At 40.4% G+C, this 144179-nt stretch overlaps 3 protein-coding genes, 2 long non-coding RNA genes and 1 pseudogene across 9 annotated transcripts; 3 read left to right on the plus strand and 3 right to left on the minus strand.

Annotated features, from left to right (window-relative positions):
- Positions 1-16514: 16514 nt before the first annotated feature.
- On the plus strand, positions 16515-18268 carry LOC101694396 (annotated as a pseudogene).
- Positions 18269-18279: 11 nt separating this feature from the next.
- LOC101690841 lies at positions 18280-26848 on the minus strand. The gene is made up of 4 exons (XR_201130.3): positions 26798-26848; positions 20729-20850; positions 19684-19781; positions 18280-18365 (listed from the first exon to the last, which is right to left on the minus strand). It is a non-coding gene; the product is annotated as an uncharacterized LOC101690841 (long non-coding RNA).
- A 4430-nt stretch (positions 26849-31278) lies between these two features.
- On the plus strand, positions 31279-54872 carry CSTF2 (cleavage stimulation factor subunit 2). Of its 3 annotated transcripts, XM_045085297.1 has the most exons (16): positions 31279-31434; positions 32732-32810; positions 33353-33522; positions 34235-34371; positions 34843-34962; positions 35074-35211; positions 36751-36874; positions 41504-41566; positions 43886-43945; positions 44127-44210; positions 44589-44730; positions 45541-45716; positions 46285-46592; positions 50065-50175; positions 51096-51221; positions 54663-54872. In XM_045085297.1, the coding sequence occupies exons 1-15, from the start codon at positions 31377-31379 to the stop codon at positions 51216-51218; spliced, it is 1893 nt and encodes a 630-aa protein (XP_044941232.1). In that variant the 5' UTR covers positions 31279-31376; the 3' UTR covers positions 51219-51221; positions 54663-54872. The 3 variants fall into 3 exon arrangements, with proteins under 3 accessions (XP_044941232.1, XP_004777228.1, XP_004777229.1); XM_004777171.3 differs by lacking the exon at positions 44127-44210; XM_004777172.3 differs by lacking the exons at positions 43886-43945; positions 44127-44210.
- A 2541-nt stretch (positions 54873-57413) lies between these two features.
- On the minus strand, positions 57414-88602 carry NOX1 (NADPH oxidase 1). The gene is made up of 14 exons (XM_045085298.1): positions 88546-88602; positions 83612-83766; positions 77922-78017; positions 72922-73023; positions 72597-72681; positions 71800-71951; positions 71514-71695; positions 71289-71421; positions 64782-64874; positions 63450-63685; positions 63070-63232; positions 62530-62676; positions 62209-62333; positions 57414-57960 (listed from the first exon to the last, which is right to left on the minus strand). Exons 2-14 carry the CDS (start codon positions 83654-83656, stop codon positions 57834-57836), a joined length of 1686 nt encoding a protein of 561 aa, XP_044941233.1. The 5' UTR covers positions 83657-83766; positions 88546-88602; the 3' UTR covers positions 57414-57833.
- A 6536-nt stretch (positions 88603-95138) lies between these two features.
- LOC123393426 lies at positions 95139-100310 on the plus strand. Its single transcript, XR_006608203.1, has 3 exons — positions 95139-95410; positions 95772-95805; positions 100075-100310. It is a non-coding gene; the product is annotated as an uncharacterized LOC123393426 (long non-coding RNA).
- A 13489-nt stretch (positions 100311-113799) lies between these two features.
- On the minus strand, positions 113800-131221 carry XKRX (XK related X-linked). Of its 3 annotated transcripts, none has more exons than XR_006608201.1 (4): positions 129600-131221; positions 125324-125592; positions 118368-119196; positions 113800-115308 (listed from the first exon to the last, which is right to left on the minus strand). XR_006608201.1 is itself a non-coding variant. In XM_004777167.3 (3 exons), the coding sequence occupies exons 1-3, from the start codon at positions 129932-129934 to the stop codon at positions 118451-118453; spliced, it is 1350 nt and encodes a 449-aa protein (XP_004777224.1). In that variant the 5' UTR covers positions 129935-131221; the 3' UTR covers positions 113800-118450. The 3 variants fall into 3 exon arrangements, 1 of the variants encoding a protein (XP_004777224.1); XR_006608202.1 differs by having other exon boundaries at positions 113800-115122; positions 115211-119196; XM_004777167.3 differs by having other exon boundaries at positions 113800-119196.
- Between the last annotated feature and the right edge of the window lie 12958 nt (positions 131222-144179).

Genomic DNA, 144179 nt, shown 5'->3' on the forward strand with positions numbered 1-144179 from the left:
CTTCCCATACAAGTTCCTACTAAATATCTGTCTTTTCAACCTTAGATTTCTTCTGCTTCTGTAGGATCCAGTCAGTGGATGAGCACATTCTGTTTTCTACCAATACAATCATTTGTCTATATACCCTCCATTGGCCTGGAGGACCTTATAGCACACATAGAAGCCCTCATTAAATTCACCCAATAAGACTTAAATGATAGACAGCAAACCTATCTTTGTTGAACCTGAAATATTTGTAATAAGAAAAACTGTCCTCCAAAATAGGATGGTCTTGGGACATTATTACTGCTTAACAAGGAGGCCTCTATGCCATTATCAAAACAGAATGTTGTATGTTCATATCTGATGACTCTGCTCATGTATCATCTTTATTAAATAACATGAGGACACAAGGGAATGTCTGAGTGATCCAACCCCTAGCCTAAGGAATTATGTTGCTCTTGGTAGGAAAAAAAAAAAAAGATGTTAACACGAGCTGTACCTGGACAATCAGAGGCTTCTTACCCTGTACTTTGGATATATGTTCTGCCCACCATTCCCACACTAGATGCCACTTTAAGGATGCAGCCTTGAGATAAGACCATCTGGACTGTGTACATGACTGAATTCCATTAAGAACTCTATATAAACTTTTAAGATTCTAGTGGATGGGTATAGAGACCTACTCCTCTTGCAGCCATCCAAGACAAGCCTCATAAGTAAGTTTCCTTGCTTATTAAAACAACCCCCTGCCAAAACTAGAGAGAGCAGTCTGCTGCTTCAGTCTCTCCAGGCCCCCTGTATGTGGGAGCCAGTTCCAAATTTCATCCAGGAAACTCCCAAGGTTTGAACCAACATAAGCCTGTATCAATAAATTTGGACTGATCCAACTTTATATTCTTTCCACCATTATTCCATACTCTGAGTACACATTCCCACAATTTCCTTGGATTTAGGCATGTATAAATTACTTGAAAAAACTCAAGTAATTCATCTGAAGTAGAGTGCACCACCCCATGGATCACGTTTTATACATCTTCAGAGGCTTGCTGGGACTTGAGTCTATTTATAGAAGCAGTGAGGGGGTGATGAGAGTGGATCCTAAGTCTCAGTATTGTCTTGCATGGAAACTGCCTCTGGGGAAACCATTTCCATTTCCTCAAGCAATGCAGTGTTAATCCCCATAGACAGGTGGAGAGGTCCACACCACTGTGCGTAGGGAGGTGGCCGCTACAGAGGGTAGGGAGGACACTTCTGCTGTAGTTGAGGGAAATACTTTTCCTGGGGCTGGACAGGTTGGTTCCACTGGGAGTGGGAAGACCTCTTCCACTAGCAAAGACTATCCTTCAGTATTTAGAAGCTCGATGCTCCTAGCTTCATCAAGATCTTCCTACACATCCTTACCACAATTTACAGGATCCCATTCTTTCCCAATCAATGCCCCTACTTTTAACAGAAGATATCCTGCAAGATTGAGAGTTAAACTTGTGTTGTAACTCAGCCAATTACAAGGTGAGGTTCTATATTTGAGTGTCAGCAATTTCAACGCTGAAGCTATGAGATAAGACTCTCCCTTCAAGGCACACATAAGGCTCCTAAGTCATTTACAGGGCATTTGAGCTGGGAATTCAAATCCCTGACCTCATTCCTTTCTTTCTCCACTCTGTCCTGCAACATTAGGAGCAATTGGTTTTCAAAAAATGTTTAAAAGTATTATATTCTGAGTCACTCAGCTCTTTGCTTCTCAAGAGTGGTTGGTTAGGAGTATCTGATGCAGAGATTTTGCTTATCTCTACGAATAGTTCCCACCATGGACTATCAATGTTCTCTGTCCTAATAGAAATAGAGTCATTAGCATCTTTTTTTAAAAAGATTTTATTTATTTATTTGACATAGAGAGATCACAAGTAGGCAGAGAGGCAGGCAGAGAGAGAGGGGGAAGCAGGCTCCCTGCTGAGCAGAGAGCCTGATGTGGAGCTCGATCCCAGGACCCTGAGATCATGACCATGACCTAAGCCAAAGGCAGAGGCTTAACCCACTGAGCCACCCAGGCGCCCCCTTTAGTGTCTTAAAATCCAGTCAGATTAGAGAGCAAATTCCAGAAACATCAGAACGAAATCTGAAAACATCCTTAAATTTCTATTCCTCTGGAACCACTCTTGGTTCCAAATTCTGCGTTGGTCAAGGTTCTCCCAGAAACAGAATAAACCGGATATAGATAATGACATGGGGAGAGTGAGAAAGGGAGGAAGGGAGAAAGGAAGAGAAAGAAGAGAGATTTATTACAGGAATTGGATCACATAGTTATGGAGACTGAAAAAACCTACTTTTGGATATCTACACTACCCATCTTTATTGCAGCATTACTTACAATAGCCAAGACATGGAAGTCAACCAAGTGTCCACCAATGGGTAAAAGAAAGAAAATGTAGTAAATATAGAGCAATTCCTCCTGAAGAACTGAGGGCTGACTGAACAGCAAAACAAAGGATAAAGGCACCATACTGAGAATGGCAGGAGAGAAGGAGGCACAGACATGTTAACAATAAAATCCCACCCCCAATGCTGCAAACTATGGTAGGGAGAGTCAGTACTGCAGAAACAGGAGCAGATTCAGTTGCCCTGGAACAGAGAAAAAAGATGCAATTTAAAAGTACAACAGCAATGAAAAGGAACTAACCCTCCTCTAAATGGTGGGAGCCTATTGGAACTCTCTTCAGCGGGGGCTAGCCAGCACTACCTTTTACATTCCCCCTCCACATTTTAAGTGCAGACAGGAGCAGGGTCCAGGTGCCCCAGTGGGCTCACTGCCACAATAATCCCCAAGCCCCTAGAATACACCAGCTCCAGACACCTTGGAGTACAGGGGAAAAAAGCTGTGGTTTAAAAGAGCAACTGATGGGCACCTGGGAGGCTCAGTCTGTTAAGTGTCTGCCTTCAGCTCAGGTCGTGGTCTCATGGTCCTGGAATCAAGCCCCGCATCAAGGAAGTTGGCTTTTCCCTCTCCCTCTGCTCCTCTCCCCTGCTTGTGCTCTCTCCTTCTTTCTTTCTCTTTCAATTAAGTAAATAAAATCCTTTAAAAATAGTAAAAGAGCAATTGAAATATCAAGGAACAAGTCCTAAAACTCAAAGAGCAGGGGAGCTGCAGGAACTCTCTAAAATCAAAGGGACTGGTGGCACCACTGTTTATATTCCCCCTCCACCTTAACAGTAAAGAGGGGAACAAGGTCCAGGCACCTGAGCCACCTGCTGCCTCAACAAGTAGTGGCCCTTAGCCCACACCAGCCCCAGCTTACCCCCAAGGTGGCTCCACTGCCTCAAACCATCCTGAGCTCCAGCCATCCCACCAAGACAACCCCAGCGGGACACACCCTGGGACACTCCTACTAGACAGTGACCACTACAGCTCCAGCCAACTGACTAAGGTGAAACAAGTACAAAGAACCCTAGAACATCCCAGGCCCACACTTAATTCAGCTCCAGACCACTTGCCAGGTCAATCACTGCATGAAGCACCATGAAACCTCCCAGCCCACACCCACCTCAGCTCCAGTTACCCACCAGGGCCGCTATTCATGGACCTTCACAAGCCTCCCAGCCTAAAGCCACTTCAGCTCCAGCCATTCTGCCAGCGTCAGCCTGTACGCACTTTGGATCTTGCGATCTTGCCAGTGTCCACTGTGTGGAGCACCCCAGAACCCTGTGGCCCATACATGCTTCAGCTCCAGATGCCCTGTTAGGACACCCACTGAGTGGAATACCCCAGGATCCCCAGGCTGCACCCACTACAACTCCAGCCAACCAGCCAAAGCAACCAGGTACACACAGTCTATACAGGGGCTGTCCCTACACAAGACCATTCCTTCAACTCTAGAAGTAGCTAGTCTGCATAAATCACAGAAAGAAACACAAAAAGTCAAACAAAATGAGGAGAAAGAGGAATATGCTCTGACAGAACAAAATAAAACCTCAGAGAAAGAACTAAACAAAGTGGAGACAAGCAATCTACCTGATAAAAAGTTCACAGTAACAGCCATAAAGAAATTCACCGGATGTGAAAGAAAAGTAGATGAACTCGGTGAGAATTTCAACAGAGAGAGAAAATATAAAAAGAACCAATCACACCTGAAGAATATAACCGAAATGAAAAATACACCAGAGGAAATCAACAGCAGATTAATTTAAGGAGGAATAAGGGGTGCCTGGGTGGCTCAGTCAGTTGAGCATCTGTTTTCAGCTCGGCCCTGAGATCAAGCCCCACATGGGGCTCTCCACTGAGCAGTGAGTCTGCTTCTCCCTCTCCCCCTGTGATCTCTCTCACTTTAGCTCTCTCTCAAATCAATAAATAAAATCTTTAAAAAATAAAAGATAAAGAGGAACAGATTAGTGATTGGAGGCTGGGTAGTGGAAACCATGCAAGCAACACCACAAAAAAAAAGAGAGAATTTTAAAAAATAAAGACAGATTATGGGAGTTCTGGGGAAACATCAAGCATACTAACATTCACATCATAGGGGTCCCAGAAGAAGATAGAAAGGGGCAAAAAACTTACTTGAAGAAATAATAGCTTAAATTTCCCTATTCCAGGGAAGAAAACAGACATCCATATCCCAGAAGCAGAGATGCTCAAGTAAGATGAATCCAAAGAGATCCACACCAAGACATGTAACTATGAAAAATATTTAAACTAAAACATAAAGAGAAAATCTTGAAAAACTTAAGAGAAGAATACTTACATACAAGAGAAATCTCACAAGATTATTTTTCAACAGAAAGTTTGCTGGTGAGAAGAAAGTAACACGAAATATTCAAAGTGCTGAAAAGAAAGAATCTACAACAAAGAATACTCTACCCAGCAAGGTTATCCTTAAGAATTGAAAAAGAGATTGGGTACCTGGGTGGCTCAGTGGTTTAAGCCTCTGCCTTCGGCTCAGGTCATGATCTCAGGGTCCTGGGATTGAGCCCCACATCAGGCTCTCTGCTTCCCCCAGCCTCTTCCTGCCTTTCTGCCTACCTGTGATCTTTCTGTGTCAAATAAATAAAATCTTAAAAAAAAACTAGTATGAAGGGTAAAAGACAAAAGTAGTAAAATCAATTATAACTAAAATATCAGTTAAGGGACTCACAAAATAAAAGGACATAAAAATATAACATCATATACGTAAAATATGGAAACGAAGTAAAAAATGAAACAGACTCTTAACTATGGAAAACAAAGTTATGGTTTCCAGACAAGGGTGGAGGATGGATGAAATAGGTGATGGGGATTAAGGAGTGCACTTGTTATGATGAGCACCAGGTGATGTATGGAATTTATGAATCACTATACTGTAACCTGAAACTAATATGTAGGTTAACTCTCCTGGAAATAAAATTTTTTAAAATGAAGTTCTTTTAATATGTGTTCAAATTTAAAGAACCATCAACTGAACACAGAATACTATATATTTTGGATACTATATATAAAAATCATTATAACCACAAACCAAAACGTGTAATAGATATGCAAAAAAATAGAGATAAATCCAAGTATATAACTAAAAAAACTCATCAATCACAAGGGAAAAGAGTAAAAGAAGAAACAGAGAACAAAACATCCAGAAAAGAGGGAATTAAATGGCATTAACTACATACCTATTAATAATTACTTTAAATGTAAATGGTCTAAATACTCCACCAAAAAAATATGGTGAATGAATAAAAAAAAAGCAAGATCCATCCATAATATGCCTAGAAAAGACTTCAAACTGAACAACACATATAGACTGAAAGTGAAAGGATGGAAAAACAGAATTCCATGCAAATGGTAGTGGGAAAAAATGTGCAGGTAGAAATACTTAGATCAGACAAAATAGATTAAAACAAAGACTAAGAGGCTGGGAAGATGGCAGAGTAGGAGGACCCTAAGCTTGTCTCCTCCCAAGATACAACTAGATAACACTCATATCAGTGTAAATAACCCAGAAAACAACACAAAGATTAACAAAACAGACTCTACAACTCAAGACAGAGAAGAAGCCACATAGAAAAAGGGAGGAGATAGAGTTTGGGAGTGAAAAAGACTATGGAAGTCTACAGTTGGAAGGGAGCTGAGGGCCCAGAGAAGGGCAGGAAACAGACAATAACACTGCAGAATACACATGAGAAGAATATACTGTATATACGTGGTTTTGAAAGGAAGAGGGGCCAAATCTCCTAAGTTGTTACAATGAGCAAGACTGAAGACCTGGAATTCTAAAAGTAAGTGATCTCTGCTCTAGGAGCACACAGAAGATGTTAAGAAGTTGAACCCCTCCATGGGGTCCCTGAGTGGCTCAGTGGGTTAAAGCCTCTGCCTTCCGCTCAGGTCATGATCCCAGGGTTCTGGGATCAAGCCCTGCATTGGGCTCTCTGCTCAGCAGGGAGCCTGCTTTCTCCTCTCTCTGCCTACTTGTGATCTCTGTCTGTCAAATAAATAAATAAAATCTTTTTAAAAAAAAGAAGCTGAGCCCCACCCTTAAAGAGACATGACAAACACCCTGCAGAGATATAGCCTATGAGGCACATTTAAAGGAGAGTGATTTACTCACCTCAGAGCTTGTGCTAGAGAAGTAGGAATCACAAGGAGTCCCCTCCAGAACAAAGGAGCTGGAAGGTACCATGTCCATTCCCCACCCCTCAGCATAAACACACAGCCACCTACAGAAGTCAGTGTGGTGCCAACACTCTTCCCTAACTTGCTTACACAAACCCTGTGCCCTCAATTGACAGTCTGCCCCTTTCGGTCCTGCTGGCCTCAATCTCTTGCTAAAGTGCCCCTCCCCCAGGAAAACCTTGTCAAAGACAAACCTTGTCAGTCTCCCATCCCATATATTTTGTGGGGCCTCAATTCTGATGACGGCTACGACAGCAACTGCCACTGCAGTAGCAGGCCCTACTGAAGCCTGAGGTATGCCTTGTTAAGGTTGCACACATGACCCACATGGACTTTGCTGATCCCCTTAGCCAGCCCAGTCCCAGCAGTGGGTCTCATTTCAAAAGCAGACTGGCAGGTAACTTGTTAAAATTAACCCAACACAAGCCAGGGACCAAACACAGCTCACACAAAAGACAGCTACTGCACACAACTGGACTGAATGTAAACGTGTCCAGGACAAAACAGGGAACTCAGAACATACATAGGAGACACCTCTGAAGTGCCAGGTCCTGGGGAATAGGGACATTGCACTGTGGGCACTATAGGACCTCTACTTCATAAGGCCATTACCTTCAAGAGGAGGAGACATAGGTGACTTATCTAACACAAAGAAACAGACGCAGAGTTACACAAAATGAAGAGACACAGGAGTATGTCCCAAATAAAAGAACAGGAGGAAAAGAACACAGTAAGGAACCTAAGCAAAACAGATACAAGTAATATGCCTGATAGGGAGTTTAAAGTAATGACCATATACTTACTGGACTTCAGAAAAGAGTGGAGGACATCAGTAAGACCCTTAACAAACACACAAAAAACAGCCAGTCCAAGATGAAGAACATAATAAATGAAATTAAAAATAAACTTGATGAGGGACGCCTGGGTGTCTCAGCCAGTTAAGCATCTGCCTTCAGCTCAGGTCATGATTCCAGGGTTCTGGAATCAAGCCCCATGCCGGGCTCCCTGCTAACCCTAAACCTAACCCTGGGATCAAGTCCCGCATAGCTTTCCTTGCTCAGTGGGGAGCCTGTTTCTCCTTCTAGCCTGCTCATGCTCTCTTTCTCTCTCTCAAATGAATAAGTAAAATCTTTCAAAAAAATAAAATAAAATCAGAAATAAGACAATAATGCCCACTCTCACCAGTTTTCTTAAACATAATAGTGGAAATCCTAGCAGTAGCAATCAGAAAAATAAATTAATAAAAAGCATCAGTTAAACAGTCACTCTTCACAGATGACATAATACTATACAGAGAAAACCCTAAAGACTCCACCAAAAAACTATTAAAAATAATACATAAATTCAGTAAAGTTGACACAAAATTAATATACAGAAATCTACACACTAATAATGTATAGATTTCTAATTTCTAAACACTAATAATGAAGAAGCAGAAAAAGAATTAAGAAAACAACCCTGTTTATAATTGTACCAAAAAGAATAAAATACCTAGGAATAAATTTAACCAGAGGTGAAAGACCACTACTCTAAGAACCATATAACACTGATGTAAGAAATTGAAAAGAACACAAAAAAGGAAAGATATACATGCTCGTGGATCAGAAGAATTAATATTGTTAAAATGTCCATACTACCCAAGGTAATCCTCAGACTCAATACAATCCCTATCAAAACAGAAACAATGAACCACAGAACACTACATCAAAAACCAATGGTATACTATGTGGTGACTAACATAACCTAATTAAAAAAATAGTACTTTTCACAGAACTAGAAAAAATAATGGTGAAATTTGTATGGACCACAAAAGATGCCAAACAGCCAAAGCAACCCTGAGAAAGAACAAGAAGATTGGAGGTATACAATGCCAGACTTCAAGATATACTACAAAGCTAAAATGATCAAAACAGTATGGCACTGGTACAAAACAGACCAACATATAGATCAGTAGGGCAGGACAGAGAGCCCACAGAAATACACCCACACTTATATGGTCAATTACTCTATACAAATGAGGCAAGAATATATAATGGCAGAAAAGACAGTCTATTCAATAAATGGTGCTGGGAAGAGTGAACAGCTACGTGTAAGAATAAAACTAGACCACTTTCTTACACCATACACAAAAATAAAGCCAAAATGGATTAAAGACCTAAATATAAGACCTGACACCATAAAACTCCAAAATGAAAACACAGGCAGTAATCTCCTGGACATCAGCTGTAGCAACATTTTTCTGGACTGTTCTCCTCAAGTAAGGAAAACAAAAGCAAAAATAAACTATTAGGACTACACCAAAAAGAACAACAAAAAACCCATCAATAAAAAAAAGGATACCTACTGAAGATATTTGTAAATGACAGATCTGATAAGGGGTTAATATCCAAAATACAAAGAGAACTTTATTCAAGTTATCACCAAAATGCCCTTCAATAGATGAATGGATAAAGAAGATGTGGTCCAGATATACAATGGAGTATTATGCAGCCATCAGAAAGGATGAATACCCAACTTTTGTATCAACATGGATGGGACTGGAAGAGATTATGCTGAGTGAAATAAGTCAAGCAGAGAAAGTCGATTATCATATGGTTTCACTTACTTGTGGACCATAAGGAATAACATGGAGGACATTAGGAGAAAGAAAGGAAAATGAATTGGGGGAACTCAGAGGGAGAGATGAACCATGAGAGACTCTGGACTCTGAGAAACAAATTGAGGGTTTTGGAGGGGTGGGGGAATGGGTGAGCCATTGAGGTGGGTATGAGTGGTGGGGGAATGGGTGAGCCATGAGTGGTGGGTATTATGGAGGGCACGTATTGCATGGAGCACTAGGTGTGCTGCATAAACAATGAATCTTGGAACACTGAAAAAGTAAATCTAAAAAATCAAAAAAAAAGTTATCACCAAAAAACCTCAAACAATCCAATTTAAAAATGGACAGAGGACCTGAATGGACATTTTCCCAAGGAAGACATATAGATGGCCAAATAGACACATAAAATGATGCTCCATATCACTAATCATCAGGGAAATGCAATCAAAACCACAATGAGATCACTTACACCTCTTAGTATGAAGACAAGAAATAACAATTGTTTGCAAGGATGTGGAGAAAAGAGAACACTTGCATTACTGGTGGGAAGTAAACTGGTGCAACTACTGTCGAAAACAGTATGGCAGTTCCTCAAAATGTTAAAAATAGAAATATCTTATGATTCAGTAATCCACTACTGGGTATTTACCCAAAGAAAATGAGAACACTAATTCCAAAAGACATATATGCCTCTATGTTTCTTGTAGCATTATTTATAATATTCAAGGTATGGAAGCAACCTATGTGTCCATCAATAAATGAATGGATAAAGGAGATGTCATACACATACACACACACACACACACACACAACAGAACATAACACAGCCCTAAGAAAGAATGAGATCTTGCCATATGCAACAACATGGATGGACCTGGAGGGTATAATGCTAAGTGAGAGATATCAGAGAAGACAAAAACTGTATAATTTCACTTATATGTGGAATGTAAAAAACAAATGAACAAAGAAAACAGAGACAGAATTGTTAAGTACAAAGAACAAAATCATGTTTGCCAGAGGGGAGGGGTTTGGAGAGATGTGTGAAAAACACGAAAAGGATTAAGAGTTACAAACTTCTAGTCAGAAAACTGGTATGTCACAGGACTAAAAAGTATAGCATAGGGAATATAGTCAATAATATCGTAATAACATTGTATGGTGACAGATGGACAGAATTATTGAATCACCACTGTAGACCTGAAACTAATACAACATTGCCCATCAAATACAGTTCAAAACAAGGGAAAGAAAATATGGTAAAATATTACAATGGAATGGAATTCAGCCATAAAAAAGTGGAAATCTTGTCATTTGGGATACCATGGATAGACTTTGAGGGCATTATGCTAAATGAAGTGAGTCAGACAGAAGATGAAAAATACCATATGATCTCACTTACATGTTGAATCTGGGGGGGAGGGGGTGGAAACAAACTCACAGAGAACAGATTGGTGGTTGTCAGAGGTGGAGGTGGGCAGTGGGCTAAATGGGTGAAGGGGGTCAAAAGGTACAAACTTTCAGTTTTAAAATAAATAAGTCATTGGATATAATGTATAGCATGGTGACTACAGCTAATAATACTGTACCGTATATTTGAGAATTGCTAAGAGAGTAGATCTTAAAAATTCTCACAAGAAAAAAATATAATTATATGTAGTGATAGACATTAATTAGATTTAGTGCAGTGGTCATTCTGCAACTTATACAATTTAAGTGCTTATGTTGTACATTTGAAACTAGTAATATGTCAGTTACACCTCAATAAAGAAAAAAGAAATGGGTAGAAGTAGCCAAAGGCCACCAAAAATACTTAGAAAAGAAACATTTGATAAGGATTTTAACCCTGATCAAACGACAGGACAGAGACCTAAGAGACAGACACCTCACCAAAGACACACATACAGCACATGAGCATATGAAAGAAGGTCCACATCATATGTCGCCAGGGAATTGCAAATTAAACCAACAAATATATACCACTTCATAACTATTAGAATGGCCAAATTCTAGAGCAGTGAGTGACAACACCAAATGGTGGTGAGAATGTGGAGCAGCAAGAACTCTCTCATTTACTGCCAATGAGAATGTAAAATGGTATTTAGCCTCTTAGAAACAGTTTAGTGGTTTCTTACAAAACCATATATGTTTTTAACCATACAATCTAGCAATCACATTCCTTGGTATTTACCTAAAGATGAAAACTTACGTTCATGCAAAAACCCGCACACAGATATTCTAGGAGCTTTATTCATAACTGCCGAAACTTTGGAAGCAATAAAATGTCCTTCAGTAAGTGAATGGATAAACAAACTGTGGTACATCTAAATAACATAGTATTATTCATTGCTAAAAAGAAATGGGCTATCAAGCCATGAAGAGACATGGAGGAACTTTAAATGCTTATTACTGAGCAAAAGAAGTTAATCTGAAAAGGCTACATGTTGTGTGACTCCAACTAGATGACATTCTAGAGAAGGCAAAACTATGAAAACAATTAAAAAAGAGATCAGTTAGGGGTTGCAAGCAGGGGTACTGAGCAGAAATTATTTTTAAGGCAGCAGAAATACTCTGTATGATACTATAATGATGGACATGTATAATTCCATATGTTTCCAAACCCAAAGAATTTACACAAGAATGAACTCTAAGGACACCTGGGAGGCTCAGTGGGTTAAGCCTCTGCCTTCATGACCTCAGGGTCCTGGGATCTAGCCCCGCATGGGGCTCGCTGCTCAGCAGGAAGCCTGCTTCCCCCTCTCTCTGCCTGCCTCTCTGCCTACTTGTGATTTCTCTCCCCATCAAATAAATACATAAAACCTTAAAAAAAAAGAATGACCTCTAAGGTAGACTATGAGGTTTGGGTGATTATAGTGTGTCAATGTAGATACATCAGTTGCAACCGAAGTACCACTACGGCAGGAGATGTTGAAAATGCAGGAGGCTTTTTAAGGGTGGAGGCAAGGTGTATATAAGAAATCTCTGCACCTTTCTCTCAATTTTGCTGTGAAGCTACAACTACTCTAAAAAATCTAAGTCTTGGGGTGCCTGGATGGCTCAGTGGGTTAAAGCCTCTGCCTTCAGCTTAGATCATGATCCTAGGATCCTGGGATCGAGCCCTGCATCAGGCTCTCTACTCAGCGGGGAGCCTGCTTCTCTCTCTCTCTCTCAGCCTGCTTTTCTACCTACTTGTGACCTCTGTCAAATAAATAAATAAAATAAAATAAAGTATTTTAAAAAACCCACAGGATAGAAGAAAATAATAGCAAATAAGGGTCAAAAAACCCACAGGATAGAAGACAATAATAGCAAATAAGAGTCTAATATCTAGAATATATAAAGAATTCTTATAATTCAACAACAAAATGACAACCCAGGGGCACCTGAGTGGCTCTATCAGTTAAGTGTCTGACTCCTGATTTCAGCTCAGGTTGTGAGCCATCACTGCTCACAACCTCAGGGTTGTGAGATCAAGCCCCATATCAGGCTCCACACCAAGCCTGCTTAAGATTCTCTCCCTCTTCTTCTATCCCTCCCACCCAGATCACACTCTCTCAGAAAAAAAAAAAATGACAACCCAATTAACAAATGGACAAAGGACTTACATATTTTTCAGTGAAGAATTACATTATCTCCAGTAAGCACATGAAAAGGTGCTCAACAGCATTATTAGAGAAATGCAAAATAAAATCACAAGATACCACTTTACAGCCACTAAGCTGCCAAAAATTAAAAAAAAAACAAACCCAGAAATGAGTATTGGTGAAGATGTAGAGAAAATGGAACCTTTGTATATTGTTTGTGGGAATGTAAAATGGTGCAGCCACTTTTGAAAGTTTGAGACTTTGTTAAAAATTGAAACACAGAATTACCATATCACCCAGCAATTTCACCCCTAGGTATATACATAAAAGAACTGAAAACAGGAGTTCTAAAATGATCTAAAATGACTAAAAATTGCATGTGTCTGTGATTATAGTAAATATTATTGAGTAGTTTACTATTTTTTTTAAAGATTTACTTCTTTCTTTTGGAGAGACAGAGCCACTCAGGCACCCCTGAATTATTTTGTGTGAATTATACAGGGATAATATCTGAAGATAGCTGCTATACTCACACACACACTCTCACACATAAATACAGAATGAAATACTGACATATGCTACATCAATGAACCTTGAAATCATTATGTTCATTCAGTTAAAGAAGCCAGTCACAAAAGACCACATTACATGATTCAATTTATATAAAAATTCCTTAATAGTCAAATATACAGAAATGAAATATACATTATTGGTTACCCAGGGCATGACAGAATGGGGAATTGGGGTGATTAGAGCTAAAAATTACAGTTTCCTTGTGATGTGATAAAAATACTTTAAAACTGATGGTGGTGATAGTTCCAGAGTTCTGTGAATATACCAAAAACAACTGAATTATATACTTCAAATGGGAATTATATGATAATAAATGGGTTTTTCTGTAAAAGAGAAAAAAAGAACTGAAGCAGATTACTGAGATAAGGGGCTCAGAACTTACACTGAGATAACAAGTTAAAGGCATCAACTATGGAAGCTCATTCACACATGGAACCCTTGTGCACAGATTTACCTCCTCTAGTCAACTAATGAACAGGGATAATCTGCTCATACAGTTCGGATCCAGGACTATGTGATCTTACATGGATATCACAGGATTTTACCACCTGAATATGCAGGATCTGCATCTTCCATAGTTTAGTGTGCACTCGGATGAAGAATGGCAAAGTGAGTTTCTTCAGATCAAACCCACCTTTGCCACTGTAGCTTGGCTACTGCCAGATTTCCTCACAGAAACGCTGGTAGGCTTGTATTTCCGGTGGTCATTAATAATTTGCTAAGGATAATGACAGTGTTTCTCCATCTCTATTTCCCTGCTTCCATGAAGATGGAGATCCTTCCTCAGGAAAGATCCCACAATTTGGTGGACACGCAAAATGCCCCCACTTCTGATACAACCTTTAACAGGCAATGAACCAACCTTCTTCAAAGTGAAGGACCAGCCCCAGAATTACCCTATCAGTGATGTGCAACAGTTTCAGCTACAAGAGGCATAAAGAAATGAAATGAGGAACAACAGCTGTACTATCAAGTGGGACAACAGCCATAGCAAAGCAAAAGAAAACAATGACTACCTAGATTTTCCCAATTCTCTTTATCAGTTGTGTATACTGAAAAGAAGAAAAATAAATTCCTCCACATTTTATTCTGTAGGAAATGATGACTCATCCTTTTTAAAAGATTTTATTTATTTATTTGACAAGAGAGAGAGATCACAAGTAGGCAGAGAGAGAGAGGAGAAAGCAGGCTCCCTGCTGAGCAGAGAGCCCAATGCAGGGTTCGATCCCAGGACCCCAAGATCATGACCTGAGCCAAAGGCAGAGGCTTAACCCACTGAGCCACCCAGGTGCCCCAATGGTGGTGACTCATCTTTCATGAGTTTTCACTTCGACTTATTACATTTCCCACATAATTTTCCTCTCTCATTTAAGGTAAGCAATACACATCTTTAAACAGTTTTAAATTCCTAAAGTCCCATACTTTTATTTCTACCACTTTATTATCTTTCTGTATTGCTTCCAGACCTTGGCTTCCTACCACATCCCCTTCCCCCATCCAATTACATGCAAATAACTTCCTACGTTGTTATCACTGAAATTCTGAGTAAAATCACTCAATATAAGAGCAGTACTTTGTACAGTGAGATGATAAAGGCAAACAATAGAGGTGGTCTGGTTTTATTTTTGGAGAGAAGGATATTTTCTGACTTTACTGTAAAAAGTCACTCCTAATTATCAAAAGATGTATTTCCCCAGCACTCACCTGTTATTCTCAAAGTATATTTAGCACCAGTCTGCTACACCATCTACCTCTAGATTTTTCTTCTCAGCATAGCTATCAGGATTCCAATCACAGCCATAAAAGGCAGCACAGCATGAACTGGGAATGGCAATGTAAAATAGTCAATCTCCACAGAAATATTAGACACTGCTTGGTATTATGGACCCCAAGTGGCCAACCATTAAAAAGGTTCCAAGTTCTAAGACACAAATAGCAATCTCCTTGAGGGAACACCTAGCTCTGGACTGAGTTGGAAGTTAATTTCCTATAATCACAGCCAAGGGATTAAAGAAGGCATAATGAAACCGACTACCTCAGATTTAAGAAGTTCCTTTATTCATATTTGTAGATGACTATATTCGAGAGCTACTAGAAAATGTTTATCTTCCTCCTGATTATCAATAAGCAGATACTTAGTACTATCTTGACTGGGGTATTTACGCACATGTTCTTTAGGAAGATGACAGCGTTAATACAAATATTTAGAAGATATGCAGGAACATAACCAAATGTTCAACACTTTGAGTATTTATACCATATACATATCAAGGGCCAGTACATTCTAGAGGATAAACAGCAGTGTTCAAAAGGCAGTACACAGGGAGGTATTAGCACTCCTTTTATTACTATAGGTGGTGTTTGAAGTTATTTAAATCATAGTCTAATGAAGAAAATGATGAGAAAAGAACATGTCATGCACGAAAATCATGGGAGAAGGTTCACAGGTATAAAAAATATGGCAATCTTATGGGGATGCGAACACTCAGGAGGAAGATTTTGAACACTGCCCATAGTGAAAGAGGAAGGCTCTTTAGGAGAAGAATCACATGATCGAAAAAGGAAGATAATTTCTTCTTTAAGGACTGACTTAAAGAGCTCCCCTAACAAGAGTACACTAAATTTGCTAGGAAGATAATAAAAAAATTAATTCTATTAACAAAAAGAGAGTGGGGGGGGTGCCTGCATAGCTCAGTCAGTTAAGCATCTGCCTTCAGCTCAGGTCACACTTCCGGGGTCCTGGAATCAAGCTCTGCATTGGGCTCCCTGCTCAGCAAGGGAGTCTGCTTCTCCCTCTCCTTTTCCTCCTCTCCCCACTTAAGTTTGCACTCTCTCTCTCTAATAAATAAATAAAATCTTTTTTAAAAGGAGATCTGAGGTTCCTCTGGGCGGGCGGTTTGGGTGCTTACTCGGACTGGCCGAGGGCGTGGGGCTCCGGGGTTCGGGACTTGCCCCCCGCTCCAGGCAGGAGCACCTATGGCGTTTGTAAGGTGACCTGCGCTCACCGACTTTCTCTGGGGGGCGGAGGAGGCACCCATGAACCCTTCAGCGACCTTCCTCACCGGGCGACAGGTGAACTACATAAAAGAACTGAAATAATCAGGTCACTCACAAAGAAGGTAAAAACCCTTGAATCTAATCAAACTGAATGCCAGGCAGTTCTTCAGAAGACTCAGCTACAGCTTCAGGAAATGGCTCAAAAGGCAACCCATTCCTCTCTCCTCTCTGAGGACCTCGAGGCTAAAAATGAAAATCTCAGCAACACATTAGTGGCACTTTCTGCCCAGGCAGGACAATTACAAGCTCGAAAACAGGCTCTCACTACAATGATAAAGCTAAAGGACAAAGATATTATCGAGGCGTCAACCACATTGCAGACTGCTCGGGAAAATTTAAACTGTTAGAGCATACCTTGCATGATGCGAAGATGGTGGAGACATGTATCGTGAAAGAAAAGCAAGATTACAAGCAGAAAAGGTATGTGCTATGGTGAGTGCTGTGAAATGTGTAAACCTGGTGATTCACATACCTGTACCCCGGGGGATAAAAATATATTATATGTTTATAAAAAAATAAAAAATCATAAAAAATTTTAAAAAATTAAAAAAAAAGAAATTGAAGACACTTGAAGTTGAAGTCAATAAACTGAAAGCAGAGAGAGAAAAAAGGAAAGATGAGTTACTTGATATTGCAAAGTCAAAGCAAGAGCACACAAACACAGAACTCCATAATCTGAGACAGATTTATGTAAAACAACAGAGTGATCTGCAGTTTCTTAATTTTAATGTGGAAAATTATCAGGAATTAATACAGATTTATGACTCAAAGATGGAGGAATCAAAGGTTCTGGAGTCCAGCAGAGACATGTGTTTGTCAGACCTTGAGAATCACTGCCTGAAAGTCGACATCAAGAAGGAGAAAAATCAGAGGTCATCGGTTAAAGATGCAAAATTTGAGACCATGTTCCCACAAAATTAGTCAGACAGGAGCCCCTGTGATGTGTGCAAAGAGAAGAAGCGACAGGTAATCCTTCATTTGGGGAAAAAAGTGTATTTGCTATCTCATCTCTGTTTACAAAAGACTTACTAGAGAAGCAAAAGTCTTGGTCTCTGGGAGGGAAAATGCAGATCGAACTGGAAAACCAAAGTAGATTGTGCAAGATCCATGCAAAGTCACCAAAAGGTAATGGGATCGGGATTCAGAATGAAGAGAAACAACTCTCTGAAACATCCACATCATCTGATGAGAGACAGTGGCATGATGTCAACGTGTACCTGGGCCTGGCCAGCTGTTCTGGTTCCAGACAACCAGATGTTGAAAGTCAAGATGACATAGAAAGGTATGTGCTGTTGCCATAAAAATGAGACCTGTCTAGGGGAGAGTGATATGTATGAATCCAAGTGCTGCCACACGAGTAATTTCATCATTGAAGCCCCAAGCCCCATGTCTGACATGGAGTGGATGAGCATTTTCAAGCCTTCTAAAGTGCAAAGGACTGTTCGCCACAAATCTGTGTGTACTTGTTCGGAAAGTGCCAGTGGGAGGAACCACAACTCCGCCATGAGTGAGCTAATTGCCATCCAGCATTCCCACTGTTCGGGTTCTTCAAAATCTGCCCCTAGAGAGGATGAGAAATTGATAGAGACAGAGCCCTCTTCAGATGCAAAGAACTCACCTAAGATTTTCTTATTCAACAAAGAGGCACCATCGTCCAGTGACAAGGATGACTTTTTGCCCACAAGCAAGCTTCAGCGTTTGCTGGCAGAGTCTCGCCAGATGGTTACGGACCTGGAGCTGAGTACTCTGCTCCCCATCAGCTCTGAGAATCTCAGCAGCAGTGCCAGAAACAACTTAGAAGTCGCACAAGAGTCAGCTCAGAAAAATACCTTTCTTAGTAACTGAAGAACACAAAAGTCAACTTCACTGTTCATTGTGGTCGTAGAAGCCAATTTCTCATCTTTGGAAGGCAGAAAGCAGACATCAATACCTAATACTTAACCTTGAAAACAAAAAGGGGATTGTAGTCCTTTGTAAGCAACATTTAATACCAAAGGGAAGCAGAAACTGAAAGTTAATTTTTTAACATCTATAGTTTGTTTGTTTTCAAGTTGACTGTTTTCATGTTGAGGACTTTTTTTTTAATGTGTAAGAAATTAGACCTTACTGTGTATTCTCTATATACAAACTTGGAATTCTGCTCAGAGAGAAGAGGACTTCTCTGTAAAGATGCAGACTACAGTTAAATACCAGAGAAGCTCTTTAAAATTGTGGACATCAAATAGAGAACCCCTGCATGTAAAATGCTGTTTTAGGGCGCCTGGGTGGCTCAGTGGGTTAAGCCGCTGCCTTCGGCTCAGGTCAATATCTCAGAGTCCTGGGATCGAGTCCCGCATCGGGCTCTCTGCTCAGCAGAGAGCCTGCTTCCCTCTCTCTCTCTGCCTGCCTCTCCATCTACTTGTGATTTCTCTCTGTCAAATAAATAAATAAAATCTTTAAAAATAAAATAAAATAAAATAAAATGCTGTTTTAACTATCTGCTTTTTAAAAAAACCTGTGCAGTGGGAATATGGACATTTGGGAGGGTATGTGCTTTGGTGAGTGCTGTGAAGTGTGTAAATGTGGTGATTCACAGACCTGTACCCCTGGGGATAAAAATATATGTTTATAAAAAATAAAAAAAATTAAATTAAATTAAAAAAAAAACCTGTGCATACATTTAAATTATAACCAACAGCTTATCAGAGTCAGCTGCAAATCTATGAGAAGTAGTCTTCTCTTCACTGGTGGCTTTACCCCTGGATTTTGCTGTGTAGAATAGACATAAAATGATAATATGATACAAAATATTTTTAACTGGAAAGTATCTCCTCAGTTACTGACAATTGAGGTCCTTCTGTCAAAGCTGAACAGAGCCCCATCTCATCTGGATCTGTAGTGGTCCCATCTACTTACACAAACAAAAGCTTGTTGGAAGATCAGGTTTTATATGCATTTTTTTTTTTTATCATTAGAGACTAAAACACTTCCATTTTAACTTATAATTTAATTTTTTAAAGAATATACTGTGTGCATTTCTGTCCCTTATAAGAGAATTGATCAGCTTCATTCAATAAAAAATATTTTTAATAATAAAAAAAGAGATCTGATGTTCAGTTCACATTAATATGAATATTTTATATCCGAACAACACAATTTTGTACGGTCTTGAAGAAAAACATTGATAAAAACTCAAGAGTGAACTGAACCTGAATATGGATCTGAGGAAGAGATAACTAGTTAAAGTAAAAGGTCCCTAGAACTGTTATCTACATACAGACCCACACGTGCTTCTCCAGTACGAGGCAGTGATGCCACTTGCAACTTCTCTGCGGTGATCTCAAAGGAAAACACACACTGGGTCACATCAAAAGTATTCCTAGGGAAAGAAATAAAACAAGAGGGAGCAGAGTAACAGAGGCATCAAACAAAAATGGTGAGGATTCATAGTTGTTCATGACATTAAAATCGCTAGTTCAGAGGAGTAAAGAAATGAGACTAGTAACAATAACTAACATATGAATGCTTACTGCATGCCAGGCACAGCAAAGCATGTGCTTTATATTATTTAATCAAATTACAGATGAGGAAATTGAGGTTCACAGACACACAATTAAAAATGTCAGAATTGGCATTTAAACCTAAGGCTTCTGACTCTTAGTTTATGCTGTTAAATTACCTCCAATTGTAAACTATCATTCAGGAGAAAATTAGATTATGACCCTTCTGGCTTTCTCTTCTTCTTTGGTCTTGTTAACCACCTCCTATACATATATACCCTTCCAAATGAGTTTTCATTGGCTACTACAATCTATTAGACCTTTCACATATTCTGGAAGACATCTTGATTTACTAAAAGGAACTACAGCTCTTTGGAGAAATGACTGATTCTCCAGTGGCTGAGGCAAGGAATATACAAAATAGGCATCCTGTAGTATAAGAAAGTAAGGAAAGTGCACAAAAAACACAACAGTGAGGGCATGCCAAAGGAACATAGGGACCAACATGAAAGAGCTTCCAATGGACAAAGCTGAAACAATTGGAGAAACAAAATAAATAACCTACAGAAGAATGCTAAATAATTTATGTAGTCTCTCCCCCTCCAAGAAGTCGAGCTTAATTTTCCCCAATCCTTCTTAATTATGGTATATGAAGTAGAAAAAGTAATTTTACGGAGCAGAAACCTGTCCAACACTACCTTGGCCTGCTGATCAAGGCCTTGACATGACACAATAAGAATGGTCTTCCTCCCAAACACCCATAATGCAGTCTAATCATGAGAAAAGCCATCAGACAAATTCAAATGAAGCATAATCTACAAAATACCTGAGTAGTATTCCTCAATACTGTCAAGGTGATCAAAACAAAGAAATTCTGTGAAACTGCCACAGTCAACAGAAGCCAAAGGATCCATAACAAGAACGTAACATGGTATCCTAGACTGGGTCCTATAATGGAAAAAAAAATAGATTAAAAGTAAGAAAATCTGAATAAAGTATGGACTTTAATTAACAATAACATACCAGTATTGGTTGATTAATTGTAACAAACAGAGCATACTAAACAAACATGTTGATAAAAGGAACAACTGTGGAGGTCAGAGGGTGGGTGGATATGGGAACTCTGTACTATCTTTGCAACTTTCTGGAAAATCTAAAATTATTCTAAAATACAAAGTTTATTTTTCAAAAAAATCAAAAAGCCTGGAAAAAGAAATATAGTCAAATCCCAGCCTTTATCCTTATTAACTGCATAACCCTGTTCAAGTCATTATCTGAGCTTTGGTATCCCTGTTTATAAAATAGATACTCTTTTTAGGGGACATCTGCAAGTTAGCAGACTAGGAAGGTCTGTCCAGGCCTTCCAGCCCCCACCCACACTGACATTTAAAAAATAAACAACTAGAGGAGACAAGGAAGATGACAGAGTTGGAGGATCCTGGGCTCACCTCCTCCCACAGACACACTAAGGCAATAACTTCATGTAGTGCAGTGCACTCTGAAAACTACCTGAACACAGGCAGAAAAGACCCTCTCAAAGCCAATGACATTTTAAAAAAAGGGGGAGAGGCTATATTGAGAAGAGTAGAAGGGGCAGAGACATAGCCAGCAATCAAATGCCTGACACAGTGACCCACAAGCAGAAGGTGTATCACAGGCATGGAGGGATCTACTGGAACTTTTTCCAGGAAAGGGAATGCTAGTGGGCAGCACCATTTTTCTTGCCCTCCTTTAGTCTAGCTGGCCCAGCACTGGCAGACACCAGTTCTGATACTCTCCATCTACCTTGCTAGCACTCTCTGCCCTGCCTCAGTGTTCCCCTGCAAACCCACCCCAGTGGGAGCCCCTCCAAAGCAACTACTGCCTCATCATGCCTGGCAGGCAGCCCAGCCCAGGACAGGCACCCCTATAAAATGACTCCTGCCCTGGGGAGGGAGGTAAAATTCCTGCCCCATTTACAGCATACCCATAGCCATTGTGGCCAGCCAACTCAACCAGCTGTACCAAGAGATGGTTGCACCCACTAGCAAGCCACCAGCATCTATAGCCCTGCTTCTCAGCCAGCTACAATGGGAACTAATTCCACCTACCAGCACACCAAACAGCAGCTATAGATGGGACTCTCAACCAGCTGTGCTAGGAGCTACCCCACCCACCAGAAAGCCAGCAACAGCTATATCTGCACCACTCACCAAGGTGCACCAGGGTCCAGCTCAGCCTACCAGCATGCTCACAGCAGTCACACCTGGGTCACTGCTGACAACAGGGCTGATGGCCAGCCAGGCCCACAAGTGTACCAGCAGCAGTCATGGCCAAGTCACAAGAAGACATATGTCCCACAGAGTGGACACTCCCACAGTGGCTTGTTCTGTTGACCATGAAGACTGTACTACTGAACACCACAAGGTGCCTTTTCATAAGGCCACTACTTTCAGGACAAGAAAACATAGATGATCTACCTAATTCAAAGAAACAAACACAGAGACTCGGACAAAATGAAACAAATATATTCTAAACAAAAGAACAATAAAAAGCTTAAGAAAAAGAACTAAATGAAATGGAGATGAGCAATCTATCTGATAAGGACTTCAGAGTAATGGTCATAAAGATATTCATCAGACTTGACAAAAGAGTGGATGAACTAAGTGAAAACAGCAACAAAGAGACAGAAAAATATGAAAAAGAACCAAATAGAACAGAAGGATAAAATAACTGAAGTGAAAAATATGCTAGAGGGAATCAGGAGCAGATTTTTAAAAATGTAGAAAAACAATGAAGCAATCTGGAAGACAGGGTAGCGGAAAGCATCCAAGCTGAAGAACAAAAAGGAAAAACACTTTTTTTTTTTTTAAAGATTTATTTATTTATTTGACAGACAGAGAACACAAGTAGGCAGAGAGGCAGACAGAGAGAGAGGAGGAAGCAGGCTCCCTGCTGAGCAGAGAGCCCGATGTGGGGCTTGATCCCAGGACCCTGGGATCATGACCTGAACCGAAAGCAGAGGCTTTAACCCACTGAGCCACCCAGGCGCCCCGGAAAATCACTTTTTAAAAATGGGGATAGGTTAAGGGACCTCTGAGACAATATCAAGCATACTAACATTCACATTAGAGAGGTCCCAGAAAGAGAAGACAGAGGGAAGGGGGCAGAAAACTTATTTGAAAAAATAATAGCTAAAATTTCCCTAACATGGGGAAAGAAAAAGACATCCAGGTCCAGCAAGCTCAGAGAGCCCCAAACAAGATGAACCCAAGGAGGTCCACATCAAGACATACATTAATTAAAATGTCCAAAAAAATTAAAAATAAAAGGAGAATCCTTAGAGGCACTTGGGTGGCTGAGTCAGTTGGGTATCCACCTCTCTATCTCAGCTCAGGTCATGATCTCAAGGTTGTAAGATCAAGCCCTGTGTCAGGCTCTGTGCTCAGGTGGAGTCTGCTCAGGATTCTCCCTCTCCCTTTCCCTCAAATAAGTAAATAAAGAGAATCTTTTAAAAACAAGAAAAAAGCAAATAGTACAAAGGAAATACCATAACCTATAAGCTGATACATTAGTAGAAAATCTGTAGGCCAGAAAAGAGTGGCATGTTATATTCAAAGTACTGAAAGGAAAATACCTGCCACCAAGAATATTCAACCCACAAGGTTATCATTCAGAATTAAGGGAGAGATAGTTTCCCAGAAACAAAAGATACTAGTACATCACCACTAAAACTGCCTTACAAGAAGTGTCAAAGGGAATTCTGAAGTGGAAGAGAGAAAGCCACAACTAGAAGAAAATTATGAAAGGAAAAAATTTCACTGGTAAAAGCAAACCAAATAAAGGTAGTAAATCAGCCACTTATAAAGCTAATATGAAGGTTAAAAGACAAAAGCAGTAAAACAATTATATCTACAAAAGTTGGCTAAGAGATGCACAAAATAGACATAAAATATGACATATAATACATACAATGTGGAGTGCGGGAAGTAAAAATGTAGTGTCTTTAGAATGTATTTGAACTTAAGTGACCATCAACAAGACAGATTGCTATATATATGCCACATATACATATATATGTATATATATATGATGTTACATGTGAACCCCATGATAACCACAAAAAAAACCTGTAATAGATACACAAAAAGTAGAGAGAGGAATCCAAGCATAATACTAAAATCATCAAATCACAAGTGAACAGAACAAGATGAAAGGAAAAGAACTATAAACACAACCAGAAAACAAAAATGGCAATAAGTACACACCTGTCAATAATTACTTTGAGTGTTAATGGTCTAAATGCTCCAACCAAAGAAACAGGGTGAATTAATACATTTTAAAAAGCCCATCTATATGCTGCCTATAAGAGATTCACTTCAAACCTAAAGATACATAAAGACAAAGTGAAGAATAGAAAAAGATCCTCCACGTAAACGGAGACGAAAAAAATAAAAAATAAAAAAGCTAGGGTAGCAATACTGAGATCAGACAAAACAGACTTCAAAGACCATGACGAGAGACAAAAAAGAGCATTACACAATAAAGGATCAATCCGACAACAGGATATAACAATTGGGTACAGGATATATGTACCCAATAGAGGGGCACCTAAACATATAAAGCAAGTATTAACAGACCTAAAGGGAAGGATTAACAGTAATTCAATAAGAGCAGGGGTCACCCACATACATCAGTGGATCACCCAGAGAGAAAATCAATAAGGAAACCATGGTTTTGAACAACCCACCAGACCAGCTGTACTTAACAGATATATACATAACATTCCACCCAAAAATAGCAAAATACACATTCATGTGCCCACGGAAAATTCCCCAGCATAAATAACATGTTAGGCAACAAAAAAAGTCTCAATAAATTTATGAAGGCTGAAATCATATCAAGTATCTTTTCAGACCACAGTGGTATGAAACTAGAAAACAATTACCAAAAAAAAAAAAGAATGGGAAAAACACAAACACATGGAGGCTACACATGCTACTAACCAACCAACAGGTCAACTACAAAATCAAAGAGGAAATCAAACATACATGGAGACAAATGAAAATGGAAACACAGCTGTTCAAAATCTTTGGTACACAGCCCAAGCAGCTTTAAAAGGGACGTTTACAGGGTACCTTGGTGGCTCAGTCATTAAGTGTCTGGCTTTGGCTCAGGTCATGATCCCAGGGTCCTAGGATTGAGCCCTGCATCCAGCTCCCTGCTCAGCAGGGAGCCTGCTTCTCCCTCTCCCTGTGCCCCTGCTTGTGTTCCCTCTGTCACTGTCTCTCTGTCAAATAAATAAATAAAATCTTTTTTAAAAAAGAGAGAGGGAGAGACGTTTACAGCAATACAGGACTACCTCAGTATGAAAAATCTCCAACAATCTAACTTTACACCTAACAGAACTATAAAAAGAACAAAAAAAGTCCAAAGTTAGTAGAAAGGAGGGGGAAAAAAAGATCAGAGCAAAAAATAGAGTTGATCCTTCAACAGCATGGATTTGAACTATGCAGGGCCACCTACACACTGTGTTTTGTATGTGTGTGTGTGTGTTTTAAGATTTTTTATTTATTTGACAGGGAAAGAGAGAGAGAGAACAAGCTGGGGGAGCAGCAGGCAGAGGGAGAGAGAGAAGCAGGCTCCACACTGAGCAGGGAGCTCAATGTGGGGTTTGACACCAGGACCCTGAGATCATGACCTGAGCTGAAGGCAGACAATTGACAGACTAAGTCACCCAGGTGCCCCCAGATTTTGTTTTATAAAGTATAGTACTGTAAATGTCTTTTCTCTTCCTCACAATCATCTTTTTTTTTAAGATTTTATTTATTCATTTGAAAGGGACAGAGACAGAGGGAAAGGCAGAGGCAGAGGGAGAGAAGCAGGCTCCCCGCTGACCTCAGCCGAAGTCAGATGACTAACCATCTGAGCCACCCAGGCGCCCCTTCCTTACAATTTTCTTAATAACATTTTCTCTTTAGCACACCTAATTATAAGACTAGAATACATACATATTAAATATGCGTCAATCAATTGTTTATATTCTCAGTAAGGCTTCCAGTCAAGAATAGGCTATCAGTAAAGCTATGCAGGAGTAAAAGTTGTATGCAGATTTTCGACTCTGCAGGAGTTGGGGCTCCTAGCCCCCACAATGGTCAAGACTCAACTGTAAATGATAGGGTGCCTGGGTGGCCCAGTGGGTTAATGCCTCTGCCTTTGGCTCAGGTGGTGATCCCAGGCTCCTGGGATGGAGCCCCGGGTCCCCCCCACCCCCGCTCAGCAGGGAGCCTGCTTCCCCCTCTCTGCCTGCTGCTCTGCCTACTTGTGATCTCTCTCTCTGCATTAAATAAATAAAATCTTTGAAAAAATAAATAAAATTTAAAAATTTTTTTTAAAATAATCAACTGTAAATGAAATAGAGCCCCCAAAACAATCAAAAATATAATGAAACCCAATGCTGGTTTTTGCTTTTTTTTTAATTTAATTTAATTTTTTTTTAATATTTTTATTTTTTAAGATATTTTTTATTTATTTGACAGAGAGAGAGAGAGAGATAGAGAGAAGTCACAAGTAGGCAGAGAGGCAGGCAGAGAGAGAGGGGGAAGCAGGCTCCCCGCTGAGCAGAGAGAGAGAGATGCGGGGCCTGATCCCAGGACCCGGGGATCATGACCTGAGCCGAAGGCAGAAGCTTTAACCCACTGAGCCACCCAGGTGCCCCAATTTAATTTTATTTTTTTTCAGTGTTCCAAAATTCATTGTTTATGCACCACACCCAGTGCTCCATGCAATATGTGCCCTCCTTAATACCCACCACCAGGTTCACCCAGACCCCTACTCCCATCCCCTCCAAGTTTGTTTCTCAGAGTCCACAATCTTTCATGGTTTGTCTCCCCCCCTCTGATTTCCCCCAACTCACTTCTCCTCTCCATCTCTCAATGTCCTCCGTGTTACTCCTTTTGCTCCACAAGTAAGTGAAACCATATGATACTTGACTCTCTCTGCTTGACTTACTTCACTCAGCATAATCTCAGCACTGGTTTTCTGAAGAGATAAAAGTGATAAACCTTTAGCCAGACTCATCAAGAAAAAGATAAAGAAAACTCAAATAAAATCAGAAATTAAAGTTACAACCAGCACCAAAGAAATACAAATGATTTTAAGAGGCTACTACAAAAAATTATATGCCAATAACTGGACAACCCACAAGAAATAGAAAAGTTCTTAGAAATATACAATCTTCCAAAACTGAATCAAGAAATGGTAGAAAATGTGAACAAACCAATTACTAATAACAATATTCAATCAATAATCAAATCCCAGCAAAAAAAGTCTACAACCACATGCTTCACAGGTGAATTCTACCAAACATTTACAGGAGAGTTAATCACTATCCTTTTCAGGGGCACTTGGGTGGCTCGGTCAGTTAAGCATCTGCCTTTGGCTCAGGTCATGATCCCAGGGTCCTGTGATCGAGCCCCATGTCAGGCTCCCTGATCAGTGTTCTCTGGCCCTCTCAAATAAGTAAATAACATCTTTTTTTAAAAAAACGCAATGGAATACCACTTCACACCCATTAACGTGGCTATTACTCCAAAAATAAAAATGTAAATAACAAATGCTGGTAAGGATGAAATGAGAATTCCCAAGCACTACTGATGGGAATGTAAAATGATGCAGCCACTGTGGAAAATGGTATGGCAGTTTCTCAAAAAATTATACACAGAATTACCACATGATCTAGCAATTACACTTTTGGATACATACACAAAAGAATTCAAAGCAGGAACTCAAACAGGTATTTGTACTCCTATGTTCATCACATTATTCACAATAGCCAAAAGGTAGAAGTAATGTAATTGTCCTTTAATGGATGAGTGGCTAAACAAATTTTCATGTGTACCTACAATGGAATATTATTCAACCTTAGAAAAGCAGGAAATTCTAACACATGCTACAACACAGATGAGCCTTGAAGGCACTACACTAAGTGAAATACACCAGTTACAAAGTAAAAACAGTGTTAAGATTCCACTTATATGAGGTACCTAAAGTAGTCAAATTCATAGACAGAGAGAGTAGCATGGTGGTTGCCAGGGGCTGGTGGGAGGGGATAATGGGGGATTAATATTTAATGGATATGGAGTTTCCGTTTGGGGAAATAAAGAAGTTCTGCAGATGGATAGTGATGATGGTTGCACAATGTGAATACACTTAATGCCACTGAACTATACACTTGAAAATGGTTAAAATGGTAAATTTGGGGGCATCTGGGTGGCTCAGAGGGTTAAAGCCTCTACCTTCAGCTCAGCTCATGATCCCAGGGTCCTGGGATGGAGCTACACATTGGGCTCTCTGCTCAGGGGGAGCCTGCTTCCTCCTCTCTCTCTCTGCCTGCCTCTCTGCCTATTTGAGATCTCTGTCAAATAAATAAATAAATAAAATCTTTTAAAGAAATGGTAAATTTTGTCATGCATACTTTGCTATAATAAAAGAATACATACAGCACACTAAAACAATCCCCCAGGTTTTGTGAGACTGAAGATCTATGTAGAAAAGTTTTGTAATCTATATAGCCCTTCACAAATACCAGCTCTTTTTGATCATTATCACCCTGTTTACTCCAACCTGATACCATTACCCGCATGATCTGTCCAGCCCTGTTCACCCAGCAGCACACTGTTGGAGTTTTAGTGTGGTACAAGTTGATATCCACCCTTGTTTTGCTAAACCCTGCATTCCACACATCACTGCAATAGTCTCCCAGAGTTCTGGTTCTGAAACAGAACAAGGCCCCCCAAAAGATATAAGTTTTAGACAAGCCTGATCAGATTCTAGGGGGAAAAAAACTCAGAGACTTCCTCCTCTTATCCAGTTCTCCCCAATACTTGGTTTGGAAGCAGTCCTCATTTAGCAGCAAGAGGTCACCATGCCATTGCCAAGAACAAGGAAAATCTTCCTCCAATTCAGCTAACCAGCTAACTCCCTGGCCTACTACCAAACAATGTATCTCATAAGGCAGCCCTTGAGCAGGTGAACAATCAGGAAACTTCAGGGTTCTAGGAAACGAATATAGGAAATGTATTCATTGAGTTTGAACTAAGAATGAAAGTAGTTAGATAAGAAATAAAAAAATAAGTTTGCCTGGGTGGCTCAGTTGGTTAGTGTCTGCCTTTGGCTCAGGTCATGATTCCAGGATCCTGGGATGGAGCCCCTTGTCAGTCTCCTTGCTCAGAGGGGAGTCTGCTTGTCCCTCTTCATCTGCCCCTGCTCTCTCTCTCGCTCACTTTCTCTCAAATAAATAAAATCTTTTTTTAAAAGAAATTAAAAATGAAAATGCTAAAATCAAAAGACCAGAACAACCACCTTTGATGGACTGCACAATTCTCTATACTGTAGCCTCAGAGCTGAACCCTCAAAAACTCACAGAAAGTATAAATATTACTGCAGAACAGGTGTGATAATACAGTAGTGCAAAACGTAGGAATAATGTTTCTTTCTAGAAAGCAAGCCAATTGGAACCTACACCCAGATACTGACCAGAATCTGTGTGACCCTTCAGGTGCTCTCTGAGCGCCCCAAGTTTCCTTAGCTATTACAGGTGCTGGTCCTTGAGAATTTCTCCTAACATAAGTAATGCTACAGTGCCATCTGGAATCTTTTTCATGTAATGATGTTTATCCAGGAGTTCCTGCCTTTGCAGATATTCCCTGGAGACCAAAGAGGGATTTTATTCCATGGCTCCGAGGAACTTAAATGTCAGTCAAACACGAAGTAGTACTTATCACAGCCTTTTAAGTTTTACTTCTATGGCCAAGTGTGCCCTCACAATCTTGAATGTCTTCACTTGCTTCACTTTTACGTTGGCCAAAATTCTTGGTATTGTCAACAAGACTAAATATGAACTTGGGACTTTTCCATGAAACTTTCTGCCAATGCCCCACAAATCTTGAATTTGGTTTTCCAAATTCAAATCCCCCAAATAACACTTATTCTAAGTATAGTCCCACTTTTGTAGAAATGCATTTTTCCTAGTTCCCCCTCACACACCTCTTCATACTGCATCGATATTGTTAACTGAGGTTCAGTCATGACACCTACAAAAGCACCATGAGACCCCCTACCTTCTGCCTTCATTTTGTTATAACCTATAGGCTAAAGATATGTATCGCTCTGAGAGTGTTGCAGTCAAGGAAAACAACTGTGAGGGACAACAGGCACTGAGGCAAGAATCACTAGCACAGGGCCTATAAATTAAACCCAAATATACAAAAGCAAAAGCTTAGGAACCATCCCCTGCACACACCTCCTCCTTTATAACCAGTGGATTAAGGTTGATGAAGAGAGACCAACAATCCATTCTCTACAAATGACTGATGACAGCTCAAGTCCCTGGTTATAGGTGCCTCAACCTATTCTTGAATGGTTCGTTGTTATGAGCCACCAACCCAGTATCACCAAGTCAAATGCTCTAAGTTCTCTTCCAAAAATGGTAATAAAATATGCTGAGTCGCTCATATTCCCGCAGTTATACTGGGAGACAACAGCTACAGGGGTTAAACATTCAGTCCCCGAACCAAAGCAATCTGAGTTCAAATCCTACTTTAGCCGCTTGCTGCGTACCCCAATCAATGATCTTTTCTGATACCCCGCCAGCCTATGCCCTCCGCCAGCTCGCTCCTTCACCACCACCAAACATATGGAGCCGAGGGGGAGGCTACACAAGAGCAGACAGAAGTCTGTTCTCCCTTTACCACACCATCTCCTTGGCTATGGTGACTTGAATTTGAGCGCTCCTCATTCTCTCATTCACTAGACTGCCGCGACTCTTTCCTCATATTGCTTGGTACACTCCAGCATTTTTTAAAATATTTTATTTATTTATTTGACAGACAGAGATCATAGATAGGCAGAGAGACAGGCATAGAGAGAAGGGGGACGTGGGGCTTGATCCCAGGACCCTGAGATCATGACCTGAGTGAAGGCAGAGGCTTAACCCACTGAGCCACCCAGGAACCCGGTACACTCCAGCTTTTACAAACTCACCGGCACGCTGCTGGGGCGGGACCAAGCACTTCCCTTCCCTCATAGGGAGGAACTAAAATATAAGAGTCAAGGTTTTTAGCAAATGACTTCCCCGTTACCACGGTAAAGCGGCTACCGCCATCTTTAGTGTGGCCGATGATTCTTCGTGTTGGTCTAAGAAACAATGAATAATAAGGAACTCTACAGACTAAAATCCTGCAGGTTAGTCTAGGACCGCACAAGCCTAAATCGGAACCGAGTTATATTCCGGTCGCAACCCAGCCCTGAGTCGTTAGCTCTTGGGGATGGAGGGCGCGCCAGCTGCTGACGCAATGACGCCAGGGGAGGGGCCATGTGCGCGCCCTGCCCAGGTGCTTCCGGGTAACGCGCCCGTACTGAAGCGTGTTTAGCGCAGAGCTCAGGCGCCGTAAGGAAGTGTGCTCTGGCGCACCGGAAGCTGCCGGAAGAGAGCGATGGCGGGTTTGACTGTGAGAGACCCTGCGGTGGATCGTTCTCTGCGTTCGGTGTTCGGTAAGAGGAATTCGTGGAGCCAAGCGTGGGGGAGGGATAGAAAGAGACAAGGAGCAGCAAGGAATACCCCCTGCACCTAATGAATTCCTGCAGGAGCTGGTGATGGGTCGGGCTTGCAGCTCTACCTGCCCGTCTTGTGGAACGGCCGCTCTAGTGGACTCGCGAGCGAAGTGATGCTCCCTTCCCCTGAGGTCTCACAGCCTTTTCATGATGTGGCTGAGGAAGTTAAACTAGCGTTCAGTTTCTACGCGTTTCTCCTTTCATGAGCTTCTATTATTATCTAGAATCGAGGGTACCTGGCAACTGTCCCGTACTGCTCACTCCCTGTCCCAGAATACAGATTATATGATGAGTGTATAGAACCCTGTGTCCACTTCCCGCCCTCTCGTAAGGACTTTCAGCCTCTGTTTTTTATTTGTAACATTTTGATTCGATACTGGTAGTGGCCACCTGGAGTCTTAAAGTGGATTGTAAATGAATGAATGAACGAATAGATCTCGTCGAAGAAATTTTAAAGAGGATCAGGTCCATTCTGAGTAATCTTTTCAGATGAAATAAGGTTTTTTTATTTTTTTAAAGATTTTATTTATTTATTTGACAAATCACAAGTAGGCAGAGAGGGAGGGTGGAGGGGGGAAGCAGGCTCCCTGCTGAGCAGAGAGCCCGATGGGGGACCTGATCCCGGGACCCTGAGATGACCTGATCCGACCTCGGAAGGCAGAGGCTTAACCCACTTAGCCACCCAGGTGCCTGGAAATAAGTTGTTTGTTTGTTTTAAATCAGTGTGGTGATTTTAAAGCACCTTTTGGAATGGCCATAACAAAACAGTTCAGAATAATTTTGAAACATCCTCCACTACATTCATGGTTATTCTTTGAGTTTGTATGTATGTGTGGAAATACAGAAATAATATGCCAGTTTTTAAAATATCAAATATATTGGTATTTTTAGCAGTTGTCAATAAGACTTGCAGATCTTCAAGTAAATACCAATGCCAAAGTATTTTATTTTCACCAAAGGTAAGGAAAATCATAATACTTGTAAGATAAGTCTGAGAACTGATATTTCGAAGTGCCTGTGCCTTTTATGTTTAATCTTAGTAGTTTGTTTTGTAATTAAAGTCAGCAGACAACATTGAAATGTTGTCTGAAATACCATGGAACTAGCAGTGTGGGAACACTATTTTGAGGTAGTTGTTACATTTTCAGTGATGTAAGTACTGATTCATTTTACTTTCTCACAGGGGAAATAGGTTACAAACTCAGAGTTTTAATCTGTTGTCTATTTTCTTCCATAGTGGGGAACATTCCATATGAGGCTACTGAAGAGCAATTAAAGGACATCTTTTCTGAGGTTGGACCCGTTGTTAGTTTCAGGTGAGATTCTCCTTTGATTACTTGGGGTTTTCTTTAAAATCACAAATTTGGCCTTTAGCAATAATAGCAAGGTTTTTACTGGTGACTTTTCACATGCATCCTTCTGTTCGTAACAGCTTTATTCCAGTAAAATTCACATACCATACAATTCACATTTATTTTTACTAAAAGGTACATTTTTTTAAACTTTATTTATTTATTTGAGAGAGAGAATGAAAGAGAGAGAACATAAGAGTCGGTGGGTCAGAGGGAGAAGGAGACCAGACTCTCTGCTGAGCAGGTAGCCTGAAGTGGGACTTGATCCCAGGACTCCAGAATCATGACCTGAGCCAAAGGCAGTCGCTTAACCAACTGAGCCACCCAGGCGCCCTTACTAAAAGATACATTTTTTCATTTAAAAATGTTTAAATCATATTTCAGTGAAATAGTCAAAGTGATAAAGTTATTTGTCTTAGAGTGGACCAAATTAGAACTTGCCCATGTTAGCAAGAGCCCTATGTATATGTAACATTTGTGCCCGATACTTGGTTCTGCTCCTCCAGGTTGGTATATGATAGGGAGACAGGAAAGCCAAAGGGTTATGGCTTCTGTGAATACCAAGACCAGGAGACAGCACTTAGTGCCATGCGAAACCTGAATGGGCGTGAATTCAGTGGGAGAGCACTTCGAGTGGACAATGCTGCCAGTGAAAAGAACAAAGAAGAGCTGAAGAGTGAGTATAAACCTGATTTGTATGCAACATGAATTAGTAAAGATGTAACAATGAAGATTTTTCCATTTGTGATATGTTTTAGCACCTGTTAAAATGGTTAGCCACTTAGCTTCTTGACGCCCTTGAGGCTCCTGCATTAGGGAAGTATATATCTTTGAGAAACAAGGTAAAGTTGACTTTAGAAGTCCTTTAGTTACAAAGGAGTTGATTTACAGTTGAAGATGAGTTCAGGCTCACCAAGCCATTACTTGCACGAACTATGTCATTATGTAACCGCTGCTATAACTGTTTGTCAGATCTGTAATTGGTGGGATTACTAAGGCATCCTGGCTTTTTTCATGAGGTACCAGATCAGGAATTCCATTCTTAATTAGCATCTTTTTCTGTTATTTTGTTTTTAAGATTAGCATCTTTATCTCTTGTTTCGATTCTAATGACTTGTCAAAAGGAAATCATTATGCCTCATCCCTAATTTAGGTTAACATTGTCTACCTATGTGATCCTAGTCCCAGCTTTCTTCTGAGAACAGAAAATACTTTCTGTCACTTTCCTATACAGAAATAAGAGACTTGCAGTTCACTTACTTCTCAGTTCCAGATAATTTAAAGTTACAACAGGTCCTGGAAAGGAAGCAGCCCTGGAAATTAGATATTTGAAATGATTTAGCTCATAATTTTGCCTCCTTAACTTTTTGTACTTTCTTCCCAATCAGGCCTTGGCACTGGTGCCCCTGTCATTGAGTCACCTTATGGAGAGACCATCAGTCCTGAGGATGCCCCTGAGTCCATTAGCAAAGCAGTTGCCAGTCTTCCACCAGAGCAGATGTTTGAGCTGATGAAACAAATGAAGGTGGGAGGAGGCATTAGGTTAAGAACAAATCTAATCACATCAAATTTTTGAGGAGTTATTCAAGTGAATGGAAATGATTCCCTGAACTCAAATATAAGGTGTGCCTGTTTACCACCATCTCTTGCACCTTCGATATGCCATATGTGCACAGCATATTTTACATTTTGTGCAAAGAGCTTTCCATTTTTTATACACAAACACAACTATACAATCTGGCTTTTTGTGGCCCATAGATATCAGATGTAGATCATCAAACGTGGCTTTTCTCCTAAATGGTGGTATTATGGTATTTGAAATGCCTCTTCCTTCTCTTGCCTATCATGACCGAAATTTTGTGTGCTATACAAAAACTGATGATAGCTTAAAAAGCTTCTTGAGTATTATATTTCTCAGATGAGAATGGCTCTAAATCACTATTAATTTCTAAGTACTAAGTATTGAACCTGATGATGAATCTCTTTATCTTCCCAGCTTTGTGTCCAGAATAGTCCCCAGGAAGCACGGAACATGTTGCTTCAGAACCCTCAGCTGGCTTATGCTTTGCTACAAGCACAGGTAGTGATGAGAATTGTGGATCCAGAGATTGCTCTGGTGAGTGCTTATTTGTTTATGGAAACACCACAGCACACCTTGAGTGGGGTAGGAACTGCCTGATTGCCTTGTTAAACAGACAACTCATAGATTTGTCTTTTCATTTTTTAGAAAATTCTGCATCGCCAGACAAATATCCCAACACTGATTGCAGGCAACCCTCAGCCAGTCCACAGTGCTGGGCCTGGCTCAGGATCCACTGTGTCAATGAACCAGCAGAATCCTCAGGCCCCTCAAGCCCAGGCTTTGGTAGGGCTTTATCTCCTATAACGTTTCTTTTACATGTTTTGAATGCCATTTTCATGTTAGGAAGATATACTGAAAGAAGAACAGTCAGGAGCTGAAAATGATAATTTCAGTTCCCAGGCATAAAAGCAGTTTTCATTTTTGCAGACTACATGGCATCTGAATGAATGTAGATTTGGTGCCAAGTTTGTGAAACAAAGTGATCCTTCATGTGTGTCCTTTTATTTTTTTTTAAGATTTTACTTACTTATTTGATAGACAGAGATCACAAGTAGGCAGAGAGGTAGGCGGGGGCCGGTGGCGGGGAGAGCAGGCTCTGCTGAGCAGAGAGCCCAATGTAGGGCTCGATCCCAGGACCTTGGAATCATGACCTGAGCCGAAAGCAGAAGCTTTAACCCACTGAACCACCCAGGCGCCCCTGTCCTTTTATATATAGGCTAATTTTGGTATTTATGTGCATGTGTGGTACTATGGTTGGCACTTTGTTATTCTACATCCATTATCTCATCTAGGACTTAGAGTAATTGTATGAGGTTGGCATTCTTACGTCTCCTTACCAATGGAAAAAAGTAAAGCTTGCTTGCCAAGCATGACACAAAACTGAAGCCATAGAAAATTAGTACATTTGAAAACTGAAAAATTTCTGTATAGAGAAATAGAAATAAACCCCAAGACAAATTCAAATTGGGAAAAAGTATATGCCACACACATGACAGACAACTGGCCGATTACGAGTCCTTGGTCATGTTCAAGAATGTTTATTGCCACATTGTAATTGTGAAAGGTTAAAACATCCTAAATGTACATCAGTGGAATAATGGGGAAAATGTTGTATATTTATCCAGTGAAAGACTCTATAGCAGTTAAATAAATTACACCTGTCGCCATGAATGACTTTCAAAAACCTAATTCCATATAGGAGTAAAGAGGAACTAGGATACATGGTGTAACACATATAACTCAAAAGTTACAGAAGTGAAAATGAGTGAATGTAGAAGACTTTCCAAAATATGGCATATTTGTTTTTGCACATATCCCCCAAAAATGTTGAATGAGTTGCAAATATATTTAGTACGTAATGATTTACATACAACTTTTAAATGTCTGTAAAAATTCTTAAGTGGTTGTCTTAAGAAGGGAAAACAGGATGCAGTTAGGGAAGACCAGAGGGCAGATTTCAAGTACATATAGTATATTTATTTCCTAAACTGCATGATTATTTTCCTTTCTATACAATTTATATATCTGGAGCTTTTCATAATAAAAGTGTTCAACCTCAGGGTAAACGTAAACAGAAAACAATAATCTACCATTTTTACCATTCAGATTGGTAGAGGTAAACAACTTTAAGTCAACCATAGGTGCCACATATGGCCTCACAACACAGGTCAGACGGGTCAGTGTCTGCTTTTAGAGAACATGGTCCATCTTAATTGTGTTCTATATAACCAGGCTCATGTGTATTGTCCAAAGGCATATACATACCGTTTTTATTTTTTTTATTTTTTTATTTTTCTTATTTTTGTTTTTATTTTTGTTCAGGGTGGAATGCATGTCAATGGTGCACCTCCTCTGATGCAAGCTTCTATGCAGGCTGGAGTTCCAGCACCAGGACAGATACCAGCGGCTGTAACAGGGCCTGGTCCTGGTTCCTTAGCTCCTGGAGGTATGTTTCCTTTACAGTCTCCACCACTTTGGTATTTTGCTAAAGTTTTGTTGTAGCAAATGGTATAATGTCACCAAATTATTATGTGGTAATGAGATCTTTTTTTTTTTTTTGGTAATGAGATCTTGATATAAAATTACATAGCTAGAAAGCACATATCCTAGATGGATGGAATAGTTGGTCTCTTATACACAGAGAGAAGGGAAAAGGATCACAAAATGGAAAAGTGAGGTAAAACTTCCAAATTAGCAAGGGGGAAATGGAATGAATGGAAACTAGCCAACAAAGCCAGAAAATAGAGGGAAAAGAAAACAACATTGTGAAGTAAGTAATAATAAACGTAGAGTAAGGAGAAAGGAATAAAGTTTCATGTAGTCGTTATTCTGCTAAATGTAAATGGACTGAATTTTCCCACCAAAAGCCAGAGACTTAGATTGGGTTGAAAGGCACATTTAAAAAAAAAGACACAAAATACATAGTGACATTTGTTTTATTATATTTAATGTATATGAAATTGCATTTCATTAAATATAATCAGACCAAACAACACAAAAGGAAAAAAGAATTTTTGAAACTGTACATTTTGATTACAATTAAGTATGTAGAAATTAATAATGAGTATTGCTATTATGCTTTTGGTCTTTGTCATTCAGCAATCATAACTAAGAGTTACTGAGTGAAATAGTGGTTCCCTATATGAAACTCCTATATGAACACATGATAGATATCAATATTTTAAGTTTTTATGCAACATACTTGCCTCTTGTTAATTTATCTAATCTTGGTTAGATTGACTACAACACTACACAGTGTTGAATCGCAATTGTTATGTTTTGTAGAGAAACTGGTCTACAGAGCTAAGTTGACAAGGAATAGAGGAAGGGATTTTAAAAGAAATTTCAGCAAATTCATGATTTTTATTTACCTATAGAGTAAATATCTTTCAATGAAAGAAATGGATTTTGTATTTTATACATTTTTGAGTTAAGGGTGCCTAACTTAAAAACCTTAAGATAAGGGTGCCTTGGTGGCTCAGTTGGTTAAGCGACTGCCTTCGGCTCAGATCATGATCCTGAAGTTCCAGGATCAAGTTCCAGGATCGAGTCCTGCATCGGTCTCCCAGCTCCGTGGGGAGTCTGCTTCTCCCTCTGACCTTCTACCCTCTCATGCTCTCTCTTACTCGCGCTCTCTCTCTCAAATAAATAAATTCTTTTTTTAAGGATTTTATTTATGTATATGACAGAGATCACAAGTAGGCAGAGAGGCAGGTGGGGGGCGGTGGGGGGGAAGCAGACTCCCTGCTGAGCAGAGCCTGATGTGGGGCTCGATCCCAGGACCCTTAAATCATGACCTGAGCTGAAGGCAGAGGCTTAACCCACTGAGCCACCCAGGTGCCCCAATAAATTAAATCTTTAAAAAAAAAAAAACCTTAAAATATCACAAGTCGAAATGTGGCCCTACTACACATGACAAGTATGCAACCCATGACATAGGCAGCTCATAATGTGAGCTGAAAAACACCCAAGTCCTCTGTATTCTGGTCAGTGACACAGGTGCTCTGATCATGCAATGAGATGTCACAGAAACATCAAACTGCTGTAAAAGTTTCTAAGTGCTCTCCATTTCTGTACTTACAGTGTCATGAATTGTTAACATACAGTGTGTGGATCAACATTTCTATGGACCACACTTTGAATACCTTTGTACTAATAGATAAAAAATAAGTAAAAGATAGTGAATAAAGTAGTGGAACCAGTAAGCATGACTTATTATGGGAGATTTAGGTCTTTTGACTAAAGAATACACTTTTGCCCCCAAAAACCTTGGAACAGTTAAAAAACACATACTTGGGCATAAAATAAAAACAAGTTTAAAACGTAGGGATTTTACAGGCCATGTTTTCTTATTATAAATCAGTAAAATTAGAAGTAATTACAATGTAACTGAAAATAACATTTACTTGGAAAAATAAGGGACATAACACTAGGTAATCCTTGAATTAAAGGGGAAATAAAGGAGAGATTTATAAATTATCCAGAAGGCAACAAAAAGTATACAAAAAGTATGGGAAACAGTGCTTAAAATGAATACCTTCAAATGCCTGCATTATTAAAGAATAAAGGAATTCTAAGTACTAGTTTTAAAAGAACTAGGAAAATACTTTATATAAAGAAACAAGATACCAAAAACAGGAAATTAATAAATATAGAAGTTGAAAGTAGGTGTGAAAGGAACTTAAAGTGATATTTTTATAAGTCTGTAGCATTTCTATTTCTGAAGTTATTAGAACATCAGTCAGATGTTTGAAATACCCTGTACAAAACTCATTGACAATTGGTGAGAAAGGGAAACAGCCTAGTAGCAAAGAAGGCAAAGAAAATGAGTAGGCGCTTCGTAGAAGAGCAAATCCAAATGGCAACAAAGACAAATGCATTTGTAGTCATGGAATTACAAATTAAATTACAGGATTTCACTTTACTTAAACCCATCAATCTGGCAAAAGTTTCAAAGAGAGCTATTAGTTGGGGATGTGGTATCATAACTTGTTACTGGAAATGTGAAATGTTTTAGCCTTTTAAGAAAGTAGTCTCACATTTAAAATCCATGTACAAAAAAAAAAAAATCCATGTACACTTTTACCCACCAGTTCCACTTCTGGGAAGCTGAAAGTGAAAGTGCCATTGTGTGATAGTGTATAATATGAGAAATTATGCCCATATGTCCTGCCACCACTTTCCTCAGATCCTAAATCTTTACATTGTTTTGGCGAACTGTCTGAATAAATCATAGAACCGTTTGTGATTAGAAGAGACCTTTGAAATTCTGTAGACCAGCAGGTCTCAAACTTGAATGACCACCTGAGGAGCTTATTAAAGTGCAGATGCTGGTCCCCACCGCCAGACTTTGTAACGCAGCAGGTCTGAGGTCAGGCCCTGGAATTTGCAGTTCTAACAATTTTTGGTGACACTGACACTTCTGGTCTGAGCAGCACATTCTGAGAACCACTGGTTTAAACCAGCTCATTCACTTTACAGATGAGTAAGCATGGGCAAATGTTAACTTTATCAAATCACTTGTTCAAAATCACAGTTACTTAGTAGGGATGGGGCTGGCACAGGTTCAGGTTCTTAATCCATGGCTCTTCGGTACCTGGCATATTAAATGGACTAAGAGAATATGATGTGGGGGCGCCTAGGTGGCTCAGTCAGTTAAGCATCAGCCTTCAGCTCAGGTCATGATTTCAGGGTCCTGGGATTGAGCCCCATGAGCCCTGCATGGGCTTCCCTGCTCAGCAGGGAGTCTGCTTCTCTCTCTCCCTCTGCCCCTCCCCACCATTCACACATGCTCACTGTCTCCCAAATAAATAAATAAAATCTTAGAGAGAATATGATGTGTACTTGAGCTTTTAGTTAAGTATTAATGAACTGCAAACAGCAGCTCGTCTTTTCTTGTTACATACAACATATATAGTTCCTTTGAGGAAAAGAGAATTATTGCTATATAGAAAGGATGAGACAAGGACTTGTGGTACGTAATTATTCTTTGTATAGCAAAGAATACTATCCCAACTGGTTAGGGTAGAGCAGTGGTTCTCAACCCTGTTAGACCCTGCAGGCTCTTTTCATAACATTTTCATAACATATTTCATAATGACTTTTTACTATCCTGGAATGAAATACACAGATATAACCTACTTAACATGAGTCCCCCCAAAAATATAATGTCCTTACTATAATATAAAGGAGAAATAAAAGGAAATTAACCTATAATAAAGAATATTTTTAATATGCATGTGTTCAGGCACAACTAGACAAGAAACCAAAAGGTAGCAGTCAGATGTTTGCTCCTATGCCATCAGTGTAAAAGCTACAGATGCAGACAGATACAGGTATGGTGTTTTCGCAACTCATATACCAGAGGGACTGTTGACATTAGTGTTATGATTTTCTCAAGTGGTGGAAACTTTTGGTAAAGTTCTTAATGAAACAAAATGCAATACCTGTAATTGACTCAGTAATTGTATTTCTGGAAAATTCAGTTTATATGTGTACAGATGTAAATAGGGAAAACGAGCTTTTTTGTTTACAAGTACAGCAGACTTAGGTTCTAAGTTCAGATGAATGTAAACAGATTTTCATTTGTGCTAATGTTCACCAAGACATCTGAAAATTTTGCAAGATAAGATAATTCTGGATTATGGAGGACTATCTCAGACATTGGATTGCATCTAGTATCCCTGTTGGCTTCTCATGAAATGCCAGCCATGCCCCAAATATCTTTTCACAACAAAAACCCACAAATTTACAAAATACCTTGGGAACAATATTGCCTCTTCTGAGAGGAGTTATGTTGGCAAGTGCCATTGTTCTATATCACAGAATTTCTGCCAAGGTTTTAGTAACCAGGGTGATTAAATATTCTCATTTAACTCACTTTTCTATCACTGAACCCTAGAGTTTACTAACAAACTTTACCTTCTGTATAACTGCATTGTTTAGTGCAAGTTATTATCTTTTTTTGTAGTTTTCTGCCTGTGAGGCAGAAGGGAATTTGTTAACTCAGCCACTGTCCTAATTTTTTCTCCAGTGTCCTAATTTGTGCTTTTCTTTCCTTCTCTTTATCTTTTAGGAGGAATGCAAGCCCAGGTTGGAATGCCAGGAAGTGGACCAGTGTCCATTGATCGAGGCCAAGGTAAATAAGTACTAGTATCTGGTTAATGTGGACTAGACCTGGAAATGTTGTATATCTGCACTGTTTTAATATGGCAGCCACTAACCATATGTGGCTGTTTGAATATTAAATTCGTTGAAATTAGGTAGAACTTAAAATTCAGTTCCTCGTTCCCACTAGCCACATTGCAAGTGCTCAGTGGCACATGTGGTTATGGCACCACATACTGGATATGGCAGATAGATAATATTTCCCTCATTGCAGAGTATTTTGTTGCACAGTGTTAGTCTAGACTTTCCATCTAGTGGCTCAGAGCCCAGCTCTACAAGAATCAATAAAGCAGATGGACCTTTTGTTTCTATTTATGTCACCTTTTCATAATAATCTAATGACACTGTTGACATGTCCTCTCTCACTCTGTGGATATCTGTTGACTAATTAAGGAATTTTAATAATGAGCATATAACATGTAGAAGCCTAATCTAAACCACAGAGAAGACTGGGAGGGGATCAGAGGTCTGTGAAGCCTACTTGGTAAGGGTATGTTACACTGTGGCTGTAACACTGGCTGCCACAACAATGGCCACTCCAGAATCTCCAAATTATTTCCTCTTTTGCTAGAGTTTGAAGAAACAGAAAAATGCAGTGGTCTGGTTGAAAACATTAGGAGAGAGTGAGAAAACAGAAGGAATTAACAGTAAAATTGAGCACATGCTATAGGCCAGGCACTTTAATTTTCATCAACAGTGTGAGTTAGGGGGCAGCACCTCAGTATTCAGGTAAAGAGATGGAAGCTCAGAGTTTTAAGTTACTTCTTCCTGGGCACATGGTAAGTAAATACTGCTGAGTAATGTGGACAGGACTTGGAGCACTCATCTCTCCCAGCTAGTAAGTGGCAGAGCAAGGTGCTGAAGTCTCTGACTAAAATCTTACTCTTTCTGAAAATCCTCACCACCTCTATTAACTTCCACAAACACTCTTCAGTGTCTTCTGTTCTCAGTCATGTTGTCATCATGATGAGAAAGAACAGCTTTGGGCAGCATAGAGAAGCTTAAGTTACTTCTTAGCACATGGCCTATAAATGAAACCCATTTTTTAAAAACAAAATATTAAGATAAAGGCCTCTGTACTATATTTTCTTGTCTACAGTTTGTTCACTAAGGTTGAGTGCTAAAGTGACAGAATGGATCATCTGATCAGATGTTTGACAGTGGAACAAACTCTTGACCAAATGCCTCATCTAAGTAGCCTGTGGTTTTGTGCTATTGTGCCCCAATGCCCTTGACCACTCTCAGTAGATTGTACGTGTACCCAGAGTATTGCTGCATTAGGGAGAAGGCATTGGGGTTCCAGTCATATTTTTCTTCTTCCCAAGCCATCGGTCAATCAAACTTGAGCTGTTTAATATGTATTTCCAAAAGACCTCTTCTCTCCTGCTGTAGTTCTTATCACCTCTCTGGGTCCAAAGTTAGCAAAGGGAAATAACTAGAGTTTTGAAGGTATATCAGCTGTGTCTTCTCAAAGAGATAAAGGAGATGAGTGTTCTTTTATAGTTTTTGTTCAGTACTCAGCAGAGGAAGCAAAAATCTTCCCACTTGTACCCAGTTTTCTTTCTTTTCCTGGAATCCATGCTTCTTATGCACATTTGTAATGGTAAAAGGAGACAGGGAGATTAGTTTAAGAAGATACTTCTTTCCTTCTGCCACCTCTCTGTAGTGTTAGCTGTCTTTTCATCTCATTAGTCTTTGTCTGCTGTTGTCATGGTGTTTGCTTATCATCAGAGACTCACAGTGGCAGAATATTTTTTGAGGAGTGATGTTCTCTTTATTTGTCTAAAGATCATTCACTGCATTTCCCACAGAGATTTTTGTGCAATAAACTACAGCAAAAACAGTCCGCTTCTGTGAGGGACCTTTTCAGAATAAATCTTGCCTTCCAGATTCAGTACAGTGTCTTTCATGTTTTGCTTATGAAAATATGTCTGTGTTCTTTGCCTAACTAGAGATTCAGAACTGCCTTCTTTCTTGTAACAGTATAAGGAAATTTAGATGGACTCGTAGTAGCAGAGGTGGAAATTCAAAGTGGCTGAATAAAATCAGTGGCCCACCTGTTTCACTTTAGGAGGCAGTCTCATTATAGCAGAACAGTTTCAGATCCCAAAGAAGCTACTATGGTTTAGGAAGACTTTGTAGCACTCTTGGCTTTTTAACTTACGTGTGTAAATCTCGAACGTCTATATGTGTATGATTCTGTGTGTGGGTGTGGGTGTGTGCATGCTTGTGTGCGTGCAAGCTATTTAAGTGTCTGCTCTTTCTCCTTTTGAACTTACTGCTCACCTAGGAACCCTACAGCACTCGCCCGTGGGACCCGCCGGGCCTACATCAATTGAGCGAGTTCAAGGTACCCATTGTATCTACGGGTTTCCTTTTGCTTGTGGTGTTCAGGGTGGGACGTTGAGAGGACAAGGGCTGCTTGGCAGTCATCCTCACGTTCGGAACCCAGAAGGGTAGTGTTTTGGGCTTTTGTTTTTAAATTTTTTTCCTGTTGGGGCCACAAGCCTAAGATTGACCTCTTCACACAGGGCAGAGAACATGGATATGGGCATCTGTCCGAGGCTGTACTCCCTCCCTACTGGTGTCAGGAGGCTTGGATGGAATAGCAGTCTGTAAGGAGACAGCAGGTTCTTGCAGAGCCATGGCAGTGTTCCCATATGCCAAGACCCTACCTCTCTTTTGTGACTCTGGTCCTTGAACTAAGATTGATTTTAAGGAAAATCAGGAACATAAGGTTCTTCAGGTTGCAGTGCTAGTCCTCGGCAGGTTGCTCCCCACTTTGTTCGTTATATAATTCCATCCATACCTCTGACATGGCACAGATGCTGCCTACACCCTGCTTCTGTTCTTGAGCTGCAAGAGGAGTCTGCTGTGGTGAGGTTTCACCCACTCTCAGGTGTCTGAATTATGTTGTCAGTGGTATATAGAGTCATTTCTTGTTTCCTGATGTGTCCTTCACAACAGTAACTTCCTGTTTGTTTCCCTGTCAGTGCCGATGCAGGACCCCAGAGCCGCTATGCAGCGTGGGCCCTTGCCTGCCAACGTCCCAACTCCTCGAGGTCTATTAGGAGACGCCCCAAATGACCCGCGTGGAGGCACTTTACTTTCTGTAACTGGAGAGGTAGAGCCTAGGTGAGCATTAACAAAGAAGGAAAAGACTGGGGGAATCCAAATTTTCCCTTGGTCTGAGAACACCATCTTTCTGTACCTCTTTGCCTACTTCAGCAGATAAATAAATATTCATGGCCACTATCTAAGACTAAGGAAGCACTTCTCCTTGGACAGAACTGTATCTGTTGAGTTTGTCATTTTGAATGAACGAACCATGGTTACCCAAGTTATCTTTAGAAACTGGAAATTCTAGCACATATCTAAACAGGAAAAACTTATATTGCTTACCAGTAGTGGCAGTATCAACAGTAGCAGCAATAAGATGATGATGACTGATAGGAATGGGGATTATGCCTCTGACTCTGCTGTGAGTACTTTACTTAGCTCATCTCATTAAATCCACACAACAGCCCTGTGAGAGTGACACTAATATCGGTCCTGTTTTATAGATGAAGAAACCGAGGCATAGAGAAGTAAATGTGCCTAAGATCACACAGCTAATAAGTGATAAAGCCTAGATTTGAACCCATGCAGTAACCCACATTCTTAAGCGCTGTACTACATACTCGTTCTATACAATGGAATATTTGTTATCTTCTCCTTAATTATGAGTGCCCTGAGCAAATATGAAATTCTTGAATACATGGATTTGTATCTCCATAGCTTTTTTTTTTTTTTGCCTACTCAGTTCATTCTCTTAGCATTTATAGACTGATGTTTGCATCGGTTCTTTTTTTTTTTTTTTTTTTTTTTAACTTACTGATCTTCTGCTTGGCATTTCTTTTATTGTTTTGGTCTGTTTTAAAATATTACATTTTTCTCCATCTCTAGAGGTTACCTGGGACCACCTCACCAGGGTCCACCCATGCACCATGTCCCTGGCCATGACAGCCGTGGCCCACCCCCACATGAGATGAGGGGAGGGCCATTAGCTGAGCCCAGACCTCTAATGGCAGAGCCAAGAGGACCCATGCTAGATCAGAGGGGTCCACCCTTGGATGGCAGAGGTAAGGGGAGACCATGTCACAAGGCCGCCTGGTAGTTGTGGCCTGATAATAAACCCAGCTGTCTTAGGTTCTAATCTGGGATAAAGAAGGCTGGGGCAGTGGGGTTGGCAAACATTTTTAAGGTTTATCTGCAAACCTGTAAGACTGGGAAGGAGAAAGCAAAAGCAGTCTTGTTTACAGTTGATCCTTGAACAATACATTTGAACTGCATAGGTTCACTTAGACATTGATTATTTGTTATAAACATAGTGCAGTACTAAATGTATTTTCTCTTCCTTAACATTCTCTTTTTTCTAGCTTACTTTGTTATTAGAATGCAGAACATAATACATACAACATACAAAACAGGTGTCCATCAACTGTTTTATTATTGGTGAGGCTTCCAATCAGCAGTAGGCTGTGAGTAGTTAGGTTTTGGGGGAGTACTCCAATCCTCATCTTGTTCAAGGGTCACCTGTAGTTGGGGGGAGATGTGACTGAGGGAATAGATTTCTTTCTTCGATCTTTGGTTCTTTTCGCTGTGAAGATGAGCAGCTACACAATGGTTTTCTTACAACTTTCTTTACAGGCGGAAGAGATCCCCGAGGCATAGACACACGAGGAATGGAGGCACGAGCCATGGAGGCTAGAGGATTAGATGCCAGAGGATTGGAGGCCCGAGCAATGGAAGCCCGTGCAATGGAGGCCCGCGCAATGGAGGCCCGTGCGATGGAGGCCCGCGCGATGGAGGCCCGCGCGATGGAAGTCAGAGGGATAGAGGCCAGAAGTATGGATGCAAGGGGCCCGGTCCCTGGCCCTAGAGGCCCTATGCCTACTGGAATCCAGGGTCCCAGTCCAATTAACATGGGGGCAGTTGGCCCCCAGGGATCCAGACAGGTATGTGCAATACTCACTTCTTGCTTCTACTTGAAATCTTGATCTATTCAGGAATTGGCCATTGAGCCTGACTGTGAGTGCTTTCTGATTTGGGCTATTTCTCAGCTTGTTAGAACAGGAAGATCTCCCTTTTTCTTGTTTGTCCCTTAAGATGGTTATTTTCTGGCCGCCAGGATTGTAGCAATCTTATCCCACAATTTAAGGAGTTGTTCCATTTAGAGCAGAGCCCCTGCAGATTTAGGAGGCAATGTGTATCACTAGAATCTAGGCATGGATAATTTGAAAACCTCCCCCAAGTGATTCTAATGTACAACCGTAGGAACTGCTTTAGAGCATATGAAGAACTATTAGCAGTCATTTCAATAATCTTAGATTTGCAGAAACCTATTTTAATTTACTTTCATCATGTAGCCTAAGTTAACGGTGGAACATGAAAGGAACATGAAAGGCAGCTTTTACTAACGTTCACCTTAAAACCTGTGCAACTGAATTCTTATCTTTTCTTTCTCCTTATTTGGCTCTCTCCAGCTACGTGTATATGTCAATCTGTAATCATCTCTGTGTTGTCATCTCCTCCCTCTTCACACACAAATGTTTGTGGGGAGATGGTATGTGTGTCTCTTCCCTGAATTTGTATGTGCTGGCACCTTCGTCTCCCTCTTGCTCCTCCTTCCTCTATGTACTACTTCTATCTCTCTTCCCTCTTCCATATGTTTATGTGTCTTGCTCTCATTTGTGTGTGTGTGTGTATGCGTGAGAGGGAGAGTGTCACTGGAATGGAACACATTAGTCATCCAGTTCTCTCATTTTATAGGTTCGGAAACTGAGATCCAAGAATTCAGGTGACTTGTCCAAATTCATACAACTGAAAAGTGGCAGAGCAAGGAATAGAACCCACTGTTTTTTTCAGTGTACCATTCAGTCCTGTTATCTGCACATCATGTATGTGTATATGTGTATCTGCTTCCCCTTCTTTAATAGGAAATACAAATATGTTGTTTTCTGCTGTGTAAAGGAAAACTATTCTCTTTTTTTTCAAATTGTGCTTTTTTAAAAATGTGTCTGGGGGCCTTGATGTTTATTCTGCCCTCTAGGATCAGTAGCCTTAAAATAGAAACAGTTTTTATTCATTTATTTAGTCAGTCAGCAAATATTTATTGAGCACCTATTGTGTACCAAAGAGAGCTCTAGGTACTATAGATATTGCAGTGTGAAAAAAACAAAGTCCCCGCCCCCATGGAGCTTGCATTCTAACTGGAGAGACTGACAACAAATAACTACATGATGTCGTTATATAATTCTATCAATAGTTTTGTGGAGAAAGACTTTGAAAATAAAGGTTGGAAGACCATTTCTGGATAATGTCTTGCTTTTTTGTCTCTGCTAGTGCTTGAACTCGTTACTCTGTAATATTAGGTTTATATAGTTTTCCTTCATAGATTGTATAAAGCGTATTAGATTTGAGTGAAAAAAATAAAAATTTTATCTTCAAATCTTTTTTATATTGTTTAAATTAATATGTTCACTCATATGTAGGAGATAGACAGTGGGAACCCTGCTTCTTCCCCTGTATCTGTCTCCCTTCTGATCCCATCCCCTATAGATCATAGCTTTTATTCAATTTTTGATGGATCTTTCTAACAAAGAAGAATATAAGAAAAAAATGCATCTATATTTCCTTTCTTTCACTGTTCTGTGCCGTGTTTGTTTTTAACTTTATAGTATATCCCTAATTTATAATTTTAAATCAGATTTTTAAAAATTAATCCCAGTATACCTAGTTGGAAACTTGTTAGTTAAAAGGCTTATTATGGGGCACCTGGGTGGCTTAGTCGTTAAGCGTCCGCCTTTGGCTCACATCATAATCCCAGAATCCTAGGATCGAGCCCTGCATTAGGCTCCCTGCTCAGCAGGAAGCCTGCTTTCCCTCTCCCATACCCCCTGTTCATGTTCCCTCTCTTGCTGTGTCTCTCCCTGTCAAATAAATAAATAAAGTCTTTTAAATAAAAATAAATAAATAAAAGGCTTATCATTACCTGGGTGATTATGTGACTTATCCAAACAGGGACATGTTTGCAAGTGAGAGTGCTATTAAATAGTTACTCTGGGGCAAAAGCATAAACTGGGACTATCTTGGGCAAACCGTGGCTGTGTGGTCACCTATATTGTGACTTGTCTGCCTAGAGCAGGCATTCCTGGAAATTTTAAATGGCCATTATTGAATGTTTAGCTCATAATATAATACTTTAAATTAGTATTAACTGTGAAGCTTCAAACTTATTATTTTCCTAATGTTCCAGATCTGTAACACAACATTAAGGTTCAGACTGGTCTCTGGTTTCAGTACTGATAAAGAACAGAAAGTGATAATAAAGTGTACTGTGCTTTCTTCCCTTTTTAAACAAGATAATGAAAAATGATTTTTTACCATTTTTGATTACTCAGGGTCATCATTGAATGCGCCTATTATATGTGGTATAATAGAAAGTGTAGTTATCTCCTGTGTGGTTTCCAATCTCCTTCACTATCAGGCTGTCGCCTAGCTATTCACATTGCTGTCATGGCATCTGCTCTTAACAATGTATCCACATTTCTTTTTGTGCTTAGCTGCTTCTGATCAGCTGGGGAAGCAGGTAACTAAGCTTGTTCACAATTTGTGTTTCATAATAGTACCTAAACTCTGGGTGAATGCCTGAGTGTGAACATAACAATATAAGGACCTTTAACAGTTATTCTCGGTGCTCTGAGGCCTTTTCTTTGGATTATGATAGTCTTCCCCAAGATCAAACTCACCAAAGATCATAAATAAGTATGATATAACTGCATTTTGTTCTTTTAACTTGGGTCAGTCCTATTTCTTGCTCTGTATTTAGCAGAAAGCATCTGCTGCATATTTTCTCTGGGAAGGTATAAAAAGCAAATGTTGGGCTAATAGCATTCTTTTCCCCAGAGGCCTTCCCCTCTCCTTCTGCCACTGCCATTATGATCATCTCTGCCTTACTTGGGGGATAGGGCTCTTTGGGATGAACTGCCTATGTCTGATTGAACTAGAGGTAGGCAGTATCTCTGTGAATGTCGCTTCCCCAGTGGACCAGCATACATTATCTCTAGAATCTGCTGGCTTTCATTGCTGTTTCCACTGAGCACTAGTTTCTAGGATGCTCTCAGTTTTCTCTCTGCTCATGCAGCTGGATTTTCTTTGATTTGATGGTACCTGATTGAGCTATATGATATTTGTTGATGATGCTAGAGCTACTATAAGCAAATGTGTCTAACTCCCAAGTTGATCTCTTGCTAAACCCTGTCTTCTGCCATTGCTGATGGTAGAAAGTGATCTTCAGAGTCATTAATTTGCTTTTTTTTAAAAAACTCCTATCCATAATCAAACCATATCTTTCACATTGCTGCTATTGGATTCTGAATACTATATGAGAAGTTCTGAAAACTCTCTCCTCTCTTTTTGTGCACATAGGTCCCAGTCATGCAGGGAGCAGGCATGCAAGGAGCAAGCATTCAGGGTGGAGGTCAGCCTGGGGGCTTTAGTCCTGGCCAGAACCAAGTTACCCCACAGGACCATGAGAAGGTAAGCTGTCTGTCTCCATAGACACACATCTTCTGGATTCCTCTTTTCAGTTATGATGTGGAGGTCCTGTGTCTTTGGAGTTCCTTTGGAACTGATGTTTACTCTTACAACTTTTTATAATCTTGTTATCTGAAAATCTGTGGGCCTGGTCTTAAAATTCTTGAATGGATGTATATAAATGGCAGCTTATGTTACATTTCAGACTCATCAGGTGATAACGGTTGTTTTTTGCAGACCAGATTGACCTGAAAATCTGATTTCCTTTTTTCCCTCTCCCCTTTCTGCTTTATACCTAAAAACATAGCAGATTCCCCATGAGTACATCTGTTTATATATTTGACCATCGTGGGGAGCTCATATCTGATGGGAGGACTAAAACTTTTGAAAAAGAGATTTTTAAAAGGGGTGCCTGGGTGGCTCCATCCGTTAAGTGGTTAAGTATCTTTCTTCAGCTCAGGTCATGATTGCAGGGTCCTGCTGGGATCTAGCCCCGCATCAGCTTCGGGCTCCCTGCTCAGCGTAGAGTCTGCTTCACCCTCTGCCTCTGCCCTCCTCCACCCACTCACGCTCTTGCGCATGCTCTGTCTCTCTCAAATAAATAAAATTTTAAAAATCTTTAAAACAGGATTAAAAACTGAAGACTTCCAAGGTTCACAGATAGCATGTTAGTCTGTAAGAACTTTGGGTTTGTGCAGGCGTCTGACTGATTTGAGTCTCCTAATCCTCAGTATTATTGTACTTGAGCTTTTCATTGTGCCTTTTCTTGCCAGCTGGTTTGAGTTTGATTTGATTTGGGGTGGGGTTTTTTTGCCTATAGTATTCTCTCTTTGAAGTATCCTTTCTTTTTGGACGGAAGCTGGTGGTGGTTTCTTAGGTGCCATCATTAAAACTCATTCCCCTTTTTTTTCTTCTCTTCACAGGCTGCTTTGATCATGCAGGTCCTTCAGCTGACTGCGGACCAGATTGCCATGCTGCCTCCGGAGCAGAGGCAGAGTATCCTGATCTTAAAGGAACAAATACAGAAATCCACTGGAGCACCTTGAAAGGTGAGCAGACTTAACCCGCCTAAGTTGGATGATTTCCTTGTGCATTTGGGGTATTAGTGACTTTCAGCCTTAACCCATGACCCTCTCAGCTGATCTGTGAAGACTGTCCGAGGCCCACACTCCTCTTGGCTAAACTCTTCACCCTTCATTAGGTCAGCTTCTGTCAGGATGGGAAAGACAACAGGGTATCTGTTCAGTTGTTGAGTTGGTTGTAAACTTTTTTAACCTTTCTTTCCTAATGGCAAAAGTAACATCATTTTTACGAATTTAATCAAATACAGAAATGGAGAAAGATCGGAGTAGAAAGCTCTGCTTCCTTAATCTTCTTCCCAGGACAACCTCTAAATGTGGTTTGGTGTGTTAGGATCAGTGGTGTTATTTTATTCCAACTGTCCCATCAAAATGGTGAAAATACAAAGCATTTCAATAAAATATATAAATATTTTGGTTTCCAGATTTATTTAATATTGACTCTTTTGATGTTAAATTGTTAGAGCACATATTTCAGGGTTGTGACCATCCACTATCACCACCAGTCCCTTTACATTTTAGAGGTTGCCATACACTGCTGCCCTTTCTTTTTCTTTCTTACCTGTCAGATAAAATGGATCGTAATCATGGAACCATCTGATTCTGTGTATTGGCCTTTCTTTTAAAAACCATTTTCCTGGGGCACCTGGGTGGCTCAGTGGGTTAAAGCCGTTGCCTTCGGCTCAGGTCCTGATCCCAGGGTCCTGGGATCGAGCCCTGCATCCAGCTTTCTGCTCAGCAGGGAGCCTGCTTCCCCCTCTCTCTCTGCCTGCTTCTCTGCCTACTTGTGATCTCTGTCTGTCAAATAAATAAATAAAATTTAAAAAAAGAGCTGTAGCTCTTTTAAAATCTTTTTAAAATCTTTAAAATTAAATAAATAAAAACCATTTTCCCCAACATCTTGTATTTCATAAATAATTTTTTCTTGGGGCACCTGGGTGGCTCAGTGGGTTAAGTGTCCACCTTCAGCTCAGGTCATGATCTCAGGGTCCTGGGATCGAGCCCTGCATTGGGCTCCCTGCTCCACAGGGAGTCTGCTTCTCCCTCGGCCTCTGCCACTCCTGCTGCTTGTGTGCACTCTCTGGCATGCGCGTGCGTGCTCTCTCTCTCAAATAATCTTTAAAAAATAAATAATTGGGGCGCCTGGGTGGCTCAGTGGGTTAAAGCCTCTGCCTTCAACTCAGGTCATGATCCCAGGGTCCCGGGATCAAGCCCCGCATCGGGCTCTCTGCTCAGCAGGAAGCCTGCTTCCTCCTCTCTCTCTCTGCCTGTTTCTCTACCTACTTGTGATCTCCGTCTGTCAAATAAATAAATAAAATTTTTTTTCAAATAAATAAATAAATAAGTGTTTTCATTTTTCCTTAAAGATTTCTTTAGTTTCAAGTAATCTCCACCCAGCTTGGGGCTCAAATTTACAATGGTGAGATCAAGAGTCATATACACTACCAACTGAGCCAGCCAGGCACCCCAATAATACTGTTTTCTAAAAACAACTTAAAATTTACATTGTCCCAATATCAGCTGGAATATTACCTTTTGAATTTTTACTTGTTACCCCATCTGTGTTATAATTCCCATCCATCTAATATCAGATAATAGTGAGCTCATTTGTACTAATTAGAAGTCTTTACAAAATATATTGTGTTTTAATCCATATTTGCAAAGTCATTAAAACATCCAAACTGGAAACATGCTTCATTTCTGTATTTAGACTTTTTTTTTTGGTAGTTGCTGGGGTTTATTTATTTATTTTATTAACATATAATGTATTATTAGCCCCAGGGGTACAGGTCTGTGAATCGCCAGGTTTACACACTTCACAGCACTCACCATAGCACATACCCTCCCCAGTGTCCATAATGCAACCACCCTCTCCATACCTCCCTCCCCCCGGCAACCCTCAGTTTGTTTTGTGAGATTAAGAATCTCATGGTTTGTCTCCCTCCCAATCCCATCTCATTTCATTTTTTCCTTCCCTACCCCCAAGTCCCCCACACTGCCTCTCAAATTCCTCATAGACTTTGTTTTTTTAATAATTTTTTAATTTTATTTATTAGAGAGAGAGCGAGCACGCACAAGCAGGTGGAGCTGCAGCCAGAGGGAGGGGGAGAAGCAGGCTCCTGCCGAGCAGAGAGCCTGACACAGGGCTCAATCCTAGGACCCTGAGATCATGACCTGAGCCAAAGATAGATTAACCAACTGAGCCACCAAGACATCCCTGTATTTAGACTTTAAATGATTGGACTATAATGAGAAGCTGTCATAGATGGACAGCTAGCCAGACTTTTGGTATGACCAATACTTTATCTTTTTAGTCCAGTTACCCAAAGACATTTTTTTTAGTAGAAGAATAGACTGTTATAGTCAGAGCAATAGATGAAAAACTACTCCCCTCTTTTACTTTTTCTAATTTGTTTATGTCAGAGAAGACATTCCCTACAATATGAGGAAATTACTATTTCTAGATAGTGAAGAGAGAGATGTTTCTGAAAGTTCTTTTGTTGTATATTCTAGCTTGTAAGATAATTCAAAGCCTTTCACATAAACCACAGGGCAAAGGTTTTTGTTTATTTTATATTTTATTTTGAAATAATTATAAATTCACAGAAGGTTGGGAAAATAGTACAAAGAGCCTCAGGTACCTTTCCCCCAACTTCCCCCAGAGATAACATCTTGAGAAGCTGTTACGTAATACCTTTTTGATCTGTAGTACAAAACCAAGAAACTGACATTGATACATTACTGTTAACTAGATTACAGACCTTTTTCTGTTTTCACCATTCTTTAAACCTACATTCATGTGTGTGCATGTGTTAGAGAGAGAAAGATGAGCTGTGTGCTTGTAGGTCTATACCGTTTTATGTGGCCAAGGTTTTAATGTGTATTTGTTGTTACTTGTGCATAATATGGCCAAAATGTTGGCTCTCTGTCCATGCTATACCTTGCTAGTTGTGATTCATTTCTGCTGTCACTTCTGACAGGCTTCTATTCTGTCAGATCAATGGTTCTCAACCAGAGGCAGTTTTGCTCCCTGTAGGACATTTGGAAATGTCTGGAGATATTTTTCATTGTCACAACTTTAGGTGGTATGGTATACTATTGGCATTCAGCAGGTAGAGAGACCAGAGATGCTTTTAAACATCCTATAATCATAGGATATCTCCCCCCACCCCTGTGCGCATAATAAAGAGTTACTTGTCTCCAAATGTCAGTAGTGCTGAGGTTGAGAAACTCTGCTGTAACAGGTGATCCCTTTGGGGATCCTGGAGGCAGACACCTTAGGAATCTCTTCCTGGTGATTGGTTCGTTTGCATAGCCTCCCTCCCAATTTTAAATTGTTTTTTCCCTGATGTTTGGGAAAGAGAACTTTGTCTCCATTTCTAATGGCTTTCTCCCAACTTTTCCTTACAGGTTTTCAAAATACCTGGCAACAAATCGGGAAATCAATTCCATAACTTTGTTGAAATGTTGCAAAAAGATGACTTCTGCATCCTAACCCGTGAATGACCCAAATTGGTGCCAGGTGGAGGATTCCCATCACCTTCTCTCAGAACAAAATCAGTTTATTCTGTTGTCTTAGTTTGTATATTTTCTGTGACTTGAAATAAACTTTGAACACAATTTTAGTATACTGCAAATTGATATACACGACCTTTTTGCTTTTAAAAAGCTGAACACCAAGGTTGAAACCTTAGATGTGTTTTCAACCCTTACCGCAGTATTGTACTTTAATGTTATATTGCCATAGTTCTGTTTTTCCTTTGAGTTAACCACTTATTCTTCTTGGTGATATTTGAGAATTTCTCAGAAGCAGTGTTTTCTGGAACTTAGTTTTTGCTTTGTTTGCTTCCAGCAGGAATAATAAGATTTGCCCTTTGAGAACTTGCTAGAACTTCTGAGTTTACTGGGAGAAAATGGGCCCTGCTTAGAGCTATAAAATGGTCAAAAGGCCAACAAAGTAAAGAGCCTAGCAGAGCAGTGTATTTAGTTTAGAAAAATGCAATGATCAAAATGCATTTTTTTTTATCAATAACAGGTTTATTCACATGCACCATTAAGAGCTAAGACAAGAATGTTGAATTGGCACTGGTTGGAGGGTGTCAGCAACACAGGAGACTGTTAACATTTACCTGTCTGTCCTAAAATTTTTCGGTCTCAGTAGTCAACCTTAAAAGTTAAAGAAGCCACTAATTTTTCACATGTTCAAGATGAAGTGAAAACTAAATAAAAATCAAAGAACAATATACATTTCACTCTGCCTTCTAGATAATCATGAACTTACAGCCTTCCCCCATAACCAAACTTATTCTGGGAAATTAAAACATAGAAAACCCTAAAACTTCTACATTCTTCTCATTTATTTTAAGAGGACCAAATGTAGATCACAAGCAGTCAGATTGCCCATTAGGCCTGCCCCTGCCTGCTTCCTTGCAGATACATGTGACAGTAATTAGTGCCACTCACTCTAACCTGTGGCTCTTCCTGCCTAGTATTCTCTCTCTCATAGTGGCATTTAGGAGGAACATGATTTCTCTCTCATCAGGCCAACCTCAAGAGGTTAAGAGATGCCTTAATAATTAGTAAAGTTCCACTGGAACTATTATTTGAGCCTATTTATATTCTCAGAATCCTACCCTCTGGGTGAGGATTACAGTCAAGTGAATTAAAAGCCTTCCATAGGCTTAGAGAATGTAATAGCATATTGCTTACATGTCAAGCAAAAGAATGCAATGATAATCGACTTTATGAGAGACATTGAAATTGAGGGATTTTCTATTCTGATATGTAAACATTTACTATGACAAAAATTTACTAAATAAGCTACTTCATATTATAACCTAGGAAGACAAACGTGCTCAAAATCGCTGAGGAGCTTTCTGGGTATTCTAATCATCCCCAGTTGAGGCTTGGATGTTCATTATACCTAGGATTTATTATCAATACCTTTTCTACCTACTTCCATGAATATTCTAGGCCTTAATAGTTGATTTTTAGCAGCAGTCTTCTCTTGAAGTATCAATATAGGTAGACAGTGAAACAGAGTGAAGCCTTTCTCATTAGGAACTCATTATGTAAGTTTCAGGGAACACTAAGATTCCAAATCAAAACAGTGAAGATCAAATTCTATGGTCAGCAATTATCTAAGAGGAACCACGTCATCCAGGTTCCATTGTGCATTTTCCTAAAGCCTTATTAAATTTTGTTTAGATCATTGAAATCCAGGAAATCGGCAACAGCTGGGATATTCCAATCTGTTCCTACAGAAATAATCCATTACTATTTTTTCCTGATGTCCAATTAATAAATGAAACGACTAGCTACCATGAGTTCCTGACACCTTTGTTTTGTTCAGACTAGTTACTGAAAATGGATCTTACTAATCCTTCAAGTCATATAGGTTTTTGGGTCATTAGAAACAACTGTCTATTCATTTTTGGTCACTTAATGGTAGAGAAATAGGTGCTATAATGCTTATTTAGTAAAAACATTCTTACAAATCTAATGAGTTGACTTGTTTTGGGGCACAGTGAAGTATGGGTTTTTTCCTCTCTCTTCAGGGCCCCCCAGTCTTTACTTCTACTGATCACTGTGACTGCTAACATCCCAGAGCCAGGTGGATGGAGGAAAAAAAGCATTTTGATAGGAGAAAAAGACATCTTGCTTATGTCATTAAGTGAATGATTCCTTAATAAATAGGGAAGAGCCCGAAAAATGGCATCAAAGTTTTAAATTTATCTTTTTGAGAAATGAAATTCATAAACCCCCTTAGTAAAAACGATGATAAAGAGCCCCTGTTGACTAAGTCATCTTAAGACGGAGTTCAAGTTTTTGCAATTATTTCCAACAGAACAATGTAAGCTAATGACAATTATCTGACTTTTAATTATAATATAATTTTACCTAAAATTAGCAGAGTTCCAGGATTTTCTTTCCCAAATGGAGAGCCTAGATTAAGTAATAAAATTTTCACTCATTAAGCAAAGAAAAAAATCCTTCATTTCTTGACAAGTAAAAATAAGTAAAGCAGAAATTGCTATTCACACTGGATAAGACCATGTTTAAAATAACAGTAAGAATATACATAGTGTTATATAGGGATGGGGTTCTTGGTGATTTTATGTTGTTTTATTATTTATGCTTATTATTATGTTTTGTCATTAATTATTCAATAAATTTTTATTTTAAAAAAAATCACCCTAATTACAAATCTTCTTTGGAGGTGAAAGGGAGAGGAAAATATGACCAAAGGCAACACCTGGAATCAACGGTATCACCTGGGATCAAGTTGTGTAGCTGTCAACCACCACTGCTCTCAGGCCTTGTTCCACTCATGGCGTTCCAGAAAGATTTATATAGTTCTTTCCCCAAGAAAGGATCCATGGCCTTTGCCATTAGCATGACCTCATAAAAATCAGTGACATCCAAGTTGAATCCAATCAAAAAAGAGATGCCAGGGAGTCAGAGCCTGAGAGGCATGTTACCATCCTTTAAATGGCTGTGCCCAAACCTGATCAGACCAAGTAACTTGTTGGAGATTCAGGGGAGAGACTAAATGCAGATTAGCACCCTTGTTCCTATAGTTCAGAAGTTTTCTTTGTTGAAGTAGAATTGAACCTTCCTGGGATCCAGGCTGGAGTATTGGTGACAGCGTTTGCTCAGACTCTTTGCCAGAGTCTGAGGACCACATAGGAAGACTCCCACCACAGACCTGCAGGAATCAAACAATCAAAAGGACTTGAATCCAGCAGAAGGGGCTAACGTCAGTGCAGATGGAGAAACTGCCTCTGCCAAGCCTCTACTACTGCCAACATCCTGCCTATTCAGCTGTTGACTCCCTCACATTATTCATGGTAGTTTTCTCACCTTTTCTGCCTGCAAGCCCCAAATGTGCTCTCAGCCCTTGTCACACTCTCAGCATGCAGCCTTGCCTAGACTGTCGAGAGAACAGAAACTCAGGAGATAGTGCAGGGTAGAGGCAAAGTGCTAGACCCTGGAGCCCTTGGAGCCGGCTATCTGGGTTGGAATTGCAGCTCCGACACTTAGCCCCACTGGGTGACTTCAGGCAAGTCTCTTTAACCTCTCTGTTGCAGGTATCCCCCCTATAAGATGGGGATCGAAATAGTCCCCACCTCACAGGGTTGTTTTGAGGTTTAAATGAAAAATCTATGTAAAGCAATTTAAAAAATGCCTGGCACACAGCAAGTGGATATGTGTTTGCTGCCAGTAGAGCCATCCACTGTGCATCTGTCCCCACACCACAACTTCTCACACTGCAGAGGTGATGTGCCTTCCTGCCAAGGATAATCTTCCTAACTGTGCTCACCCTCACCTTCCCTCTCTCATGCCTTCCTCTCCCTTCTTTTTCACTTAATTCAGATATAATTCACATGTCATAACATTCAACTTTTTAAAGTGTACAGTTAGTGCCTTTTTAGAGAGAACAGGGAAGGGGAGAAGAAGAGAAAGAAACCTAAGTAGGCTCCACATTTAGCATGAAGCCCAGCACGGGGCTCGATCTCAGAACCCTGAGATCATGACCTGAGCCAAAATCAAGTCAGACCCTAAACCTACAGAGTGACCTGGGCACCCCTACAGTTAGTGCTTTTTCATATAGCCACAAAGTTGTGTACCCATCACCACTATCTAATCCAAGAACATTTTCATCATCCCCAAAAGAAACCTCATACACATTAGGAGTCATTCAGCCCCCATTTCCTCCCAACCACCTTCACCCAGCCCCAGACAATCAAATCTACTTTATATCTCTAGATTTGCCTGTTCTGAACATTTCACATAAATGTAATCATACAAAGGTGCCTGGGTGGCTCAGTTGGTTAAACATCTGCCTTCAGCTCAGGTCATGATTCCAGGGTCCTGGTACCGTGCTCCGGCAGCAGGCTCCTTGCTAGGCGGGAAGGCTGCTTCTCCCTCTCCCACTCCCCCTGCTTGTGTTCCCTCTCTTGCTGTGCTTCTCTCTGTCAGATAAATAAATAAATAAATAAATAAATAAATAAATCTTTTTTGAAAATGGAAAGCTACATACATATCCAGGGCAAGATGTGTGCTCAGGAAAGACCTGAGAAGAAACTAGTCTCCCTCCCCTGGCTGATCTCTAGATTCAGTGCTAGCAGTAAGTGAAGGCTGAGGAGTAGAAAGAAAAAAGAATGAAGAATGATGAACAGAGCCTAAGAGATCTGTGGGACAACATCAAGTGGACAACATACACATATGAAAGTCCCAGAAAGAGAAGAAGAGAAAGGTGCAGAAAGAATATTTTAGGGAATAATGGATGAAAATTTCCCAGATTTGATGAAAATACATGAATCTACATATTCAAGAATCCCAATGAGCTCCAAATATGATACTCAAAGAGATTTACCCTGAGGTATAATGAGTCCCATGTGTCAAACTGTTAAAAACCAAAGACAAAGAGAGACTCTTAAAAGCCGCAAGAAAGAAGTGATACAACACATAAAAAGAATCTTCAGTAAGATTTTTTTTTTAAGATTTTATTTATTTATTTGACAGACAGAGATCATAAGTAGGCAGAGAGGCAGGCAGAGAGAGAGAGGAGGAAGCAGGCTCCCCGCTGAGCAGAGAGCCCGATGTGGGGGCTCGATCCCAGGACCCTGGGATCATGACCTGAGCTGAAGGCAGAGGCTTTAACCCACTGAGCCACCCAGGTGCCCCTTCAGTAAGATTTTTAGCTAATTTCTCATTGGAAACATTGCAGGCAAGAAGTGAAATGACATATTTAAAGTGCTGGCAGGGCACCTGGGTGGCTCGATCAGTTAAGCATCTGCCTTGGGCTTGAGTCATGATCCCAGGGTCCTGGGATCAAGTGCTGCATGGTTGGGGGGGTGTCCCTGCTCAGTGGGGAGTCTGCTTTTCCCTCTTCCTCTGCTGCTCCCCCTGCTTGTGCACTCTTGTGCTCTCTGTCAAATAAATTAAATCTTTAAAAAATGAAATAAAATAAGTGGAACCATACACTATGTGGCCTTTGGGGTCTGGTTCTTACGCTTAACATGCTATTTTCAAGGTTCGTCCATGTTATAGCATGTGTCAGTACTTTGTTCCTTTTTTTACAGCTTAATAAGATCCCACCGTGTGGACATACCATATGTTGTTTATCCCTTATTCTGTTGATAGATAACTTGACTTATTTTCACTTTTTGGCTATTCTACATGCATTCATGTGTAAGTTGTTGTGTGGCTAGCAAAGGCTGTTTTCAATTCTCCTGGGTATATACTTAGGAGCAAAATTGATTGCTGGGTCATGTTGCTACTGTTTCATTTTGTGGAAATGCCAGAGTTTTCCCAAAGTGCCTCACCATTTCACATTCCCACAATCAATGTGGGAGGAACTCTCCTATACTTTCTCCACCTCTTCACCTACTCTTATTGCCCATCTTTTTTTTTTTTTTTTAGGTTTGTTTGTTTGAGAGAGAGAGAGAGCGAGTGAGAGAGCACAAGCGGGGTGAGGGGTAGAGGGAGAAGCAGACTCCCTGCTGAACAGGGAGCCCAATGCAGGGCTCAATCCCAGGACCCTGAGACCATGACCTGAGCCGAAGTTGGATGCTGAACTGACAGAGCCACCAAGGATGGGCCCCTTATTCCTCACCTTTTATTATGGCCACCCTAGCCCTCTCTCCATTTTGGCATATTTACTTTATTCTTCTCTAGTGGCTCCTGTTCTGTCTGTAAGTATGCTTAGATCATCATTAAGTTAAATAAGCATTTCCTGAACCCTGCCACACCTCCAACACTGTTGACCACACTTCTCTAATATTTCCTTCCTTGGCTTCTGAGACACCATTTCTCCACATTCTCCTACTTCTTCCATGGCTCATCTTTCACCCTTCCCACATGATGTGAGCATTCCTTACTCTGTCCTCAGCCACCCACTCTCCTGGCAATCTCATCCATTCTCACAGCTTCAGCTATGGTCAGCTCAATAATTTTCATAATCACTTACGTTTAAATGCTGCTTTACTGTTTACATAGCATTTTTCATGTCTGTGTTGTTTAATGTTTACAAGTCTGCAAGTGAGTCGAGAGGGCGTTTACTAACATAACCCCCGTTTCATAGATAAGAAATCAGAAGATCAGAGGACTTTCTAGCTCGAGTTCCCAGAAATGGAAAGTGTCAGAACTAGTGTTAGGACCAAAGATCATCTGAATCCGAGTGACTAAGTGTTCTGACCATTGCCTCGTGAAGCCTGTCCTGGTCACCCCATGTGGGCATAGACTTTCCTTCCCTCCATGTCCATGTACTTGTTTCATGGAGTGCATCATTCTGTTTTGAGTAGATTGTATGCACCTCTTATTAAAATGTGTGCTTCTTAAAGGTGAGAACTATATTCCATTTCTCTTTCAACCTCTAGAATAGTGAGTGTTGAGCTTATAGAAGGTAACCAATAATGCCTGTGGAATTGAATTGATCTTCGGCTGCCAGATTGTTCCAGGAACTTATCTAATGATCAGCTCAATCTCCTTCCCTTTGAAATGACTGATTTCATGGCACAAGATTTTCCTATATGCTCTAACATATCTCAAGACTCTTCCAGAAATACAGAGGTCAGGTCATCATTTAATTAGATAATACACTCCAAACCTTTCTTACTTTAACCAGGGATTATTAAGGCCCAAAACAATGCATTTGAATTTTTCCAGTTTTCCATTTTATTTGGTAATACTGATCGGAACTGAATCCCCTTGTCTCACTGTTTGAATGGAGGACTTGTAGGGGCAGAAAACATCTTCTCATTCATTACAAGGTCACACCCTTATTTGGCTAAAACCCCAGATGAAATTTTGTTCAGCTTGAAGCGAGAATCTGAGAGTGGTGCAAACAGTTTCTGCCCCAGAGACCTTTTCCCAAAGAGTGTTCAACATGCTATATTTTTCCTAAACCTTAACTCTGCAGACTCAGCTAACTAGAGAAGAATATACTTACCTGGGGTGGGCATTAGCTATTGTAGAAAACTCATTGTCCCACATGGGTCTCCCAAAAGAGGTTTTCTGTTTCAGACCTGTCAGGATGTCAGTGGCCTTGTCAAAGTTTAATGCGGCATGACCGGCCTGAAGGCAAAGAAATAAAAGTTACAAAAAGCAGGTCCTGACAGATGTCTCTTCCTTCAGCCACTTTTAAACTTGGGGGTGGGGGTTAGGGCAGGTAAGAAATCCTAAGAAATAATTATTTCCAATGAGCATGCACGACCTTGTCTGACATTGATCTTGCATCTAACATGAGAATTAGTGTGTTCTCTGAACTCACAATGTTGCTGTCCCATCCGGTAAGGAAGAGACGGTAGTTTAGAAAATCCGCTTTGCCTAATTCCTCCATCTCACGCTCCAGAGACGCCAACAGGTTATTGAACCAGGCAAAGGCACCTGTCTCCCTGCAGATCCAGTAGAAATAGATCTGGAATCAGCAAGAGAGAACATAACCTTATTCAAGTGTCTTTAAGATGTCCATTTGGTGACATGACTATTATATATACTCTCTATTTGTTGGTCACATCTGTGAGTGATCTGAAAAATCAGTTGTACAAAAGCAGCATAAAGGTCCAGAGTTCTTATGACATCCCTTAAGGAAAAAGACTTCCAACATCATCTTTGGTTCTAGGTGATTTTAAACTCCAAACTGAAAATGAAGACCCCGGTCCTATGATAAATCTATGGAAATGGATGCCTTGGCAGAGAGAAGAGATCACTCATTCTCATAGCTCCAGGGACCAGTTGTAAAGAAGTTAAGCCATGAAAGCAATGGACCAGTCAGGCCTAGACCAGATGAAAAGAAGTATGAGGGAGTTACCATTTGTGTTTTAAGGTTGTGATCTGCATGCCGAAATTTGTACCAGATAGATTTTAAGATGGAAGCAAAGGGGGTGACCCCAATTCCTGCGCCGACCAACACAGCCACTTCATACTGGAATACATCTTCACTGACAGTGCCAAAGGGACCATCCACTTCAATCCTGGTGGCAGACAGAAGACAATGGGCAAGTGAAGTCTTGCCTCCACTCCCCACCTCAAACATCCCTCCCAGGACATAGCTGCTCCCATGGTTCATGCAGTGCCTATTTATTTTAATCATATTTCGATTGCACCAGCCTTAAAGTACAACAAGGAATTGCTTTCTCTTTTCTGCCTGTCTGCATCTGCTGTGGGTCTCGGCTGCTCTCCAGGACCTACCTGGGAATTGGTGATGGCTGCTGCTCAAAAGCCCTGATGAGATTTTCTGTCCAGTCACCTGCTGCTCTGATATGAATGGAGAAGAAGTCTTCCTCTGGAGCAGAGGTCAGAGTAAAGGGATGCCACTCCAAGTAAGAGATGGAGGGACAATTAACAAAAATATACTGTCCCACTTCCATACTGAAGCCACGCTTGTTCATCTGCAATTCCAGGACTTTGGATGGATGCATGACAACCTATGAATGAAGCATAGAGGCCAAAGGAGGCAAACTCAAATGGTGACAGGAGCAGGCAGATGAAATAAGTCAGTAAAGCAAGAGGGCTGGCAATGGTGGTGAACTGCGAGCAGTCCTTTCGAAAGAGGGCAGCGGTGACTGTCCAGACAGTGGGGGCACTGTAGAACCCACTGTTCCACATGGAACTCAGCATTATTGGGTTGTCTGATTCTTCAGTAGAAGACAGAAGGGCCATTTTTCTTTTATTGTGAAAGCCTCTCTCTGGATGTTTAAATGTCAGCAACCAATTCAACTTTCCAAACAGTCAGTGTGCAGGCCAACTGGAGGATGTCTGTGGGCTGGTCCAGGCTACCTGTTTGTGGCCTCTGACGAAGACCCATGCTGATGATCTTGGCCAAACCCTTTTCCCCAAAGTTCTGTCCAGCACTGGGGGAACTAAAGTGTGTTGCCCCAGTTCCTTCTTATTCCCTCCAGGGTGAAAACATGGCAATCTATTCCTATAATCAGGAAGAAAAGAACTCTTATCACAGCTAGGGGAAAGTGCATATTCTTTTTTAAAAAACTTTTTTAAAGATATATTCATTTATTTTAGGAGAGGAGGGGTAAAAGGAGAGGGAGAGAGACTCCCAAGCAGACTCTGCACTGAGTTTGGAGCCCAGCATAGGGCTCCATCCCACAACTCTGACTCAGATCAGGACCTGTGCTGAAACCAGGAGTGGGACGCTTAACTGACTATGTCATTCATGTGCCCCAAGTACATATTCTTTTTTTAAAGTTTTTTTTTAAATACTCTCTACACCCCATGTGGGATTTGAACTCATGACCCTGGCAGCAAGAATCACACTCTCCTCCCACTGAGTCAGCCAGGTGCCCCGGAAAAGACATAATTTTTTTTTAAGATTTTTATTTATTTGACAGAGAGAGATCACAAGTAGGCGGAGAGGCAGGCGGGGGTGGCGGGGGGTGGTCGGAAGCAGGCTCCCCACTGAGCAGAGAGCCTGATGCGGGGCTCTATCCCAGGACCCTGGGACCATGACCTGAGATGAAGGCAGAGGCTTAATTCACTGAGCCACCCAGGTGCCTACATATTTTTTACCTTGGTAATCACAACCTTCTGCTGTGAGCGGTAAAATCGAAGAATCCTTTCAAAGATATAAAGAACTCCTGGTGCAAGGATCCACTTCCAAGACTGCAGAAAGAGAGAGAGAATAAAGAATGGGTTACATATTAATCTTCTGTTGAGGATTTATATGGGTAGCAGTTCATTTCTTCATTCAATAATATTTATCAAGTTCTCTGATGTGTATCATTATCAAGCCACTAATTTCATCAAATCTTACAGATGGAAATGGAAATGAAAAAATTATAACAGTTTTGTTTGCTAATATGTAACTCATAATGCAGGATCATTTCCTGAAGTTTTACAAGTCTCACTAGGAAGCAAAAGAAAAGCACAGAAATAAAATATGTGGTAATTATACATATAATATATATTATATATATTCTTTTTTTTAAGATTTTATTTATTTGACATTCAGAGATCACAAGTAGGCAGAGAGGCAGGCAGAGAGAGAGGAGGAAGCAGGCTCCCTGCTGAGCAGAGCCTGATGCAGGGCTCTATCCCAGGACCCTGGGATTATGACCTGAGCCGAAGGCAGAGGCTTTAACCCACTGAGCCACTCAGGCGCTCCTATATATATTCTTAAATTACATATAAATGTTAATTTTAAGACTCCAAGACAGTCTTCCAATACAATTTGTCCAACCTGAAAAACCAACAGAGAAGCAGATGATTAAAAACAAAACAAACTAACAAGGGAAAGCATGTGGCTGACACCATTTGTACCACTACATAAAACTTGGTATTTACCTGTCACCTCTTTTCTCAGGTGCTCAAAACACCTAACATAGTAACATACTTTTAATCTTCTCTACATATTTTTTAAAAGCAACCTTTCTACCCCCCTGAGATTCTCCCAAAGGTAGCAGGTTGCTTCCTATGCACAGGAACTACTAAAAATGTATTTCCTAGCAATGCTAAGTCATGTTCTTTCTCACACAACTGCTTCAGCATGAAACATCAGAACTGTGTGGAATGAGGTTTTTTTTTTTAAGATTTTATTTATTTATTTGAAAGAGAAACAGCACAAGTAGGCAGACAGGCAGAGAGAGAGGGGGAAGCAGGCTCCCTGCTGAGCACAGAGCCTAAATGCAGGGCTTGATCCCAGGGCCCTGAGATTGTGACCTGAGCCAAAGGCAGGGGCTTAACCCACTGAGCCACCCAGGTGCACCTGGAATGAGGTTTCTTATGCTGTTTCAGGCAAACAACTTCCTTGGGTATCTCCAGGGAGGAAAGAGGCAGAGATGTGGCAGGTGAACTTGAGAGTGGGTATTATATAATTTTGATGCTACTCCTTATTTGGAAAAAAAAAACCATTCTCCATGTCTTCAGAGAAAACACACAAAAAATACACTTAGGAAGTGGCTAATAACAACATGGCAAAAAAAAAATTTGACCTCAGAAATATTCATAGAAGTGAATTTTAAACCAAAATAGCACTTTAGTCTCTCAGGTTGGAAAACAACATCAAACAATAATGCCCACTATTAATTGGGATGCAGGGACATGGACACATTCACATGTGCAATCAGTGGAGGGACAAATAAGTAACATCTTCCCAGAGAACAATTTGGCGATACATCCCAACAGTCTTAAAAGCATTCCTTCTATTTGACCCAGAAATATCACTTCTAGGAAATGGAGCATAAAGATATAATTAAGGTGTGCACAAAGTATACGAGTATAGGAATGGCTCTATTATTTACTAAGAAAAAAAATGACAAAAATGGTATACCACACAGATTTTTTTTTTTTGCTAATACCCAACTGTCTTTTTCCATTTTTATTTTTATTTCATTTTTTTGTATTGAGATATAACCAACATATACCATTACATTAGTTTCAGGTGTACACCATAATGATTCAATATTTGTATATATTACAAAATGATCACAATAAGTATAGTTAATATCCATCACTATACATCATTGCAAAAATTTTTTTCTTGTGCTGAGAACTTTTAACATCTACTCTCTTAGTGAATTTCAAATATGCAATACAGTATTATTAACTAGAGTCGCCATGCTGTACATGACATACCCATGACTTATTTATTTTATAACTGGAATTCTGTATCTTTGGCCACCTTCACTCATTTTGCTCACTCCCCCACCCCCTATGTCTGGAAACCACCAATCCGTTCCCTGTACCTGTGAGTTAGGTTCATTAAAGTAAGATTCCACATACAGTGAGATCATACAGTATTTGGCATTTTTCCATCTGACTTATTTCACTTTGCATAATGCCCTCAAGGTCATTAAAAATGGTCACATAAGGATCCCTGGGTAACTTAGTGGGTTGAGCCTCTGCCTACGGCCCAGGTCATGGTTCCAGGGTCCTGGGGTTGAGGCCCACATCAGGCTCTCTGCTCAGCGGGAATCCTGCTTCCCCCTCTCTCTCTGCCTGCCTCTCTGGCTACTTGTGATCTCTCTCTCTGTCAAATAAATAAATAAAATCTTTTTTTAAAAAATCACATAAAAATGACAAAATGGTATACACATAGAGCATTTTAAAAACAAATATTTCAGTGAAACAGCAGAAAGAGAAATTAAGAAAGCAACACCATTTACCATTACACCAAAAATAATAAAATACCTAAGAATAAATTTAACCAAAGAGGTGAAAGACCTATACTCTGAAAACCACAAAGCACTGATGAAAGAAATTGAAGATGATACAAAGAAATGGAAAGATATTCCATGGTCATGGATTGGAAGATAAATACTGTTAAAAAGTGTGTCCTGGGGCACCTGGATGGCTCAGTCATTAAGCATCTGCCTTCAGCTAGGGCCATGGTCCCAGGGTCCTGGGATCAAGCCTGCATCAGGCTCCCTGCTCAATGGGTAGGCTGCTTCTCCCTCTGCCTCTGCCCCTGCTTGTGTTCCCTCTCTCACAGTGTCTCTGTCAAATAAATAAATAAAATATTTAAAATAAATGTGTGTACTACCCATAGAAATCTGCAGATTTAATGTGATCCTTATCAAAATATCAACAGCATTTTTCACAGAACTAGAACAAACAATCCTACAATTTATGTGGAACTACAGAAGACCCCAAATAGCCAAAGCAATTTTGATAAAGAAAAACAAAACTGGAGGCATCACAATCCCAGACTTCAAGTTATATTACAAAGCTGTAGTAATCAAAACAGTATGGTACTGGCACAAAAAAGACACATAGGACAAGGGAACAGAATAGAAAACTCAGAAATGAGCCCACAACTGTATCATCAATTAATCTTCAACAAAGGAGGAAAGAATATCTAATGGGAAAAAGTCTCTTCAACAAATGGTGTTGGGAAAATTGGTCAACAACATGCCAAAGAATGAAACTGGACCACTTTCTTATATCATCCACAGAAATAAACTCAAAAATGGATTAAAGACCAAAATGAAACCACACAAATTCTAAAACAGAGCACAGGCAGTAATTTCTCTGACATCAGCTATAGCAACATTTCTCTAGTTATGTCTTCTGAGGTAAGGGAAATAAAAGCAAAAATAAACTACTGGGACCACATCAAAATAAAAAGTTTCTGCACAGCAAAGGAAGCAATCATCAAAACTGAAAGGCAACTTCCAGAATGGGAGAAGATATTTTCCAATGACATACCTGATGAAGGATTAGTATCCAAAGTATATTAAGAACTGATCAAACTCAGCACGCATAAACCATTTTTTAAATAATGCAGTTAAAAAAATGAGCAGAAGACACGAGTTGACATTTTTCCAAAGAAGACATACAGAGTGCCAACAGACACATGAAAAGTTGCTCAACATCACTCATCAACAGGGAAATGTAAATCAAAACTATAATAAGATATCACCTTAGACAAGTTAGAATGGCTGAAATGAACAACACAGGAAACAATAGATGTTGGCAAAGATGCAAAGAACAGAGAACCTTCTTGTACTGTTGGTGGGAATGCAAACTGGGGAGGTCACTCTGGAAAACAATACAGAGGTTCCTCAAAAAGTTAAAAATAAAACTACCCTATGACCCAGTAGTTACACTATTAGCTATTTACCCAAAGGATATAGAAATAATAATTCAAAGGGATATGTGCACTGAGATGTTTATAACAGCATCATCCACAATAGTCAAGTTATGGGAAGAGCCCAAATGTTCATCGACTGATGAATGGATAAAGAACAGGTGGTAAGTGTGTGTGTGTGTGTGTGTGTGTGTGTAATGGAATATTACTCAACCATAAAAAGAATGAAATATAAAAAAAAGAATGAAATCTTGCCATTTGCAATGACATGGATGGACCTAGAGAGCATTATGCTAAGAGAAATAAGTCAGTCAGAGAAAGACAAATGCCATATTATTTCACTCATACGTAGAATATAGAAACAAAGCAAATGAGTATAGGGAAAGGAAGAGAGAGAGGCAAACCAAGAAGCAGACTCTTAAACATAGCAACAGAATGATGGTTACCAGAGGGAAAGTGTGTGGGGGGATAGGTGAAATAGGTGATGGGGATTAAGGAGTGCACTTGTGATGAGCACTGAGTGTTGTATGGAAGTGCTATATCACTAAATTGTACACCTGAAACTAATATTACACTGTATGTTAACTAACTGGAATTTAAATTAAAACTTAAAATTTACGTATAATACATTTTAATATATATTTATTTAAATTTATTCTATTTTATTTTCTGACTTCAAGATCTTTCTTTTTTAATTTTTTTAATGATTTTAATTATTTGACAGACAAGAGATCACAAGTAGACAGAGAGGCAGGCAGAGAGAGAGGGGAAAGCAGGCTCCCTGCCTAGCAGAGAGCCTGATGCGGGGATCAATCCCAGGACCCTGAGATCATGACCCAAGCCGAAGGCAGAGGCTTAACCCACTGAGCCACTCAGGCACCCCTTCAAGGTCTTTTTAAAGCTTATTAAGGGAACACGTTTTGCAATCCTCCAGTATTAGAAAAAAAAAAATTCCCAGGTGGTCTTAGGATTCTTTTATAATTTCTTTCCTTTCTTTAACATTTAAATCCTTGATCCATGCATTCTTGATTCATATTTTAGTATAAAGTGTAAAATAAAGATTCAGCTTTTCTTCCTGGATGGATAACCTATTGTCCTAAAAAAATTGTTGAATGATATATATTTTTCCCAACTGATTTTAAATGCCAACTTTAGGGGATTTTTAAAAGATATTATTCTCATTTTTGATGAAGACCAAGATATTGCTCTTAATTCTACAACTGATTTAAAGACTTTAATCACCCTCAGAGCACTTTGAGACACCACAAATCAACCTTTTCCTTCCATTTATTCCTCCATCTCACATATTTTATGAGCATGCAAAGGTAAACCATGATATCCACAATAATTTTCCCAAGGCATACCTTGAGTTCCCTGGAAACCAATTTCTTGATTGTCCACTATTTAATAATTTCCAAGCAGGTTCTTATATCACCAAAGAAAGCTGACTTTGAGAGTGCTTTTTTTAAAAAGTTGAACTCCTAGAAACAGAGACTAGGAAGGTAGGTAACCAGGGCCTGAGACAGGAGGTGGGAGAGTGATGGAAAATGCTGGTCAAAAGGAATGTGACTTCAGTCATAAGATGAATAAGCTCTGGGAATCTAATGTAAAGCATGGTGACTACAGTTGATAATACTCTATAGCATACTTGAAATTTGTTGAAAGAGTAGATCTTAAGCGTTCTCACCACACATGCACAAAATAGAAACTATGTGAGGTGATGGATGTGTTTATTAATCTCATTACAGTGATCATTTCACCGTATGCATGTATCACTTCCCCCAAGAAAACTGGATTTCAGTGGTCAAGAGCACAATCTTTGGAATCTGGAAAGCCTGGGCTTGAATTCCAATTCCACTAGTTACTTACTGTGAGAACTTGACAGTTGAATCTTCTTGAATCCTCGTCCTATTGTCTCACAATGGAGACCAAAAAAATACCTACCTCATCGATTATTGTTTTGCATAAATGAGATAATCCATATTACACAGCAAACCTGTCCCGTGGTAAACACTACTAATAATGTGAGGTATCAGCATGCCTGGGTGGCTCAGTTGGTTAAGCAGCTGCCTTCAGCTCAAGTCATGATCCCAGCATCCTGGGATCGAGTCCCACATCCGGCTCCTTGCTCAGCAGGGAGCCTGCTTCTCCCTCTGCCTCTGCCTGCCACTCTGTCTGCCTGCGCTCACTCTCTCTGACAAACAAATAAATAAAATCTTTTAAAAAATAATGTGATGTATCATTTTGGAGAGGGTCTCACAACATGCAATAACCATTAGTCCTTCCTCTTCAGGATCCCCTGTTGATGGTAATTCCCCAGGCTGTTGTCAGTGATACTGGAGTCCCTTGATGGTAGGAACCTTGTGAATATATCCTCCATAGGACTCAGCACAGTGCTGAACTAATAACAGTAACAATAGTAAGAGTAATAATAACCACAACAAAAACAGCTTCCAGCAAGAGTCTACCCTTGCCTATGGGGCTCTTACCTCAGCAGGGAGCCCTTCAAATTGGGGATGCTTGCAGTGGGACTCCTGATCATCCCAGTGCTTGAAAGATTCTGCACACCTGTGAGGATGACTCTCATTCAGGCTCTCTTCTGTTTGACTCCGGACAAGTCCACTGAGACAGAAAAAGAAGGACAGTTTGGGGCAAAGAATTATGCAAGGCCAGGGGCTGGGGCATGAGAATGAGGGTTTGAGGGAGGACCTTACCCAATGCCATGAATCCCTAAACCAATTATATAGATGATAAAAATATGGTGTGTGTACCAGAAGACCTCAAAATAACTCCTCCGGATAAACTCCATAGCTGATGTCACCATGAGAACCAGAGCTACTGTGATGATCAGACCAGTGAGACCAGCAATGCTGGTAAATGTCACATACTCCACTGTCTACAAAAGGAGAAATTTCAGCCTGACACAACAGGTGCCAATCATGCCATGCCCTTCCATACGCGTGACCAGATCGCAGATGCTTTGCCATCAAGTCAACTCACCATGTTTGGAGACTGGAGAGGATTTAGCCAAGAATCTTCCCCTTTCTTTTTATGAGATAGGGTGGAGAGAACAAAGGCAAGGGACCCATCTCTGGCCTGTCGGCTTCTGCTGTAGTGTTCAAAGTTGAACAGGTGTGCAATGATGTGAATGGCTAAATGGAAAGATGACGATGAATTGAAAATTGTCTCAGAAACATCACTGCAGGCATGCCCCACTAGCAAAGGAGAATCCTATAGATAGTGTCTAGCAGAATGCTGAGTCCATGGGAAGTGCCAGATAAATCTTGACTGCAGTGAGAACGAAGATCTTTTGTATTCTCATTCTGTTCCCCCAAAGAATCAAATATAAGTTCCATGAAAATAGGCATACAGGGGCACCTGGGTGACTCTGTTAAGTGTCTGCCTCCACTAAGGTCATGATCCCAGGGTCCTAGGATCCAGCTCTGCATCAGGCTCCTTGATCAAACTGCTCAGTGGGGAGCCTGCTTCTCCCTCCACTACTCCCTCTGCTTGTGCTCTTGTTTTCTCTGTCAAATAAATAAATAAAATCTCAAAAGAAAGAGAGAAAGGAAGAAAGGAAGGAAGGAAGAGAGAGAGAAGGAAGGAAAGAAAGAAAGAGGAAGGGAGGGGTGGAGGAAGGAGGGAAGGAAGGAAGGAAAGATGGACTGCCTACAGCAGTGCCTGGTAAATAGTGCCAGGTGTTTGAGAAATACTTTCCGAATGTCTAAATGTGGAGATGAATGAAACTATACTCTGAATGCTCACGAGCTTGCAGATTTGTGGTTTGCATCAGTTACCTGTGAGTAGGCAGATCATATATGCTACCAGCTTGTGGAAGGTGAGGCTATGACCCAATTGCTTTCTCAGGGTACGCCTGCAAAACTACAAATGGAAAGTGATCAAGGTCAGGTGTCTCCAAGCAGTTTATAAAATTCAGTAACCCATAACCAACATGTCTTAAAGCATACCAATACCCACCCACCCTTGCCTACCCACTTGGCTACCAAAGGAGACCCCTGGTCTCCCTTCCTAGGAGATTGAAGGTATTGGGTTGCCCCACTGAGGAGTTCAGGGTCTCTTGTCTTTAATGTGAAAGTTGACCTAGGAATGGTTGGGACTCACTGAGCAGGTGCCCCTCAGGAAGGACAGCAGATTTCGACACACAGGAAGCAGGATCAACATGCTGTTAAAATTCAGGCAGCGAGCAGCCCAGGCCAACGCCGACTAGAGCAGAGGAGAGAAGAGATCATCAGCTGCTTCATCCCGTCATCTAGGAAGTGAGAACAGCCCAGTCCACCTGGAAAAGGGCAACATCTTCTTCACCCCTTTCTCAGTAGCCAGCACACTAGGTCTAGGCTCTCTGTTTGCAAAATGACAGAACATTTGCTTAACTTAACAGTAAATTGAGAAATTCTCATGACAAGTTGCTTGGAGATATTTGACTATACATCTAACAATACAAAAGAGAATAAGATTCAATAATTCCACATTAACATATACATCCTATTGATGTAATACTTTGTAATGAGTATCTTTGCTTAATACACTCAATTATTGGTGTGCCTGGGTGGCTCAGTTGGTTAAGCGTCTGCCTTCTGCCTTTGGTTTGGGTCATGATCTCAGGGTCCTGGGATGGAGCCCCTGTGTCATCGGGCTTCCTGCTCATCAGGGAGTCTGCTTCTCCCTCTGCCTCTGCCCCTCACCCCTGCTCAGGCTCTCTCTCATTATCTCTCTCTCAAATAAATAAATAAAATATTGAAAAAAAAACACACACTAGGGTGCCCGGGTGGCTCAGTCAGTTAAGCGGCTGCCTTCAGCTTGGATCATGATCCCAGGGTCCTGGGATTGAGCCCTGCATCAGGCTCCCTGCTCAGCGGAGAGCCTGCTTCTCCCTCACCATCTGCCTGTTGCTCTGCCTACTTGTGCTCTCTCTCTCTCTGTCAAATAAATAAAATCTTTGAAAAAATACACTCAATTATTATTTTACTGTCATTTGCAAAACAATCTTGAAGATTGTATATATTTTTATTTGCATTTTAAATAAAGCTTATATATTTAGAAGTATAATTACAGATGGTGACTAGTTTTTCTCTTTTCTGTACTTTCTAATGTTGCCATTATAAGCATGTACTCATCATGTAAACAACAAAAAATTTAACCATTTATATTTAAGTCACCTTTAATGATTGAATACAGCTTAGGCAAAACTAGTGAACCCCTCAGAGCAAACATTTTAAACTCAGGCCAAGATTTGAGAAAGGAGAGCTTCTGAAAACAGAATTTCAAACTGATTTCCTTGGGTGGCCACGCAGCATACATCAAGATCAGTCTGCTGCAGCAGTATCAGTTGCCAGAAAAAGAGACAAGGAAGCCATGCTTCAAGCCAAGTACTTAGGCCCCAAACAGGCTTGATTAGGTATCAGTTAGACAGAATATGCTCAACTCCATGGTGGTCAAGTCCAACTTCCCTCCTTGACTCTGTGCAACTGGTCTCTGAGTCAGCTCCCTGTACTTGGGGCTGCAAGCTATAGACTGTACCAATGTCATAACGGCCAGCCTTACACGTGTGCCAATCAGCGACTCACCAAAAGGAAGAATATGGGTCAGAGTGAACGATTTCTTCTTTTTTTCCTCTCTTTTCCCCCCTAAATTTTTCTAATATTTTTAGCACAAAAGCTCGTTTTCCATGAGACACCTAAACCCAGGGCAAGGTGACATCAAGCCAAGCCAAGATCTGCCTGACGTCCATAATGGCTTACCACATTCGGCAGCACAGTGAACAGGAGCTGCCCTACTATTTTCCATTTCTGGCTCTTCCATATGACCTGTGTTTTCTCCCTCTGCTGAGTCACACTCCGACTGTTTTTCAGCAAGACATTCTGTTCCGTTTCTGAGTAAATTTTCTCTGCTCATCTTAAAGATCCTGCCTTTCCACATTGGTTTGCGCAGCTTGCTTGAGACACAGAGGTTTCTTAAAGCTAAAATCAGCAAGTGAGTGGAAAATACAGGACTACACTTTCACAGTTCCATATTCTGGAGGGGCTATCTGTATGGGATGAATTCTTTTTAGAGGAAATCTTCTTTCCCCATTGCAGTGCACCAAAATATCCTGATTTATGTGCACTTCTCAATATCAACACCACCTGATGTTCCAGTTCAGCTACTGCTGTCATTAATGTCTTACTGACTATGAATTTAAACTGCTTCTCCTGTTACCTATTTGCTCTGCTTCATAATGAATCAAATAACTCTCTGGATTTTCCTAGAGAAAGCACAAATTCAAGAAATAACTACAGAATGATTAAATAAATTATGGCACATCAATGCCATGGATGGTTAGGGCCTTCAAAGGATGAGAGCTATATGCAGGGGAGTAGGAGTGGTAAATGTTTAAGAACCAGTTTTCCAGGGAAGAGCGGAGATCTTGATTTCCAGCCTTTGCCAATTTACGTGATGTCAATACCCCTGTCATGGCAGATTTCAAGATACCAATTTGCTGTAACTGAACACCATGAATACAGGGCTGGGAAGAGATGTACGCAGAGGCTATTGCAAGCTGGTAGGAGCTAGTTCCAGCATACCACTAGATACATACCCACATGGAAAGCTATCTGAACTACATTAAGTATAAGAAGCAATTTCCAGGGGGGAGGGGGTTGGGGAGAAGGGGGTGGGATTATGGACACTGGGGAGGGTGTGTGCTTTGGTGAGTGCTGTGAAGTGTGTAAACCTGGTGATACACAGACCTGTACCCCTGGGGATAAAAATATATGTTTATAAAAAATAAAAAATTCTAAAAAAAAGAAGCAATTTCCAGCCAATATCAACAATACAATCCCTTTCTTGGTGAAAACAAAACAAAAAACCCTCAAACACACCAAAAAAACAAACAAACAAAAAGATCTCTTTGCTATAGTGTATGTGTTTTTCTAAATTCATAGAATGGTACATACACCCAAAAAAAAAGGCAAATTTCACTCTAGGCAGGAAATTAAAAAGTGAATAAGGATAATACCCACCTCAAAAATAAAACTTGTGTGTCTGATGCATCTGTGAACTTACATCAGTGTATCTGTATAGACACACACAGAAACTATTAACAGTGGTTATCTCTGGGGAATGGAATGGGAGGGCAATTTTCACATTTTTACTTACACATTTCTGTACCATTTGCTGTCACAGAAAGTAGCATTATTTATAATTAAATGTTTTTAATAGAGAAGATTTTAATAAGTGAAGTGAATGAAATGTCCACAGGATATCAGCATGATTCATTTTTCTGCTGCAGACTTTTTGGTCATAAGCTAATTAAGCTCTTAATAACTAGTCACATCTATTGCATCACTCTCTTACTAAAAAGCTATTTTTAAAATAAATTAACACTTCCTTTAGAGTTGTGGTTTCCAAGGAAGGATCAAGGAACAACATTTAAAATAGAAAACAGCAGGGTGAAATAAGCCATGAACAGAACATTCAAATTGGTTGTGATCGCAACATGGATCCTTTGATCATAGAGAGAAAAGAAGTATTTTTTAGGACAAACTCTTTAAACATGTACCTTGGACAGGTCTTTGTGGAAAGCCAATGATCTAATCAAGATGAAAGTGATTTAACCAAATCCCTTACCTGCTACTGAAAAACTCACTAGAGTTAGCAGTCAAATTTGCTTTTCTAAGACTGATAAGCCTATGAGACAATCAGTCTCACCTCCATGCTTCTCTCTGGTCACCTCCACATCGACGTGCCCTATCCACTCCACACCCTCCCTCTTCTAGTCCTCACCTACCACTTCCACAGCCTTCTCCATCCTGTTATTCTCACCCGACCCCTGCCTTTCTTCAGGTCTTGAGTTCTGCCATGCTACTCACCCCACAGATGCCCTATGTATCCGTCTTTTTAAATGGAGAGGTGTTTTTCCATGAGATCAGTCCACAGCAGTGGCTTTCAAGCTGTTTATTTACTTGTTTTAAACCAAACTCTTTCTGGAAATCATAAGCAGGAGTCCATAAGACAAATAAAGGCTGAGGGGCGCCTGGGTGGTTCAGTTGGTGAAGCCTCTGCCTTTGGCTCAGGTTGTGATCCTGGGATCCTGGGATCGAGTCCCAAGTGGGGCTCCCTGCTCAGTGGGGAGCCTACTTCTCCCATCCCTTTCCTCCCACTCATGTGGTGTGTGCTCTCTCTCTCTCACACACACACATAAAAATGAATAAACAAATCTTAAGGGCGCCTGGGTGGCTCAGTGGGTTAAGCCGCTGCCTTCAGCTCAGGTCATGATCTCAGAGTCCTGGGATCGAGTCCCGCATCGGGCTCTCTGCTCAGCAGAGAGTCTGCTTCCTTCTCTCTCTCTCTCTGCCTGCCTCTCCATCTACTTGTGATTTCTCTCTGTCAAATAAATAAATAAAATCTTTAAAAAAAAAAACAAATCTTAAAAAAAAAAAGGCAGGTAAAGGCTGCTTTGAATGAAGTAGGGGCAGGGGCAGGAGGTCTACTCAGCTTTCCCCTCATACCCCATGGTAGTACTTGAGTCATTTTTAAATGACTGCTTAATAGTTTTCTTTACTGTGTGTTTTTATCATGAGGTCTGGGGAGTGTGCCTTACATAGAGCTGTCAGATTTAGTGAACAAAAGTACCAGATGCCCAGCTAAATCTGAACTTCAGATTTTAAAAAGTGAGTAATTTTTTTTAGCATACCTATGTCCCAAGCAATACTCAAAATATAGTTATACCAAAAAATGATTTATTTTTCTGGAATTCAAATTTAACTGGGAGAGGGGGGCACCTAGGTGGCTCAGTCGTTTAAGCACCTGCCTTCAGGTCAGGTCATGATCCTGAAGTCCCGGGATCCAACCTCCCCACACCCCCTCGGGCTCCCTCTTCCTCTGCTCTTCACCCAGATCATGCTCTCTCTCTGGGTATCCTGTATTTTTTTTTTCTGGGTGCCCTAACCCTAGCGGAAATTGGGGCATTTGGGTCTCAAAGGAGCCAAGGTGACAAATAACAAAAAAAAAAAAAAAAAAAGAAAAGAAAGAAAAAAAAAGAAAAGAAAAAAACAAAACAAAAATAAAAACAAACAAACAAAAAAATCCCTAGAGATTCTCCATATCAAAAGTGTGATACTCACCCCCAAGATTTCTCTTGTATAGTAGTACTTATCGGCTTTTTCGTATGACTGGAAGGCATGCACAAAGAGGAAAATATTCAGCCCCAACCAAGTAGCCTGGAGGAAGAAAAAAACAAGCAAAGAACCAAGTAAAATTTGGATATGGGAAGGAATAGATAAGGGATAGAAAATAGTGTCACCATTTTGGCTCTTTTATGTTTATCTCTTTTTTTTAAGATTTTTTATTTATTTATTTGACAGAGAGATCACAAGTAGGCAGAGAGGCAGGCAGAGAGAGAGAAAGGAGGAAGCAGGCTCCCTGCCGAGCAGAGAGCCCGACGTGGGACTCGATCCCAGGACCCGAGATCATTACCCGAGCCGAAGGCAGCGGCTTAACCCACTGAGCCACCCAGGTGCCCATATCTCTTTTCATTATAAATGAATACAATCCCTCTAGTATCCAGCTTACTTTCAGAGAGAGTTAGCACTTCAAGATATGCATTTGTCAGATGCTAATGACCAGGATCAGCAAACCAAGGCCCATGGGCCAAATCTAGCTCACCATTTATCTTGTACAGCCTGCAAATTAAGAATGGTTTTTACTTTTTTTGTTTGTTTTCACATATTTATTTTTTAAATATTTTATTTATTTCTTAGAGAGAGAGAGAGAGAGAGCACGAGTGCACAAGCAGGGGGAGCAGCAGGAAGAGGGAGAGGGAGAAGCAGGCTCCCCACCAAGCAGGGAGCCCAATGCGGGGCTTGATCTCAGGACCCCAGGATCATGACCCAAGCTGAAGGCAGACGTCTAACCAACTAAGCCACCCAGGTGTCCCTGTTTCCCCACATTTAAATGGTTGGAAAAATCAAAAGAAGAATAACATTTCATGATGTGACAATTACATGAAATTCTAATTTCAGTGTCCATAAATAAAGTGGTACTGGAACCTAGCAACACCTACTTACTCTTATATTGTTTTTTTTTTTTTTTTTTTTTTTTTTTTTTTTAGATTTATTTATTTATTTGACAGAGAGAGATTACAAGTAGGCAGAGAGGCAGGCAGAGAGAAGGAGGAAGCAGGCTCCCCGCCGAGCAGGGAGCCCGATGCGGGACTCGATCCCAGGACCCCGAGATCATGACCTGAGCCGAAGGCAGCGGCTTAACCCACTGAGCCACCCAGGCGCCCCTACTCTTATATTGTTTATAGCTGCTTTCATCATTCAGTGGAAGCAGTGAGTAGCTGCGAAAGAGACCATAGGGCCTAGCAAAGCCTAAAATACATTCTACCTGGCCCTTTGCAGAAAACATTTGCCAACTTCTGGACTGGAAGCATTCCAACCATTGTAACTAAAAGATGGCAATAAGTGAATAAATGGATTTTTAAAGAAACAAAGAATAAATTTAACATCTATAACAATACCAATATGGAAGGACAAAATGATTCCTGATGGGCCTGCCTCTCTAATTACTCCCTGACACACATTTTCCTGTTTTTAGATTGTGAGTCTCTTCAAATTAACCTATCATTGCTCTGGACTCATCTGAGCTCCTAAGACTGCTTTTGTCTATTCCAGGCTCTGTCGCTGCACTGGCAAAGGGGAATTTGGAACCCACTGCCCCATTGCCTTGGAGACCAACCAAGGCAGCTCTGGACCAAGATTTGAAGTGCTACTTTGTAACTAAGCAGAACTCTAGGGCACTGGGAGGCCCTTAATATATATTGTTGGCCCCAGGATGGATCAGAACCATCTCAGTCTGACAAGTAGAGAGCCTTTAGCTTAGGGCATAACTTGTTCAGATTCCCTAGATCTGGACCACTCACTCACACACCTCCATCAGCATAAGCATAGTGATTTAAAGTGATATTGGAGGGCGCCAGGTGTTTCAGTCATTAGGCATCTGCCTTTGGCTCAGGTGGAGATCCTGGAGTCCTGGGATGCAGTCCCACATTGAGCTCCTTGCTCAGCAGGAAAACTGCTTCTCCCACTTCCCTACCCCCCTCCCCCACTCATGATGCTTGCCCTTATCCTCTGCTTTTTCTCTCTCTCCCTCAAATAAATAGATAAATAAATAAATAAATAAATGAAATCTTAAAAAAATAAAGTGATAGTGGAGTCAAACTCCTTGGGCTCAAATTCTAGCTTCACCACTTTCTAGCTCTGTAATTTTAGACAGATACGTTATTTAACTTCTCTAAATCTTAGTGTATTCCATAAAGTGAAGAGAATAATGATATCTACCCTCAGAGCAATGCTGTGAGTCTTACATGAAATAATTATGCAGAGTGATTAATACAACAGTCGGTGCATAGTAGGAGCTCAATAAATGCTAACTCCAGATCTAGGTTATTACCAGTCTTCACTAATCCATTTCTTCCTTCATCCTTTGCTCAGACTCCATTTCCAGTACTGTCTTTCAGAGATTCTTGATCCTAATAGAAAAAGAGCAGTGACAGCCACAGACACCTCAAGAGTTCCAAAGACAGAGAGAGCAGAACAATTTCAGGATCTGAGAGTTCTTTGCCTCTGTGTCAGACCATCACCAACTGTAGGCAAGGTGAATACAGTGACATCTGGGAGTAAGGCATTCTATTTCCCACCTTCACTATCATGTCCTCCATTATGGGTGGAAAGTGAGGTAGAAGACTTGGCCAAAAGGGTAGAGGTAAGAATGGTTTTTTAATAATTTATTTTTTTTATTTTAAAAAATAGTGCCAGGGGTGCCTAGGTGATGCAGTCTGTTAAGTGCTTGACTCTTGGTTTTAGCTCAGGTCATGATCTTGGAGTCTTGAGATCAAACCCGAGACCAGCTTCCTGCTCAGCTTGGAGTCTGCTAGAATCAATCAATCAATCAATCAATCTCTCTCTCTCTCTCTCTCTTTCTCTCCCTCTCTCTCTGCCCTGCCCCCCTGAATGCTCCCTCTCTCTCAAATTAAATGAATAATTTTTTTTAAATAGTGCGGGGCATCTGGGTGGCTCAGCTGGTTGAGCATCTGCCTTTGGCTCAGGTCATGATTCCAGGTTCCTGGGATTGAGCCCCAAGTTGGGCTCTCCACTTAGTGGAAAGTCTGCTTCTCCCTCTCCCTCTGCCCCTTCACCTCCCCTGATCATGCTTTCTCGCTCTCACTCTTGCTCTCTCTCTCTCTCTCAAATAAATAAATAAAATCTCTAAAAAATAATGCATAAGTGTATATGTCAGAGATAGCAGGAAGTCTGAGCCTGCCAGCAAGATCAGTAGGGGGTGGAAATTCAAAGCTACATAGTTAAATGTGAGTCACTATAATGGGTGATGAACTCTCCGAGCAAAAACTGAGAGATACAAAATGCAGAGGATTTTAGAACTAGAAGCAAACTTATATTTGTATCTAATCTAGTTATTTAATTTATCGCACGCACACACACAGATGACCCAAAGTCTAGAGAGAATAAATAATTTGATCAAAATCCCTCAATTAACACCAGAAATGAAACTCATTACCAGGTTCCCTGTCTCTTCAACTAGTGCAAACGGAATTAAATATACAGGATCGAGTGTTGAAAATATAAAGCATAGGGTAACCTGCCAAAATAAGCACTGGGCCTTTTGTTGAATGCAAAACAACCAACCTTCCAGGGGAATATGATTGCTCTTCACACCTTTTTTCCCTCAAGCACCTGGGCCATCATAGGGGACCCAAAGGAAAAAGATGGAAGAAAAGAGATTACCCCAGAAGGGGATGACACGAAGATCTAGGAAAATGAGAAAGGCCAAAGGGAGTTTCAAGCTCGGGGGTGGCTCAGAAATGGAAGAAAGAGTGGGGAGAGGTGTGTGTGTGTGTGTGTGTGTGTGTGTGAGTGTGTAAGGAGAAGGAGGTTGTGCATATGTGGCATGCAGGGTAAAGAATTTCTGGCCTGAACACTGGGAAGGTGGGTTTGAGTGATCGTTCTGCAATCCATTCACAGTGTGACATATGGGTCTTACTTTCCTTGTGAAAAATAAAGGAGCTGCTTTATAGCTGCACTAGGCAATGCCATAGCCACTACCCACATGTGATCACTGGAAATGTGGCTAGTCCTAATGCAGATACACTGTAAGTGCAAAATACATATCAGGTTTCGAAAACTTAGGAAAAATAAAATACATTAAATGATCTCATTATTATTTTCTTTTGTCTTTTTTTAAATATTTTTTTGAGTAGAAAGTTTATTGGAAATTATGTGTCAAGCATAATTTACTATATGTTGGCTAACTGAACATTAAAAAAAGATGAAAATTACTTAAAACAAATTAAAAACATCTATAAAAGTTCAGGACATTTCGGTATTTAAAGATAAAACTAGGAAAGTTATAGTATCATGGTTAAGAAAATAATATTTATGAGAAGCTATACATTTTTTAATTATTGAAAACAAATATCTAACAAAATGTCTTGCCATTGCTCTGGGGGAGAAGATGAGGACAAATATTTTGTATTTCATTTATATATTTGTTAAAAGATTTCCCATATGACATTTCAAATAGTCCCATTTCCCTTGTATTTTGGTATAATACATGAATTCACACAAAGGAGATGGAATAAATAAAATTACAAATGTGGTAGAAAAGTAAACCACAGCACACCCAAATATGCTGTGAATTACTGCAAAATTCGTAACCCAAGCATGTAAGACATTTTAGTTTTAGGAAAAGAGCACTGCCCACCCCCATCTTGTTAATATTTTCAATATTGATTACATGTTGAAAGGATAACATTTTTAAAAGATTTCTAATCTATTCATTTGTCAAGAGAGAAAGAGCACAAGCAGAGGGAGAATGAGCCAGAAGGAGAAGAAAGATCCCCTCTGAACAGGGATCCCGACACTGGACGCGATCCCAGGACCCTGGGATCCTGACCTGAGCTGAAGGCAGATGCTTAACCAACTGAGCCACCCAGGCACCCCAAATGGATAACATTTTTGATATATTGGGTTAGACTAAATAAACTACTGGACATTAATATCACCTACTTCTTCTTACCTTTTTCAACCTAAGTACTAGGAAAATTTTTAACTACATATGTAGCTTACAGTCCATTTCTAAAATGGAGAGCACTGGGCCATTATGACCAAGAATATTTCTATCTCAAACATTCAATGATTTTATGAAATCTTGCTGTTGGTAGTACAGAAAGGATGAAGAGAAACAAAGGCTACATGGCAGTAGTTAGAAGTGACATGGAGGAGAAAAAAGATGGAAAATGAAAACACTGAGATTCCAAATACTTGAGGTTTATATCATTTGTCTCTTTACCAACCAATTTCTGGAGTTGGATTTTTTTTCCCTTTTCTAAAATGGTGAAATACATCATATACACAAGATTTTATAAAACATGTGTACTCTCAGAGTTGGGCTTTTAATGGATAACTGGCCTCAATGGGCCCCATATTGGCATAGAATATTTCCATTTCAAATAACTTTAGAAATATTAACAAACAGGCGCGTTTGGCTGGCTCAGTTGGTTAAGCATCTGCCTTCAGCTCAGGTCAGGATCCTGGATACCCAGCATTGAGCCCTGCGTTGGCTTCCCACTCACCAGGAAGTCTGCTTCTCCCTCTGCCCTTCACCCGACTCGTGCTCTCTCTCTCTCAAATAACTAAATGAAGTCTTTAAAAAAAGAAATATCAACAAATTACTGTTTACAAATTACTCAAATTACTCTCTTAAGAATAATTCATAGATAGGAAACATTACTTACCAGAAACAAAACTGAGAACCAATGGTTAACCACCCAGTTGCCCATTGTCAAGAGCTGGTTTGGAGTCTCTCTAAGCAGCAGGGAAAATTCAGCAACCTGGATTCTGGTGAAGTTCTTCAGGGTTGGGACCTCTGTCTAGCTCAGAGTATGTAAGTCTTTAAGAAATGAAAGATAAACAATTACCCAGAAAGCTTGAAGGAGTGAAATAAGTGCATTTTGCCTTCCTCCTCTGGATGGAACTCTGTTATCAGCTTGAGGAGACCAGCCCTACCTATGACAACTGTAGGGGTTTTCCCTGGTGGGGTTTTATCCCTTCAGGAAATAGCAATCTTCTTGAGTGAGAATATTCTCTCTTTGTCTTATCAATATGACCTAATGTGAGGCATTGCTTGCCTTGATAAGCTATTTGCAAAGGTTTCTCACTAAAGGCTGGGGCTATAAGCAGATGGCCTCAGGAGAAACAGGGCAGGAAGCAAGCTCGTTAAGCTTTAAGGTGGGCTTTCAGAACAGCTGCCACAGCTGCCCACTGCAATTTGGATCTCAGCCGGGCTAGCTCAGAAATGCTGCTATATACATTCTCCTGAAGGATGATCTGGATCTGGGGAGAGCTTGACTGACTGGGAGGACAAGGGGGAAAATGGCTAAATAAATAAGAGAAAATTTCAAAGATATAAAGGCACACCTCAGTTCAAAAGAAACAGAGACAGAGGAGCACCTGGGTGGCTCAATCAGGCAAGTGTCCAACTCTTTATTTCGGCTCAGATGGTGATCTCAGGGTTCTGGGATCTAGCCTGCTTCAGGCTCCACACTCAGCAGGGAGTCTGCTTGAGGATTCTCTCTCCCTCTGCCCCTCCCCCTGTGCCTGCATGCCCATGGGCGTGCTCTCTCCCCCCCCCTCAAAATAAATACATACATTTTTTTTAAAAACAGACGGAATACTCAAAATGAGAGAGGTGATAGTTTTCTAGTATGGATTAACTAGAATTGTGTGTTCAGTTCTGGGCAGTTTTTTTTTCCTTTTCTAAAATGGTGAAATATATCATATATAAAAGCAGCATAAAACATTTATATATACTTTAAAGAATAATTTTAAGGAATGACTATGTATGTACTCACTACCCAGGTTTAAAAAAATAAAATATTTATTTCTTAAAACCCTCTGTGCGACCCTCCTTGATTACAATTCCCTCCCACATCAGATGTAACTGCTATCAGCTGGGGGTCTGCTTCTCCCTCTCCTTCTGTCCCCCCAACTGCCTTTTCTCTTTCTCTCTGTCGAATAAATAAATAAAATCTTTAAAAAATAAAAAGATTTTAAAAATAACACTTTCATTAGCTTTCTAACACACCTGCAACTTAGTGTCATAATGCTCCATGAAATTAGCACAGTAGGTCTTAAGGGTATTCCTGGAAGCCATTCCTACACTAAGATAGCTAGCAATCAGTCTATATATATATACCACATGATATATATTCTCCAAACCAAACTAAATATACCACCAACACAACTTCCCCTTAGCTTTACCCAGAAATGCTCATGGCCTCTCCAGTGTGGCTCGATATGAGGGGAACTATGGCAGAGGGGAAGAAGGAACAGAAAGTGACCATCATCTTAACCATGTGTGATAAAAATATCTTGATTTTGCAAATTTTACAAAAGCACTTGACCATGCCCAAGTCTACACCTTAAAAGAGAAATGAAAACCTGTCCTTGGGAGGGTAACCAGAATGATGTAATGATTTGAAACCATTTTATATTAAGAGGCGTTAAAGGATTTAGGGAATTTGGCTTGGAAAAGAGGTTTGTCCAGAGCATGAGCTTATCAACGTTTGGGTGTTGGGGTTTTTTTTTTGGGGGGGGGTTATTTTTATTTTTATTTTTACTGAGATTTAGTTTGTCTTATATGTGGTCCCAAGAGGTCAACCTAAGACTGAGGGCTCTAAGGTAGTAACACATTTTTGTTCAATATAAAGCAGAATTTTCTAACAAAGGTGTTCAGAGAAGTGAAGAGGTAATGAGTTTCCTGTTATTTGAGATGCTTAAGGAAGAATGAATGACTCCTTGCCAACTATTTTATAGGGGGAATTTCAGCACCAGATGGGTGGTTAATTAAATGTCTTTGAAGTATCCTCCAATGTTGAGATCCTGTGATTCATAAGAGAATGATTTATAATCTAGGTGACAATTGATGTATTATCTAAACGATTATACATAAAACACTGAATGGAGCCTTGTGTCTGTGGTGAGGGGCCCCTATTCCCAATATAAGAGTATTAAGAAGTCATTTAATAAATTGGCAGGCATAAAATCTGGGCAAAGAGAGTCTGATGATCTTAATGGAATATTATTAAACCACAACAGCAGGATCAGTTGGGCTCTTTCAGAATCAGACTATATTAATCCAAATAAAATATTCATGCCCTGAATCTGAGGCTCCTCTTTCTTGGGCAATCCTGGACACACTAAAAAGATTCTTACTGTCAACCTCCTTTTTTTGGTGAATTACCTAAGAATTGCTTTCCTTTTTCTGGCTGTAGACCTTATAATACCTCATCTCCCTTCTCTTTTACCAGACTGTCTTAATGTTTGCATTTCCCAGGTTTATAGATTTTCAAGTTTGATGTTGGCTGCTTCCTGGAAACCTCTAAGGAGTACTTAAGTGTCATCAGTAACTTATCCGCGGTTACACTATAGGCTGCAGTCTTTTGGAAAGACTTCCTGTAGACAGTTGATCCCACCCATGGTAGGTAGATGTTTGTAAATTGCAAACAGAGCCCCTCCCTGACTTGATTGCTCCATCTTCTTCCCTGATCCCTTGCCTCTGTCACTGTATGTTCCAAACTTACTTTTACAATTGTAACTTTTATACAGTCTTTCCAGTAATTAATACATAACAGTAACAGTCAGTATTGAATTGCTTAACAGTTGAAACATGTACCTTGGACATCCAGAAAAATGCTTTTGAGAATTCTTTTAAGACTTTGATTGTTGAGGGGAGGGATACCTGGCTGGCTCAGGTGGTAATATTACCATAATATGGTGCCATATTACCATTAATAATTATCATTAGGTTGGTTGTAGAGAGGACTTAAAAATATTAATATCTTTTAAAAAAAGAATTTGATTGTTGGTTTCCAAAAAGAAAAATTTAAATGGTTACGATGAAAAAAAAGATATTTATATTTATTTTACCATTTATAACTATAATTGTTATTAACTGTTTCTCATTTAAATCCACAGAGGATGGTTTGGGGAAGACAGCCTTCTCTTTTTTAGAACTTAGAGCCTCTAAAGGTATTAATCTGGCCTGATCACAGTGTCTAAAAATAAAACATCCCATACTGATAACATGTTATTGTTTGAAATAAATTGTTTTTATTTATTATTCTCCTAAATTCTTTTCCCTATGATGGATCAGAACCAGACCTCACAAAGTGGCCTCTATTAAAGACAATATGGTGTGATGAAGCTGGATTTAACTACCAGCTCCTACTCACCAACAATGTTGCCTTGGAAAAGCCTTACTTTTCTCAGCCTCAGTTCCTTCCTCTGTAACTTAGTGTGTTGGTTCTTCATAGCAAAAGTGTCCAAGTAGTAGTCTTATATTAATAGGCAGAAGGTGAGGTGATGTTAGGGAAGAGGCAGTGATGCACCAGCATGGTATAGTTGTTAGAAACACAGATTTCAGAGCCAGTCTACCGGGATTTAAAGTCTGCCTCATTTGATTTATCCATAAAATGGGTTGGTGTAAGAATTAAATGAGTTAAAATATGTAAAGCAATTAGAACAAGGCACTCTATAGTTGCTTGCTGCTGTGATGATGATGATCCCTAAGAAAATAGAAGCAGAGGGCCTGAACCTAATGGTATTTTCTTTTACCACTGGAAAAGAAAGCAGAAATCATTAGAAGCCAACATTATATAAACTTTGTAAGATTATGGAACATTTGCCACTCCCGTGTGTCTATTAGCTTTATCTCTTGTTTCTCCAGAGTGGTTAGCAGATAAATCTTAAAATAAAATGAGCCTGGGGGCACCTGGTTGGCTCAATTGGTTAAGCATCTGCCTGCGGCTCAGGTCGGGTCCTGGGATGGAGCTCCACATTGGACTCCCTACTCAGTCGGAGTCTGCTTCTCCTTTTCCCCCTCCCCCTGCTTGTGATCCCTCTTCCGAGGTCTCTCTCTCTAATAAATAAATAGAATCTTTAAAAAAATTAAATGAGCCTGTATGCTTGGCTTCACATGCAGCAAGGAAGTGGGGGAGGTAGAGAGACTGTGTCTCATTCTGCATTTAGGCTTAGAGAGACTGCTACCAAAAGGAGAGAAAACAGGGGTGTCCCTGTGGCTCCAAGGAAGAAGGAACACAGGGAACAGACCTAGACCTGGAAAGGGGCTTGGGGACTCAGTGATGGCAAGGTTCATGTGCTTCCCTGCCCTCCCTTCATCCCTCATTGGGACTGTGGTAAGCATCAAATGAGCTTCTGACAGTGCCTTTTAAGCGGATAAGTGTTACAGAGACATCATGTTAAATTGCAGAGACTACGTTCATTTTACAACTATTGCATTGGAAAGCTGACCTCAAAACTGTGTTGTTAAAAGATAAACTGAGGCATGTTAAAAATATTGACAATTTATGTGAGCAAAGATCAATTCTCATCAGGCAGTACCAAACCAGAAGTGGTTAGGAGCCCTCCTCTGGCAGGAGCTAGGGGAATAACTCCCATAGAGAAGGTACAGAAGCAAAGAAAGGAAATTATTGGATGGACTATAGTTTAAAGCCTAGTTGGCTATTTGTGATTGGTTGTCCTCAGGTTTCTATTTCTTAACCTTGAGGCATTTATAGGCAGAGGTTTGAGTTTGTTCATATAGGCCACCAAAGCGTTACAGCCTTCTCAGTCTAATGGCCTCTTCATTTAATTAAATAGTACGTAAGACCTGTTCAACTGGGGCGCCTGGGTGGCTCAGTCGTTAAGTGTTTGCCTTCGGCTCAGGTCATGATCCCAGGGTTCTGGAATCCAGTGCGGTGTCCAGCTCCCTGCTCAGAGGGAAGCCTGCTTCTCCTTCTCGCGCTCCCCCTGCTTGTGTTCCCTCTCTTGCCGTCTCTCTCTCTGTCGAATAAACAAATAAAATCTTAAAAAAAATTTTAAAAACCTGTTCAACTCCTTAAACTCAGTTCAGTGTTTCAGTATTGTTGGGACCACAGTCAAACTTCCTTTAAGACTGACTGAACAAGTTCTGCCTAGTGCAGGAAGCCTTCTCTGACCACATCAACAATCACACCACACCTTCTTCTAATTTTCATAGGAGTTCCTCTTAACTTCCTGCAGCTGCTGAAACCTTCTATTGTGATTTTTACCTTGCTCTGAATGAGTCCTGTCTCATCCAGATGGCCCCCTAAGGCAGAGAAGAAAGCTTTCTATTCATAGGTGCTCAAAAAATAGTTGTCAAGGGATGGTATATGGTAGGCAGTATAAATGGCCCCCCAAAGACGTCCACATCCTGATCCCTGGAACCTGTGAATATGTCACCTTATATAGCAAAGGGGAATGAAGGTTGCAGGTAGAATTAAGGATGCTAATCAGGTCACCTTAAAACAGGGAGATTATTCTAGATTATGCAGATGAGCCTGATGTGATCTCAAGGACCCTTAGAAGTGGAAGGAGGAAGAATGGGTCAGAGTTACATAATATAAGAACATGAGCCTCTGTTGATGGCTTGGAAGATGGATGGAAGGGGCCAAGAGCCAAGGATCGTGGGCAGCCTCTAGAAGCTGGAAAAGGAAGGACATGGGTTCTCCCCCAGAGCCTACAGAAAGGAATGCAACCCTGACAATACCTTGCTTTTTGCTTAGTGAGACCCACTGCAGATTTCTAATATCCAACATGGTAAGCCACCAAGTTTGTAGTACTTTGTTTCAGCAGCAGAGGGAAACTAAGGCAGATGGCAAGAAATGACTTTTCTGTGACTGTATTCAGTGGCCCTGAACTTCCTAGTCAGCCTAAGCCTCAAGTTTTCAGGGCTCAAGGTTGAGAGTCTATAGTTCCTATTATTAACATAACCTGTGCTATGGGGGAAATGAGAACTATTTTGAAGCAAAGCAAGATACAAATAATAGATCTTTTTAATAAGGAAAGGTAACTGCTTAAAACAAAGTTTCCCCCCCCAAAAAAAGTTTTCCTTGGTTGTATTAGAAACATTTAGCTCATTCTGGGGGTAAGGGAACTCTCCCAAAACAGGATGCAAAAATTTGCCCTCCCTTCCAGAAAGCACGAGATGAGATTACCTAAGTTTTGAAAACTGAGCTTTTCTTGCTGTCAGGAAAAGGATTTTTGATTGTTAAAAGTTGGACTCTGGTTACAGGCTCTTCACCATGGGTTATCAGAAAACAAACCTTGGTTTTCTTGGTAAAGAAAAGAGAACTGGGGGCACCTGTGGCTCAGTCGGTTGGGTGTCTGCCTTCAGCTCAGGTCATGAGCCTGCTTCTCCCTCTCCTCCCCACTCTTACTATCTCTGTAGCTATCTCTCAAATAAATAAATAAAATCTTAAAAAAGGAAAAAAAAATAGAACTGAGTATGGGATAGAAAGGAGGCATCTTGAAACCCAGGGAGAGGGCACCTGGGTGACTCAGTTGGTTAAGTGTCTGCCTTTGGCTCAGGTCATGATCCCGGAGTCCTGGGATTGAGCCCCACATGAAGCTCCCTGCTCAGTAGGGAATCTGCTTTTCCCTGTGACCCTCCCCCTTCTCGTGTGCTCTCTCTCTCTCTCAAATAAATAAATAAAACCTTTAAAAAAAACAGATAAGGAGGAGAACTGCTGGGTATGTTAGGGAAAGTAGCCCAAATGCTCTGGGGCTCAGTCCTAGAAAGATGTCCCCCCACCTATAGCCAATCAAGTGCACTAAGAGCCATAGCAAAAGGCAAAACCTGTACCCAAAACCCGTGCCCACTGGTATTCCAGTCTGCATGTGAGTAGGAACATGATTCCGTTCTGCCCAGGGATTTACCAGCCAACCATTCTGTGGGAGGAAGCAATGCCTGGAACTCGGTAAGATTTTTTTAAATAGTGGCGAAATACACCTAACCTAAAATTCACCATTTTAACCATTTTTAAATGTACAGCTTAGTGGCATGTATTACATTCACAACATTGTACAACCATTACCAGTCTCTGCCATCATTTCACAATGTATACAAGTATCAAATCATCATCATGTGTACACCTAAAAGGAATCTGTTATATGTCAATTATACCTCAGTTGAAAAAAAAAAAAAAGATTTCTCTATCAACCAACCACTTTTCCAGGCGAATATCTCCCCACAGTACCCACAAACACCACTTGTTGGAGCTCCTCATCCAAGAATCTCTTATGTTCCTACAAATCTTGCTGGTTATGGCAAGAATGCAAAGTCCCAATCTGCTCTTTGCCCAAGCCATTTCTCAGAATTTTATTTGCAGTAAGCAGCCTTGAGAGATGAGGTAATATCTCCCCACAGATTAAAAAGTCAGCTTTCTTCTGCTTGCTATAAAGCACCGAATCCCCCAAGCTGAGTGTTCCTTGGCCACAAAGCAAACCCATTCCATGCATAGCATCTGCCTGCCCTACCCTAACCTGTTTACACCTCCCCTGTATGACTTGAGAGGCATGAGGAACCCACACAAACCCACAAGAAGCTTGTGCTACTTGCTGTGCTGTGGGTAATAAAGTCTAATGTCTCTGACCCAGGAGTCTTGGGTCTTTGCCAGCATCCATGATACCTGCCATCTCACTTATTAGCCTATAAAAAAGAAAAATCCTGGACTCTTCAGTTCTTTTTTTTAAAGATTTATTTATTTGAGAGAGAGAGATAGAGCATGAGTGGGGGTCAGAGGCAGAGGGAGAGGCAGACTCCTAACTGAGCAGGGAGCCCAATGTGGGGCTCGATCCCAGGACCCAGAGATCATGACCTGAGCTGAAGGCAGACGCTTAACTGACGCCACTGAGGCATCCCGTCGACCATTCCATTCTTGACACCTATAAGCCTTAGATATCTATTAGAGTAGTAAGGATGAGCATACACATCTCTTCTGGGATGGAATGTGAACAGAGCAAACTTAAACCCTAGGGCTGGAACACAACATTTGGTATTTTAAAATGTCTCTCTATGAAATACTATTTAACCATTGAAGTCTTGCATATTTTTCTGTGTCTTCTTAAAAATTTATTTATTATTGCCTGACAAGTTGATCTTTTAGATTTCACTTTTATCTGTTTGTCATCTATATAGGATTCAAATGATATATTTATTTTGTATACAAGAACCTATCTCAATTTTTCGAAATTTTAATATCTAATCTGAACATTCTTTGGATGTTACAATGTGAAAGTTAATGAAGTTTGTGGCCACCTTATAAAAAAATTATTATTGAGGTGCCTGGGTAGCTCAGTTGGTCAAGCCTCTGACTCTTGATTTCAGCTCAGGTCATGATCTTAGGGTCACGAGATCAAGCTCTGTGTTGGGTTCCACCCTGAGCACAGAGTCTGCTTGAGATTTTCTCTTCCTCTGTCTCTTGTTCTCACTCTCCCTCTGCCCCTACCGCCGCCTGCATGCACTCAATGTGCTCTCTTGTGCGCTCTCTCTAAAATAAATAAAAACTTTTTACTTATTTTTTTAAAGATTTTATTTATTAGAGAGATAGAGAGAAAGCATGAGCAGGAACAGGGGAGAAGTAGGCTCCCCACTGAGCAGGGAGCCCGATGCAGGGTTTGTTCCCAAGACATTGGGATCATGATCTGAGCCAAGGGGAGCCACCCAGGAACCCCTATTTTCAGGTGTATTTTCTCTGTTATTTTTATGGATTACTTTCCTTCTCATCTCTATGATGTCTCTGTTCTCTCACCAATGTTCTTGAGAATAGAATTTGATTGAGACTTTCTTACACTATATGCCAGATGTGTGTGGTTGCTGGGCATTCTGTTGGATGGATTGCCTACCCTTGGGTTATGTTATCATCCAATCAGTAAATGTAACTATTAGTGCAGGACATGGCCACTAAAGCAGGAGGAGCATATGAAAACACTACAGATATGGCATAAGTAGAACAGACAATCACTTACCTCTCTAATATGCAATTTATCTCTCGAGGAGCCCATTTCTATTCCTATAAATGGACATGAGAATAAGCCAAATAGAGGCACCTGGGTAGCTCAATATGTTAAGTGTCTACCTTCCACCCACGTCATGATCTCAGACTCCTGAGATCGAGCCCTAGTTTAGACTTTCTACTCAGTGGGAAGTCTGATTCTCCCTCTGCACTCTCTCTCTCTGTCAAATAAATAAATAAATAAAATCTTTTACATTTTTTTTAAAAGAGAGAATAAGCCATGTAAAATACTCTGTGCTGTAAGTTGAAGGCTAAATCAATCGTTTTTAAATAGTTTTAATTCTACCAAAATGAAGAAATTTAAGAAAAACTATTGGGTGCAATACTGGGTAAACAGTATCAGGATTCTTTTTTTTCCCCCTCACTGTTAACCAAAACGCTTTAATTACTTTACAACTTTCATGTATGATATGAAGTCTGTAATTGCTTGAAATTCTCACCTGCTTCTTTTAACGAATGCAGGCTACACTTTGAGTCTTCATCATCAGAAAGGATACTTAGTTATTCATTGGCCCACTGGGAAGGATCTGAATATGGAAAGTGACCCAGCACAGGATCCGAGTCATCCGCAAAATGCAAGGGAGTCCAAAACCACATGATTGTACTGAAGAACTCTACCGGGGTCACCTGGGGTCTGGTCAGCAGGGGAAACTGTGTCTATCACGGCTCGATATGCCCACCACTGTCAGCAAGACTGACTCCACCGCCTTCTGCTGCCATGGAGCCAATCTCTCAAGAAAAGGCCTCCAAAGTGAATGAAAGATGCCGACATGTTGGGATACCTGGGTGGCTCAGTTGGTTAAGCAGCTGCCTTCGGATCGGGTCATGATCCCAGCGTCCTGGAATCGAGTCCCGCATCAGGCTCCTTGCTCAGCAGGGAGCCTGCTTCTCCCTCAGCCTCTGCCTGCCATTCTGTCTGCCTGTGCTCGCTCGCTCTCCCTCTCTCTCTGAAGAATAAATAAAATCTTAAAAAAAAAAAAAAAAAAGATGCCGACATGTCAGCCTGCATCCCCACCACAGTCCCCAGGCCGCCAATATCAGGATTCTTTAAGTTTCAGTAAATATCAAGCAACATACTATCATGTGTAGGGAAACCTTCACCTAGCTCTTTTGCTTCTCTTGCTTTGGAATTGCAACTCCTTTGTATATAAACAGGAAATAGCTCGTCATTTGACAGTTTCATGGTTCCACTTCTAAAATAAGACAATGTTGTTTTTAATGAGACCAGCACAGATGAGACGTAGAATAGAAAATATAAGTATAGGTCAGGTAGGCAGTCTCCTATGGTGTATAATATTTTGAGAAATTCAAAATTATAGTGCTCCTCGCCACCCCACTAAAAAAATAGCATTTTAATTAGTCTGTTACAGGGCAGGAAATTCTTACCATTGCTTAAATTGCATTGTTACCTTGTGCTGGTGGGGGAGTGGGTGGGGTTGGTCTTCTGCTCAAGAGAGAGAGAAAAAGGTAACTAATCAAGCCACTATCACCAGCTATTCACTATATTTTCACAGAGGGCAGGTTCCAGAGAGAAAAGCACCTAAGACAGGTAAATTTGAAGGCAAGGTCGAAACAGAAAGATCTGTAACTGGGGCTTCTGGCAAAAAAAAGAGGGGGGCTGGTAGTTAAAATAGTGTATGGTAGCAGAGAGTTTTAGAAAATGGGTACCTTTGGTGTTTGGAGGTGGGCTGAGCCATAAGTGAGTGCCTAACAGGGGAAGCTTGAAGACTCACTTGATCTACTTTATAATGCCCTCTCCAGATCTGCTGAATCAGAATTTTCATTTTAATAGGATCACCAGGTGATTCATGTGCACATTAAATTTAAGAAGTATTGCTTTAAGGGGTCTGCAGCCCACGAGGGCTCAAACAACCATTGACTTAAGCAGTTTTGGGGAAAAAAAATGAAATGGGAAAAAGCTGGAAATTGCTCTCACAAAATTGTCTAATTAAATTCCTTCTCCCTTTATTTGAGAAATTTGTCTTTTAAGAAATAGTTCAGAAACTAAATCTCCTTTGCCTCTGCTTGAATCTTCCCAGATCACAAACCACAAACGATCCCCTTTTTTATTACAGGAGAAGTATAAGTTTAGGTGAATAAACATCAAAGATTCCGGTTAGAGTCCTCTTATGACCGTTAAGGAAATATGAAAACAAACAATAGACAAAAGCCCCCAAGAGACTTCGTTTAACTATCACTTTATCTTAGCACCTGTCATAGCTCATACAGCCCAGAGTGGGGTGGCAGGTGGGAGGTCATTAGTTTCAACCTTTGCAAGTCAGAACTCAAAATGTACAATTTTTATAAAAAGCTTTGGAGAACAAAATACGGCCATTGCTCTGACTTAAGGCTCTAGCATTTAGGTATCTCAATTAGAAGTCAGCTTGGTTCCTTGGTCTTTTCTGAGCAAGTTGATCTAATGAAAGGGATCCCCTTTTTTTCCTAATAAGCAGCCCAGCCGCACCCATAAATGTGTGCCTGCTGGACCTGAAAATAACTAGCTAGGCTGGAGAGAGAGCAGGAAGTGGACAATCTTTGAGGAAAGATTGAAAAGGTGCCTCTGCCTTGGAGATGACCTTTCTTTAGTCTGTATTTTTGCTACCCTCAGGTTATTTCCTGGTAGTCCAAGCAGAGGGAAAACCGGTAACTCTGGGACAGGTGAGTAATATTATTTTATTGTTTTATAATTGATTTCTTACAGAAGATTAGTTCATTCCAAAGTGGGGGTTGTATGTGAATATCTTGAGGATTATCTTGGGATAAGTTCCATTTTCTTAGGGAAAACTTGATTCTACTGGGCTTTCCAGAGACTACATCAGACAATCTCAAAGTGAGCATTTGCCGATTCAATGTTCATGCAACAAAAATTTCTTATATATTTACTTTCTAACAGTGTTATGTGTTGATGATATAGCAGTAAATAAGATGAACAAGCTCTTTGTCCTCATGGAACTTATATTCTGGTGGGAGGGAGAGATTTTTTTTAAAAAGAAAAATAAATCTAATAAATCTGTTTCAGGTAGAGATGGGTGCTACAACAAAAACTGAAAGAGGTAAGGGAATAGAGAATGGTGTGTGTGTGTGTGTGTGTGTGTGTGTGTGTGTGTGTGTGATGGAGAGGATATTTTAGATAAGTGATCAGGGAAAGCTTTTTTGAAGGGACAACATATGAGATGACACTTGTATGCTGAAAAGGGAACAGTCGTGTTTCTTTGGGGTTCTAGACAGAAGGACTAATATGTATAAAGTACCCGAGATGGAAACGAACTTGGTATGCAGATGAACAGAAAGAAGGCCAATATTATGAGTTGAGTTGTGTCTCAAAAAATTCATATGTTGAAGGCATAACCCCCAGTTAACCCACATGTGACCTTATTTAATGTAGTTAAGATGAAGTGGTCCTAGAGTACAGTGGGCTTTAAATACCATGTGACTGCTGTCCTAATAAAAAAGGAGAAATTCAAACCCAGACATGCACACACAGAGAACACCATATAAAGATGAAGGCAGAGATCAGGGCAATGCTTCTAGAAGCCAAGGAATACCCAAGATCACCCCTTCCCTCCCAAGATCCCAGGAGCTAGGGGGACAGGAATGGAACAGATTCTTTTTCATAGCTTTCAGAAGGAGCAAACCCTGCCAATATCTTGATCTCAAACTTGTAGCCTACTGAAGTGTATGACAACACATTTCTGCTGGTTAAGCCACTCATCACACTTGGTTTTGGCAGCCCTAGCAAACTGATATAGCCAGAGCTGCTGAGAAAAATCGGGAATAGGTATTAAGAGTGGAGGTCCAAGAGGTAAATAAAAGTCCGATTATCTAGGGCCTTGCAGGCCTTTGCAAATGTGTTGCGAATGGACCTAAACCTAGTGTTTTGAATATATTGAGGTAACCTCTGAAGATTTGAGGTAGGTGAGGGCTGTAGATAACCTCCCATACAACCTCCTTACTCCTGTATATTATAAGGAAGGTAACTGTCAGGTGGAATTCTATGACATATACAGTTACTAGCAATTAGGGACTGAAACAGTCAGTACTTTGTTTCTGACCTTTAGGAACTCCAGCAAGTTCCTTCCATGAAGGAGTTACTGAAACAAATAGCTTCATCAAATGATAGGTAACAGGATCTGCCTATCTTCTGGGTGAAACAGGAAAATCTTCTCTTGAGTGGTATATATTAGTTATCTATTGCTGTGCTACAAACTTACCCCCCAAAATTTAGTGCCTTAAATCAACAAACATTTATTATTCCACATAGTTTCTAGGTATCATGAATCTGGAAGCATCTTAGTTGGGTGATTCTGACTGACAGTCTCTCATAAGGTTTGGAGTCAAGATGGTAGTCATCTGAAGGCTTGAATGGGCTAGGGTATATCCTTCTAAGGTGGTTCACTCATATGCCTAAAAAGTTAGTGTTAGCATTGGCAGATCTCAGTTCCTTACCACATGTTATAAGAACATGAAAGTTCAGGGCAATGATCCAAGATAGGGTAAGACAGAAGCTGCAATATCTTTTCTAACCTAGCCTTAGAAGTCACACTCTGGCATTTGCATAATATTTTAGTGGTTACACAGTTGTCTCTACTCTGTGTGTGAAGGAACTACTCAAGGAAGGAAGCACTGTGGACCATCCGGCCAGCCAGCTACTACATAGCAGGATAGAGAACTCCACAGAGTCTAAGGCAAAGACCTCCACTCTGAAGAGTGTGGAGGTGTTGGGCAGACTTGCCAGATTGTTAGACTCTCTTCATACAAGGGTGGTAGGACCTAGACATTATATCTAGACACTCCATATATTTTGAACACAATTCATTTCACCAATTTTTATATCTCTTACACTTATTAATGGAGTCTATGGTGCAAGATTTCCTCGGGTCCTGTGGATAGAATTCAGGGGGACTGTGGACTTTGATGGGAAAAATTATGCCTTTTTTAAAAAATTTATTTGACAGAGAGAGAGAGATCACAAGTAGGCAGAGAGGGAGGGGGAAGCAGGCTCCCTGCTGAGCAAAGAGCCCAATGTGGGACTCGACCCCAGGACCCTGAGATCATGACCTGGGCCAAAGGCAGAGGCTTAACCCACTGAGCCACCCAGGCACCCCTATGCCTTTATTTTTATCGATTTCTAACTGAATATAGTCAACAAACCACAGTCTTATTAGCAATATCTGAGACTTTGTCATCAATACATATCAAAATGTTTTCACATCGCATTACAGTTGTTGCACATATCTCAGAAGTTCATTTATGTTCATCACTATTTCAAAACTATGGTAATTATTAGAGCTACAGCTAGCTCTTGTTATTTGCTGGTTTAGCAAACAAGCATATGTATTAATATGTCAAAATTATATCTTTAATATTTTGACAATTGCTTTACAACACAATTGGTCTTATTTATAATCTTATGTGTTTTATCTTGTGCATTACAAACACGTCTCTCATTTCTCCAAAGAAGACATACAAATGGCCAACAGACGCATGAAAAAATGCTCAACATCACTTGGCATCAGGGAAATACAAATCAAAACCACAATGAGATACCACCTTGTACCAGTCCAAATGGCTACAATTAACAAGTCCGGAAATGACAGATGTTGGCAAGGATGTAGAGAAAGGGAACCCTCCTACACTGTTGGTGGGAATGCAAGCTGGTACAGCCTCTCTGGAAAACAGTATAGAGGTTCCTCAGGACATTAAAAATAGAGCTACCCTTCAACCCCGCAACTGCACTACTAGGTATTTACCTCAAAGATACAAATGTAGTGATCTCAAGGGGCACCTGCACCCCAGTGTTTATAGCAGCAATGTCCACAATAGTTAAACTATGGGAAGATCCCAGGTTTCCATCAACAGATGAATGGATAGAGAAGATGTAGTATATATATATGTATGTACACACACACATACGATGGAATATTATGCAGCCATCAAAACGAATGAAATCTTGGGGCGCCTGGGTGGCTCAGTGGGTTAAGCCGCTGCCTTCAGCTCAGGTCATGATCTCGGGGTCCTGGGATCGAGTCCCACGTCAGGCTCTCTGCTCAGTGGGGAGCCTGCATCCCTCTCTCTCTCTCTGCTTGCCTCTCCATCTACCTGGGATTTCTCTCTGTCAAATAAATAAATAAAATCTTTAAAAAAATAATAATAATAATAAATAAAGAATGAAATCTTGCCATTTGCAATGACGTGGATGGAAGTAGAGGGTATTATGCTAAGTGAAATAAGTCAATCAGAAAAAGATAATTATCATATGATTTCATTCATATGTGGAATTTGAGAAAACAGGATCGCAGGGGAAGAGAGGCCTGAGAAGGATGAAACCAGAGAAGGAGACAAACCATTAGAGAGACTCTTAATCATAGGAAACAAAGTGAGGGTTGCTGGAGGGGAGGGAGTCGGGGGAATGGGGTAACTGACTGATGGACATTAAGGAAGGCATGTGATGTAATGAGCACTGGGTATTGTATAAGACTGATGAATCACAGGCCTGTACCTCTGAAACCAATAATACATTACATGTTAATTAGTTGAATTTAAATTTAAAAAGTAAAAATAAAATAAAAAGATGTCTCTGGAAAGGGTTCACCAGTTGGCCAAAGGCCCATGGCACAAAGGAAGTTTAAATACTCCTGCTTTACCAAAAATTCAGATAGGAAAAGATGAACATCTGGGTGTAGCTGCCATTGGGTTAAGGATACCTGAGTAGGGTCTTTTATCTTTTTTAAAGATTTTATTTGTCAGAGAGAGCACAAGCAGGGTAAGCGGCAGGCAGAGGGAGAAGCAGGCTCCCCGCTCAGCAAGGAGCCTGATGTGGGACGATTCCAAAACCTTGGGATTCACGACCTGAGCAGAAGGCACACGGGTAACAGACAGAGTCACTCAGGTTGCCCCACCCATCCCCAGTAGAATCTTTTAAGTGCTAACTAAACATTCCTGAGTGTCTCTCCCTGAATAGGATAATTCAAATGTTAATTAATCACCCCCCAGAGTGTAGATTAAAACTAATTTACAATGAGTTCTGTAAATTGTTTATAAGTATGAAAAATGTTGCCTGTTTCTCCTCCGCTCCAAAATATATATTAACATGTTTACCTGGAATGTATTTTAGTTATTTTTGTATATTGTAAGCTAAAGCCTGCACATTCTGTACCTTGTGCTTTCTCTTTCGTAGGACATATGCAGTGTGATCCAGTTGTTTTCCAGCATTTGTTTGTGTGACCTAGGAACGTTGGTCATATCAAACATTGAATGTTAAAATGTCTGCTCTTTTAATTAAAATCAACTTTTTAAAAAAGATGTATTTATTTATTTGGCAGAGAGCACAAGCAGGCAGAGCGGCAGGCAAAGGGAAAGGGAGCCTGATAAGGGGCTGGATCCCAGGACCCCAGGACCATGACTGGAGCCAGACACAGACACTTAATCCACTGAGCCACCCAAGTGCCTCCAATTAAAATTAATTTTTCAATGTTTATAGGAATATGTGCTATAAGGTAATCTGAAATTTGTAGTATTTTTGTCATGAGCTGTACTGTTCCTGATTACTGGAATGTAATAAAAATAGTTATGGTGACTATGATAGTGTGTTTTTTAAAAAAAACCAATATATATATTAAATCCACCCCTTCTTCCTACCTCCTCTGCCCGCACTCAGATCAGTATTTCAAAAGGTCCTTTTATAGCTTGATATCCCACTTCATTAAATCATTGATTCTATGAATCCACGACATCATAGATTGCAAGATCCATCATTCTTTTGTGCACCAAGAAAGAAATACTGCTTTCATTTAAGCTATGTCATGCCATTAATACTACATTCACCCCAATTTTAGAGGTGATAAAACCTGAAAAAAAATGTATCTTCAAATAAATAAGGTATATTGCACAGCTGATACTGAAGTGTTTTGAAGTAAATCATAGACAATAGAAAACATTGCACATACACAATATAACACAGAAAGGAGTTTGAATTTTATTTTAAATGTGATAGAAAGCAATTTTGAGCAGGGGTGTTAGGATCTGTTTTCCATTATTTAATAAGTACACTCTGGTACTGATGCAAAGGACAAATTTTGAGAGAGGGTGGTGTGACCAGAGTGGATTGGTTTAGGGTCAAGACAGTGGAGGCAGGAAGAAATATTCTGTTCAAATATTTTGAACAGAAGGAACCAGCAATGTTTATTCACACCGATAAATAATTTATACAACTCACTAAGCAAAAACAAAACATTGCTACAATATCTTAATAATTCCCAGAGTTGTTAATGGTTGTTTTGGCATTTTTTTAAGGTTTGATTTATTTGAGAGAGAAATAGCGAGAGAGAGGACAACAAGCCCGGGCTGCAGGGAGGGGGGTGGTGGGCGGCAGGGAGAGGGAGAAACAGGCTCTCCCCATGGAGCAGGGAGCCCCAGGAGCCCTGGGAAGCACAGCTCAATCCCAGGACACGGGAATCACAATCCCAGCCAAAGGGAGATGCTCAACCCAATGAGCCACCCAGGTACCGCTGTTTTGGCATTTATTTTCTTAAGATTTTATCTATTTATTTGAGAGAGGTGAGGGAGAGGCAGGGGCAGACTCCCCGATGAACAGGGAGTACCACCCTGGACTTGATCTCAGGACCCCAGGATCATGACCTAAACTGAATGACGTGAGCTGAAGGCAGACGCTTAACTGACTGAGCCACCCAGGTGCTCCTATTTTGACATTTATTAACTCGGTACTGTGGGGTGTCTGTGACTTCCAGAAGCTCTGCCAATCCCTAATTAGCTGCAGCTAGTTTGACCTCCAGGTGCCAGGACTTCACTTCATTGTAAAGAAAGCAGCATATCAAACTAAGTAATCTTGGGACATGAGTGTCTGGCAACAGCAGCCCCTTGTGTTAGTCTTCCCCAGGAACATCAACATTCTGGCATGGGTGTTTTGGTTTTTTATGGTTTTATTTAAATTGCACTTAGTGAGCAGACAGTGTAATATATTAGTTTCAGCTGTAAAATAGAGTGAGTCCACACTTCCATAGAACATCTTGTGCTCCTCACAAGTAGGCTCCTTTAATCTGCATTAAAATAAAAAGTAAGTTTGTGTTTCAGTTTGCATGGGCTGCCTTCACAAAACAACACAGACTGGGTGGCTTAAACAACAGAAATTTTTCTTCTCACAGTTCTGGAGGCTGAAAGTCCACGATTAAGGTGCCCTCAGGATTGGTTTCTGATGAGAGCTCTTTGCCTGGCTTGCAGAGAGATGCCTTCTCCCTCTATCATCCTCATGTGGCCTTTCCTCTTTGCACACAGAAACAGGAAGTGAGAAAGAGAGCTAGAGGAGGGAAAGAGGGAAAGAGGGGGGGAAGACAGGGAGAGAGAGAACTGGGGTGTCTCTTCCTCCTTTTTTTAGATTTTTATTTATTTATTCGAAAGAGAGCGAGAGAGAAAGGTGTGCGCACACACACACACGAGTGGGGGAGGGGCAGGGGAGAGGCAGACTCCCCGCTGAGCAGGGACCACCACCACCACCACCACCACCACCCCGCAAATGCGGGCTTGATTCCAGGACCCTGGGATCATGACCTGAGCTGAAGGCAGACACTTAACCAACTGAGTCATCCAGTGCCCCTCTCTTCCTCCTCTTTTAAGGACACCAGCCCTACTGGATTAAGGTCCCATTCATATAATCTCACTTAATGTTCTTTACCTCCTTATAGGCCATGTCTTAAATACAATTGCATTGGGGGAGCGATTAGGGCTACAACGTAGGATTCAGTTCATAATATCACTCTTCAGAATATGTACTAGGGAAATAATGTGAAGTACAGAAAAAAGTTTATGAATCAAGAGGTTCATTGTTCATTGAAACATTAGCTATAGTGCCTCCCACCAAAAGGAAACAGTCTAAATGCTCAATAGCAGAAAATAGTCAATTATAATATACTACACAGTGGAACATTACAGAGCTCTTTCAAAGAATGTAACAGGAAAATGTATATGTTATAAGTTAATGGAGGAAAAAAACAAGTTACAGTGTAATTACTGTTATGTAAAATTTGGCATGTAAAGACACCTGAAAGGAAACATAGCAACATATTAAGTGTGGCTATCGATAAGTGAGTTTCTTCATGATTTTGTTTATTTTTATTCTTCTGAAGTTGCTAAAATTTTATAATGAGCATGCATTGCTTTTTTGTTTTATTTTTATCAGAGTTCTACATTATAATTTATAGAGTTAAATAGTTCTGTGAGTTTTGTTGTGAAAACAGTGCTCTCTTTTTCCTTCCCCATAATTTCCCTTTTCTCACAGGGGCAAAAGCTTTCAACTCTTTTAGCTGATTCTTTCAGTATTTACCTTGGTTCTCTAAATAACATTATTTTATTGCTACTTCTTTAAGTTTCTGACATTGTCTATTGACCTGCCTACCCATACACCCTGCTTCCCACAACACCCAAAGACTGGTCCTCTCCCAATATTCTTCCAATATGGGCATGTCGTAATTTGGTTGGACCACTATTCAGTGTTTATAGTTGGTCCAGTAAACATTATTCACAACTGAGCCATGAAGTATCACAAATAACTTTTCTTTACTCACACAACTTAGTGCTTTTTCCTGGAGCTAATATATTTTTTTCTTTAAATAGTTTTCTATTTACTTAGCAGAAATTCAGTTTTAAACTCCTCATCAGTTACTTCCATCTCCTGAATGTGTTCAGGGGTATCAGATATCACAGATATCTCTTCTGATCCTTTGTGACCTGAATGAGCTTGTCACCCTCTATTTCTTCCTGATGTTCAGTTGTCATCCTCAAACCTCCCTTCACCATAATTCTGGAGCTTCTTTTTTTGCTCTTTCTTATGCTGGATCCTTTGCCCAGTAAAACAAACCTTTCCTCTTTCTTGGTTTTAAAATCTTGTTTTAACCAAGAGGTGCATGAGGATTAAATTTTTGCTAAACTTTGCTTGTCTGCAAAAGTCTTTATTCTATCCTTACACTTGATTGACAGCTTGACTGGTATAAAACTCAAGGTTGAAAGTAATTATTCTTCAAAATTTTGAAGACACTTTTAATTATGTCCTAGTATACATTGTTAATATTACAAAATCCAAAGCCATTCTGATTCTTGATCCATTATATGTGACCTGTTTTTACCATTAGGAGCTTGTAGACTCTCCCTTTTAACCCAATGTGGACACATTTTATGAAGGTGTGTCTTGGTGTGGGTACATTTTCTTTGCTCATGGGATCTTTCAACCTAGAAATTCATGACCTTCAGTTTTGAGGAAAATTTCTGGAATTAATATATTAAAAACTTTATTCCCTTCATTTTGTCTTCTTCTCTCTGACTAGAGAAGATATTATTATTCAGATATGGGACTTTTTTTTTCCTATATGATTAAAATGCAAATGCATAAAACAATTATAAATCTACCTTAAGCAAAACAAAATGTATAGAGATAATTTGTGACAATGACACCATAAAGAGGGGATGATGGGGTTGCATAGGAGCAGAGTTTTTGTAGACTATTAAAACTCACTTAGTATTAATTCAAACTTATTTGTTATAAATTTAAGATGATAATTGTAATCCCCAGGATAACTACTATAAGAAAAAAACTAAAAAACAAAATACAGAAAAAGAAATGAGAAGAGAATCAGATAGGTATACTATAAAATATCAAACACAGTATCCATAAAGTAAATGGAATGAACTCACCACTTAAAAGGTAGGGATTGGCAGAGTGGATTTAAAAAAAAAAAAAAAAAACCATGATCCAACTATATGTTGTTTACAAGTGACTCACTTTATTTGTTTTTCCAAGTAGGCTCCACACTCAGCACAGAGTCTAACACGGGGCCTGAATTCACAAACCTGAGAACTCACATGACCTGAGCCAAGATCAAGAGTCGGATACTCAACCAACCGAGCCACCCAGGCACCCCACAAGAGACTCACTTTAAGTTAGAAAACACAAATAGGTTGAAATAAAAAGGATGGAAAAATATTTCCCTCTAATAATTACAAAATGAGAGCTGGGAAGGCTAGACTAATATTAGACTAAAAAGACTTTAAGATCAACAATTGCTACAAATCACAAAGAACATTATATATTAACAAAGTGGTTGACCCATCTAGAAGATATAAAACTTATAAACCTTTATGCACTAACAACAGAGCCCTCAAAATATATGAAACGAAAACTAACATAATGGAAGGGAAAAATAGATAGTTCTACAATAATAGTTGGAAACTTCACCTGGCGCCTCCTGACAGGGCACTGGAGAAGAATGAGGCAAAAACAAGTCAGCTTCAAGAGAAAGGGAGCCGGGATGACAGTGGAAAAGACTGTCGCCCCGAACAACTCCTCAGTCTCATATTTATTAGGAAGTGAGTAACAACCAACAAAGAAGCTGGAGTAGATTACACATTGATCATGAGTCGTGTAGATATGTAAGAAGAAAGGCAAAATATGTCTGGTCACGTAGTACATGATCTACAGTGAACAAGCCCAAACTAAAGGATTGTCTAACTGCTGATGCTTTGGGGAAGGGGAGATAACAGTAAAATGAAGCAGGCAGCATTCCACCCTAAGTGAGCCGGGCATCTCCAGCAGCTCAGCTTCAAAGACGTATATTGTCCTCTTCCCCAGAGGCCTGTTGCCAGTACATGTTTTTCTTAAGGCTATATCTAAGCATGCTTGGTAACTAGTATAATTTCTCCTGGGTTATATTTTAAGCAGTACGTTGTTCTGAGGGATGGTTACATTCAATACCCCACTTTTAATAATGGGGAGAACAACTAGACAGGAGATCAGTAAAGAAACAGAGGACTTAAACAACATTATAAACCACCTAAACCTCTGAGAAATATATAGAACATCCACTCAACGACAATAGAATACACATTCTTCAGAAGTACACATTTTTCAGAATAGGTCATTTGTTAGGCCACAAAACAAGTCTCAATAAATTTTAAATTATCAAAATCATACAAAGTATTTTATCTAATTAGATGTGGAAACTAGAAGCTATAAAAAAAGGAAAACTGGAAAATTGATAAATATTTGGAAATTAAACAACACACTCTTAAACAACCAATAGGTCAAAGAGAAATTATAAGTGAAATTAGAAAACACTTTGAGACAAATGAAAATTAAAATATAATCTACCCAGATTTATGGAATGCAGGAAATACAATGCAAAGAGGGAAAATTACAGCTGTAAATAATTATATTTAAAAAAAGAAGATTCTGGGGTGCCTGAGTGGCTCAGTCATTAAACGTCTGCCTTCCACTCAGGTCATGATCCCAGGGTCCTGGGATCAAGCCCTGCATCAGGCTCCCTGCTCAGCAGGAGGCCTGCTTCTCCCTCTCCCACTCCACCTGTTTGTGTTCCCTCTCTCTTAGTCTCTGTCAAATAAATAAATAAAATCTTGAAAAAAAAGATTCTAAATCAATAACCTTAGCTTTACACCTTAAGGAACTATAAAAAGAAGAGCAAGTTAAACCTAAAATTAATAGAAGGAAGGAAATAATAAATATTAGAGTGAAAACAAACAAAATAGAGAACAGAGAAAAAATGAAGGGTATTGACAAGATCAAAAGTTGGTTCTTTTAAAACAAAAAAATTGCTTGGGACGCCTGGGTGGCTCAGTTGGTTGGGCAGCTGCCTTCGGCTCGGGTCGTGATCCCAGGGTCCTGGGATCAAGTCCCACATCGGGCTCCTTGCTCGGCGGGGAGCCTGCTTCTCCCTCTGCCTCTGCCTGCCTCTTTGTCTGCCTGTGCTCGCTCACTCTCTCTCCCTCTGTCTCTGGCAAAATAAATAAATAAATAAATAGTTGCCAAGCCTTCAGGCTAGACTGACAAAAAAAAAAAAAAAAAAGCTAAGAGAGAGGGTTCAAATCACTAAAATCACAAGTTAAAGTGGGGACATTACAACCAACTATATAGAAAATTGAAAGAATTGTAAGAGTATTCAATGAACAATTGTATGCAACAAATTAAGTGACATAGATGAAATGGACAAGTTCCTAGAAATACACAAACTACCAAAACTGACTCAAAATGCTATAGGAAATATGAACATACCTATAACAAGTAAAGATATTGAATCAGTAATCAAAATCCTCCCAAGAAAGAAAAGACCTGGACCAAACTGTCATAAACCTGAGAATGCTAAGGGAGATGTGAAGTTAAATGTTATGTGGTATCCTGGGTGGGATCCTGGGACAGTAAAGGGCATTAGGAAAAAGCTACTGAAATCTGAATAAACTATGGAGTTTAATTATTAACAGTGTACCAATATTGGTTTCTTAGTTTTGAAAAATATATCATAGCACTGTAAGATATTAAGAAGACAGGAAAATAAGTGAGGGGTATATGAGAACTCTGTATTATCTTTGCAATTTTTTGTAAGTCTAAAATTGGTCTAAAATAAAATCTTTCTCGAAAAATGACCGCATTGGATTGAAGCATATCAAACATATAAAAATATATGAGTGCATAATGATGCTAAGGGCAAGAAACCTTTGTTGATCATTACTGGAGATTGCTAAGGCATCTGCTTACTACTCAGAACACTGATAAAGAGGGGGAAAAATGCAGCATTTATCCTACCTTTCCTGTATGAATTGTGTCTCAAAGTAAGCAACAGCTGATGAGAGGGAATTCTTATTTATAGAATAATTCCAGCTAATAAACATGGAAGAAACATTAGCATTAGAAAAATCATTTTGCGATTCCATAATAAAATAATAGATCCAGGTGATGATTATTAGGTAACAGTTTGATGGAAATCTTTAGAATGGGGAGATAAGCTGGCATCATCTGAACTCTACTGACCAATTTTAGCATCAGTCAAAATGAGATATGCAGACATAATGCACTTCATGGGATGCAGGAGGAATGAAATAGCACCATCCATCAGGTATCATGTCTAAAAATTGACACTGATTCTACTCAAACCTCTCAATCTATTGGTTCATAGGAAATACAGGGGACAGAGGAGCAAGTTAAACAATATCATAAGGAAACAGTTGGCTAAATGCAGAGTGCAGGACAGTCTACAGAAAAAATGACCCAGTTTCTTCAACAACTCAGTGACAAAAAAGGAGGGAGGGTAGCAGACGATTATAAAATAAGAGACTTTAAAAATCGATTAACCAAGTGCAGTGGGTGGATCTTGTTCAGATCCTGATCTGAGTAAGTCAGCTGTAGAAAGACATCTTGAAAACAATTGAGAAAATTTGAATATGAACTACGAATTAAGAAATTAGGGGTGCCTGGGTGGCTCAGTCAGTCAACCATCTGCCTTCTGCCCAGGTCATGATCCCAGGGTCCTGGGACTGAATTCCACCTCGGGCTCCCTGCTCGATGGGGAGCCTGCTTCTCCCTCTCCCTCTGCCTGCCTCTCCCCCTGCTTGTTCTCTCTCGCTCTCTCTGCCAAATACATAAATAAAATATTTTTTAAAAGGAATTAAGAAATTAGTATCCATCTTGTTGAATATGATGATAGCATAGTGATTCTGTGTATTTCTTGATGTCCTTTCCAGTTATAGATTGCATGCCAAAGTAAGTATTGTAAAATTTTCCTTAAAATCCTCCAGCCAAATTGGTGCAGCCACTGTGAAAAACTGTATGGAGGTTGCTCAGAAAATTAAAAATAGAATTATGGGGGCACCTGGGTGGCTCAATGGGTTAAAGCCTCTTCCTTCGGCTCAGGTCATGGTCTCAGGGTTCTGGGATCGAGCCCCGCATCAGGCTCTCTGCTCAGCAGGGAGCCTGCTTCCCCTTCTCTCACTGCCTGCCTCTCTGCCTACTTGTGATCTGTCTGTCAAATAAATAAATAAAATCTTTTAAAAAATAAAGTAAAATAAAATAAAAATAGAATTATGATATGATCCCACTACTGGGTATTTACCCAAAGAAAACAGAAACACTGATTCAAGAAGATATATGCACTCCAATGTTTATTGCAGCATTACTTACAATAGCCAACATATGGAAGTAACCCAAGTGTCCAATCATAGATGAGTGGATAAAGATGTACACATATGTAGATGTGGTATATATCTCTACATGTATACCTGTAGATGTGGTATATATACATACCAATATATGTAGTACACACACATACATGGAATATTACTCAACCATAAAAAGATGACATCTTGCCATTTGCAACAACATGGTTGGATCCAGAGGGTATAATGCTAAGTGAAATAAGTTAGACAGAGAAAGACAAATACCATATGCTTTTTATATGTGGAATTTAAGAAAATAAAACATATGAACAAAGGGAAAAAAAGACAAATTTCAGACTCTTAAATACAGAGAACAAATTGGTGGTTGTCAGAGGGGAGATGGGTGAGGAAAGGGGTAAAATAGATAAAGGCGATTAAGAGCTGTAATATAGAGAAATGTTGAATCATTATATTGTACACCTGAAACTCATAGAACACTTTATATTAATTATACCTCAATAAAAAATAATAATCAAAAAAACAAAATACAGTCCTCCAGCCAGTTGAAAAAAGACTGGGGGCTAGCTAAAATAAGAATGGCAAAATGATAATTGTTGAAGCTGGGTAATGGTACATGGTACATGGTTTGAACATTTTCATAAAAGAGAGGTGTGTTGTTGTTGTTGTTGTTTAAATCTGAAGTAGGGGTATGAACCCTGGCTTCCATTCTGATTTGCCCTTAATTATCTATGTTATCCTGGCCAAGTCACTTCATTATAGTACTCAACTCTCCTATAATACAGAAAAAATACGGCACCTGGGTGGTTCAGTGGGTTAAGCCACTGCCTTCGGCTTAGATCATGATCTCAGGGTCCTGGGATCGAGTCCCGCATCGGGCTCTCTGCTTGGCAGGGAGCCGGCTTCCTCCTCTCTCTCTCTGCCTGCTTCTCTGCCTACTTGTAATCTCTCTCTGTCAAATAAATAAATAAAATCTTAAAAAAAATAACTGATTAAAATGTATCATGTCTGCCACATGCCAGAATTATTCCGAGTAGTACAAATGAACAAAAAACCCCTATATCTATCCTACCTATTCTCAAGGCATCAGGGTAGGGGAAGAGGAGAAGGAGGAGAGGAAACAGGGCTTTGGAAATGTAGGATATTCTAAAGAAAATCGTCACCTCTAATTCCACCATGCAGAAATAACAAATTAAGGCCTTAGTGTATATTTGACACCTTCTAGACATTTTTGTCTGAAAATGGATCCATGTCTTTAAAAAAAAAAGACATTTGAACAATACTACATGTGTTCTTTCATGGCTTGTTTTTGTATTGTTCGGTTTGTTTGTCTTTGTGTGTGTGTGTACCATTATATCCTTTGGGTAATCATACTAAAATACATCAAAACATTGTAGATATAAAACATGACCTAGTTTAGTGCCCTTTTCTTCCCACAGCTGTGTCATTAACCACAATCAGCCTTTTAATGAATATGTACCACATGTGCTGAAGGAATGGTCATTTCTGGTTTGAACTCTTGCAGCTGGTTTCCTGGCTTCTGGTTTTTTTTTTTTTAAAGACTTTATTTATTTGGCAGAGAAAGATCACAAGTAGGCAGAGAGGCAGGCAGAGAGAGAGAGAGGGAAGCAGGCTCCTAGCTGAGCGGAGAGCCCGATGCAGGACTCGATCCCAGGACCCTGAGATCATGACCTGAGCCGAAGGCAGCGGCTTAACCCACTGAGCCACCCAGGTGCCCCTCCTGGCTTCTAGTTTTACCCTACTCTAATCCATCCTTCACACAAACACCGAACTGATCTTCCTGAAATACGTCTACGTCACAACAATGCTCAAAAACCTTCTAGACGTTGTGTTCCCTATGATTCCATTTATATGACAGCCTCAAAAGACAAAACTATAGGGACAGAGAACAGATCAGTGGTTGCCAGGGGTTGGGGGTGTTGGGAGGGTGTGACTGCTGTTCAGTGAACATATATGTCCATGTGAACCTTGATACTTGTGTGTCTTTGCTTGTAATGTTCCCTCTGCTAAAATGCATCCCCATCCACCACCAATGGCAACCCTACTTGTCCTTCAATGCTTAGTTCAAATCTCCCATCCTCTGCAGACCTTTCTTCAGCTCCTCAATCAGAACTGAATATCTCTTTCCTCAGTGTTCCCACAGCGCTTTGCTTAGATCTCATAGCCTGACACCACCAGGTATTACAGGGAAAGTCCAAGCAGAAGCAGACTCCAGTGAGTAGGCAATAAAACCCCAAACCTCACGCAGCAGTATTCACTTAGCATCAAGCATATGCATTCCTTCATATGCCCAATGACTCACTGGTTTCCAGGCCCGGCTACACCTGTAGATTTTAGATGTGCCCTGTTATTTACTTCCTCATCCCTAAAATTCCCATCTTCAACTTCATTCTCAAATACTCTTTTCTTCTCTGGCACTGAATTCCTGGCCCCAAGCACATGATTCTTCCATGCCACTCCCAGGGATAGCCTAGTTTTCTGACCTATGCCTGTTCAATCCTACTCTCCTGACTGGAAGACAAGGGAGCTTGCCTAACAGGTGTGGGTACCTAGGGCTGAGGCTGGTGAGAGCAATGTCTCATCGGCAAGCAAGCCAATCCAATGGGGAAGAGCAAATTGGAGAGCCAGTTGAGGCAGGCAGAGGTTGAGTAAACCAGAAAATCAGAGCCAAACAAATTATGTCAAGAAAGCCAGGAGGGACTAGAGCCTAAAGCCAAGAATATGAGCACTTATGGATGGCTGGGAACTATATTAGAGCAGGCTAAGCCATAGGCTAGTTGGGTAAATATTAGAGATAGGGGACCTTTGCCTGTTTCCTACTGTTATATGTGAATGCACCTGCCCCACTTAAAGAGCCAAAAAAAAAGAGTATAAATACCCACCTTCTTCAGTCATACCCAGTCCAGACCATGCGACCCAACATCTATGGGAGGCAGTGTGGTAGACTGGAAAGAATATAAGCTTTGGAATCAGAAAGACCAGAGATTAAATTCTGGCTCTTTCCCCTTATTGGTTGTGTGACCTTGGGTAGTCATTCGGCTTCAGTTTCTTCATCTGAAAAATGGGGATAGCATCTACCTCAGAGGATCATGATGATGATGAAATGAAATTATGTAAATGAACCACTATAGACCTTCATATGTAATAAGCACTCAAGAAGCCTATGTCTTTCAAGGGCACCTATCATAATTTGCCTCATATTTCTAGTTAGTTGTATGCAATACATGTTTCTCTGTCCAATCAGATCTTAAATTTGAAGGCAGACACTGTGTATGAATCATTTTTTACATGTATTTGCTTTTTAAATATATTTTCTGATTGCAAATACCATGTAAACTCGTACAAAATTTAAGTATTGCAAACTATCTAACATTGAAGAAATCCCCCTCAAACTACAACCCCCCAACCAGAGTGCTGCTGTAAAGAATTTGGAACATTTTTCTCTGGCTCCCCCAACTACCATATTGTTTGTTTTGTTTTTACAAAAATAGGATCACTGTTAAAATATGATTCTCAGAATGTGTTTTTTTTTTAAGTTTCATCCAAATAGAGAGTGAGCATGTGTCAAATTTTAATTTTAACTCACAAAGGAGGAAACCAGCAAGATGGTAAAGTTAACTCTAAAGAGGATATGAGGACTGGTATTTTATAGTCAATTAAAAAAACAAGAAACGTTAAAATAATATTAAAATCATATTGCTAAGTTAGAATTAAAGCTGGTTAATGTCCTACAAGGCACTAAGAACCAACATCATGCTTCAGGTGGATAGAAAATCTTGTTGCATTTTGTCAGTTTTATAGATTTGTAAAATGACTGAACCCTAATCACTTGTGCCAAATTATAATTCTCTAGATGTAGAGAGGTAGATGACCCTTAGGCCTGTTAGAAAATGCTCTTAAGGTGACATTAAAGCATCAAGTAATCATCTTTTCCCTTTGTATTAGTTTCTTAGTGCTGTTATAATAAATCATCACAAACTGTTGTGGCTTAAAAAACACTTATTTATTTTCTCACAGCTCTGGAGGTCAGAAGTCCAAAATCAGTTCCACTGGGCTAAAATCAAGGTGTTGGCAGGGACCTGCTCCTTCTGGACACTCTCCAGGAGAATCTGTTTCCTTGTGTTTTACAGCTTCTAGAGATGCATTTGTCTGTGGCCCCTTCCTCCATCTTTAAAACCAACAATGTGACATCTTCAATTATCCCTCTCTCCACCTTCACATCAACTTCTCTCTCATGAGGACCTTTATGATTACATCCAGCACACCCACATAATTCAGGGTAATCTCTCCATCTCAAGGTCAACTGATTAACAACCTCAATTCCCTATTTAATTCTCCCTTACCAAGGAACATAACACATTCACAAATTCTAAGGATTAGACGTGGAGATCTAGAGGGTGACACTATTCTTCCTATGACACTCTTGTTCCCAGGTTTTCAATAATTCTTCATAATCTCATCCTATACATTTTGTTTTTCAACTTACTTTTTTTTTAACCAGTCTTTTCACTTAGAACATACTGTATACATCTACCCTATTTTTTTAGTAGATACACAATGTTACATTAGTTTCAGGTGTACAATATTATGCTTTGTTCACAAGTGTAGAATCCATCTGTCATCATACATCACTATTACAATATTATGGACCCTATGCTGTACCTCTTATTCCATGACCTTCATTCTGTAACTGGAAGTCTGTATCTCCTTTTCCCTTTCATCCTTTGGCCCAATCCCCCACTTCCTTCCCTTCTGGCAACCATTAGGGTTTTTTTTTTTCATTATTTATAGGTCTGATTTTGCATTCTGCTTATGCATTTTTAAGATTCCACTTATGAGTGGAATCATATGGTATTTTTCTTAGTCTGATTTATTTCACTCAGCATAATACCCTCTAGGCCCATGTTGTTGCAAATGGCATGATCTCATCCTTTTTATGGCCACATAATATTCCATTATACACACACACACACACACACACACCCTCCTTATCAATTCATCCATTGATGGATAACTAGGTTGCTTACATATTTTGGCTATTGTAAATAATGCTATAATAAACATAGGGGTACATATATCTTTTTAATGGATGGACAGTATTCCAATGATAGAAATACCAGAATTTAACCATTTCCTTGTAAGTGGAAATTTAAGTTGTTACCAACTTTTCACTGTTACAAACTGTGCTATAATAAACATTCTTGTGCACATCTCTTTGCATAAGTGTATCTATGTTGCCATAGGAAAAATTCCTAGAGGTTAAAATTCTGAGACAAAAAGTATGTCCATTTAATTTTGACAAAACTGACAATGCCTTCCAAAAACTTGCTCCAATATTTTGCTCTCATACCAGTGATGACAACCAGTGGCTATTTATCTCCAATATCACTGAAACTCAATATTTGGGATTTTCTTTTGAGTCTTTCAGCATCTATAAAGCACTCTGAAATATCCATGTAGGTTTCCCTGGCACAAAATGAGTTTAATAATTGTTTAATAAATTAAAGGTTAGAACATTGCAAATTCATATGTACAGCTCAGAGGGCTTGTCCCAACAATGATACAATGGTAACAGAGCTAGTATGTATCGATGCTCTTCGCACATAGTACAGTGCTATTCAGATGTTATTTTCTCTATACATGAAAGTATATCATTTTCACACTTAGTTCCCATAGCTCACACAGGTTGGCCTTGCTACTTCCCGGTTTCACATGGTGTGTGCTTTGTTGCCAAGGCTCATATCATACTTTCACTTTGCACCCCAGAGGCTCTAAGACCTAAAGTATATGACTAATGGTGCTGGTTCTTCAAGAGGAAAGGCATAAGATTCTGCACATATGTGTTCCCTGAAGATAGTAATGAAACCCAATAGCATAAGTTTCATAGAATGAGGATCCCCACTCTTGGGTAGGTAAATATTTTGGAGGGTCCAAAGTCCTCTGCTTTTATACTAAAGGACTTTTCAGAAATGGAACACCACAAGGGTTTGGGTTTTGTTTGTTTAACATTTTCTTTTTAAGTAATCTCTACAACCAACAAGGGGCTCAAATTCACATCCCCAAGATCAAGAACTGCAGGCTCCATGGACTGAGCCAGCCAGGCACCCTTGAACTCCCCAGGTTTAGATGGAATGTCCTGGTGAATGTTCTACCCTTCAACTGCTCACACCACCCTTACCCTGGAAGTAGCAATCAACTCTGAATGCTGAGGACCATGACCTAGAGAGGTGCAGGCAGGAGCAGGCTAGCTGAAAGAGCACTGAATGTTGACTTAGGCTCTCAGGACTGTGACAGTTGGGGGAAGGTCATTATTCTTCCACATCCTTATCCTGTGGCCTGCTTTAGAATCAGGAATCAGCTTCTCAAGAGTAGTAAGGGCAGTGTTGCTAAGAGGAAGTATAAGAGAGTCAGCTTCAGCACTCCTTTGCTGTGATTGGTTGTTTGGGGAGTTGGTGGGGGAAGATTCATACAAACCTGGGTAGTAATTGCTCCCTCCAGTTTTATTCCCACGAATAGGATCCATGAATAGGAAGCTGTGTGTTCAAGAACACACAGGAGACAAAATCCTGAAACTAGAAAGGAAATGTGTCTACCACTCTCCCCTGCCTTATCCCCCCATCAATACATGTAAACATTAAATATAAGTACATGTGAACATTAAGTAACATCAGCCTATAAGTACAGGTGAACACATACTCCATTTTCATCCCAGTCCTTTTAGGACTTGACCTTTTTCTCTCGAGTAAACCCAGTGATGCCCCTTGATTACAGCCCAGAAAAGATTCCTGGAATCACTAACATATTACACTAACTCCACAAAGGACCTAAGAGGAATTAGAGGCTTGTGTCATGATGAAGAGTGTGAGCTCTGGAGCCTGAGCGCCTAAGACTGAATCCTGGCGCTGATAACTAGCTGGTTTTGGGCAGGTCATATGCCTTAGAATCTTTATCTGTAAAATGAGGGATAATAGTACCTACTTCATAAGGGATTGTTTTGAGAACTGAATGAAATAGTGCATATAAAGCACCATGCCAGGCATATAGTAAATGCTTATAAATATCAACTATTATTTAATTCTCCTAGAGTGCTTCCCAGTTCTGGGCCCCAAAGTCTTTAAACATTTGTGGAACAAATGAAATTGACAACTATGAGTTTATTTGATACATTTCCTTAACATGTTCATTTCCAGGTACTTAGCTGGTCAGGGGGGCGGTGGGGGGGACTGTGGCTACAACAGCCTCTCTTTACCCCCACACTTCATGGTTCTGCCTTCCTTTTCTAAGACCCATTTCCTGGCCCCATCTCTGCCTCCTCTTCCAGGAAGGATGGCCCCTACACAACTACCCTGTGTCACTTTAAGATTTCAAAGGGTAAAAAGAAAGTAGTCAATTAAAAAGGTGTTTGCGGAGGGGAGCACTTCCCTTGCCCATCCACCATATTTTGAAATTTCTCTTTTTTCTGTGTATCTAGAAGACTGCTGTGGAACAGAAAGGCCACCACATATAGGACGTTCTGAGAGTTCATTAGCATAAGGTATCACTAGACTCTATTCTCCTTAGGTAAGGGCAGCAGGTTTTTCAGGTCTGAAAGCTGTCCCACACCCCTCATCCTGAACTCCCTACATTCCAGAGATATTAAGTCACAGAGGCTGGGGAGGGTGCGTGGGAAAAAATATGCCTGGTCTACTACCAAGGCACATGTTTCTGCCCTGTGTATCTCTGCTCTAGCTCTAATTGGCCTACTTGGCTTAGTGTGTGCCTTAAGTAGCTGACTCACATGGCTTTTATGAGCCAAATTACAGTTCCACACTGCTTCTGATTTTAATAGAAGGGAATATTAACCAGTAGAGAGAAATTGTTGTTTGAATTCCAAAGAGACAGCGTGTTCTTCTGGAGGCCTAATAGATTCTTTCAAATTCACCTTAAATAACATAGAAGATAGGTGTGAGCGTTTTCAGACACCAACCTAACTAAGTCTCTCCATCAAAGATAAAATGAGGGAGTTGGATTGACGAAGAAAGTCTTCACTGCTCCAAAGCAAGTCACTTGACTCTCCTCCCCAATTAACGATTCAATCCTTTTGGCCCCCAAGCAGTGGTTGAAGATGGGAAACCACACTAGACATGCCAGGAAATAGGACTATTCTGGCTAACAGCCCTGCTACTTGAAAGAGGGAGCTCTTCCACCATAAACTCCTGACACTGGATAAGAGGAAGGGATAAGGCTAAAGATAAACTCTTCACATGATCTCATGAGTAAAACTGGATGGGGACAAGAAACTTTAGGTCAGATCCTTCACAATTTCTCAAAACATTGTGGCAGCAACAATTAGTACATACTGCTAGCAATTCTCTACTTTCCTCGTCTGTAAGGGGTAAGGATTAGGTAAATGCTGGGATACTAGGTCCCAATAGGCAGTGGCCATACTAACCTCAATTCCTTGGTTACCTTAGAGGCATCTGAGCTGACATCCCCATCAAAATACCCACGGATATGAGATTCATGAGAAAGGGAGATATGCATTCATTCATTGGGAGTGTGGGAATGAGCAGAAGATTGATAAACATTTCCTTATTAGAAAATAAAGCCCGGTGGTCAAAAACCAGTACCAATGATGAGTTAATATGATCTGGTTTCCCTTCTCTGTCTTCACTCTACCTTGGAGTATTAGCTGCCCCGCAAACCCCAAACAGGAGGAAGGTAATAATCCAACTATCATTACCTTTTCTCTCCCCTAGGGGGGAAAAAAAACCAAGCCAGCAAAATACTCGGAAGAGTAGGAGACACAAAGCAATCTTCATTTCTTCCATACATTAGAAACATTCTCAATTACAGCTCCACTTCTCTGAAATCTATCTCAAGTAGTAAACTGCCATGAGCACAGAAAAACCAGTTTGGAGGGAATTCCTGATAACGAGGCAGGAAGTGAGAGATTTTACTCAACCACTCCATTCCACAGGCTGGATGCCCCTGCAGGTCCCTGAGAAAGTGTCATTCTGGCTTATGCCCCGTAGGAATCCTACTCCGCACTCCCTCCTGGGAGTGTGCCTAGGAAGGGTTGCTTGAAAAGAGAGGTCTTTGATCACTATGATCACTACTAAAATCCCAATGCTAAGCTAACTTATTTGGGGAGCAGCTCTTTTAATAGTGGGGGTTTTCTTCTTAAACTAGAGTTTCTCAGTGGAATTAAGAAAAATAAAACCCAGCCATGCTTACAGTTATAATTCCACATTAATCATCCAGTTTTCCTGGGAGGTACCCATAATCAACAAATTGTCATATCTCTGATCAGTCAGTATATATTCTGGTGGAATTCTGGGCATTCATCCCAGCCCTAGGAAAAAGCTCAGTAATGCCCTGGAGCAAATGAGCAGAGTAACAAGATCACACTGAGAGAGAGATTAAGGTGCTTGGAGGTAAATTATCCCCTTGGACAGCCAAAGAGCTGCCCTGGGTGGGAGGGGAGCCGTTCACAGTATCTCTGAACCTTCTTGGTAAGCTAACCTTCTTAGCTACCCTGGGTTTCCAAACATAGCAGTCAGTCTTAAAGAAATAAAACCTATTTGGGAGTTGTTCTTTCTTCTTAGAGGCTTACCAGAAATTTCAAGAAAATGTCCCGGTGGGTACTCACCTATGAGCCTCATCCTCTCCTTCAATTTCAAAGTTGCTCTTGGCCACCCCCAGCCTATCCCGAAGGACCCAGAAGATAGAATCTCAGACAATGCTTTGCCTTGCTTGGGCATCACAGGGTAGCTCTGAGTTCTCAATCCTGCCCCGAAGGTGCCGACGGCAGCAGACACAATGGAGGTAGTCCACTACGTTGTGGGTAAAGAGTGAGCGTAATGGGTGCAAGTATTGGAAGAAAAGGAGCATGAAGCCAATGGAAATCAGATAAGCAATGATGAGCTGCAAAGCAATCAAGGAATGACAGTAATCCAGCAAGACTTTCACTCCAAAGAAGTTAAAAACTAAAACCATGACCACGTTCTCTACGAACCTCACACTATAGTGCAGGCCCATATGCCCCCAGTTCTGGCCTTTGTCAACAAGGTCCCTGTCTGCCAATTTCAGCTGCAAAGCTGACCAGCAAGAGAAGTTGATGCCCGCATAGAGAACGGTGATGGAGATCAGTACCACCAGGGTGCCGACTCGGCTGAAATTTTTCTCAATATTATTGGGCATCTGGGCACCACTCCTCCAGAACTTAACCCAGGGCTCAAAGAGGATGATCAGGAAGTTAAGCAGTAAGAATGGCACAGCTTTCAGTTTCAAGGTAGCTGAGAAGAGCACCAGAATCACGAGGCGGGAAGTGATTTCCAATGTCCGCCAAATGGTGATGCAGAGGACTTCTAATGGCCCGAGGCGAATCTTGTATTCATCATACTTGATCTGGATAGCCAACATATTGCAGAGGGTTGCCCCATAGGTGACAGAGATCAGGGAAAAAACCATTAGCACAACTGTAAGAAAAAAAATAACAGAAAAAATAGACAATCAGACTGTGTTAACAAAGCCTGAACTCAGACCCGGAGGTCCAGAGAGATGATTAAGTGAGGCTTGAGGGCCCAGCTAAGAACAAATTCACGTATGAACATAGCTATGTTGGCACAGCACACAGCACGCAAAGGAAAAAAATGGAAAGAAATAACCTAAAATATACTTTTTGTGGTGAGGACTATATCAATTTTTAAAATCTTTTTTTCTATATTTCTCTATTTTCTAAGTTTCCCACAAGGAACATACATTGTAATACTTCAATAATCATATAAACACACAAAATGAACTTTTTAAGAAGAGTGGACCTCAGAACTAGCACTGAGAGGTCACTAACACAAGAAGAGCACTTATAAAGGGATAGGGGAGCACCCACTGCATGAAATAGGCTTCTGAGCAAACAATGAAGGAGGCAGAAGGAATTCTGAAAAAATCCAGTCCTAGGAAATTCATAGGTAATGCCTTTGGTTACAGAAGCCTCTTCTTTGACATGTATCTTCTTTAAAGAACAAATCTTGTATGTACTTCTAGAATGTGTCAGCATGTATTCTGGAAATTCCATGAAGGCAAAAAGGACCATGTCTATTTTGTTCCATACTGTATCCCTGGAGCCTAAGACACTGCCTGGGAGATAGTAGGTGCTCAATAAATGTTTGTGGCATTAATGAGGCATTCTGAATTTAGAGAGGCAGCATGAAATATTTATAATTAGAAGCCCTTGATTCAGTTCTGTGAAAGTCACTGAATATCTATGTGCCTTGGTTCCCCAATTCAGTGAGATACTCTAGAATTGCTTACATAAATCACTAACAATATAAATTTATCACCCATGTGCTTTGCTATATTTTAGGAATTTCCAAACTTCAACCAGAATGATTTACAAATTTTTTAAAACCCCACCTCATAGCCCATAACATCCACGCTGCTGTATAGAGTTGGGGCCCTGAAGGGTCAGGCTGCTCTGTAATCAGCTATGGTAAATCTCAACTATAGATCGCATGGTGTCGCTTTTCTTTTATCCCTTTATATCAAAGGATACCAATCACTAAGAAAAATCTACCACGCTCAAGAAGAGTGAGAGGCCTGAGGGGAACTCATCCAGAAAAAAAAAAAAGGCTGGAACTTTCAGTTCCCATGAAAATATTAGATCCCAGGGAACTGGAGCCACAGAGATGTCAGCTTAATTTGCAAGAAAAGCGAAGACTTCCCCCATGGAAACCCAAAAAGAAGCACAAGTTTGTTTCCAAGATCCTTTTCAGCTCTAAGTGAAGTGCTAGAATCTCAAAGACTAGAGAGACTCTCTTGAAGTGTCTACAATTGGCCTTATTTTTATTTATTATTTTTCCATGTTTGTTGAAATATAATTGATATATAATATTGTATTAGTTTAAGGTGTACAATAAAATGATTTGATGTACTCTTAGCTTTATAAACCACTCTTAGTCCCATCCTTAAGATTTGATGCTCCTAGTTAGGAGCACCAGAGTGTATATACATCTAGACAAGTGTAGTGATGCTGTCCCTTAAATTAGAACTCATTTATTGATAGTAGTGAAATAAAGGAAAGCCTGATGTTTCCAATAAATGTAAAAACACCTTCCATCTGTCTCCCTACAAATAGACTCATGCCATAAGAGATCATAACACTGTTAGTGAATTTGCTCATCTCTGCTGATCCAGATGGCTTCCAAGAGAAAAAGAGATTAGAAAAAGCAAGGAGAAGGCAGAAGAATGGATGAAAATGAGGAAACCTAACCCCAAAAACTGTTTACCAAACTTGAAGAGATGGTACCGGCAGAAAGTTTCTAATAGGAGAAATCACCAAAGAGTTGAAAACAAGGTCTTGAAGAACGTTTCCCTTACATCCTTTGTATAGTGATATAGTTAGAAACATGGCTCTGCAGGTAGGCATCCTGGATTCCAATCCCATCCTTGCCAATTATTACTTATGAAAGCATTGGGGAATTTGCTTAACCTCTCAGTGCCTCTGTTTCCTCATTTGTTAAAATGGGGGTAGCGGGTGCCTGGGTGGCTCAGTTGGTTAAGAGACTGCCTTCAGCTCAGGTCATGATCCTGGAGTCCCAGAATCGAGTCCTGCATCCGGCTCCCTGCCAAGCAGGGAGTCTGCTTTTCCCGCTGACCTCTCTCCTCTCATGCTCTCTCTCTCAAATAAATAAATAAAATCTTTTTAAAAATGGGGGTAATAATTATATCACAGGGTTGTTGTAAAGACTAAATGAAATCATTACAAGTAAGAGGCTTAGAGAAATACTCAGGACATAGTAGATGCTATCTGCTAGTTCCTTATCATCATCATCATCATTCACCGTTTCCAAAAGAGTAGTAGTACATGCATTTCCCCTACTTAGGTACTACGCTGACACTTAGGAAATCAGGTGACTTAAAAACTAGTACCTAGGGGTGCCTGGGTGGCTCAGTGGGTTAAACCTCTGCCTTTGGCTCAGGTCAAGATCTCAGGGTCCTGGGATCGAGTGAGTCCTATGTCAGACTCCCAGTTCAGTTGGGAGTCTGCTTCCGACTCTACCTCTGCCTGCCTCTCTGCTTAATTGTGATCTCTATGTCAAATAAAAAAAAAAAAAACCCTAATACCTAGAAATGTGCAAAACCAATAGCAAGAAAACTATAAACTTTATCAAAGTACATTTCACTAAATATTTTTTTAATGTACTTCGATAAAGTTGTATGGTTTTCCTGCTCCAGGCTTTGCACATTTATGGCATAGATTTTAGGGATATTTCCTGGATGTATACTTACTTCCAGACTCATCAAGTTGGATATGTTAAATAGGTAGAGGTTTTTGTTAATCATACCTCAATAAAGTGATGTGAAAATACTTAACGAAATGGAGACATACATCTCTTCTAATATGAAACTGATTGATCCTGTAAATATGTAAATTCCCTCCAAAACAACCCAAATGATTTAATGCAATCCCAATACACAGTCTCAATGAAATTTCTTTTTCTTTTGTTGTTACTCTCCTGCTTTGTTTTGTGTTTTGGTAGGGGAATTGACAAACTGAATGTGGAAATTCATCTATTTGGAAGATTAGGCTAAGTTGCTTATCAGATAAGAATTGTGAAAGGCCTTTGTGAGAAGTGTGCAAGATCTAAAGCAATAAAGAATTTAAATGATAAAAATTTAATACTTAAGAAAGCCAGGAGACCATTTAAAATGTGTGTATGTACACACATGCAAAACACGCAAATGTATACATGCACACTTATCTACAGCAGAGAAAGGATTAATATCAGAATAAGAAAACAGCTCCTGCAAATTAATAAGAAAAAGACAAACTACTAAAAATCAGCAATTTAAAGAACACAATAACCAAACATGAAAAGATGCTCAGCTGGCTTCATAATTAAAAGCAAATTATTTATGTAATCAGTTATTTTATTATAGAACTAAATGATATTTAGCTTAATATATAAAGAAAAAGCACATTCATAAGCTACAGGTAGGAATATAAATTCAAACAACCTTCTGGGAGGGCTATTTGGCAGTACTGATAAGATTCCAAACATGTATATCCTTTCACCCAGCACTTCCATTGCTAAGAATTTATTCTATGAAGTCTCTTTCTGGGACACAGATACTTAGAAAGATGTTCACTGGAGTATAGTTTGTGATTAGAAAACATTTCTTTTTTTTTTTAAAGATTTTATTTATTTATTTGACAGAGAAAGATCAAGAATAGGCAGAGAGGCAGGCAGAGAGAGAGGAGGAAGCAGGCTCCCCGCTGAGCAGAAAGCGGGCTGGATCCCAGGACCCTGAGATCATGACCTGAGCGGAAGGCAGAGGCTTTAACCCCTGAGCCACCCAGGCGCCCCTAGAAAACATTTCTTGAATGCAAACATCAGAAACAAACTTTAATCCTACCAAGAGAAGATCAGAGAAATAACAAAGAATGATCCAGTTCACATAAGAAAAACATATATTATGTATTTATCATTTATTATATATATATAAATAACCATTAAAGAAAGATATACTGGCAAAAGGCATTGAACAGAATGTTTAATACAGCGCTTTTTGTCAAAAATACGTATATAACTTATGTATTTACATATTTAAAAAAAAGGATATATACTGAATGGTTAACAGAGATTACTTTTGGGAAGTAAAATTACATCTCCTGCTTGATATATGTTCTTTGTGGTTCTGATTCTTTACCATAACCCTATCTGATTTTTATAATTAAAAAAATAAGGACCAAAAATAGTAACACATGGTCATAGCAAAAATTTTAAATCATATAAATTTCAAACCATACAGAAGGATATAAAGTAAAAGGTAAAAGTTGACGACTTCTCATTTTTACTCCCCAGAGGTAAATGATTTCTGCCATATCTTTCCAGAAATTTTCTACACATATATGATTACTCGTGGGTATATATATATGTGTGTGTATGTATTGCTTTTGTAAAGTATACATGTTTTAATTAGGTGATTTGATGACCTTCAAATTTCTCAGGAAGAAAATCATCATCATTTCCTTTTCTCTTCACACTACTGTCAATCGTAGGTACGTAAAAAGCGTAAAGACCAACAATTTCATGAACAATTCCTGGTGGAGGAAAGGAGAAAAGGAGACAAATGCCCTCCTTACATTCAGTTGCGCCATGGGGTTTGGCAAGCAGGATCACCATTTAACAAGAAGGAAATGGTTCAAAGTTGTACCCACAGCTCTACCAGCTCCAGCCCAACTAGATGAAGCTAATGTTGAGCTGTTAAAACTCATTAACAGTACTTTATTTTGACTTTGAAAACATGACTCACATTTCCTCCTCTCCTAGAGGTCTTACTCATCTAAGGATCCATCTTTTACAAGTGGGAAATTAAGACTGTGACCTCTTAGGTAACTTCCTCCAAAAATCACACAGAAGGTCAGAACTGGGACCAAGCCTCATTCTCATATGTATTCGTTCCAACCTATATTTCTTTCTCCCCACCGGAGTGGAGAGAAGTAATTAAATCAGTGGTTCCCAAATGTGGCTGATCAGACTCAGCTGGGGCATTTTTTTAAAGATTTTCTTTCTTTATTTGACAGACAGAGATCACAAGTAAGCAGAGAGGCAGGAAGAGAGAGAGAGGGAGAAGCAGGCTCCCTGAGGAGCAGAGAGTCTGATGCGGGGCTCCATCCCAGGACCACAGGATCATGATCTGAGCGGAAGGCAGAAGCTTTAAACCACTGAACCACCCAGGCGCCCCTAGCTGGGGCATTTTTTAAAAAGTACAGATTCCTGGCCTCCCCACACTCAGATTGAGTCAGGTCTGAGGAGGAGATGTAATTTTTTTTTAAAAAGATTGTGTTTACTTATTTGACAGAGAGAGAGAGAGCACGCTCGAGAGAGGGAACACAAGCAGGGGGAGTGGGAGAGGGAGATGCAGGCTTCCCGCTGAGCAGGGAGCCCGATGCGGGGGCTCCATCCCAGGACCCTGGGATCATGGGCTGAGCAGAAGGCAGACTGAGTGCCACGTCGGAGTGTTACTCTCAGTACCACTGAGAGTGGTCTCATGACTCACGACTGAGCCACCCAGGTATCCCATGAAGATGTAATTTTTTTAAGAAGGAGTTTTTCACCCAGTAATGTGTTTTCTCATAATCAGTAATATTTGGGAATCTCTTCTTAAAAGATGGCCATCACTAAACCAAAACAAACAAACAAAAAACCCTCCGTATAATTTAAACACTCTGGGCTAGGGAAAATGTCCTACTAACTGCTGGTATTACCAGCTGATTCTAGGCCCAAAGAGGGCTTATCTGTGGCACTTTAAGGCTTAAATAGTTTACCCCCATTAAATAAATCTGGCAGGCCTAAGATGTCTGGCTCCCCAAGTTCTTTGACTATCTACCAGTGCTATCTAATACAGTAACCACTAAGCACACATGGCTACTGAACACTTGAAACGTGGCTAGTACGACTGAGGAAGTAAATTTTTATTTCATGTTTCATTTTACTATAAATAGCCCCTTGAAGCTGGTAGCCAGTGCATTGGACAGTTCAGGTCTGTATTTCTAAGACCCTTGATTTAAATGAAGCCCTCCCCTCGCCTGACCCTACTCACCTCTACCCATGGGGACCTCTGCAGAGATCAGGGTCACATAGAGCTGATAGGTCAGCTGGGGCACTGAGCCCAGGAAGGCTTGGATCTGTGACATACGTTTGTAGGCATTGCGGTGCATAGCCAGGGTCCGGATGGAGTGGCCCACCTCCCATTCTATCAGCACTTCCTCGCCATTTATTAGCATCTTCTTTCGGGTGAGGCTGACATAGGGCTCCTCCTGCCCCTCTTTCTTCCACAGTGTGAGGTACTTAATCATGGCCTCCAAACATCTGCAGAGGTAAAGCATCACGGGTACTTAACTAAAACTGTCCTGGGAAGAAAGGTTGTGGGGTGTGGGGGTGGGGTGGGGCAGTTAATAATACAATTCAGGGAGTTTGTGCTGCTTTTTGCCATTCCTTAATTCCCATTCTACTCATTCCTCATGAGCCAAAGAGTTGTCATTCCTTCCACAAGTTGAGTCTAAATCCTTTTTTGTTTGGCTGGTTATCTACTGACCTGAGAACACAATTTCAGTGTTTCTTTGAGAATTTAAGGAATTGCTTTGTCTCCTTAAGAATAGGCCTGTGGTAGAAAGGCACCTTGAACACAAAGATATGTAAATAATGTGCTGAGAGAAAATGATGAAGGTTCTTAAAGGCCCTAGTTTTCATAACACCTCAAGTTCCTAAGGTAAAGCATTCTTTATGCAAAGCATTCAGCTTCATACTTGGGGCTTTTGAGTTCGGCTTTTTTCAAGACAAGGTCCACAACTATAATTGTCTTGCCAAAAAGTCTTGGAGGGGAGCTTGGAAAAAACCTCACATCTATACAGTAATGCCATTCAATCACCAAGGTACTTAAAGACTTGTCAACTCAGAACTGAATGTGCTACATACCCAGGGAACATCAAAAGATCTCTCTAAAGGTTATTTTTGGGGCCTCTTGATCAGTTTGGGGCCAAGAGTCTTTGAAACTTCCTTCTTTCTTTATAAAGAGGAAAACATCCTCTTAAGGATCGCAAGCCTACCAAACATGAAATAGTGATAAGACCCCATTTCTTGCTGTATCTCTCCCACATACATCAGAAGCCTGTAAACAGTTCTGATGTGGTGACTAGAAAAGAAGCAATCAGAACATTTTGTTTTGGAACACCTGAGTTACCACTTCCTCCACTACCCTTAAATGAATGGAAACTGTGGACTATTATAATAAGAAAGAAGAGTTGTGGTGAAAATGAAGCCATCTTTCCTGCTTGAGGGCATGGGTTGTATTCATCTTGGGTATTTGATAAATATTTTCTGCATAAATGAAAGAGTAAGAAGGAAGAAAAGATTATAGGGTCAGAAACGATGGGAGGAGAGGATAATAATAATGGCAATGTAATTTAATGGAAAAATAGGCTAAAGACAAGCTCAGAGGTTTCTGTGCTTTTTAGGCCTTTGGCTCCCAATAGGAAGGTTCGGACATGTGCTGGCTGCCATTCTCCACAGGATCCCTTGGAGACTAGGGCATAGGGGCCAGTCTGAAGCATGGCATTTCTCCCTAGAAAGTAGACATTTCAAACTCTAAAACTTGGGAGAGGAAAAGGTGCGAGGAGGAGAGAACAGGGAAGAAATAAAGCCAAGTGCATTTCCAATAAAAGATTTTAGATTTTAACCCAGGCCCATCAGTGCGATTGATGAAGATAATACTGGGAGAGGTAGTGGCAGGAAGCATTCTGTTTATGCTTCTAAAGGCTATTTACTGATTTAAGTAAGGGTGTTCGCTTTGGTTATAAACCTCAGTAAATTAGAGTACATTTTCATTTTCAGAAGTAGTTTGCATTTCATATAAGGGAGCCAGATCCTCCAAACACCTTCATATGCCTAATAGCACTAATCAAGTTCCTACCTGCCCATAAAGTAATTTGCCTTGAACATAAGCATATCAAGGATATAATATATGGGCTTTTAATTATTTCTTCCCTGCTGTCAGGCTATTAAAAATGCTTTCCAATCATTTCTAGTGGAAGATAAATAACAAAAATGAAATACAGTACTCAATACTATATATGGTGGGGCCAAATTAAAGATGGCTTGGGAAGCCACAAAGCAAAGGAGGGAAGTCTAAACTCTGGACTGGGACAATACCTGCTGAAATTTGCACTTTGAGTGCACTTGATCTGTTAACTCAGTATATATCGCATTGGAAAAGGCTGATAAAAGAATGTTTACCTTGTACCTCTGGTGACATCTCTTAATTTGTGGGGTTTTCTCTTTTTTTAGAGAGAGAGCATGAGTGACAGCGTGTACATGCACGGGGCAGGGAGGGGGAGAGGGAAGGGAGAGAGAATCTTAAGCAGGCTCTACACCCAGCATGGAGTCCCACGTGGGCCCGATCTCAGGAACCTGAGATCATGACCTGAGCCGAAATCCAGACCAACTAAGCCATCCAGATGCCCCAACATCTCTAAATTTCTTGGTTCCAAGTTCAAGATGAGGTCTTTGTTTTACAGCTTAACTTCAAAGATTTAGAATTGGAAAGGAGCTATAGATTGCCTAGTACAAAGGTTACATATAGGCCAGCTGAGTCACATCTGACCAACAGCTGTGGTTTGTTTGGTCCATACTGTGTTATTTCGTCAGTCAAGCTGCCAAGATTCAAACTGATATTTCATATAAAATCCTGTTCTGGAAGGTTCTCTTGAAAAGTTAGGGCATGTGGCAATATTGGGTCTGGATTCCAACAGTGAAACGATAGGGATGGAATTACAGAGTAGCTGCCTCTTCCAGGCAAATCGTGTAGACTTCAGCTTGCCACACTATTCACTATTCTCCATCATTCCTCTAACACTAAGACTTCATTTTCATTTATCATCACACACGAAGCTGCTGGTTTTCTTGTACTTGGCCTGCTTCACTCATATATGAGACCTGCCTGGCCTGTTTAAGCATTTGCATTTGAGACCAATGATCTAACCCAACCCATTTATCATGCAGATGAAGAAACTGGGGTCCAAGACATCTTCAGAGATTTCATCAGAGCCATGCAACTAGTCAATGACAGAGGGAGGACCAAACTCCAGGTCACTGGAATTTCAGGCTACTGTTTTCTCTAATGGAGCCTGACCAATCCCTCCTCATTTGAGCATGTATTGATTTAAAAAAAAATTTTTTTTAAGACAAGGGAGTTCCATCCTTAAACAGTTTCAGACTACGTTTAGTTCTCTAAGGATGAAACATCTTCCCTCTGCAATTACAACATCAACACTCTGACATATATTCTTCAGCTGATTGCAATCAAGACAAACTTGGTCCATTCTTTCCTCCTGACTTTGTTAAGTTTTGCAACATCTCCCTAACTTGAAAATCCCATAGTATCCAGATGAGACAGCCGACACAGATCCTGTCTCCCTAAGATAAGGCACGTTCTCATCCCTTCAAGGCAATCTGAATGGAAAGACTGTATACTACTACAATGAGTTACAGCATTCAGATGGAGAGATGACCCATCTTCCTTTGCCCCCTCTAACCATGTACCTTTATATCAGAAAGATACAAAGAGATAAGCAGGAGACTGATGAACCAACAGAAAAAAAAAACAAACGACAATGGGTTGGGGTACTAGATGGCCACAAAGAGCTGAAAATATTTTCCAGATGTCAAATAACTGGAAAATTTGAAAGCGCCACAACCACCAGCTCAAGCAGCTCAGGATAAAGAAATTGAATGTGAGATACAGTTTAAAAAAAAAAGATTTATTTATTTATTTGACAGACAGAGATCACAAGTAGGCAGAGAGGCAGGCAGAGACGGGTGGGGAGAAGCAGGCTCCCCGCTGAGGAGAGAGCTTGATGTGAGGCTCGATCCCAGGATTCTGGGATCACGACCTGAGCTGAAGGCAGAAGTTTTAACCCACTGAGCCACCCAGGTTCCCACAGTGAGATACAGTTTATACAGTGTCTAAAAGGCAGAGTTAAAATAACACACTCTGAAGCTATGGCCTGTGTGCACAGGTTAACCACATCAGCTGGTCCCATACCAATTTTCACAACTCAAATCCAAATAGCAAACACTGTCTAATGAAGTCTTATCAATGGTACCATACATGGCTTTGGAACACAAGTACACGCCACATGGTCACTGTGGTGGCACTTAAGGTTTCAGATAAGATTTTTTGGATGGTAGGCAGGGCAAGGAAGCCCAGAGTGGGAGGGAATGGGAGAACTGATTAGAGGCACAGTACCAGTCTTGTAAATACTGGCTTCATCTTTCTCTGCCCAAACCCAGGGAGGGGGTAGAAATTAAAAATTGCTCACCTGATAACAGGTCCCAAGAGGATTAGATGCATAAATAATGATAATGGCTTGTCTTTGGCCAGATCTCTGTGAACAAAGATGAGGGTCAACTGGACCATAATGGATGAAAACATAAAGAAGGATAAAGTGTATGCCATCCAGTAGGTTTCGCTATTCTTTCGATAGATTCTAACCATGTACAAGGTAGATGCAGCCTCCCCACAGTACAAAAAGGTGGAGAAGAGGATGCCAAATGGGAAGGTAAATCGTGGGTTGGCCCCACGGATGACATCTTCCTCCAGAGATGAAATTGGATCCACGTTGGACTCCTCAGGAATTTCATAAACTCGGTCCATTGTCGAGGTTCTGAGTGTAGTAGTCTTGTCTTCAGAGCAAAGCAAGCCCCACCCCCGCTCAACAGAACCCTGGAGCCACTGCAGTCCAAGTATCTAAGAGAGCGGTCAAGGTCAATTCCAGAATGGAGATCTGCTAGTTAGACCAGAAGACCCCTCTCTCTAGTTTCATGTTACACTTGTTGGAGTATGGGATGGAGAAGCCAGGAGTACCACTTTGAACTTGACTCTTCATTGGCCCAGGCTTCCAATTGTCAACAGACATGCTATGAAACCTGGACAAGGGGGAAGCAAGCATTTTAGCGCCCAGTGCGGAGTCCAGTTCCAGGCACGTGAAAAACTTGGGGACAGCTGTCTCCTCGGCTCCTTCTCCTTTCGCAGCCCCGCAGGGAGTCGGGGTAGCCACTCTGTCGGGGCACGAACATTCAGCAGCCCCTCTCGAGGAGTTCTGACCACCAATACGCCCTCTCAAACCTGCCGAGAACTGAACCAGGGCAGAAGAGGGGGTGCAGCCTGAGCGTCCCTTCGGGGGCTCATTTCAGTGCTTAGGTACCCTAAGCTATCCTTAGGCTGTGGCTATCAGCTCGCCCGCTCGCCGCTGCTCTCTCAGGACCCGCGCGGAATCCAAGGCTCTCCAGCTGGCTCCACAGATTTCCCAAGCTCCGCCCCCAAGGCAGCCGGCCGGGGCAGCGGGGTGCCGAGGGAGGGGGGCGGACGGGGGGTGGTAGCGGCTGGAGCAGGGGGCTGGAGCAAAGGTACCACCCCGGTCGGGAGCGCAGTCTCAGGGGGAGAGAAGCCGAGCGCGCGCGCGCTGCAGGATCCGAAGAAAGCTAAAGAGGCTTCTTTTCCACAGAGAAACTTTGCTAGCGAGAAGCACGACGTGCGGGGCGCCAGCCCAGGAGGGCACAGGCAGATGTCGTCAGACTCTTGGACGCCGTCGACTGCTGGGGTCCTCCCTGGCCTGCAGTTCCAGCTGCGGGAAGTCGTGGCTTCGGGAACTGAGGCACTGAAGGCGGGGGCGGGCGGAATGGGAGGGACCGTTGGGGCCAAACAAAACTAGCCTGCGAGTGCCAGGGCCGGCAACTCAAAGATGCTCCGGGTCGAGAGGCGCGACAGAAAACGGGGCTTGGGCTAACCTTCGGAACCGCTTCTCACTACGACCCCCGGTTCCCAGAGGGAGTCAAAGCTTTCCTATTCCCCCAAAGCAGCAGACGCCCACTTCCACTCCGCCCTCGCGAACTAGCTAGCTCGCACACTTGCACAACCCACGCGGTTAGGCAGGTGTCTCTCTCTCTCTCTCTCTCTCTCTCTTTCTCTCTCGGCCTCAGGGTTGAATTGCGCTAGGTCCTATTGCCCTCCAGATACCATCACGGTGGGGTGCGGGCGGAGGAGACCTGAGAGGTAACTGGGCTATAGCTTCCTTTCCAGACAAGACTGTGTGCAGGAGAGGTTAAGGTAGAAAGGGATGGGTGTGTGTGTGTCAAGACTCAAGGTCAGCATTAAAAATTCCTATTATATGCCTTGATATTCCCAGTTGCAAAATAAGGCTGGGATAGGGGCTTTAGAATGAACTTTCAGGTCTTTGGCTGGAAGGTTCTGAAGAGGTGCCAAATTCTAAATAGACTGGAGAGGAGCCAAGAGAGCTGTTAGTAAAAACTGAGAGGGGTGACTTAAAGAGCTCAGAAAATTGCCAGGATTCTTAAGATCAATCCTCCCCCATCTCACTGAGCTTTTGTTTTCATGCCTTCATTTGCATAATTCTAAACCCCAGAGAAATAGAGAAAACATCTGCCTCCTGGTAATAATATAAATGTAGCAGAGCCTGTGCCAATCTCCTTTTGCTGCAGGAAGCCAGTAAAAAGAATATGTGAGGAGTGGCACTAGTTGCCACAAAAATGATGGCTTAGAGAAAAACTTGGTCTTGTCATTGTGTTGATTTTTTTTTTTTTGTCATTGTGTTGATTTTTAAGATTCCTGCAATTGCTGCCTCCTTTCTCCAGGGCTGATTCAGGGACAAATCAACTTCTAAAGGTTGTTGCCTTTAAAGCAGGCATGCTATCTTGGTCTGCACCCCTGCCCCTGCTGGTAGCTGGGTTAGCAGGCTGATCCTTCCTCATTTCCTTTGCACAAGACAGGACAACACTATCTAAAAACACTTCACACATAGTGTTAATTGGTTGCGGCTTTCCAAGAGGCACAGTGTTCTCCACCAACAGTATAGGGTGAACAACTTCTGAGGGCTTCTTAGGAACATGTTCTCAAGATGGATCTCAAGTAGGGCGACAAACTTCTCTGTTTGCTGAGATGGGATAAATTGGTCACCCTCACATGGGAGACTGAAGCTAGGAAGAATGTAAAAATCCCGATTCTTTTAGCCTTTCTTCCTTCCCTGTTGTCTGCAGCACACCCCAAATACACAAATCTACAAGGCCTTCCTACTTTGTTCCTAAACAGCTCCCTCTGTATGCCATTAAAGGCTTTCTGTAATCACCACACTACTTCCCTCATCAATATCATCAGCCATGTTACCCTACCACAAACCTTTTGCTCCAGTCCAGTAAATTTTCTCATTTAATTATACCTGCCTTGCTCACTTCCACCTCTGTATCTTGTTGAGGTCATTTACAGGGGCCTTCACTCTTTTCCCCATTAAGCCAAACCCTAACTTTTCCTTTAAGGGTCAGCTCAAGTACTACTTCCTCCAAGAAGCCTTCTTTCACCTCCCCAATCCTCACTTTTCCCTCTGTCTTTGTGCTATTGGCACACTCTGTCTTGCACTAGTCCTTCAACTCTTCCTGTGTTTGCCCTGCCTACCCAACAGAAGTGTAGACTCAGAGAGATCCCTCTCGATTAATGTTTATTGTGGTTCTTGGTAACGACAGTAATGATTAAAAAATGGTGATGATGATGAAGCTTCCTCCCCCCCCCCCCCACTTCCTCCAGGAAACTATGCAAGACTCAGATACACTCATCTCTAGAAAAGCTATAGCCACTGTAGCTGGGGCATGAAAACCCGCTTTCTCAGTCAGCCATTCAGCTCACAGAGGATGCCAGCCTACATATGTCCTTTCTCCAAGTTCCTATAGCACTTTGTTTTGTCAACACCATGGCTTAACACCAAATTACAAATTATTTCTAGTGTATTATTTTTTATTCCACAACTACATTGCCATAAACTCCTTAAAGGCAGAGCCTCTACTGTTAGACTTTTTTTTTTTTTTACTCCTCCATGGCTGATACAGACCTCTAAGATTCCTGCCATCTGATCCCCCTCACCCACTAGCTTCTCTATGTTCAGCCCTAGGACTCTCTGGCACTTTAGGTCACTAAATCCTCTGGTCTCTTATTTCCTTGTTCATTTTGCCCTGCTGGGAGAAACTGAGAATTTGTCCTGTTTCTGTCCAACTCTCTTTCCTCTTTTCAGGCAATCTCTAGACTTCAGCCCTTTACTCTTCTTAAGAGTAGAGACACTGGAAATGTTGACAGGCATAAGACTACTGAGGACCTGGGAACCTCTACCCCATTAAAAGCACTCATCTCCCAGGGTGCCTAGGTAGCTCAGTTGGTCAAGCATCTGACTCTTAATTTCAGCTCAGGTCATGATCTCAGGGTCTTGAGATCAAGTCCTGAGTTGGGATCTGGGCTCAGCAGTACAGAATCTGCTTGAAATGATCTCCCTGTCCCTCCCCCCGGCCCCCCCTTTACCTCCTCCCCTGCTTGCTCACTCTCTTTCTCTCTAAATAAATAAATAAATAAATAAATAAAATCGTAACAAACAAACAAAAGACAACTTATCTTTCAAAGAATGGTAAACTGTGATGGTATCCCTAGGTTGTCCCTTGAATACTAGATAGCATTCAGGGCCCATTTCTTCTTCTTTCCTGCAGAACCAAAGTTCTGCAGGAAAGGGAGACCCAAGATTGGACTCTCCTCTGCAACACTTCCAACTCCAAACTCAGCAGCAACAGAGAATGAGTTTAAAAGCTCTTGGCATCTTTATTAGCATTTGGAACACCACTGAAGCATATAAGGCTCCGGAATAGGTTTAAGTTTTCAAAGCCGCTGCCGCCAGAGCTGACTTGTAAGAGGTAGCTGGTATGCATGAGGGAAGAGGAGAGGAAGGAGCAAGGTAGTGCAGCATGTGGCTGGTAGTCATCATGGAACACTAGCTGGTGGGAGGTGAAAGGCAAGGCCCAGAGAATCATTAGCTAGGATGGAAGAATGGCTTCCTTCTATGGAATGCTCAATTTGAACTGTTAGAATCGTTAAAAGATATCTAATGCAAAATCAGTTATGCAGCCTCTGGGCCTTCTCTTTTCACTGTAAAGCAACCTGAGGATGAAGAATTTTTCCTGTCCTCTTCTGAGCCACTCCCTCATCAGGATCATCCATAGGTGGGATAGGGGCCTGGAGTCAAAGCACAAGTGAGTTCTCTGCAACCCTTATCCCTAGCATTTTTGTTTTAAAAAATCTGGTTTAAATGATCATCTAAATTAGCATTGAAGGGCTATTGCAAAATGCAGAATGAAATTTGGGGATGATGGGTGTTGTCAGGAAGATGGCAAGCTCTACATACATTGCCCAGTAGAGGGAAGGGATAAGAGACAGATTTTTTTTTTTAATCTTAAATCTTGTTAATTTTATTTATTTTATTTTATTTATTTTTTATCTTAAGTCTTGTTATTTTTTTTTTAAATTTTTTATTTTTTATAAACATATATTTTTATCCCCAGGGGTACAGGTCTGTGAATCACCAGGTTTACACACTTCACAGCACTCACCAAATCACATACCCTCCCCAATGTCCATAATCCCACCCCCTTCTCCCAAACCCCCTCCCCCCGGCAACCCTCAGTTTGTTTTGTGAGATTAAGAGTCACTTATGGTTTGTCTCCCTCCCAATCCCATCTTGTTAAGTCTTGTTATTTTTAAAATAATGGCTATATTGAGATATAATTCACATACCATACAATTCACCCATTTAAAGGGTACAATTCAGTGTTTTTAGTACAAAGCTATGCAGCTATTACCATTACCTAATTCTAGAACATCTTCATCACCCCCCAAAAGAAACCACAGACACATTTAGCCCTCACTACCAATTCCTCTCCCCCATGGCCCCACCTGAGACCTAGTCAACCACTAATCCACTTTCAATCCCTCTGGATTTGTCTATTCTGGACATTTCGTATAAATGGAACCATACAATATATAGCTTTTTGTATGTCTGGCTTCTTTCACTTAAGCATAATGTTATCAAAATTCATCCACATTGTAGCATGTATTAGCATTTCATTTCTTTTTATGGTGAATAATATTCCATTGTGGGGATAGATCATATTTTGTTTACCCATTCATCAGTTTATGGACATCAGGGTTTGTATTAGGGTTCTCCAGAGAAACAGAACAAGGAGGGGAGGATAGGGAGGGGAGATAGTTTGAGGAATTGGCTCACACGATTATGAAGGCTGGTTTGCAGGGCAGGCCAATTCAGCAAAGAGCGATGTTGCAGTCTTGACTACAAAGACTGCACACAGGTAGAACTTTTTTAAATTAAGTTTTTCATTTTAATTCCAGTATTGTTAACATACAGTGTTATATTAGTTTCAGGTGTACAATATAGTGATTCAGCAATTTTATACATTACTCAGTGCTCATCATCATAAGTATACTCCTTAATCCCCATCACTTACTTCACCCATCCCCCCACCCACCTCCCCTCTGGTAACCATCAGTTTATTCTCTATAGTTAAGTTTCTTGGTTTGTCTCTCTCATTTTTTTCTTTCCTCATTTGTTGTTTTTTTAAATGCCACATTTGAGTGAAATCATGTATTTGTCTTTCTCTAACCTATTTCTTTTAGCATTATATTCCCTAGCTCCATCCATGTTGTTGCAAATGGCAAGACTTCATTCTTTTTCATGGCTGAATCATATTCCATTGTGTATGTATACCACATCTTCTTTATCCATTCATCTATTGATGGATATTTGGGCTGCTGCCATAATTTGGTTATAGTAAATAATGCTGCAATAAAAATATGGGTGCATGTATCCCTTTGAATTAGTGTCTTTGTATTTTGGGGGGGTAAATACCTAGTAGTGTAACTGCTGGATCATAGGGTACTTCAGTTTTTAACATTTTGAGGAACCTCCATACTTTCTTCCACAGTGGACATACCAGTTTGCATTCCCACCAACAGCGCATGAGGGTTCCTATTTCTCCACATCTTTGCAAACACTTATTTCTTACATTTTTATTTTAGCCATTCTGACAAGTATACTTTGAAGTAATATCTCATTGTAGTTTTGGTTTGTATTTCCCTGATGATGAATGAGGCTGAGCATCTTTTCATGTCTGTTGGCCATCTTGATGTCTTCTTTGGAGAAATGTCTGTTCATGTCTTCCACTGATTTTTTGCTTTTTGGGTGTTAAGCTGTTATCAGTTCTTTTTATATTATTTTATTTCATAGATATTAACCCTTTATTGGATCTGACATTTGCAATTATCTTCTCCTATTCAATAGGATGCCTTTTAGTTTCGATTATTTCCTTCGCTGAGTAGAAGTTTCTACTTTGATGTAGTCCAATAGTTTATTTTTGCATTTATTTCCCTTGCCTCAGAAGACATATCTAGACAAAATTAGCTATAGCTGATGTTGGAGAAATTACTGCCAGTGCACTCTTCTGGGATTTTTATGGTTTCAGGTCTCACATTTAGGTCTTTAATCCATTTAGAGTTTATTTTTTTATATAGTGTAAGAAAGTGGGCCAGTTTCATTCTTTTGCATGTAGCTGTTCAGTTTTTGCAGGACCATTTGTTGAAGAGACTTCTTCCCATTGAATATTCTTTCCCCTTTGTCATAGATTAATTGGTCATATAAGTGTGGGTTTATCTCTTGGTTTTCTGTTCTCTTCTATTGATCTATGAGTCTTTTTTTGGCACCAGTACCATATTTTTTTTGGATCACCACAGCCTTGTAATAAACTTGAAGTCTGGAATTATGATGCCTCCAGTCTTCCTTTTCTTTTTCAAGGTTGCTTTGGGTATTCAGGGTCTTTTGTGGTTCTACACAAATTTTAGGATTATTGGTTCTACTTTTGTGGACAATGCTGTTGGTATTCTGATAAGGTTGCATTAAACCTGTAGATTATTTGGGTAGTGTAGACACTTTAACAATATTTGTCCTTCTAATCCATGAGCATGGAATGTCTTTCCATTTCTTTGTGTCATCTTCAATTTCTTTCATCAGTGTTTTATTGTTTTCAGAGTACAGGTCTTTCACCACTTTGGCTAGGTATTTTATTATTTTTGGTGCAATTTTAAATTGAATTGTTTTCTTAATTTCTCTTTCTGCTGTTTCATTGTCAATGGATAAGAATGCAACAAATTTTTGTACGTTGATTTTGTATTCTGCCACTTTATTGAATTCCTTTATCAGTTCTAGCAGTTTTGGGGTGGAGTCTTTTGGGTTTTCTATGTGTAGTATCATGTCATCTGCAAATAGTGAAAGTTTGACTTCTTCCTTACCAATTTGGATGACTTTTATTTCTTATCTTGTCTGATTATTGTGGCTAGGACTTCCAGCACTGTGTTGAATTGAAGTAGTGAGAATGGACATTCTTGACTTATTTCTGACCTTAGGGAGAAAGCTCTCAGTTTTTCTCCATTGAGGATGATGATGGCTATGGGTTTTTCTATAAGGCCTTTATGATGTTGAGGTATATTCCCTCTAAACCTACTTTGTTGAGGTTTTTTTTTTTTTTTTTGTCATGAATGGATGTCATACTTTGTCAAATGCTTTTTCTGCATCTATTGAAAAGGTCATATGGTTTTTATCCTTTCTTGTATTGATATGATGCATCACATTGATTTATTTGCAAATATTGAATCACCCTTGCATCCCAGGAGTAAATTCCACTGGATTGTGGTGAATGGTTCTTTTAACATATTTTTGGATGCAGTTTGCTAGTATTATTGAGGGTTTTTGCATCTATCTTGATCAGAGATATTGGCCTATAGTTTTCTTTTTCTGTGGTATCTTTATCTGGTTTTGGTATCAGGGTAATGCTGGCTTCATAGAATGAATTTGGAAATTTTCCTTCCTCTTCTATTTTTTGGAATAGTTTGAAAAGAAAAGGTATTAACTCTTTTTTAAATGTTTAAATGTAGAATTCACCTGTGAAGCCGTCTCCTCCTAGATTTTTATTTATTGGGAGATTTTCGATTACTGATTTAGTTTCATTGCTGATTATTGGTCTGTTCAAATTTTTTATTTCTTCCTGCTTCTGTTCTGGTAGATTATATGTTTCTAGGAATTTATACCTTTCTTCTAGGTTGTCCAATTTGTTGGCATATAATTTTTTGTAATTTTCTTACAATTATTTATATTTCTCTGGTTTCAGTTGGTTTTTTCTCCTCTTTCATTGGTGATTATGTTTATTTGAGTTCTCTCTCTCTATCTATCTCTATCTCTTCTGATGAGTCTGGCAAGAGTTTTACCAATTTTGTTGATCTTTTCAAAGAAACTGCTCCTGGTTTCATTGATCTGTTCTATTGTTTTTTTAGTTTCTATATAATTTATTTCTGACCTAATCTTTATTATTTTCTTCCCTCTACTAGCTTTAGGTTTCATTTGTTGTTCTTTTTCTAGCTCCTTTAGGTGTAAGGTTGGGTTGTGTATTTGAGATTTTTCTTGCTTCTTGAGATAGGTCTGTATGGCTATAAACTTCACTCTTAGAAGTGCTTTTGCTACATCCCAAAGATTTTGGACCATTCTGTTTTCATTTTCATTTGTTTCCATGTAATTTTTTATTTCTTCTTTGATTTCTTGGTTGATCCCTTCATTGTTTAGTGGCATGTTCTTTAACCTCTACATATGTGTGGTCTTTCCAGATTTTTACTTGTGCTGGATTTCTTATTTTATAGCATTGTGGTCAGAAAAGATGCATGGTATGACTTCAGTATTTTTGAATTTGTTGAGTCTTGTTTTGTGACCTAATATGTGATCTACTCCAGAGAATGTTCTATATACCTAAAAAATATGTATTCTTCTGTATTAAGATGGAATATCTGTTAAATACATTTGGTCCAGTAGTCATTCAGAGAAACAGGTAGAATTTCTATGTTGCAGTCTGAAGGCAGATTCCTAAGGCCTTCAGGTGACTGGATGAGGCCCACACACCTTATGTAGGGTAATCTGATTTAGTCAAGGTCTACTGGTTTAGACGTTAATCACAAAAAAAAAAAAAAAAAAAAAAAAAACCTTCACAGTACATCTAGATTGCTACTTGACCAAACAAATGGGCACCACATCCTAGCCAAGTTGACACATGAAACTAAACATCTTAGGGTTATTTTCACTTTTTGGCTAGTATGAATAATACAACTAGGAATATTCATATACATGTTTTTGCATAAATATATGTTTTCAATTCACATGGGGTACATAACTACAAGTAAAATGCTGGATCATGTGGTAACTAATGTAAACAAAATGTCACCTGTAGTTTGCTCCCTAGTACAATTTAGTAAGAATTAAACTATCTGCAGACACTTTTGTATTCTTTCTTACTGGGCATACTATGCACTTGTTGGACCTTGAAGTGTTCAACCTTATGATCAAGGGAAAGAGATATTGGAGCAGGGCCAAGAGGAGAAAGAGACTCCCTCTAGACTATGTGTTGAGTCAATGGATGAGCTAAGAGTAGAAAGCAACAGTCAAGTTCATGAATCTTGTACCATTACTAGATCACCTCCCTGGCACTCCTGCTCTCCTACTTGACTTTACTACAAAGAGTCCCCAAACCATAAAAACTTTAGCTCTACTTAAAAGTTTTTATAAGTTGGAGTTATTATTAGTAGAAGAAGTCACAGCAGCAGGAAAAGTAAGGTTAATTAGGCTGGCAACCTCAGAGCCTGGAAAGAGAAATCAGGCAGAGACAGGCTCATGAGAACACAGTGGACCAGATAATGCATAGCCCTGCCTGTCAGGACAGAAGTCAGGCCATACCAAGTCTCTCTAATAGTGGTGTATAGTAAAAAGTGTTACAAGAGGGACTGGAGTAAAAAAAAAGAAAAAAAACTGTGGGTTTTCATTCTGGATCTGCTTCTAAATCTCTGTGTGATCTTGGCCCTCTCTGGGATTCCTAAGATCCCTTCTATCTTCATATCCTATGACAGCGGTGTAGTTAGGCATGGCTAGGCCTCCTAGGACCTCTGACTCCACACATAGTACTGTGGTGTACAGCCATCAAGCAACCAACAAGCCAAGGACCAAAGTGCTCTGACCAATTTATCCTAGTATACCTAGAGATATACTCTCACAGGTGAAATATAATATGTGTAAGCATGTTTTTAATAGGCAAAGACTGGGTGAAACCTAAATATCTACCAACAAAGGACAGCTTAAGTACATTCGGCTACATCTATAGTAAGTATGGAATACTACGTAGCCGTAGCCATACAGCTGTAAGAAGCTCTTTAAGTACTGATACGAAACAGTATTCTGTAGATTAAGTGAAAAAAAAAGCAAGGTGCAGAATAGTACTTCTGATATGGTACAATCTGTATAAAAATTAAAGGTGTATGTGTACAGATACACATAGAGTGTCTCTGGGAGGACACACAAGAAATCTGGTAACAGTGACTGGCTCAAGGGAAGGAAATGGACAGCTGGGGAGATAGCAGGGGAAAATGGGTATTCATCTGTTCAAAACAGAAAAAGAAGAACCTGAGCCCTCTATGTCACAGACCCATCTTCTTCAACCAGCTAACAGAATTTACGTGAACAAAGTTAGGGTGACTTTGTTTCTGAAAACAGAAAGAAAAGTCTACGACAATTTTCTTGCTCAGACTGTCTCAGAAGTGTTTAGGTAACTACCACAGTCCATAGCTGTTTCCTTCCCTTTCTGCCCTCAAGACTTAAAGGTATATCTTGAGAGTAGCTTCAAGCAGCTAACTGTCAAAGGAAACTGGAGAGGCTTGGAGAAGTTTCGGTTCAGGTGAGGCCTGGAAGAAAAGTGAAGCCAGAAGTTCACAGTAGCCAGGAGTTCACAAACTACCAAGTTAGGCACGTAGGAGTTTCTCATTCCTTGAAAAAGCTGTTGCTATGTGCCATGATCCATCGTGGGGTCACTAAGAGCAGGCCAGATGAGAAACTGAATTTTATTTTATTTATTTTTTAAAAGATTTTATTTATTTATTTGACAGAGAGAGAGAGAGAGAGAGAGAAAGAGAGAGAGAGAGAGAGAGAGAGAGAGTGTGTGTGTGTGTGTGTGTATACAAGCAGGGGGAGAAGCAGATGGAGGGACAGAAGCAGGCTCTCCACTGAGCAGGGAGCCTGATGCAGCACTCAATCCCAGGACCCCCGGAATCATGACCTGAGCTGAAGGCAGGTGCTTAACTGACTGAGCTACTCAGGCATCCCCTGAATTTTATTTTGATTATTGGTCCCCTAGAACAACAAGTAGAGGTCATTCTTTTTCTTAGATAAATATCATAAACAGCATTCATTGAAAGCTAGCAACAATGTAAAAAGTACAAAGACTAAAAGGGTATAATTCATAGCCAGGAACTAACCATAGGTTAATACATTCAGTGAAAAGAACAATTTGTCCACTATTTAGATTTATTTTATGAAGGATAACCATATGTTAAATTAAGTGAGGAATTAAGCTTTGAAATAAGGCTCAATAAGCAAAGAGAGTAGCACTTGGTTTTAATATTGTAATTGGGCAAATTTAACACTTTTTCATGAAATGCATCTGCTTAACTTTAACTATTACAGTAATTAGAATAAACTAAAAGAGCTTTTTAGTTTAAATAGTATTAACACCAACATTGAGTGCTTACCATGTGCCAGGTACTATTTATTTATTTATTTGTGAGAGAGAGAGAGAGAGAGAGCGAGAGCGAGCACAAGCAGGCAGAGAGGCAGGCAAAGACGGAGAGAGAAGCAGACTCCCTGCTGAGCAAGGAGGCTCATGCGGGGCAGATCCCAGGACCCTGGGATCATGAGCTGAGCTGAAGGCAGTGACTTAACCAACTGAGCCACCTAGGCATCCCTGTTGTAAGCTATTTATGATCTCATTTACTACTCACAGTGCCAGGGTGCCTGGGTGGCTCAGTTGGTTAAGCATCTGCCTTTGGCTCAGGTCATGATCCCATGGTCTTGGGATTGAGCCCTGCATCAGTCTCTCTGCTCAGTGGGGAGGCTGCTTCTCCCTCTGCCTGCCGCTCCCCCTGCTTGTACTCTCTCTGTCTGTCTAATAAATAGATAAAATCTTTAAAAAATACTCACAACGTCCTTATGAGATAGGCACTATGATCATCTCCAGCTTATGAATAAGGACACTGAAGCACAGACAAGCTCAGTAGCTACTCAAAGCTAAAACAGCTTAGGTAGTAGGCCTGGGGTTTGAACCCAGGAAGTCAGGCTCTGGTGTCTGGGCCCTAGTTATTTCAAACAGCAAACAAATAGTGTGGGAAATTCAAATATAGGAAATATTGGGAATCAATTTCACAATTCCAAGGACACCAGCCAGAAAGGACTGTATTTGTGAAATTCATATCTAAACTATTTTAACAGTCACCTGATTTCCTCACCTAGTTTCTATATGCTACACTTTCCCACCTTATCAGGCTTCCTGTGATACCTCCATCATCACGTCACTCCTTTGACCAAAAGCTTCAAAGGGCTCCCTTCTGCCTACCTAATAGATCTCAAACTTTGTGCAGCATACACACCTGGGTAGTTTGCTTAAAATACCAATTTCCTAAGCTGCAACCCCGAAAATGTGATTCAGTAGCTCAGCATAGGGCCTGGGAATCCGTGTTTTAAGCAAGCTTTTCAAAAATACTGGCCTATGTGGACAAGGCCCAAATACTTATTTATAGCATTCAAGGCTGTCCATGACCTCGCCCAAATCCACCTAACTCCTAATATAAAAGCTCTGTTCTAGAATGGCCATGGTCTTCAAACCTCATATAGGAGGCATTTCTAACTCTAAATCTCTGCTTAACTCTTCCAACCCATTTGGAATGACCTCCTGCCTTCTTTCCTACTATCCAAAGACTATATATTCTTCAAGGTCAAGCCCAAGTTTCACCTGCTCTCTAAGACTCTCTTTAAATTCTCCATCCCAGAAAGTTATCATTCTTCTTCTGAATAATTAAGTCTCTACTCTCCAACTCCAATCCTTTTGGTATTGAACTGGTTTCAAGAGTATATGCCTTGCTTCTTAAATGAGACTGAGGGTTGCCACTACCCACATGTGGCTATTTAAATTTGAACTAATTAAGATTAAATAAAGTTAAAATTTCAGTTCTTCAGTCACACTAGCCCCATTTCAAGTGCTCAATAGCCACAGTGAGCATTTCCACATCACAGAAAGTTCTTTATTTTAAAGATTTTATTTATTTATTTGACAGACAGAGATCACAAGTAGGCAGAGAGAGAGGCAGAATAAGGCTCCCTCCCAAGCAGAGAGCCAGATGCAGGGCTCGATCCCAGGACCCTGGGATCATGACCTGAGCTGAAGGCAGAGGCTTTAACCCACTGAGCCACCCAGGCGCCCCAACATCACAGAAAGTTCTAATGAACAGTGTGGCAAGAGTCTGCTGATGGCTGTGACAGGTGCCTTCTTATATATTCTCCCTATAAACATTGCCTGCTCTAAAGTTAAAGTACATATGTAACCAGACCACAAGAAGTGATAGATTTTCTTTTTAAACTGATTCCTATTTTCAGTAAAAGGAGTTCAGAAGATAAGTGCAAATATTCTGCATTTCTAATCAAGTCCCAAAATCCTTGGCTTTTCACAATTCTCTTTCTCTTTGACCTCTCTGCTGCATTTGACATTGTATAGAGCAGATTTCCCCCTCCTACAAGAAATGTTCTATTCCTTTGCTTCCAGGATGCTGTAACAAGAATGATCATCATTACTTTATTGAACTCTTACCATGTGCCATGCTAAGCACTTTACATATTTCAACAACCATATTAAGTAAATAGTAGTATTATTTAATGCTATTTTATAGATGAGGCATCTGAAGTTCAAAGAAAATTAATTTGCTCAAGGGCACAAAGCTAGTAAGTGGTGGTGCTGGGACTATAATCCAAACATCTCTTTTAAGGCTCTTCCAAAGAGTCATTACTTGATCAAATACCCAAAAGAGGTGGGGCAGATCGTCAATTCCAACATCAAAGAATGGAAATAACTCACTCAAGAGTCTCCTCTTTTCTCTT

The sequence above is a fragment of the Mustela putorius genome, unplaced genomic scaffold (assembly GCF_011764305.1).
Source record: "Mustela putorius furo isolate JIRA1106 unplaced genomic scaffold, ASM1176430v1.1 tig00000842_pilon_pilon_pilon, whole genome shotgun sequence".
Classification (NCBI taxonomy): domain Eukaryota; kingdom Metazoa; phylum Chordata; class Mammalia; order Carnivora; family Mustelidae; genus Mustela; species Mustela putorius.

Bases quoted from the DNA above. Each gene is read 5' to 3' on its own strand.
- CSTF2 (XM_045085297.1), top strand. From the start codon at position 31,377: ATGGCGGGTTTGACTGTGAGAGACCCTGCGGTGGATCGTTCTCTGCGT. The intron at 43,946-44,126 runs GTACCCATTGTA...CTCTTCACACAG, and splicing joins ATCAATTGAGCGAGTTCAAG to GGCAGAGAACATGGATATGG. The intron at 50,176-51,095 runs GTAAGCTGTCTG...TTCTCTTCACAG, and splicing joins CCCCACAGGACCATGAGAAG to GCTGCTTTGATCATGCAGGT.
- NOX1 (XM_045085298.1), bottom strand. From the start codon at position 83,656: ATGGGCAACTGGGTGGTTAACCATTGGTTCTCAGTTTTGTTTCTG. The intron at 63,233-63,449 runs GTAGGTCCTGGA...GTCTGCCACCAG, and splicing joins CAGCCATCACCAATTCCCAG to GATTGAAGTGGATGGTCCCT. The intron at 57,961-62,208 runs GTAAGTATATTC...TGATTCCTGCAG, and splicing joins ATAGCTAATGCCCACCCCAG to GTCTGTGGTGGGAGTCTTCC.
- XKRX (XM_004777167.3), bottom strand. From the start codon at position 129,934: ATGGACCGAGTTTATGAAATTCCTGAGGAGTCCAACGTGGATCCAATT. The intron at 125,593-129,599 runs GTGAGCAATTTT...TTACCTCTGCAG, and splicing joins CTCTTGGGACCTGTTATCAG to ATGTTTGGAGGCCATGATTA. The intron at 119,197-125,323 runs GTGAGTAGGGTC...TTTTTCTTACAG, and splicing joins AGAGGTCCCCATGGGTAGAG to TTGTGCTAATGGTTTTTTCC.